We start from the raw sequence: 143,511 nt of genomic DNA, 5'->3' as shown, positions 1-143,511 counted from the left end.
GGAGGAACCCTAGGAGCAGTCAGGCCTGAGGAAAGGGGTTGAGGCAGCTTTGTTACCTTATTGTTGATTTCTTACCTAACCATCATCACAATAGCATCTAGAAGCCCCAAATGACATGAAGGCCACATGATGCTAGGTGCTGCATAAAACACATAATGAGGGTCAATACTGGCTATAAATAGTTTACAATCTAATTAGAAAAGATAAGGAGTGACAAGGGAGACAGAGGCATAGAGCGATGAAGTGACTTGACCAAGGTTACACAGTAGGGAAGTGGCACAGCTCAAAATGGAGCCCGGGTCTCCTGAGTCCTATCCCAATGCCCTGTCCACTAGAACACATTGGCTACCAAAGTCAAGGCCTAAGGAAGGGATTAATTTGGACTTCACAAAATGCGTGGATGGTGTTAGAGCGTGCTGGCAAAGGCACCTGCTTACTGAGGATACCAGGATTCCATATCTCATCAAAGCCTCTGTAACATGAACATAACCCCTTGGTCGCTCGGCTACTATGGAAATCAGGTGCACCAGAAAACCACTGCATCTGCTCTTCTGTGCATTGCTGTCCAGGTAGCGAGCTCCGGCGTTCTCGCTGAGTGGTGAATGAGCACGCCAGCCGGAAAGGCAATAGCCCACGATGATGTTTGTCCTCTCACGCGCAATAAATATGAGAGCTAGTATGCGTTTGTTCTGCCAGAGACACACCCCTGCTAGGGTGGAGAAACAGCAAAGAGCCCATCAAGGAGATAATTTGGCATCTTCAGGAAAGTAAATTATCTACCCAGAGCTTGGATCTGTCTGTTATCTGACTGCAGACCAGACAGAGCAGTGTCTGTTGCCCTTTAAGGTCACTCTGCTCCAAAGAGAGGGGGGGAAGCATTTGCAACATGAGTTTTGCCCAGCCAGATCCGTGTGATGTCAGTAGCACGGGCCATCTGACGTCCCTGTAGCTATTCCAGCCGCTGGGAAGGTGTGACGGATTACTGTGCTTTGCCCTGCTCTGGAGTGCAGACAAGGACTGTCAAATCCAAGAGTCGGGGCAGCCTGCAATCAAACCTCTTCGGCTACTGGATTATCAGCAGTATGGAACTTGGTAACTGTGACACACATACGATGTATAGGTCTGAGCACAGGACTAGGGGTCTATTCCAGCTCTGTCATTGACTCCTTCTGCACCCTTGGGAGAGTCACTCACACCGAGATCCACAATGGTATTTAGGCTCCTAACTTCCACTGATTTCAATGAAAGTTGGGAGCCTAAATAGCTTTGTTGATCTGGGCTGTCGTGACTCTGCCTCAGTTTCCCCATCGGTAGACTAGGGCTAATAAATACCTGCTTGTATTGTAAGGTGCCTAGCACATTTTTGGGGGCCCCGAGGACTAATAATCCCAACTGGGGCAGAGATTGTGTTTTTCTCCATGAATGGCACAAGGTTGAGCGCATAGCTGAGACTCCGTAAAAACGAACCCTTCACCGGGGTGTTAGGGAGGGTTAGTTAAGTCAATGCTTGTGAAGAACTTTGCTGCCCCAAAAGCCAACTGTGTTGTTATTCCTGATCTAGAGGGGACCCTGAGGCAGACTCATGGTCATCCCAGCAGGACAAGACTTTGCCTCTATTGACGGCCTGTCCTTCCATTTTGCTCTGGCTGCTTCTCCCTTAGCTAGGTCCAAAAATTAAAACCTCAGGAAAGTTAGGCCATCTGAACACTGAGCTGAAACAACCACAGAAAGAATAGCACTGGACTACTAGGGCCAGAGTCTGCTCTCATTGACCTGGGTATAAATCAGGATTTTAGTAGATTTGCTCCTGACTTCCTCGGTGTCACTGAGAGCAGGGTCTGGCCCTTAGCCCCCACACTGTTGAATAGAGATTATTTCTCCCAAGGGTTAGGATCAGTACTTAGGATCAGCCCTGGCTCAGCTGTCAGAGGCCTGGGATGCCAAGGCAAACACCAAGTGTAGACAAGGAAAGCTACAATTTGCACTAGCTGGTGGAGTGAACTCGACCAGTGTAAATGGTAGCTTTCTTGTCTACACTTGTCTACAGCACCACCCGTTGCTGAATTCCAAATACAGACAAGGCCTCCCAGTGAGCAGGTAGCTCTTTGGATCCTCTATATTCCCAGACAATGGGAGCAACTCCCTGAAACCTTTCTCATTAATCTGGGTCCGGCAGGGTCTGGACGTCCCCCCTTTCCAGGCGCTAGACAAGGGTCATCTTGTCTTGAGGGCAGTTGCCGGAGGGGGAGGTCGAGGGGCTGGGAGAGGATATCTGGAGTCTGGGATAGCGCAGGCTACTTGTTAATATTGTGAGGCAGCTTTCAGTAGCAGGGGTGGCTTGTTATAGGAATTATCTCAGGGTGGTTGTTTTACAGAGTCCAGGGTTCGGACAAATGCTTTAAAAATCGTGTGGAAAAGGGGAAGGAAGGAAAGAAGGGAGCAGGAGAGGAGATGGACGGAAAGATGGGGCAGGGAGAGTCTTTCTGTTCAGTGTTTGTACAGCACCCAGCACAACGGAGCCCTGGACATGACTGGGGCTCCAAATAATCATAAGTGGATATAATTCTCCAGCTGTCCATCAGCTTTGGTCCAGGCCACAAACGAGCTGAGCACCCTCCCTTCCTATTGACTCCAGTGGAAGCTGCAGGTGCTTAGCACCTTCCAGGATCCAGGCCTCTGGCTGAGTTAAAAGCAAACTGTGCCTTTCCTTTCTTGTTCACTGCTTCGCAGCACACCCACCCCTCCCAGCCCTGTAATTTATGCTCCTCTGTTTCATTGACATGGATGGGATTTCACGTCTAAACACAGTTCCACCATGTACCAGCTCCCCCTGATAAGTGAGGTGCCGTCCACGTTTGCCTCAACTCACTGGCATGCAGGTAATTGCTCCACCTCCCACCGAGCACATTCCTTCCTCCTGCCTGAGCTCACAAGCTCAAGGAATAAGTGTGCGTGCGTCTGTATATGGAAGATCCATGCAGACAGATAGCTAGTTAGGTGGATGCTGTGCATATATTCAGATCTAGAATGATGTTTCATATAGTCAGTGGAAGCCTGAACCCTTCTGACCTTTAAAATCTCCCCTTGCCCAAACTTAGGGTTCTGTCCCCAACATACGCCACTTACTATTGATTTACATTATGATCGTGCCATAAGGCTCCACTCAGGGATCAGGGCCCCATTAGTTGTCTCTGTATACATACACACACACACACACACACAGACAGCAGAAAGACAGTCCCTTTCCCAAAGAGCTTACGCTGTATGTACAAGTTCACTTTAAATAAGATCTTTCCTCTTTTCTCCCAATGAATCCTTTGTTGCTTGGTCCATTCAGATAAATGGGGACTGTACTGTAATTTAAAACATCAGAGGCCTCCTATGAGCGATTCAGTAACTATGGAGAATGGGGCCCAATTTTCTGATTGCCCAGTGTGGGTCAAATTCTCTGGTGGTGGCAGAACTACACGGACTTCAGTGGGGTTGCACCAGCAGAGAACCTGGCCCTGCGGGGTCTCCGGTCTCCAATCGTTATAATACCGTATAAGTACATTTATACTTATGACTCTTGGGGATTGCTTTAGCCTGTCTTCAAACCATCACAGCCCTAAAATGAGCAATTTAAATGGACTGGACCCGGGTGGCGAAAAGCACCACTTGGATAGATAGCTATGGCTACAAAAGGAATTCTACATTCTCCTTCTCAGGCTACATTCTCCTTCTCAGGGCCACTAGCCCAGGCACCGCCTTTCCAAAGTGCTGGGGGGTGCTCAAACCCCGGCTCTGTCCCAGGCCCTGCCCCCACTCCACCCCCTCCCCCAGGCCCCAGCCCCACCCCGCCTCCTCTCACTCCCACCCCGACTCTCCCTGCCCAGTTCCGCCCCCTCCCCTGAGAGGGCCGCATCCTCACTCTTCCCCACTCCCTCCCAGCCTTCTGCATGCCGTGAAACAGCTGTTACCGAAGCGTGGGCAGGTTCAGGGTTCGTGAAATCTGCTGCATCATGTGTTGCTTGTCATCTGGGGCTGAGTTTCATATGGCATGTGTGCGGTGAAATCCAGCGATCGGCAACCCTCCCACACACACAGAGGCACATACAGCCGGAGAAGTCTGGCCCAAAGTGAATATTCAGATAGTTCCAGTTTCATGTAGCTCATGTTCAATCACCTAGAAAAAGCCCCTGATAACGCCTCTTCTCCTTGTCCAGTCATGACGGCGCCTCTGATCTCAGGTCCCCTTCAGAATCTAGTGCAAGCAGCGGTTCCTTGCTGCTGTGTTGGAGGTAGGAATGGTCTTATTCCTGGAGGCAGCAGAGGAAGTTTGACTCCCCATGCATTGCCAGAAGGGCTCAAACTTGAGACCTTTAGCACCACAGCACAGACACCTACCACTTGTGCTAGAGAAGTCACTCTGTTAGCTGGTGGCAGTAGTCAGCTGTTATCCTCTAGTGGACCAGCAATTATGGAGTGATCCATCCCTGTCATCCACTCCCAGCTTCTGGCTGTCAGGGCTTTAGGGACACACAGAGCATGGGGTTGCGTCCCTGACCATCTTGGCTAATAGCCATTGATGGACCTGTCCTCCATGAACTTACCTAGTTCTTTTTTTAACCCAGTTACACTTTTGGCCTTCGCAACATCCCCCGGCAACAAGTTCCACAGGTTGATTGTGCATTGTGTGAAGAAGCACTTCCTTTTGTTTCTTTTAAATCTGCTGCCTATTAATTTCACAGGTGACCCCTAGTTCTTGTCTTATGTGATGGGGTAAATAACACGTCCCGAGTAAGTTTCTGCACACCATTCATTATTTTATAGACCTCTATCCTAACTCCCCTTCGTTATCTCTTATTCTAAACTGAACAGTTCCAGTCTTTTTAATCTCTCCATGGATGGAAGCTGTTCCATACCCCTAATTATTTTTGTTGTCCTTCTCGGCAGCTTTTCTAATTTTATTACATCCTTTTTATATGGGGCAACCAGAACTGCACACAGCATTCAAGGTGTGGACGTACCATGGATTTATACAGTCGTATTACAGTGTTTTCTGTCTTATTATCTATCCCTTTCCTAATGGTTCCTAACTTTCTGTTAGCTTTTTTTGACTGCTATTGCACATTGAGCAGATGTTTTCAGAGAACTACCCATAATGACTCCAAGATAGGGGGACCAGATGTCCCGATTTTATGGGGACAGTCCCAATTTTTGGACCTTTTTCTTATATCAGCTCCTATTACCCCCCACCCCCGTCCCGATTTTTCACATGTGCTGTCTGGTCACCCTACTCCAAGATCACTTTGGTATCCCTTTTGGTAGCAGCTAATTTTGACCCCATCCTTTTGTATGTACAGTTGGGATTATTTTGTCCAATGTGCATTATTTTGCACTTATCAACATTGAATTTCACCTGCCATTTTATTGCCCAGTCACCCAGTTTTGTGAGATCCCTTTGTAACTCTTCTCAGTCTGTAACTCTTTGTAACTCTTGTGAGATCCCTTTGTAACTCTTTGCAGTCTGCAATTTCATTCGGCTACAGAATTCTTCTTCGCTGCCTGTCCTAAGCTCTCAACATATCGCTGCTCTGCGTTGGTAAACACCTTCTGCATTCCAGCCTAGAAGCAGCTGCATCAGCCTGGTGCTTTTTGCATGTCCTGAGTGCAGGCTTGGGAAGGAAAGGCACTGCACAGATATGTGTGATACAATTTATTAGTTACTATTACCCATAAAGGAGGGATGAATAATTAAGCATTGCAAATGGCCCTTGTGCTGCGTGTTCCCCGTTTGCTGGCTCATAATCAGAGCTGCTGCTGCAGCATTCAGCAAAAATCCTTGGCAGTGGAATGTGATGGCCTGTTCGAACTGCGGGCTCACACGCTGAGCTGCCGGCAGGCCCTGGCCCAAGTCTAGCTGGGTAGTGCCAGGCAATCAGGGTAGCAAGGAGGCTCCATTAGCCAATAAGTAAGACTTCAAGCTCCGTTATCAAGCACTCTGTCCCCCAACTACAGTGAATATTCCTTGCCATACCTTGGCAGGAGAGCAGGCTGCTTTCCCCAGCACATCCCCTCTCTCACTCCACCCATGAGGGAGCCTGGGATGGGTTGTGTGATTAGCTTAGCTATCACTGGGTGAATAGAATCATGCTGTCTCTGTGCAACTGCAGTCCTTCTGGGAGGGTGCAAGCATCTCAAACCTACCCTCTCCCCAACCGGTGGCCCCCCGTGATCCCCCACAGCTTGAAAAATGAATTTCAAGGGCCCAAGCACCTTCCATTTGTTAAACCCTAAGCTGACACTGATGAAATCCTTCTGAACACTTGATAGATGATAGTACCCCCTTTCTACCCCACCCTCCCACAAATGACCACAATACTTGGCAGTTCTGTAGTACCTTTCATGCCCAGAGCTCAAAGCTGTGTACCACCATTACATTTGCTTAGAGTTTTCTAAAAATCCTTTATAACCCAGCAAAAGCTTACATCCAACCTCAGTGGTCAATCTGCTTAGATTATTCTTTAGAGTGTCAGCTATTTATACACTAGGGAGAGAATATGTTCAATGTATCTGAAAAGAAACCTACAGTGATTAGCTTTAAAAACTTTTAAAACCGAAGCCACTTTCCAAGTGGCTTGTTACAGATTAATTTCCACTCAACCCCAGATTTTGTCTGCAAAGCATTTCATTATATCCTCCATTATACTCTGTGTACTGCCTCTCTTTAAAGGGGATGTGAGCATATAATGAACTGTGTTGCTAAATGAAATCTTGATTTTAGCAGAAATTAATCTATAGAAGTTACTTGGAAAGAGATGTCTGCAGACCATGACCGCTCCTGCCAGAAATAGATCAGAGATGGGTGCTCTCAGATATTCCCTAATTATGTAGAAAGCTTATCAGTGAGAGAGTAAGGAATGCATTTTGCTGTTCTTCCATACTGAAATTATGCCCCAGCATTGTGTTCAGTGCATTTTAGCTGAAGTGCGTGAAGCCAAGGTTGTGAGAATGAATGGGCATTTAAGGACTCCTTGTTATGCTTTCCAAGAGTAAAAATGTCAACCCCAATGTTTTATCATCGTCTCTGATCATAATTCATGATCATCTTGTTGCCCCCGTGGGCTCCCACACAGGCTGTTTGCTGTATCTACCTGTTGCCTATAGCTCTGTACTTAGATTGTAAGCGCTTTGGGGCAGGGGCCGTCTGCTATATGTTTGTACAGTGCCCAGCGCAATGGAGCTGAGTCCTCTGGGCATAACCATCCAACAAAGAAATGCCATCTTAGCCAAAGTCTAAAATGGACAATTCCATTCTGCCTAACCAAATCCCCCCACTGTTGTGCAATGTCTCTGTGCACACTTAAACAGCTGGTGTCTTCCACCCCAGAAGGAGCTATATTTTGGTGACACTTCGGACTGGAGAAATGATTTGCAACAAGTGTGTTATTCAGTGAATTTAATCTTTTTCTCTTTCCATATTGTCCAATTGGCTGCGATTTTTGTTGAGTGGGTTGGTTAGCCAGGCCTGCGGCTCCTGCATGCTACCGTAGTACAGCTAATAAAAAATACCACAATTATTTGCTAAAATAATTTCTCTGACTCATTCCCTGCCCTGCCATTATTTCTGTGAGCAACTGCTTGTGACTAGTCAGTATTCAACATGGGATACTTCAGCTCTTTTGATTGGGCCTGCAAGTCGGACGGTATTTTTCTGTTACGCAGTTGGATGACAGGTTTCAGAGTAGCAGCCGTGTTAGTCTGTATTCGCAAGAAGAACAGGAGGACTTGTGGCACCTTAGAGACTAACCAATTTATTTGAGCATAAGCTTTCGTGAGCTATAGCTCACTTCATCGGATGCATTCAGTGGAAAATACAGTGAGGAGATCCACTGAATGCCTCCGATGAAGTGAGCTGTAGCTCACGAAAGCTTATACTCAAATAAATTGGTTAGTCTCTAAGGTGCCACAAGTCCTCCTTTTCTAGTTGGATGAAAGTGGGCCTTAGAATCAGGTTTCCAGTGCAAATACTTGAGATTGTGAATTTGAAATGGGTTTCCCACAAACAGGCTCTGACACTCATTTAAAATATGCTGTTTCCGCCAATATTCCCTCCCATTTGCTAGCACACCCAGGGAAAGCTAAGCCACACCCAGCTGCAGTGAACAAGTGTTAAAAGATCAACTGGAAAATGTTTCACAGCCTTTGCCTAGTGCTACTGTCATGCCTCCCTGCCTGTCGGTCTTGCACTCGGGGACCAAAGGAGCTGTTATAAATGTGAGGTTTTATCCTGTTTACAACAGAAAGCCTGGAAAAATAACCCTATTTGCAATAATTCACCTCCATCAGCCCAAGGTGACCTCCAGTTCAATAGATGCTCTGAGAATATCTCGAGCTCCTGACGTACATTCGATTCATTATGTATTATAATCCTAGCCGACAAAGAGAGCTCTAATGGGCTGGTGAGTCACCAAAGCAAAGGCAGATGATTAAGGCACAGGTGCAGGGATCTCAATGCTCAGAGCTTTCCTTTGGCTCTGCGGCCTGACTGTTTTGTATGCTCGTGATCTGCCTTTCTTAGATTGCAAACCCTTCAAGGCAGGCACCGGGTCACCCTCTAGGGACAATATGTTCTCAGCACCCAGCAATTCCCATTGACTCCTATAGGCTGACAAGTGCTGGGGATTCAACACTATCCTCCCAGTTGTGAACCCTGGTCACAAACGGCAGGCATGGGCGTTGGGTATCAAAGGCCAGGGCAGGCTAAGCCTCCCCTGACCCAGGCCGTGGCCCCACCCATGTTCTGCCCCGAGGCCCCGCCCTGCCTCCCCCTCTACCCTGAAGCCAGCAGGGGCTCAGCTCCAGCTGGCGGCCTGGAGCTCGGATTTGTTGGTGTCAGCCAGGGGCAGACCGGGGGGAATGTCCAGCACTCAAGCCGGCTTGGGGTTGGGGGTCAGGCCAGCAGCCCGGTGCTGGGGGGGCCGGTGGCTCAACCCATTACTGGGGCGGGGCACCAGCTGGGGCGGGCAGCCCAGCGCTGGCGGGGCCAGCCAGCATGGCTGGGGTAGGCGGGATGGAGCTCTTCCAGCTGGGGGGGCGGGGCCTCAGGCAGAAGGGGCAGGGCCGGCAAGCTAGCCTCCCCCAAGGGGAGGTCACCTGCTGCCCATGACATGCATGCATCTTGGCCATATACTCCGGTTGCTTCCTTTTCCACTCCCCACTCCCCGCGGTATCCCTGCAGTCTTATCCAGATTGCAGCTCAGCCAGCTAGTATTTATCCCTGCTCTGGTCTCCCATAGGCCATGGGTGGACAGGTGGTCATCAGCCGTGTCTGCAGGCTTCTCTGCACAGGGGCACCCAGGAAAGTGAAGGCAAATCAACTTGAGGTATGAATTAAAATGCATTAGTTAAAGCACATTAAACCTCATGTGCATGCTCTGTGAAGCAGCTTCATTTGCTTCATCTTAATTCCCCATTAACTCCACCCCTTTAGCTAACTTTCCCGAGTGTCCCTGTGGAGACAAGCCCTGAGCCAAGAGTGGTAGAGGTAAAGCTCTGAGTGTCATTAGCATGGTAGCCCCTCACCCCTCACTAACAGCCTGCCATATGCATTGAACAGGACGGGAGGTAAGACTGATTCTTGGGGGCCACCACATAGCACTCTAAGGAGCAATCTCCCTGCACCACCCCCAGGAATGCTCAGCCAGGAGAGAGGAGTGCTCCCAAAAGCAGCACCATCCCCTCTGGTCCTTTACACACCTCCCTGCCATATTATCTGAGCACCTCAGGATCATTCATGCATTTACCCAACACCCCTATGAGGCAGGGAAGCATTATTATTCCCATTTCACAGACGGGGAAATAAGGGTAAGTGATGAGACCAAGGCCACACAAGAAGCATGTGTGGCAGAGTTTGGAACAGAGTCCAAGTCTTCTGAGCACCAGTCCAGTCCTCTAATCACTAGACCATCCTCCTGTTGCAGTCGCCAGGTGAGTCAACACCACCTTGGGATGAGAGGGCTGGATGGCTGCTGGAAAGTCTAACAATATCATCACAGACCAGGATGAGATCATCTACCTGTCCCGCACTGCTATTTCTGTCCCGTAACACAGTTCTGTACCCACGTTAATAAGGATCATGTAGACCTGAGACAGATAGGTACTTGGAGTTGACTCACTGCAACCTTTTCTATGGTCTTCCCCAGAAATGGAAAGTTGTCAGCATCTAGTGGTGGTTTCTTGAGCAAAGGACACATCACAGCTTCTTTAAGAGTAGCCAGCACCACCCTCGCACCCCGATGGACGTGTGGACAACGGCCTCCAGCATTGTCCAGATCTGTGTCTCTAGTTAGCCCTCCCAGCCAAGGAGGACGTGGATCCAAAGAACAAGTGTTTTGATTAACTCCCTTCCCTGATCTTGGTGATCTCCCCTTCTCTTGCATCTTTCCACCCTGTAAACTGCTCTGGGGCCAGAGGCTCTTGGCAAGTGCTTGGTGGCGACTTGCTGCTGTTTGTCCAGTATCTGCGGAGCATCGCCAACAGCAATGGAAACTACAAATAACTGTCTGGAGCTTGTGGATTTCATTATCGAGCACAGAAAAGGAAACACCTTGAGCTGGAGGAATTGAATTCAGCCAGTGGGGTTGGACTGACAACGTGCCAGCTCCAGAGGCATCGACGTTCCCATCACACACTCATAACAAATGACAGACACCATTTTCCACTTGAATGGCACATCCCTTTAAAACCTTCTGCAGCCTTTTTAAATCCACCGATCTCAAAATGCTTTGCAAGGGCGGGATGTCTCAACCTGTTTTACAGGCAGGGAAACTGAGGCACTTGCTCAAGGGGCTGCAAACTGTGACACTGACTGCCGAAGCACTGGTCACATTGGAGCATCACACCCAATCCCATGTGCACACCTGGATTTATTCCCCACCAGATCATTTCAAGGCACGGCGATTACATTTTGTTGTTGGCAGTGAGGGAATGACACTGTCCTTTTCCCTCCATCCTCAGCTAAGGATCCTCTTCTCTCAGAGCCCCGTGTTCTGTCTTTGAGTTCTGTTGAGATCTCTGTTACAAATTGTCCTTTCATTCAAGCCATGGAGAGCAGAGAAGTTTACCCAAGCTCCAACGTGAGGGAGAGGATGGATTTTTCCATTAAAAACACTCCACCTGCTATTACTTTGATTTCCACCCAGCCTCTGTGTCCCATTCCCCTCCCCAGTGTTTTCATATTCTCACAGGAAAACACTCACAATGGAACCGAGTACCAGACCAGAGAATAACACGCATGCCAATAAGCCTGCAGACAGCAGCTCCTGATCCACAAGTGGCCAATAATGATTTTGTTTTCCTTCTCCCTTCATATGCTAATCACCGAGGAGCAGTTGTGAGTTGGGGACTGACTCCAATCAGGGGATGGAATGAAAGGCTCAAGGACTTTTCAATGCTAAGTGGCAATAGGGAGAAATCAGGAACAAAATGACTGGAGCTGAAATTAACAAAAGGTCTTGAAGGACTCCCATTGCCAGGTCTGGGCTATGTTCGCGCCTTTCAGTGTAACCCTCAGTGACTGGCCAAAGCGTCCATCAGAGATTGCTTCCTCCACATTAGTATTCTGCTTCCCAAATGCTAACAGCAGGCGGACTAGGGCGTGTGCATGCGTGGGCAGGTTGGTGAGAGGGAAGCTGGTTTGAAGAAGCCACTTGGAAATTCTTTGGATTTTTCTGCCTTTGTTTCTGGGCACTGAACTGAACAGAGATGCAAACTGCTGAGATTTCACCAGACAAAGGTTCCCCCTCCCCTACCAGCACAGGAAGGGAATTGGGATTTCTAGCAACGAGGCCTTTTCGCTCCTTTCGTAGGATTGTTTCAAAAATGAGATAGAATTGCTTTTTCTTTCTGGCAGAGCAGCCGATGAGGAAACAGACGCTCGGATCTTTCTGCCCTGTGCACTTTTAAAAATGGACTCCCTGATAAGCCATGAAAAACCCGAGAAGCTAGAGATGGAACAGGTCATCCAGTCTATCTGCCTGCAACCAGCGGAGGCTTGATCTCTCTAGTTAGTGTCTTGTCCAGTCTCATTTTAAAAAGTCCCACATGCTGGAGCTCTTCCCTCTGCTCTTCGGAGACTATTCCACAGACCATTCACACTGCATTTTATTTCAATGTGTGACAAAGAGGGAATATCATTCCCACTGGGTTTTTCCACGGGAAGGGAAGAAAATTGTGTCAAACTCTTCTCTAAAACCTTATTAGAGCCACACTGTTAGGGTATGATCTACCCTCCTCTGCCCCAAGTCAAGGGGTGCTGCAGAACAGTGAAGGCTGCCTCCGGGTTGCCAAAAGGATATAGCCTGGATAGCTGGGTTCTATCTCTAGCTCTGCCACTGACTCACTGACCTTGGGCAAGTCACTTTGCCTCAGCCCAGCTGTAAAATGTGGCTCATAATATTCACCTAACCCCCACAAGGGGCTGTGAGCCTTCGTTCATACATGTTTGTGAACTGTTTCCAGCTCCTTTGGATGGAAGAGCAAATCGGGATTGTTGGCAAATGCATCCATGCCTGTGTTGGAAAGCTATAAATAGAAACAGATGAATCGGAAAAAGAGAGACACACATAGGTGGTATGTTTTTGGAGCAGGGCAATGGAAAAAGTGGAAACTTTTCTGTTAAATATAGGGACAGTTACTCTCAAACAGGGCCAATCGCTGTGATCTGCAAGTGTTTGTCTAGAGAGGACGAGGGACAGAGGAAAAGATGCAGAATGAAGCTTGTTTCTCTGTGACTGCTGCCGTATTATCCCTCCCACACAGACACATACCCCACACCTTCTAACAACAATTGCAGGGTACCTGGGAACTCGTCACCTCTTCCTCTCTCCCTTGTTTTCAGCTGGGTCACAGAGACCAGCTGGTCCTGACTGTGAGTCACATTAAAAATCACATGTGGATCGTACAGCAACTCAAAGATACTGGACAGAGCAAATCAGAGAGGAAGGTTGGGCTTGTGGAATAAAAGCTAGAATAAGACCCAGGCAATCTGCTTCCAATTTCCAGCTTATCATTATCATTATTATTATTATCTATTAATCACATTTATTACCGTGGAGCCTAAGGGTCAGTGAAGAATGGGGCCTCACTGGCCACACACAGAGTATGAGACAGCCCCTGGCCTGAAGAGCTTACAATGTAAATAGACAGTACAGATGCAGGGTGAGGGACAGGGTAGAGCACACCAGCAGAGTGAACAAAGTGGTGGCAGCAAACGACATGTTAGCGCCATATTCCCTGTGTGACTTTGGACAGATTATTTCGTCTCTTTGTCCCTTAGCTCACCCTCTGTGCAACAGGGCGAATGCTCCTTCCTTCATGTGGCTTGTCTGTTGTGATTGTAAGCTCTTTGGGACGGGGCTGTTGCTTGCTATGTACAGAGCCTGGCGCAGTAGGCCCAAATCTTACTAGGGGCCCATTGGTGCTACCACGGTACAAATGATTAATAATAAATTGAAGGGAGAAGGAAGGTAAGATTTTAGAAGGACAAGTGATCTCTATCCCTTATTAAGAAATACACAACAATTTTCTAGGGTAATGGTCCAAAATGTTACAGTCAGGCCATAGGGTAACATTTTCAAAAGTTACATAGGAACCAAAGTCCCATTTTCAAAAGTGACTCAGGATCTTAAAGGGCTTGTCTACCTGTACAGCACTGCAGTGGTACATCTGGTGAAGATGCTCTAGGCCTATGGGAGAGCTCTCCTGTCGGCACAATCAAACCACTTCCACGGGTGGAAGAAGCTATGCTGGTGCTTCTCCCGCTGACACAGCTCTGTCCACACTGGCACTTAGGTCGGTGTAACGTATGTCGATCAGGGGCATGGTTTATTCACCCCCCGGACGACGTAAGTTCTACAGACGTAAGCTGTAGTGTAGGCATAGCCTTAGTCTCGTTGAAAGTCCATGGAATTTTGGCTTCTAAGTGCCTACGGTCAAGATTTGCAGAAGTGGCTAGTGAGCTGGAGTGCCCTGTTTTGGGAGGCACACCTTGCGACCCCTTAAAGGGGTCTGACTTTCAGAGGGTGGATGCTCAGCGTTTCTAAAAATCAGGGCCCTTAAGGTGTCTCCTGTGGGGCCCCCAAAAACGAAGGCGTCAGGCTCATTTGTCGCTTCTGGAAATCTTGGCCTACGTCCCTTTTAAAAATGGGACTTTGCAGACATTTTCAAAAGCACAGATGGAAATTAGGCCCTTAAATCCCATTGATTTTCAGTGAGAGCTGGCTGCTTAATTGTCCTTCCTGTTTTTGAAAAGTTCCTCCTAAAGGCCTAAGTCACTTAGGCACTTTTGCAAATTTTAACCTCTGGTAAACCGCATTGCTTGGGAACACCACTGTAGAATATCTAGAACTTCTTAATAACCAGGAGTGGAAGCAGACAAGATGCCCTCGCAGATAGATCATCGCTAAGGATGGGGCTCAACATAGATGCCCGTGTTGCCAAGGCTGGGAGAATTTTGGATCTGGATCAGAAGATCATGGTGTCGACTTATTGTTAGTCAGCCCAAGTGTAAAAAGCTCCTTCCCCTCCCCTCCTATCCAACCCCACCCCCCACCTCTGATTTTCCTTGCTCTGCACGTAACATTCTTCACCAAAGCTGGGTGATTTACTCAGCATGATCGTTATTTGTTATGGGGTTAGAGCTTTTGCTGTTTGCAAGTCAGCTGGGAATGGATCCCAGATTTCCTTTCAGGGGATTTGTCATTCAGAAGCATGAAAATCAATATTCCCAGACAACCTGCGGGTTTCCTAGCTGAAACACGCTCAGTTTGTTTTGCCTCTTTTACAGATGTATAAGTGGGCCTGAATATTTTCCCTGACAGGATGTAGCAATATAATAAGAATTTCCTTCTAGTTACAGAAATTTGAGCAAAGTACTTGTGAGCAGGTGGCATTCTCGTCCTGCTCCTAATGCAGCATGCCCAAACACACATGCAGGACCCGGTCCAGTTTATTCTCCTTTCCCTGGAATTTCCCTTTATTGTTACCTTTAACAACAAACAAAATATAAACCCCAGCTTGAGTGTTCTCCTGAGATTGGGTGTTTCCTGCAGGGCCCTCTCTGATCCTGTTCCTAGCTCCCTTTGGCTCAGAGATTCAATCCCCTTTTATACTCCTGGATGAGCAAAAATAAATGCATTTCTGTGCAGCATCCTTGCATCTGATACCAGGGTGAGTCAGCAAAAGAGCTCTGCATCTTTATGCCGGGTCCGAGAACCGGCCGCAGGTTACACGTAAAAAGGCATCTCTCTTGCACAGAAAAAGCAGTGCAGTTGCATTATTGATTAAGTGCCGATGCAGAGGAGCTACTAGTGAACATTGCTAGTGACATAAACAGGTGCCTGTTAGCCGATGGCCAGGGATGTTTGGTGAGGTGCCAGCTATGCCCATTTATACCATCCGTGACTTTAACCGCTAGGACACACTGTCCCTTCGCGGCGGGCAGCCCGGGCTAGGCTGACGGATGCCCCAAGGTCCTAACCACCCGTGACTTTAACTGCTAGAGCTCAGAGCTCCTTCGCAGCGGGCAGTCAACATTGACTGACAGGTGCCCCAATGGCAGCACTAAGAGCCTCTCCACACCCGTGACTTTAACTGCTAGAGCTCAGAGCTCCTTCGCAGCGGGCAGTCAGGATTGACTGACAGGTGCCCCAAGAGTTTGCCCCGTGGAGGCGGCACAACTCAACGCTAGGCTCTTAGTACTCTCACCTAATGGCCAGGCTTTATAGCCAAAACGGCTGAGGTTCTTTAATTGTGTTGGCTGCTTCACAGTAAACCAGAGAAACAAGTCAGGCTTATGCACAAATGGTTACCAAAATTTATTAAACTAGATTCTAATCATGTGGTTACAAAATTGCTAGTGCCTACTTATTTAAATGTAGAGATGTTACACACACAAACAAATTACAAAACTGAAGCTACAATCCCAAAGAAAGAAAACAAAGTATAGAGCTCTATTTCAAAATATGTGTACACTAAAGATAGGAGATCAGGTGTGGGTGCTTCTTACCCTCCTTGCATCTCTCGATTCCAGCGGTGCCAAGCCAGGATCGGTCACTCAATTCCGCGGAAAGACGAATAAGGGACAAGGCTTAGGGACCCTCTTAGCTGCAGAAGCCTTGGGAGGCTGTCACTTATCTGACCAGCAGATAGATAGTGAAAAGCACTCAAAAATCATGGTGCTGTAGGTCCCCTACTTATACCTCTGTACTCCTTTATTCTCTTTCTCCTTTCTATGCTAAATTGGGGCTGGTCTGTCGGGGTGACGCCAGCTCTCGCAAGAGTAGTTCACACTTGCAAGGGAGAAACAATAAGTTTCGACTACTGGACACTTCTTTTATCAGGGTAAATATTTTCCCACCTAGGATGTTGGTGTGTGTGCATCATGCTGTTTTAGTGGGGGCTAAGAGCCATGTCTGTCACAGCGCCTCTGCCTGCTGTGAGCCCAATTGTTGTATACGTTCCCAGAGGCACATTGTCGCAGCACACCTGTGCTTCTCACAGCTTCAAAGGCTGTGCTGGAGTGCCCTGGTGTTTTGGCTCCCGTGTGTTTCCAGCAATGCTGGTCTGAGGGGGGGCTGGCTGTCTGGCTACAGTGCCTAGCGTTGGAAACAGAACGCTGTCGTAAGTATATGTTTAATACATGTTCACGAGTGCAGCTACATAGAACTAATTTTTCAGGCACATCATAACGGTAATATGGTGTCGGTTTGAGCATATGTAACATTAACATACATGTAACTACAGGGTGACTGCTATGCAGTGAATGTACCTTACGTAAAACATGAGGAATAGAACGGAAGTTTTGTGTGAACCCCTTTCAAACTCCAAGGAATAGTTTGAGGCAGATCACAAAATCTCAGAGGGTTCATTGATCACAGTCCTACATCATGTACAGTTATCTAGAAGCTGTCTTGTCTATCTCCTGCCGTGTGTCTATACAGCTCCTAGCCCAGTGGGTCCCTGAACTCAGTCTAGGACCTACCAAAACACCAGTAATAAATGCTAATAATTATTAGTGCTAGTTTCATCATCAAAGCATTGTACTGTCCTCAATTACTGAAGCAGTTGGTCCTTTCCTCTCACGTACACTGAGATAAATCAAGAGCGACTCCACCACATTCAGCACAGTTAGGCCAGCATAAGGCTGGGGCAGGAGGAGAATCAGAATCCAGCCCCTTCAGTCTGTAACAAATCTCAAGAGAACAGGCATTCCGGCAAGCCTTCCTGCTGCCAGTGGGCTGGGATGGCCATGGAAATCGCCTCTCTTGTGAGACTGCGACGCTTCCACTTGCAGACGTAGCCAGAAGCAGAAAATGAGGCAGCAACCCTGCCCTCGCCCTCTCTCCAAAATGGAAAACAGCAGAAAAATAAAATCCTCCAAACTTCATGAATCTGGAAAAAGTTTGACTCAGGTTCTATTCAAGCCTGAGTTGAAGGTTTGAGTCAATTTCTTATTGAACCCAATTCATTCTGTGCAACAGACTGGCAAACTGTGTGTCTTATTCCCATCGAGAGGCTGGTTTATTAGAGGGTAACAGCTTACTACCGCTACTGGCCAACAGAGTTATTTGTTTATCTCAAGTGGTAAGTGGATCTCTGCTGTGGTTCGTAAGGTCACAGGTTCAAATCCTGTTACTGATCCATTCAGGGGCTCATTATATGGCCAATCTCTGGATGCAAACTCGGCCCTCAGCTCCCGGGAGGTCCTTGGAGCTGCATGGCTGTAAACAGAGGGCACAATCTGCCCTTCTCCCTGTTACCACAAATACGTTCATTGGATTATTTTGAATGAAGAGAGCATCACGAGCTATCGGGCACTGGACTGTAAGTCTGACTTGGGCTCCACCATTCCTGGCTTTGCAGTACCTCACTGATAAGGTAAGTCTGAAGCTGTCTGTGCCCCATAACCCCATCTGTGAAATGGGAATCATGCTACTTCCTTTCCTTTGCAAACCAATTTGAGATCTACTGATGAAAAGTGAAGTAAGTGTTGGTATTAATTATTACAGTCCTCTCCTCTTCAGTTCCTGGTCTTTGGAACAGCTTCCCTGTGCCCCATAGCAGTAAGGATATGTTCATATTCAGTATATTATTCAGTCACTAGATGTATCCATCTGCTGTATAGCAGTCCAGGCAGTATACAGACCCTGGTAAATAAGGGAGACAGAGTTGGAGCTCATGCTGTGTGGAGGCTTGTTTGTTTGTTTCTGTAGATGCAGCTGTTTTCTTTACTAACAGCTTCCTGTTGAAGATGAACTATGATTCCACAGATCAGCCATCTGCCTCCTTGGGTCTCCATCTCTCCACAAATCCTGTATAAGAACCTGACTCCCCGTCCCTCCCCCTCCCCCCTTTCTGTGGCCAGCAGAAAGCTGCATTTTGGCTCAGAGCTATCCCATTAAGCACAGCTCTAAGTAAGGGCACTGAGGAGCCAGCTGCTCCACCGGGAAGCACAGGGGGAATGCAGTTGCTGTACCACCCAGGGGAGAGTGTGGTGTCCATCCCCTTTCAAGGTCAGCCTGCCTTGCAGATCAGGGGGGGTGTGGCAAATGGGAAAGCTCATGGTCCCACTTCCTCCCAGGAAATATTATCCCTGAACTGGGTGCAGCAATGGTTGAAACTGTGAGTAGCCTGCAAGGGCTGTTTGTGACTCCTTCCGACACACCTGTGACAGTGGTACTTCCACACAGGGCACCCAGAAAGCTTGCTCAGCTGAATACCCTAACAGAGCATATATAGGGCTGGATTCAGTGGGCTTTGGATTAGGCCTGTAAGTTGTGTGCATATTTGCTTCACACTCGTTCTATTTACCCCTCTCTGCTCCTTTCTTCATAGGCTCTCGTGGGAGGGACAAGAACCCAGTAACATTCTAGTAACATAAGAACATAAGACCAGCCATACTGAGTCAGACCAATGGTCCATCTAGCCCAGTCTTCCAACCGTGGCCAGTGCCAGGTTCTTCAGAGGGAATGTGCAGAACACGTAATCCTCAAGTGATCCACCCCATCATCCACTCCCAGCTTCTGGCAAACAGAGGCTAGGGACGCCATTGATGGACCTATCCTCCATGAACTTATCTAGTTCTTTTTTGATCCCTGTTACAGTTTGGTCTTCCCAACATCCCCAGGCAATGAGTTCCACAGGTTGACTGTGCGGTGTGTGAAGAAATACTTCCTTTTGTTTGTTTTAAACCTGCTGCTTATTAATTTCATTGAGTGACCCCTAGTTCTTGTGTTAGGTGCAGGAGTAAGTAACACTGCCTTATTCACTTTCTACACACCAGTCAGGACTTTATAGACCTCTATCATATCCCCCCTTAGTCCTCTCTTTTCCAAGCGGAAAAGTCCCGGTTTTTTTAACCTCTCCTCATACAGAAGTTGAAATTCAAATGCAAAGAGCCTGATTTGGTGGAACTCAGTGACTTCCCTGAAGTTGCTCTTGATTTAAGCCAGGGGAGCAGAGAGCAGAATCAGGTCACAGTTAGGAACGAGGCAAAATAAGTCACCTGATGGGCATTCTAATTAAGGGTTGTTTAGAGGAAAGTGGCGCCTTGCAAGGCAAGACTCGTGTTTGAATGATGTGATTGGCAGGGGGAGGCCCTGATCTTTCAAGTGATTTGCCTCTGCTGGTGATTCTCTAGGGGACAGAAGCTGCACAGTGCCAGGACTTTGTTTCCCCAGAACCTTTCATCCTTTCCATTTCCTTGGCAGTGCTGAGCTGTGATGAATCATGTTGATCGCAGGCACAATTCAGTGCTGCAGATCTGAAACCCGCTGCACTGGTCTCACTGACACACAGTCCTCCTTCCATTCAGGTGGGAGACTGGGGCTCCGGGCATGGAAGTCAGTTTGGATCTGAAGTCCTCCGTAATGCTTAGAGCGTTAGATATGGAGGGTGGGCTTTGGTCTGGCCTCCAATTCAAAACCTCGCCTCCTCTGAGTGTCCCTAGCCTCTGACTGCCAGAAGCTGGGACTGAATGGCAGGGCTGGATCACTTGATAAATTGCTCTGTTCTGTTCATTCCCTCTGAAGCACCTGGCACTGGCCACTGTCAGAAGACAGGATGCTGGGCGAGATGGACCATTGGTCTGACCCAGTATGGCCGTTCTGATGTTTGTACGTTATGTTCTCTTGCAAACATACACACAACCTGCTCTAGGGATAGAGAAGATGTCAATCTTTAGCTGCAGTAGGATGCAGCTGTGAACAAAAGGGGCAGAGGGAGGGGAGTTAATAGCCAAAGAGTTGAAACAGGAAATGATCATAAATAATTAAGAAATAACTAGAATAAATTAATAATATGTGGCCTGTTCACACGCCCTTTCATCTGGCCACGGATCCTCATTTGCATCTCTGCTGGAGTCAGTGCAGCTGCATGAAGGCAGACTGTTGCTCTAACTAGCGAGGCGAACTCACGCTGAGTGAAAGAAATTGCTTCGCTCTCAGCTGAAATGCAGCCACTTCTGGGGTGGAATTCAGTCACTGCTTAGCAATGCACTACACATGAGTTCAGTGAAGAAGAATACCATAACCTCATGAAACTACTAGGGTTGCCAACCCTCCCAGATTGTCCAGGAGTCTCCAGGAATCAGCCTCAATATCCTGTTTGCTACTGAAAGCAATCCAGCAGATTTTAATAGGCCAAAAGTCCCGTTGGCGTCACAGCGGGGCTAAGGCAGGCTCCCTACCTGCCCTGGATCCGTGCAGCTCCCAGAAGCGGCCGGCACATCCCTGAGGCCCCTAAGCACCACACAGGAGCAATCAGGGAGGTCCCTCGCGCTGCCCCCGTCCTGAGCGATGGCTCCATAGCTCCCATTGGCTGGGAACCGCAGCCAATGGGAGCTGGGGGACGGTGCCTGCAGGCAGGGGCAGTGCGCAGAGCCGGTGGCTTCCCCTGAGCCTAGGAGCCGCAGGGACATGCTGGCCAGTTCCAGGAGCCTCCTAAGGTAAGCACTGCCAGATGAAGTCTGCACCCTACATCCCCTCCTGCACGCCAACCCCCTGCTCCAGCCTCCTCCTGCACCCAAACTCCCTCCCAGAGCCTGCACCCTGATCCCCCTCCCATACCCTAACCCCCGCCCCAGCCCTGATCCCCCTCCCACATCCCAACCCCCGCCCCAGCCCTGAGCCCCCTCCTCAACAGGTGACCACACCGGTAACAATCCATCTCTGTCTCCCTGACACCTGTCTCCAAGCATAGGCGCCAACTTCTGCTCACGCCGGTGGGTGTGTGACTGCCCCCGGCCCCACCCCGACTCCACCCCTGCCCCGCCCCTTCCCGCCCCCTCTATGCCCCTGTTCCGACTCCTTCCCCAAATCCCTGCCCCGGCCCCTGCACTGGGAGGTAGGCGGAGGAGCGGGGATGCGGCGCACTCAGGGGAGGAGGCGGAGCGGAAGTGAGGTGGGGCCGGGGGGCGGGGAGGGGAACTTGGTTGCCGGTGGGTGCAGAGCACCCACTAATTTTTCCTCGTGGGTGCTCCAGCCCCGGAGCACCCACGGAGTTGGCACCTATGTCTCCAAGTTTAGCAAACAATCTCTCTGGAGTCTGCTCCCTCCCTGGGGGGTTAGCCTCTGGGTGTTTCTTTGTCCCTCTGTGCTGTGATGATCTCTCTGCCTCTGCACACCCCTCAAAAGCCACCTGTACAACAATGTCTGTGCAATGTAACAGTACTGCAACCCCCCACAATAACTTACTATTTTCCAATGCATAACAATAAAAATGATAACCTAATAAATACCAATAATGCTCTAAATTTTCATTTTGCTTTGGGGGTTAATTAAACCACCTCATGCCAATAGCTAACAAAAAAATAAGCAAATTAGTCAATTAACTGCAGCAACCCAAACACAAATACCAACACAAAGTCTAGCGATTTTGCACTAGAAAACTAAAATTCTAAAAATATCCACACAAGCTCAACAAATAATGGTGCACCATTACTATAACAGTTTTAAAGGCTGGTCCCCCTCATAAACATCAGTTTTAAATATTATAATTCATCCCATAATTGTTTAATTTAATTAATTAAAATAATGTTTGTCATAATGTGCTTTATATGCTATTAATTTTTTTAAAAAACACCTCAGATTAAAACCACAAGCCCAAATTGCTTTGCAATACATTGCCTTAGAACAATGAAACAAAATGTGACCCATTTACTATATTAATATTAAAGGGAACAGTTCATGGGGATACTTAATTACCAGGGGTGCTCAGCACCTGAGATTTAAGTGTCATCCAAAAGAAAGTGAGCCTGAATCTGTTTTCCTACCAGTATAACTGTTGGGCCAGATTTTCTTCAAGTGCAAGCAGACTTCAATGGAGCTTTGTGATTTATTCCAGCTGAGGATCTGGCCCATGGCTCAATGGAGTTATTCCTGATTTACACCAATGTCAGAGGAGGATCAGGCCATAAGTGGGGGGTGGGGTTCCATGCAGCCCAAATCTGGAGAAATTATTGCTGCTCTTACAACTTGTTGTTATGGGTTCTCATTACAACAACATATTTTAAAATCACCTCGTAGGGAAGATAGATAGCTAAGCGGATGGGCTATGAATTGACCATTTTTGCTCTGGGAAAGCCCTTTGAATCCATCACGGGTCAGTAGCAGGTCTAGGTTGTTACCATCCATATGAAATGAGTTTGGTGGGTCTCAGTCGACATCCCCAAAACTCCCTTTGCATCTTGCCAGCTGTCTGAGCAGACAGACCAAGGACTGACTGGGCCATGGATTGAATGAGCTCCAGGGTGGAGCTGAGTACCTTGGTGATGTGCTGTGATAGGCGCTGGCACTGCCATCATCTGCTCTGTACGTGTCCTGTGGGCAAACATTGGACTTGAGTCTCCTGGGCTATAAATCTGGCACCTTTTAACAATGTTGTGCGCGTTTAAAAAGAATTAATTGTCTCTCATGCCGTAAAATAACCCAACCCAGCCAGGAGATTTCATTTTCTTTTATGACTCATGTCAGTGGTTAGTGAGCAGGTCTCAGTGAAGCCCCATTTTGTGTTCCTGTGCATTAAAAATGCCACATAAAAACAAAATGTGCTGTGAGTTGCATTTATCTTTACTGGGTTGAAGGGATTAAAGGGTCCTTTCTGCTAGTGATGGCTGCATGCAGTTCCCATTAATGCTGACGAGTATTCCACTAGCTGGATGATTGTCCCCGAAAATTAATCTTTACTAAAATGAGAGGGAAGGGGTAGGAAGCTCTTTTCATTACAAACATACTTCAATTCGCAATTCCCTTCTAATCTGCTTTTTATGCGTGTTTTTTAATACAGGCCACTTCAACATAAAATATTGAGCATGCTAACGAACAAGGAGGGGAATACATGGAGGAGTTTATATGCAGAAGCGTCCAATTCATGGAATAATAATATTTTGCATTTCTGCAACGCTCAAAACACTTTACAAACATCCATGAATTGTTTCTGGTTAACCCCACTGTGCAGGAGGGTACTATGATCTGCATTTTACAGATGGGGAAACTGAAGTACAGAGTAGGGGGGCGTGGGGAAGCCCTTTGCCCAAGGTCTCAAAGCCAGTCAGTACCTGGGCTAGAAATATGACCTAGGTCTCCTGACTCCTCATCCTGTGTTTTTAAACACCGGATTATCCTTCCGACGGCAACATTAAATTTGTTTTCTCAGAGTTACAAAGCCTGCTAGCCCAAAGGCCATTAATTCGGTGGGAATTGGACTCCTCACTCCCTCTTATGCCCCTCTGAAAATTTCAGCCTAAGCCTGTTTGCCAGGATGTTGTCATTTATATACTAGAGGTGGGATCTTCCAAAGCGCTCAGCTGTCAATGGGAGTTGGAGGCCTTTGAAAATCCCATCTATGTGCACAACTGGAAATTCAACAGAATTTTTCTTTTTTTATTGGTCAAGAGATAATAATGAATCACTGACGGGCCACCTTTTTTTGACAGTATTGTTAGGCCGTTATCATGGCTAGACATCCTGGGAGAAGTGAATCTTGCAAAGGACAGGGTTGTGGCTGGGCAAACTGATTTAGGGAGGCTATTCTAGGCACTAGGGACAGCTGTAGGAGGTGTCTGGGGGAGAAGCGGATGAAAGTGTCTAACACCATTGCCCGAGAGCAGGCGGCATATCACAATGTAGTGAGATAAGAGACTGCAGCCAAATTGTGAAGGACCTTAAGGTTAAGAACCAGAAGCCAGGGACTGTCGCTCATCATGGGGCATCCTTATATTGAGGCACCTGAAAAAGAAGTCTGTGTCTGATGGGATCACAGTCTGGGACTGGGGCTCCTAAGCACTACCCCAATACGAATAATAACTGTCACTGGCGTATTCCTAAACTGCAGCATCTCCCCGCCAGCCTGGTCCTCTAACCCTGCTGCTTTCTAGCCCCCTCCCCCACACTGCTCGAACCCTGCCCCCACGCTGTGCGGGACAGTGCACTCAGTGTTGTTGTGAAGCTAGAATGCCGTTGTGTCAAGTTCCAGCTCTGCTCCGCTGTTGAATTGTGCTCGGCACTGTACAGACCCAGATGAAGAGACAGTCCTTGCCCTGAAGAGTTCACAGTCTTGCAGATTGTAAGACAGACAATGGGTAGAAGAGGAAACACAGAGGAGATCAATGGCTGAGCCAGGAATAGAAGCCAGGTCTTGTGATTACCAAGCCAGTGCTCTACCCACTGGACACATTGCCTCTCATGCTCTGGCAAAGCCCTAATCAAGTATCAGCTTCAGCCACGTTATCAATGGATGTTCATTCGGGGACAATAAAAAGAAAACCACAAAGTCTCTCTCCCCATGCTGTAGTCTTAAAGAGACCAAGCTCATTTCTAGTAACCCAATGCACTTTGTTATAACAGTGCAATGTGGTTAATGGAGAGTGAAATTGGAGAAGAATGTGGGACGTTTGTGCCTTTTCTCTCTAAAACAAATAGCGAATTCCTCCGGGCGGCTGGAGGAATTAAACAATGATCTGTTCCGCCAGGGTTTAAGGTGTTGCTGTGGCAACTTCCAGGCTGTTTGTGGGCAAATCCTAGTCAAAGAGGGAAGAAGAGGGAGGGAAGTATCATTGAAAGAAATGTGACTAAGGAGTTCTGAGAGCAGGGTTTCCCCAGCCGGGTGGGTTTATGTTTGCTCAGAGTGGAGAGATACACATCACTCTATGGGCAGTTTTCATTTCAATCCAAAAAGCCTGGTCTGAAGCCCATTGAACTCAATAGGAAACTTTCCACTGAATTCAATGACTTTGGGTTTGGGCCCAAAAGGCCTAACTCAGCTGGTGGGGATGCTGATGGTCCCTAGTTCAGCAACGGGGGAGGGGGAGATGAAAAGCCCAGAGGCCCTGCCAGCAAACGGATCTCTGCAGTAACTGGCCAGGGGTGTTGAATTGGGGCTTTTGTGATGGGAATTACATAATTTGTCAAAACGGCAATGTGACTTTCCACTGGCAATGGCTTTGTAAAAGAGACACCTATTTAGCTGCACAAGTGAAAGAGACATGCAGAAATACAGGCCTCCTCAAATGGCTATTTTTAACAGTGGAAAATGTGTCTAGCCGCCTGCCCGCCCTTCTTAATGGACTGCTTGTTTATTTTTCTAATGCTTTTCTCTCTTCTCTCCCCCTTTTTTACATTATGCAAATGTTAGTTAGCACTTATGAAAGGGACACACCAGTCACACTAGGCAGCCACAGAGGAAGCACAGCAGATGCTGCATAGAATGCCCCCATTGAGCTCTCTCAGTGCAATGGATCGCTAATCTGCAGCACTCCCACTAGTCCAGGGGTGGTCAGTTACTGTTTGTCCAGGTCCAAATTCTTGGTCAAGGTATAATCATAGAATATCAGGTTTGGAAGGGACCTCAGGAGGTCATCTAGTCCAACCCCCTGCTCAAAGCAGGACCAATCCTCAATTTTTGCCCCAGATCCCTAAATGGCCCCCTCCAGGATTGAACTCACAAGCCTGGGTTTAGCAGGCCAATGCTCAAACCACTGAGCTATCCCTCCCCCCCACATCAAGGTCTAGACTCCAGAGAATCATTTGCCACAACCCAATAACAAAAATCATAGAATATTAGGGCTGAAAGGGACTTCAAGGGGTCCTCTAGTCCAGTCCCCTGCACTCATGGCAGGCTTAAGTATTCTAGACCATGCCTGACAGGTTCTGCTCTTAAAAATCTCCAGTGATGAAGATTCCACAACCTCCCAAGGCAATTTATTCCAGTGCTTAACCACTCTGACAGTTAGGAAGCTTTTCCTAATGTCCAGCCGAACCCCGCCTTGCTGCAATTTAAGCCCATTGCTTCTTGTCCTATCCTCAGAGGTTAAGGAGAACAATTTTTCTCCCTCCTCCTTGTACAGACCTTTTATGTACTTGAAAACCATTATCATGTCCCCTCTCAGCCTTCTCTTCTCCAGACTAAATAAACCCAATTTTTTCAATCTTCCCTCACAGGTCATGTTTTCTAGAACTTTAATAAATTTTGTTGCTCTTCTCTGGACTTTTTCCAATTTGTCAGCATCTTTCCTAAAATCTGGCACCCAGACCAAAACACAATACTCCAGTTGAGGCCTAACTGAGCAGAGCCGAAGAATTACTTCTCCTGTCTTTCTTACAACACTCCTGCTAAAACATCCCAGAATGATGTTTGCTTTTTTTGCAACAGTGTTACACTGTTGACTCATATTTAGCTTGTCATCCACTATGACCCCCAAATCCCTTTCTGCAGGACTCCTTCCTAGGCATTCATTTCCCATTTTGTATGTGTGCAACTGATTGTTCCTTCCTAAGTGGAGTACTTTGCATTTGTCCTTATTGAATTTCATCCTATTTACTTCAGACCATTTCTCCAGTTTGTCCAGATCCTTTTGAATTTTAATCCTATCCTCCAAAGCACTTGCAACCCCTCCCAGCTTGGTATCGTCCATAAACTTTATAAGTGTACTCTCCATGCCATTATCTAATTGGTTGATGCAGATATCGAACAGAACTATGTAATGATAATAATAAGTAAATAAAAAGGATTTCGCAGTCCATTCAAAAGCACCTAGCAGTCCCGATTTGGCCCGTGGTCTGCCTATTGACTACCCTTGCAGACTAGTCCAGTTCTGCCCCTCCAGACTCCCTGCCAATGCGAATGAATCCTGACATGCAGCAGCTTCTGGTATGCCAGTCCTTACTCACCCACCACATCCCTGCCAGTTCAAACCAAGCCCTGACCTGTAACAGCCCCTGCTATTCCACTGGATTTCATCCACACACAGCCTTGCCAGTGCCCCTCAGTCCTGGCCTGCTCTTCCAATCAATTTAATTCAATCCAATCAACAGTCTAGTCATTCCTGTGATGCAGATGAAAATCTTGAGGCTAGAATCTCGACTGAGATCACCAAAGTCATTTCTATTGGGCATAATTCTGATTTGACCCAGGTCTTGGGTCCAGTTAGATCTGCATCATAATAATACTCATTAATAATTTATATTGCAGTGTTGTGGACCAAGTACTAGCTGCTTCCCAAACACAGCTGGGAACACAGTCCTTGCCCCCAAAGAACTGGCAATTTTGACTTCTTTATATTGTAGATTGTAAATCACTTTGAAATTATTCAGTATGGAAGGTGCTAGGTAAATGTAATATAGATGCATCCTGTTTATCTGATATGTGCCAAGGATTGTCCCTGACATCAGTTTGGTTCTTCGGCTACACTCTGCTGGCATTGCTTCATGAAGCTGCTCCTAATACACACACGCACAATGTACCGTGCATGGCAAAAGTGTCTTCCACAGTGTGGGATGCGTGCATGATCGAATTATTATTATTATTTATCTGATTGTAGCATTTAGAGGCTCCGGTCGACACCAGGCCTCCGTTGCACTAGGTTCTATAGGAGTGAGAGACAGTCTCCGTCCAGATGAGCTCACAATCGAAACAGACAAAAGGTGGAACAATAGAAGTACTATTGTGCCCATTGTAAATACGGAGAACTGAGACTCAGAGAGATTCAATGACCAGGAGTCTGTGACAGAGCTGGGAACTGAACCCAGATTTCTTGGGGTTCAGCTCGATGTCTTAACAGCACCATCCTTCCTGTTGTTATTACTTCTTCACTAGTGTGCCCCAAGGCTTCCCCATGGCTATCAGCGAGGGCCTTGTGTTATGTTGCTAACGGGATTGCTTTATGAAACAGTTCCTACTTACAAGGCATTGTGCATATCAGGACATGACAAAAGTTTCTGGTGCTGCATGAGATGCGTCCTACACAATAGAACCCAAATCTCCTGACTCGCAGTCCTGTGCTCTGACTACTACACCAAACCTCCTCCCTAATTTCTACCTTAAGACCCTCTGCCCCGCCTGCTTTACTACATTACCTGTTGTTGTTTTTTTGCAACTCTGCTTCTGAAGGCTCCCTTCCATAAATGTTCTCTTGTCCTTGGGGTTATCTGCCAGCCAACTGTCGGACTGTAGATGTGTTTGCCTTTTGCAGGGATCTCTTCATCTTCCTGAAATAGCCTGTGGTTATCTTGACCCCCAATGGCAGCCCATGTTCTTCATTCTGTTACTCATCCCATAGGTAGCAGGTTGGCGCACTTCAGCTCATCATCCTGCCTTAATCCCAAGTTTGAATTCCAAACGTTATTACTTTGGGCCCTATTGCACAAATAAGATAGGTGGTGACATTCAATAAAATTGGATTGCAGGGAAGCTTGGACAGACAGTTAAATTATCCAAGCCTGGATCCTAGCCCAAACTCAGGAGCTAGCACTTCCGTGATGTACAGGTTTTCATCGTTTCAGAGTAGCAGCCGTGTTAGTCTGTATCCGCAAAAAGAAAAGGAGGACTTGTGGCACCTTAGAGACTAACCAATTTATTTGAGCATAAGCTTTCGTGAGCTACAGCTCACTTCATCGGATGCTGTAGCTCACGAAAGCTTATGCTCAAATAAATTTGTTAGTCTCTAAGGTGCCACAAGTCCTCCTTTTCTTTTTGAGGTTTTCCTCGCTAGCTACATGCCGATGGAGGTAAATACTGCAATGGTTTTGTCAATGTCAGTCAAATCTGATCACAAACTTGAATGCAGCCCTAAGTGAATTACGCAGGACAGAGAAAGTACAGCTCTGTTAGGTCATGTGGCCCGTCTCTCCCCTGAGGCAGCATTGTTCCCTGTATTCTATTTTCCAGTGCTTCGTCTAGTCTAGTTCTAAATGTTTGAAGTAATGAGGCTTCCATCACTTCCCCGGGGAGACTATTAAAGAGTCTAACAGATTTCACTGATAAGAAGTTTTCCCTAAAATGCAGCCACCATTCTTCTTTTTGTAATTTCAGTCCCATCATTCCTTCTTATACTCCTTTGAGCAACCATGGGGTCTACCTGTGTAAAGCTCCATTTCACATCCCAGTCCTGCTATTTTACAGACTCTTTAACTAAATAAGTAGAACACAGGGGGTTTGCTTTCTCAGAAACCTCTGTGTGTGCACAGATGAGTGTATATGCACGTGCACACGCGTGTGCGCGGTATTGCCAACCTCAAGCATTAAACATGATGAGATTGTCTTGAAAATCATGAGATTTAACAAAATAATAATAATACGTGTTGAAGTTGTTTATGTGCCTTCTGGTCTCTGAGACCTTGGGCCTCATTAGGGCAGCGGTTCTCAAACTTTAGCAACCCGAGGACCTCATTTTGATTTAAAATTTTCCATGCACCCCTCAAGCCCCCTGCTCAGCCCCAGGCCGCACCCCCACTCCACCCCTTTCCCCAATGCCCCACCCCCGCCCCACCTCTTCCTGCCCCCACTCCACCCCATCCCCTCCTCTTCCCTGCCTCTTTCCACCCCCTCCCCCGAGCCGTTCTGCAGTGTGCAAGAGGCACTGGGAGGGAGGGGGAGGAGTTGAGGGAGGGAGTGGGAGGAGTTAATCAGTGGGGCTGGCGGACCCCCTGGAGTACCCTCATCCACAGATCCCAGTTTGAGAAATGCTGCACTAGGATCATGGTTCAAGTTTTTCTCCACCACCATGAGGTCTGGAAACTTACATTTAAAAAAAAAAAAGCAAGATGAGATTCTCATGCAGTCAACTGACTCCATGAGCTGGGGCTTTCAGAAAACCATAAAATATTGTGACACTCTTGATAAAATCATGACCTGGCCACTGTGACCTGGCCACTGTGTGTGTGTTTAGGTTAAATGTATAAACAGCATGCAAGAGGCGGTGATACCCCTGTGACAAACTCTGGAACTGCCTAACTGCATTGACCGAGTATCTTTGGCCTCCTCACCTGCACTCTGCCCACTAATCTATCGCTACTGGAACTACTTCTAAGATTGCATAGCTCTGTACAGCTGCATTATGGGGCGGGCTGCAAAAGTAAACAGAAATAAACAAAGCCCCCCTTTTAAAGGTGATCAGCCAAAGAGGGGGACACAATGCTGCTTCAGAGGTGGGGTGAGGTGTTTGTGTTTCTATATTATGTACACAAAAGCCCTCCAATGTTCGTCTCTCTCCCTCCCAAAATGGAAGAGAAAGGGGATCTAATGGCCATCCTAAAGTCCAGGCAGAACCTTTCATAGACAAATATTCTGGTCACCCTGCGGGAACATCTTCCACCGGGGGATTCATCAGTGCATGGCTCTCCTTTTCTGGCTGTGTGTTGATGCATATGGCAAAACTATACAATCTGAGGCTGTGTCTATATCGGGATTTCATCTACCAGCCGAACGGCTACCTTAGGGCCAGACTGCAAATTCGCCATGGACGGCCATGGAGTTAAGGGGTCTGCGAAAGGTTGTCACAACCAGAGAACAGTGGTTTTCAACTGGTGGCCCATGGATCCCTGGGGGTCTGCAGACTATGTCTAAGATTTCCAAAGGGGTCTGCACCTCCATTCGAAATTTTTTAGGGGTCCGCAAATGGAAAAAGGTTGAAAACCACTGCCTTAGGGCATAAGTTCCAGACTTTGATGTGCCCATGTGTCCTGCTGCATGGCCTAAATAGAAACAAACCTCCCGTGGGGAGGACGAGACTGCCTCCCCACAGGCCACTCCCTAGGGCATGAGATAGCACAACACAGCCACAGCCACACCCACTCAGGCTATTTGTTACCAGCTTTACAACACAACTAGTGAAAGTAACTCACCCCTCTCTGCACAAAGCCAGCACATGAGCATGGTTCTGCTGCTCTGCATACAACTCCCAATAAATCTATTTGAGTAGGTGTGATAAATGAAGGGGACGGGGGTAGCTCCCTTTTATAGACCCAGCCAGCCAGTTAGCTATAAAATCCCTCTTGGTAGCTGTTCTCTACTTGCTTTACCTGTAAAGGGTTAAAAAATCTGACTGCATGCATAGGTAAAAGGAAGTGAGTGGGCACCTGGGCAAAAGAGCCAATGGGAAGGCTAGAACTTTTTAAAATTGAAACAAGACTCCCCTTTTGTCTGTCTGTGGTTGTTCTCTTGGAGAGGAGAGACAGGGCTGGAACGATGCTGTAAAAAGCTTTGAGCCAGGTATGAAAGATCATCAGATCATACCTAGAAACTACTCATTTAAAACCCCAGATATGTAAGTAGATCAGGGAATGTCTTAGAAGACACAATTAGGTTTATTTCTTTTATTTATTTGTAGCTTGTGGATTCCTCTGTGCTAACTTCAGGTGCTTTTGTTTTGCTTGTAACCTTTAAGCTGAACCTCAAGAGAGCTATCTTGATGCTTAATTCTTGTAATTGTTTTTTTTTTAATCTAGCAAAAAGCCTAAATTCCAAATGTATTTTCTTTCTTTTTGTTTTTAATAAAATTTACCTTTTTTAAGAACAGGATTGGATTTTTGTGTCCTATGAGCACTTTGTGCATATGTTGTTTACTTAGCTGGTGGCAACAGCTGATTTCCTTTGTTTTCTTTATCAGCTCTTCCCTGGAGGGGGCGTGAAATGGCTTGAGGGTACCCAACAGGAAGGAATTCCCAAATGCACCTTCCTGGGTTCTACAAAAGGGGGGGTTGCACTTGGGTGGTGGCAACATCTACCCATCCAAGGTCAGCAAAAAGCTGCAACCTTGGGAGTTTAATCCAAGCCTGGAGTGGCCAGTATTAATTTTTAGAATCCTTGTGTGCCCACACCTGCACTCAAAGTGCCCGAGTGGGGAATCGGCCTTGACAGTAGGTTTCTCCCTGTTCTCCATGTGCCGATACAGTACAACTGCTGCACCATTAACACTCCATTTCCCAATACACAGCAGCCTTGTGAGCCACTTGTGATTTTAAAACTGGCCTGCTTTTACCACGGGCAGAAGTTTGTTCCAGCTATTGACTGTTTCTGCATTTTTGCACTCAGAGTCCCGTGTAAATGGGCACAATCAGACAAGTGTGGACAGTTAATCATGAGCACAAAATTCTGCCTACAAAAAACATAAACTGGTGCAGAAAATCTGTCTGATCCTGTAGTTCCTATGCAAGTAAAAGTCTCATGGTCTTCAAAATAATACGTACAGTGACTAATACACTGATCTGGCTCCAAGAGCAGCTAATAAATGTCTGGCATAAACATTACTAGGCAGTATGGCACAGCTAAATACAGTGGGCCTGATTCAGCATGGCATAGATCCAGATGGGCAGGTGTATCTCTTGATTCCAGTACATGTACACTAATTTCCTGAAGTAACATGCTGGTGGCTCAGGCCCAGTGGGGTGCATATGTAGTGAAAAAAAAAAAACGTGCCCATCGCTAGCACTAGGGGGCCCTGATTCTCACTAGAGTTAATCAGCATAGCTCCATTGGTTTTGGCCCTGTGTGTAATAAATTATTTCATTAAAGAGGCAGCCGATACACATGTTGTGCTCCTACATTAGTGGCATCCTGGGCTGGAAGCTGGAGTCCCCCAAATTCTCTATTCTTTCTTTCTTCTCCTTGGATCTTCTTTTTCTTTTGTCTTTTCTTTATTGTCTTGAGTTGGCTTTTGTAACGTCTCCCCGTGGATGCATCAGCAGCAGTCTAAGAGAAAGTCCTTTTGCAAAATCATTGGCCATGCCTCTGCAAGGGACATCTCTGACACTGTACCACAATAGAATTCCTTGGTGTTAAGGATCCACCCGGGGTTCTGTTATCTGTGCTCATTTGAAAGCACTCAACCATCTGAAAATACTTTCCATGCTTGGTCTGAGCCCAGAGGTGATATTTTTCTAGAGAGTCGGAGGACAAAGCATCAAATTAAAATATGCTCCGATTTTTAAAACAGATACGTGTTTTGTTCACTCCCCAAATGGCTGATGAAAAGCACTCGATCCTCAGCAGTCAGTCCTCGTGGAGAAGTAATGTCCTAGGAGAATTAGTACTGCCCCTTCCCTTCTTTGGGCTTGTCTTCACATTCAGCGCTACAAGGGTGCACTTACACCAGTGCAGCTGCGCTATGGTAGCGCTTTAGTGAAGACACTACTATGCCAATGGGAAAGCTTCTCTCATTGGCATAGTTAATCCACTTTCCCGAGAGCTGGTAGCTATGTTCACAGGAGAAGTTCTCCCATCCACATCACACTGTCTGCACCGGGCGGGAGTGAGGGGGCTAAGTCAGTAGAGCTACGTCGTTCAGAGGTGTGGATTTTTCACACCTCTGAGCAATGTAGTTATACTGATATAGGTCTGTATTGTAGACGAGGCCTAACTCCAACTCGAAATAATCCAGTTTCTCCCTCTAGGGATCAGGATGCAACACTTGCACCCTGAGAGATGGCCAGACTCTGAGAGTCATTTATTTCATACTGGAAAGATGTGAGGCATAAATATTTGTAAATTCTCTAGGTTAGGGTCTATTTTTTCATTATATGCATATACTGTGCCAAGCACAATGAGGCCCTCATCCTTGATTGGTGGTGTCTAGGTGCCACCTCAATGCAAATAGTAAATAATAAACATGTTTAATTTACCCACATGCCTCTTGTCCCCATCTACACTTCAGATATATGTCCTTAATACTCAGGGCTTGTCACTGAAATGCGCCATTGTAGTGTTTCAGTGTAGACAGTACCTATGCCAACAGGGGAGGAGGGATTCTCCCATGGGCGTAAGGAATCCACCTCCCAGAGAGACAGTAGCTAGGTTGACAGAAGAATTCTTCCGTCAACCTAGCCCTGTCTACATTGGGGGGTTAAATCATCTTAAATACACCGCTCAGGCACCTGGATTTTTCACACCCCGAGTCATGTAGTTAAGTCAAGCTAATTTTCCCGTGGAGACCAACCCCCAGGTTGCAAAGTATTTCCAAAGACCTCCTACAAGAGTGACAATATTAATATCCTGGTTCTCAGGCTATAAACATTTAATTTCTAGTTTATATGGAAAATTTATACATAGGAGAAAAGTTGGCATATGTTAAAACAGGGCAAACTTTAAAGGAAGAGAAATCTCCTTTGAGCAGTGGTCCCAGATTGGGAAATACCTGCCTCCATCCTATTATTATTTATTGAAGCTAAACAAATTCAGAATGGAAATAAGGGGTGCATTTGTAAGTGACAGTAATTAACTATTAGAACAACGTACCAAAGGTTGTGGAGGGTTCTCCTTCACTGGCTATTTTAAATCAAGATCGGATGTTTTTCTAAAAGATCTGCTGTAGTTCAAACAGGAATTATTTGGCGGGAAGTGCTATGGCTTGTGTTGCGCAAGAGGTCAGACTAGATGATCACAGTGGTTCCTTCTGGCCTTAGAATCTATGAAGTTATGAATTTTTCATTATTGATTTCTATGGCAGTAGCATCTGGGAGCCCTGGGACCAGGACCCCATTGTGACAGGTGCTGTACAAACACAAAGCAAAAAGACAGTCTCTTCCCCAAAAGAGTTTACAGTCTAAGTATATGATCCCATTAAAATAAGAACACTATAAGGTGATGTTTCAAAGTCTCTTCACATTAAAATAAATAAAAATAAATTCTCGGACTTGCTGTCGAGAATGTGTGTGTATGAGAAGGAAAGTTACCTTTTGCACCATAAAATCATAGAATCGTAGGACTGGAAGGGACCTCGAGAGGTCATCTAGTCCAGTCCTCTGCACTCATGGCAGGATTAAGTATTATCTAGACCACCCCGACAGGTGTTTGTCCAACCTGCTCTTAAAAATCTCCAATGATGGAGATTCCACAACTTCCCTAGGCAATTTATTTTAGTGCTTAACCACCCTAACAGTTAGGAAGTTTTTCCTAATGTCCAACCTAAACCGCCCCTGCTGCAATTTAAACCCCTTGCTTTTTGTCCTGTCCTCAGAGGTTAAGAAGAACAATTTTTCTCCCTCCTCCTTGTAACAACCTTTGTAACCTTGTAAAAACCATGGGCGGCTGGTGAACGAGCCATTGGGGGAGGCTAAACCCTGGCCCCTCCCCCTCTACCCAAGGCCCCGCCCCTCCTCTTCCACTACTGCCGAAGCCCAGAGCACATGCCCCCGCGTGTCCCCAGTCCTTGGAGTGCTGGGTGGGAAGCATGGCTGGAGCACCGCCAACCCCAACATGGTGGGCAGGCAGCGCTGCCAGAGCGCCCCCAGCCTCAGCGTGCTGGGCGGGTAGCGTGCCTGGAGCGCCCCTAACCCCAGTGCCGGATGGGCGACATAGCCGGCGCACCCCCAACCCCAGCGCCGGGCAGACGGGCAGTGTGGCGTGGCCCCAGCCCCAGACCCCACAGCCCCGGGCCTTGTGAGCACTGGCTCCAGCCTCTCGGCCATGGAAGAGCGCTGGGAAGGGAACTGGAAGCAGGCAGGAGGGGTCTGGGGCGCATGGGCGGGGTCACATCAGGCTGTTTGGGGAGGCACAGCCTTCCCCAACCTATGCTGCTCACTGCCCATGGTAACAACCTTGTAAAAACCTCAGATTGCAGTGTCCAAGGCTGTCTGCTTTTTGGACATCTGTCCTTAATTTAATTTTTGATATCACTGAATCCAGATTGTCACTGGACACGTTAGTGATATGTCTGGACTTCCCAGAGAGAGGGGATAGTTCAGTAGAAACCTCTAAGCTTATTTCTAGTCTCCTGGTAGCAGCAAAATACGACGTCGCTAAATGTTAGATAAAGACCTTCCAGCAGCAACAAATAAATGTAGCAAATGTTGCCTTATTGCAATGTTTATTTTTCACATATTGCTTATTTTTGTGTTCTTGAACAAATAAAAATGTGGGTTTTTTTAAATGTTCAAATCCCAGTTGTTTATGCAAGCAACATTTGAAAATGCAATTTGTGGGCAGGGAGTTTGATGGAGGTAGGGTGCCCAGATAGCAAGTGTGAAAAATCGGGACACATTCTTTTCAAGAGGGCGTAGAGTTGTGTATATAAGATAAAGCCCCTAATACTGGGAGAATGCTGATGTTATCGGGACGTCTGATCACCGTAGATGGGGCACTACTTTGCACTGAAATAAAGCCTTGGGCGCTTCTGAACTGTCTCGCCATCACAGAGCCGTGTCATTTGGGGTGGCCTTAGAAGTATTGTGTCATTTACACTTGCTCAAATCTGTTACTCATTCAAATTAAGAGGAATTTTGCACAGTGTGGGATGAAGGCTGTTTCTGGATCTCAGATAATATATACTTAAAAACATGCATATTATTATTTGTATTGAGGTTGCACCTAGGAGCCTGTCATAGATCTGGACCCCTATTGTGCTAGGGGCTGTACATACACAGAGCTAAAAGTCCCTGCCTCAAGGAGTTGGCAGGTTAAGTACTACTGAGAGTTGGTATCGTTCAGTCTGGTTTCGATCAGTGGTGATGTGCGTAAAACTTTGATTCATAATGTTTTTCATAGAGTTTCAGCTGTTGAAAGTAGAACCAACTCCAGCCCCCATAATCCTTCTGGTTTTTCTGTTACCACCAAGGGAAAGCTTCACACATCAGTGAGCAGTGGGGGAATGTATGCGAATAGCAGTGAGCCTCCTGCATACTCCCTGCTACCTTTGCACCCATGCAAACGGGGAGGGCCCCACCAAATTCACAGCCATGAAAAACATGCCACGGACCATGAAATCTGGCCTCCCCTGTAAAATGTACTCTATATTATACAGAATTCATGGGGGAGACCAATGTTCCTCAAATTGGGGGTCCTGACCCAAAAGGGAGAGTCACAAGGTTATTTTAGGGGGGTTGCTGTGTTGCTACCCTTACTTCTGCGCTGCCTTCAGAGCTGGGTGGCCAGAGCGTGGTGGCTGCGGACTGAGGGCCCAGCTCTGCAGTCAGCAGCGCAGAAGTAAAGAGTGGCAATATCATACCGTGCCATCCTTCCTTCTGCGCTGGTGCTCGCGGTGGCTCTGCCTTCAGAGCTAGGCTCCTGGCCAGCAGCCGCCGCTCTCCAGGTGCCCAGCTATGCACGCAGCAGTGCAGAAGTAAGGGTCGCCCTACTGCAACCCCCCTGTACCATAACCTTGTGACCTCCCTCCCCACACAACCCCTCTTTGGGTCAGGACCCCAACAATCACAACGCTGTGAAATTTCAGATGTAAATAGCTGAAATCATGACATTTATGGATTAAAAAACCCTATGCCCCTGAAACTGACCCAACTGGACTGTGAATTTGGCAGGGCCCCTACCACCAGCCCTAAAGTCAGCAAGTGGGAGGGTGGGACCTGCAGTGGACAGGCCGTTGGTGTGGCCAATCAGGGCCGGACGGGGGGGGCCAACCATTCAGGAGGCAGGGTTGGGCGAAGCGGACCAATCGCTCGCCCCTGGCTCAGCCGCACGGGAGTGCGGAGCGGTGCCCCGGCTGGGACCCCGCAGGGCTACGCAGGGCAGCGGCGGCGGCTGCAGCACTCGACAAAGGCAGCTGCGGCGGGCGCCTGGGGGCGCAGGGAACCCGGCAGGGGGAGCCGCGGGGCACGGCGGGCAGAGGGCGCTGCCGGGCGGGGAGATCCGGAGCGCAGCGCCGGGCGCAGGAGCAGGCGAGTTGCCCCGAGCCAGGCTCCCCGGAGCCCCCCAAGCCCCGTGCAAAGCGGGGGTCGCAGAGGCAGCGAGGGGGCTGCAAAGCGGCGCTAGGGACCGGCGCCGAGCAGCTCCACGGGCGGCGGGCGCTTGTCACCCCGCCCGAGCCCCGGTGCATCGCGCAGAGCCAGCCCCCTGCCCAGCCTCGGCGCCGGCCGTCCCCGCAGGGCTGCGGGAGAGAGAAACCTTCAGCGGCGATCCAGGGAGGCACCATGCGTTGCCCGCTCCTGCTGCTCGTCCTGCTCTGCTGCAGGGGTAAGTGCCAGTCTCCTTCTCTGCCCCTTCCCCGGGGGGCAGCAGTGCCGGCCCCGCAGCCCGCTGGTGCATGGGTACCCCCAACGGCAGCCTTGCCCTCTCCCTGCGCCGGGTGGGGGCCAGGAGACCGGCTCCGGGAGGAGAGAGGGAGTTAGCCCCAGGCTGCCAGCCACGGGGCTAACTGCAGGGATGGATCCTCCCCTGCCCCTCAGAGAGGCACCAGGCTGAGACCCAACAACTCATTGCATGTACGCCACCAAAGAGTAACTGCTGACGGACACCGGAGCTGAACCAGCAGCCTGGTGGTGAAAGGGGTCTAGCATTACGTTGGCGAGCCCTTGAACCATCCAGCTTCCTCGGGCAGAGACGGGTTAGTTTATGCTGCAGTTGATCGTAGCAGCCCCAGATTGCGTTAGGAGGCATTGGCTCAGTGCAGTCCGGGCTGAGTGAAGGGCAGGGCAGAGTAAAGCTCAGGCTGCGGGCGGCTTTGATCCTCTTCCAGGGGAGCAAAGCAAGTGGAAATTTATCAACAAGGAAAAGGTGTTTCTCTCTCGCCCAATGGCTCTCCTGAAGCTGGTGAATCTGTTGGCGTGTGCTGCACGTCCAGCAGACACTCCTGGTTTTGCTGAGTTAGAAGTGGAAATGGCCCAGCCAGACAAAAGTAGGAACACAGGTTACCCTGTCTGCATAGTAATGCTTTGCATCTATATAGTGCTCTTCATCCCAGAGGAATCCAGAGCACTTTATGCCGTTATTCAGTAATGGTTACAGGAATCAATTTACCCCATGCTGAAATGCAGCCGTCTCCAGGGTGGAATGGAGCAGCTGTTTAACAGTGCCCACCTAGCAGCTTAGAGCAGGAAATAAAGAACACTGTTCTGATTTGGATCTTACACCAGTTCCAGTTTCACGCTGGTATCACTCCACTGACTTGGCTGGAGTTATTATTTTTTACTTCTTTTACAGGATGCCTGCACACCCCAAACAACATTAGGGCCCCACTGAGTCAGGCGCTGTACAAACACAGCCCTCGTCTACACTACAAACGTATGTCGGTATACCTACATTGCTCAAGGGTGTGGAGAATCCACACCCCTGAGCGACGCAGTTACACCGACTGGACTCCCGGTGTAGACAGCGCTGTGTAGACAGGAGGGCTTTTCCCGTCAACACAGCTACTGCCTCTCCAGGAGGTGGAGTACCTACCCTGATGGGAGACGCTCTCCTTTTGATGTAGGGAGCGTCTTCATGAAGCCCTACAGCTGCACCGGCTGCAGCCCAGTGAGTGTAGACAAGCCCTGAGGGACAGCCCCTGCCCTGCAGAGCTTACAATGTAAATGGACAAGACAGATAAAAGGCAGGAGGGGAAACAGGAAAAGCATCTTACCTGAGGTGACGGCAAGTGGGTGGCAGAGTCAGGAATAGATCTCCTGACTTCCCGCGCAGTGCCCTAGCTATAGCACCTCTGTTTGCTTACCCTGACTTACGCTGGCATGAGTGCAGTTGGAATCAGGACCCCATACCAGGGGATCCGATGGAGGAAGTAATGATCCAGACTTGGATTCATCCAGGACTTTGGGTTTAACACCCCATACTCTTGTGAAAATTGCCGTAGGATCTGTAATGGGCCCCAGGCCACCAAGACCTCGGTTGTATGTCTCGTCTGAAAGGTGTGTTTTAAAATGCACTCACAGCATGAACCATTTTAAAAGAAAAATAGTCGGAAAGGGAATTCCTCCCTTTGTTGAAAACGGGAGGAAGGGCAAGAACAGCGAAGGCGTGCAATATTTCTTGACATTAAGAGGGAGAAAGGATGGAAGAAAGTGAGTGAAGTTCTGTGCTAGAGGATGTCTTGCAGTGAACTCTCTGCCCATCTGACAGCTTGCCCGCACTGCTAAAAGCTGCGGTTTTTTACCTTGCAGTAACTATCCCAAGTACAAAGCACAGTGAAGGTCTGCCCCAGGCAGAGGTGCAGGGTTGAGCTCAGCGAGTTTAATCTTCCACTAAAACTAAAGTGCCCTGTCTTCAGTGTGTTGTCAGTGCAGGAGCTATCCTGCGGTATAGTTATCCCCCGTACAGAAAGCACCACTCTTTTAGCAGTGGAGAGCAGCCCTGAGTCAACAAGTGCAGGGAGGTCAGGCTGTTATGAAAAGGATTGAGGTGTTGAAAAAATGATTTCTCTTGTTGTTTAACATGAGAGGATTAGGCCAAACTCTGATCTCAGTGATGCTGGTGTACATCAGGAGTAACCGCACTGAAGTCAGTGCAGCCCCTTGCACTTTACACCAGATAGAACCTGGCCCAGCAACGCCTCGGAAGATTTTTTTCCCAGGGTTTCGAGTCAAATCCACTTTGAGTTGTAGGAAGTGGGGTTTAGGGCTGTGCTGGTGGGTGATGGTGATGAGGGGAGGCGTTCTGATGGCTCGGTTATATTCTCTGTCAAGTGACCCTGCTGGGCTCCTCTTGGCTGCCTCACAGCATCTCCTTCCATAAGCTACTGCTGTTACGGTTTGAAATCTGTCAACTGCAGGTACTCTTGTACTTTCCCTTGTGTAGAAAGGGTGGATGGTTTTTTTTAATTTTTTTTTTTTTAAGGGCCAGATTGGGCCTCCCTTACACTGACTTCAGCTTGCCCAGCGGATTACACCATTTTGTGAGCGATACCTAATTCCATGAGCAGAACCCGTTCTAATCAATGGGTGCGCTCAAGGAGCAAGGACCCACGCGTGTCAGGAAGGGTGGCCAACCCTGTCCCTTATTTTCCTAAAGGAGAAAAGAATTGTGGGGGAAGGAATGAAAATGTGCACTTTTTTTTTTTAAGGAAAAGAAATAACTGGAAACCGCAAGGGGCTTGCTTGCCCTCTGCCTGACTGCATGTGTGGCCAGCTATAGCTGTGCAGAGGGGGTGTGAAACACTATCACCTGTGCACACGAGTGGAGAGTTCTGATTTGGCAGTGTTCTACCCTGGCTTCGCACAGCTGTAAATAAATGACAGCACAGTGCACAAGGCAGCTCAGCATCAGGACTATGGTGTTGCAGGTTTAAAAACACCGCTGTTTTCTGCTAAGGCTATTTTCCTATGTAATCTGGGTCCGATGGTGAGCTCACACCAGGGTGATCCACTGGCTTCAATGGAGCTACTCCTGATTGACACTGGGGTAGGTCAGATCAGAGTCCGGCTGGCACAGCATACACATGGAGATGGTCTGAAGCATAATTGCCTCAAATTCAGACAATCTGTTGAGAGAGGCCCAAAGATGCCTGTTTCAGCATGTTCATGGGACGCTTGTTAGATTTTTAAATTCCATTAGAGGATATGGGGGTGGTGTTGACGTGGAAGGAAAAATTTGACCCCTTTATCTTTAGGATAAAAAGAATCAAAGCCTCAAATAATCCTTACTGGAAATGGCAAGACTGGATTTTCCCTATAGGCCCGCTGCTTGCCTAATTTAAAGCCATCACAGTCCCTTCACCCAAGGTTTAAACTCGTGTCTCTAAAACTCCCCCTCTTCAGTCCCAGAGCTACAGCATTTCCAAAGAAGCCAAAGGTTGGTTCGATCTAAGGGTCTGTGCATGAACTGCTGAAACTTTGAGTGATCTTGCTTTTCATTCAAATATTCACGATATTTATTGCATTATAGGAAGGGGCAACAGGCCGCTGGGAGGGGATTGTGGTCAAAACAGGAGAGTTGCCAGGGTGGGGCTACACTAGGAACAAAGGTTTTTTTTTTTTTTTTTTTAAACACATTGGCAGACGTGTGTTAACTAACACATTAAATTGTAATGTGGACAACACAAGTTGTGGTTGTTACCCGCGTTAGCGGGCGGAGGTGGAGTTGGGACTCCGGCGTTCTGTCCCCGGTGTAACCTTCGGCAAGTTCCTGAAATTGCGCTGTGCTGGTGATTCCCCAAGGAGTGAAATGAATACAGTAACTGTATACCCCTCTCCCCCGCGCGGTTTGGAGGCTTAATTAATGAATGGTTTGCAAGGCACCTGGATGTCCTTGGATGAAAGGACCTGTAGCGATGCGACGTCGTAGTTTATTTTAATTCCGGGGGGTTTCTTTGAAGAATTGTTATTATTCATGCCGGTGGCTGAAGTGATGCTGCAGCTGTTTTCTAAACACTGTACATGAGCCTGGCACCTTGTTTGAAGTTCTGTGAAGCTTTGGGGCTCTAGCTCCTGCGTTTGTGACATACACCCTGTGGGGCTTGTGTGCGTAGGGCTTTGTGGCAGGCATATGAGATTAATTAGGGTCAGTGAGATCTCGTAGGCTGTGGAATAGTTTCCCCATCACTTGTGACATTAAAACCATGGGAGCTTGCAGTCAAGAGATAGATCACCCCCAACAGTGGATGGGGTGAAACCCACCCAACGTGGCAAATCCTGCAGATCTTGAGACTTGCAGAAAGAGACTTGGTGCTGGTTAGCTACTTCCCAGGGGAACCCCCTTCTCCTATGGCAGTGGTGCACCTTTGAGAGCCGATCCACTGTATGTACGTGGGGGAGATGAGTGTTTTGGCAGATGGGGACAGCACAGAAGACAGTGCTGAACCCCATCACTATTATCTACAATGGGGAGATCCCTGTGGGTAGGAGGGGAGATGAGAGTGGGGAGAATGGCTGCTTCCCCTCCCCTCCGCACACATACCTCAGATTTGGGTCAGAGGAGCGTCTGCAGAATCAGGAAGAAGGAGGCTGCTTGCAGTGGACCCCCTGGCTGGATTCTGATGGGTTTGGCCTGCTCTGACGTGAGCAGAGAGGAGTGCATGGAGCCTACGTTTCTGAGCCACTCCACTGATTCGAGTGCAGTTCCATCTGCCTGCAGCAATTCTGACTTTGTTTCCTCCTCATCTGGGGCACCAACCGTCCCATGCAAGAGTCTCTGTCTGTGCCCAGCTGCTGTCCCTGTGTCCAAGGTCCTCTGTTTACTCTGTCACCGAGCCATCAAGCTGTCAGTTTGCTCCTGTGCCAGCCTGTGAGCAGGAACTGCAGCTGCACGCAGAGCGTGACTGTGCTCTGACCGAGCAGGGAAAACCAAGGCAGGTTGGGGGGATGCTGTGAGAGTCATCTGAGATGTTGCACCCTTTAGAACTCAGGGCAGCGGAGGTGAGTGCTGCCCTGTCAGAATGCCAGCTCCGAGCACGGAGGGCCCTGGGGGGAAGGTGCCAGATGCCTTACCCATTCACCTGAGGGTCATTGTGATGGCCTGGCTAGTGAGAACGTGCAGGGCAGCCCTCTGCTGAATGAACCTGGAAAGGCCCAACTGTGTATCATAGGTCCCTTCACCTTAGGGTGACCAGATCAGAACAGTGAAATATCGGGACACATTGGGGTGCTGTCAGCCCTGCCCACAGTCTACCCCCACTGCTCCCAGATCCTGCCCCAGATCCCGCTCGGCCCCCCCTCCAGCACGCCCTTCATCATCCCCCGACCTGCTGCTGGCTTGCTGTAATGCTGTATCCCTCCTCAGTCCCCCACCGACCGCTCGCCTCCTTACTCCCCTCCACCCCTCCCGCTGCTGGCTCGCCGCTCGCCTCTTCACCCACCCGCCTGCTACTCAACCCTACGGCGCTGACTTCCCCTCTGCCCGGTGGGTGCTCACCCCTGCACCGCCCTCGCCCTACCCCCATTCCACCCCTTTCCCCCAAGTCCCTGCCTCTGCCCTGTCTCTTCGCCGCCGCCTCCCCTGAGCGCGCCGCATCCCTGCTCCTCCCCCTCCCTCCCGGAAAGTCCAAAGTGCCGCCAAACAGCTGTTAGGCAGCGGGAAGCGCTGGGAAGGAGGGGGAGGAGTGGGGACGCGGCACTCTGGGAGGAGAGAAGGAGGCGAGGAGAGGGGAGCTTGGCTGCTGGTGGGTGCAGGGCACCCGCTAATTTTTCCCGGTGGGTGCTCCAACCCCGGAGCACCCACAGAGTCGGTGCCTCCCTCCCGCTTACCTCCTTACCTGAATATCGGGACAAATGGTGTCCTGATCATACATCAATCGGGACGTGGAACAAAGGGTTAAATATCAGGACATTTGGTTTTATCGGGACGTCTGGTCACCTTACTTAACCAAATAGAGATTTGCCTTCTACGTCAAATAGAAGGGGGTAGTGCTTCTGGAGCAGGAGGATCTGAATTCTGCCTTTGCTGCCACCTGCCTTACCCCTCCTAACCTCGCCCAACACTTGGACCTGTTTTACCCTCCAGCTGGTTCCTTCTCAGACCATTCTTATCTCCCAAGCTGAGTGCGTGTATACCACCCCCTTTCTTTCTGCAAACTTCTGTCTCCGTGACCAGAGAGGGAGGCTGATAGCCTTGGTTAGATCAGAGCAGCTCTGCTGGGTGTGATAGGCCCTACACTGCTAGGAGCTAATGACATGCAGGGTTGAAAAGTCCCCCAAAATGTCTGGCTATCACTCATGCTGCTCCTGGCTAAGTTCAGATCATCCAAGATCCAAACATCCTGGGACAGTTAAGAATTTGAAGGAAGCAGGGAACAGACCCAGCCAAATTACTCAGTGTATGAGAATGTCTGGCCCCATCTAGCTCTGTTCACTTGTTTGAAACCCTGGTAACTTTTTCCTTTTACATGCTTGCCCCGATGTCTGTTTTCTAAGAGCCTGATTATACCCGTTGCTCCTGTGGCTGCCCTAGGTAGCTTCTTCCATAATTAGCCACTTTTCCCTGTTTTTTAAAAAAAAAAAAAAAAAAGAGGTTTCTGAATTCCTGGAGCGCCTGCCCTTTCCTTTAGGAAGAGTTCACGACCCCACCCTCTTGTTGTTTTCATTGACGGGGGCGCAAATAGCTCTGGGGCGTCTATTGTCTCCGTTCCCCCTCTTGTGAATTCTGCGCACCTCCCAGCGGTTGTCTCTCAGTGTCCTATTTTCTTCAGAATGGTGACCTTGTTTGTTTAGCTTTATTGAATTGCTAAGATCCTGGAGTACCCAAGTCATTTACGTTTTCCCTCCCTGTGCACAATCTCTCTTATATAATAAGATGAGCTGAGCTGCAGGCAGTGTGCACCTTGCTAATATCTACCTGCTGTTGAGTCTCGTGTGTCCCCATCCGAGGGACACCAGGCTATATCCCACTGAGTCGGCAGGACCCAGCTGTGTTATAGGCATGTTAATGGAATCTCGTATTATAGCATGGAATGGTGCTTTCCACACAGGCAAGACTAGGCTATGTTATAACTGTGTACTATTGTGATAAATTTGTCTCTGCAGATGGACTCTTAGCATAATAATCAGTCACCAGCTGCTTCAGGTTATTTTTCTGGTTTCTCTTGTGATGTTCTTTGCAATAAATTAATGTCATAGAGAAGGTAAATTTGGCATCCCTTTTTTCGCCCTTTATATAACAACAAGAGGACAATATAATAATATAATATAATAACAAGAGGACAATCAGTTACATTGAAAGGCAACAAATTTGAAACTGGCAAAAGGTAGTACTTTAACACAGTGCCTAGCTACCTGTGGAACTCACTGCCAAGGGAGTCCATTGATCCATTAAAGAAAGGATGGGGATATTGAAACATAACCGTAACGTAATCCTGTCTTCTGACAGTGGCCAGTTCCAGGTGCTCCAGAGGGAATGAACAGAACAGGTAATCATCAAGTGATCCATCCCCTGTCGCCCACTCCCAGCTTCTGGCAAACAGAGTCTAGGGACACTATCCCTATGTATCCTGGCTAATGGCCATTGATGGACCTATTGAGCACATCCACTGTTCCCATTAGTTAGGATAACAATGATGAGGGTCATACAGCATCATGCTTCAGGGCATAAGCCAAATGCTCACTGGGGGGCTTCGGAAAAACTTTTCCAATTTCTATTACTTGTCCATTACAGGGATTTCAGCGCATTTTTAGGTATCTGGGGCTGGCCGTTGCCAGAGACAGGAAACACAATTAGATGGGCCGCTGGTCTGATCCAGTTTGGTAACTCTTATTTTAAAGTCTAGCAGTTCTCCACTGCATTGTTGCCTGAAGCCAAATATATGGGCTCCACCTGGAGTTGATTTGATCTGTCTTTTTGTTGTTGTTTCCTCCCAAACACATTTCCCCAATATTATCATCAGACTTGTCCCACTCTTGAAACTAACACTTTGTGGTCATTTATATACAACATCCTGGCCCTCAGATTAACTCTTGTGGCTACTCCCCAGCCGCGACCTGCTGCCTTCCCCCTGCTTTGAATAACTGCCCCATCTGTTTGTTTTGCCATTGCCAGGATTTTCCCCTTACATTTTTAAGGGCATTAAGTGCCTGTGAGAATTGCTGGCGTGAAGACCTGGAGATTGACGCTCTCTATTTAGCCAAAGAATGGGCAGCCTCGGGGTAAGTTTCCGCTCTGTTGCCCTGCCAACGTGCCTCATCTTTGACCTGGAGAGACCGTATGGATGGGCAGTCTGGTCACCCTCCGTGGCTCTGTGCTTGCACTGACAGATTATGTACTCTTGTCGTTTTATTTATTGGCTGCACTGCACTTTTAATTCCCTAGGAGTTTGCTGGAGATAGCAGCCATTTTGTGGTTGGTTCAGCTGCAGCTTGTTGCAGAGGAGACACTGTGCTCTTGCTCGCACTGGTGGAGACTTTACTTCTGTTCTTTCTTGCTTTGATGTTTTTTTTTCTCTTCATGTAAACTCTAAGTTCGTGGTTGTGCTTTGTGTGTGGAGAATGAAAACTCTCTTTAAGACTTTCACCGGGGGTGGCCAGAGTTCATTCTTTTTGGGGGTGGGGGTTGTGATGTGGATGGACACTTCTCTGCAAGACTAATGCTGTGTAGTAGATCACCAAGAGCTGTCAGATGATCGCAGGTATTCTGCACTCCTAACCTAGGCTGGAGTTGAATCAGACGCTTAGAAGTGCTGCAGCCAAGCCCCTGAGCCACCTAGTTCCCATGCTGTAATTGTTTCCTGTCTGTAAGGGTCTGTTTACACTGCAGTTAAAAACCTGTGACTGTCCTGTGCCAGCTGGCTCGGGCTAAAGGACTGTTTAATTGTGGTATTGATGTTTGAGCCCAAGGACCTTGCGAGGTGGGAGGGTCCCAGAGCGCCGGCTGCAGCCTCAGCCTGAACATCTACACTGCAGTTAAACAGCCCCTTAGCCCAAGTCAGCTGGCACAGGCCAGCTGTGAGTTTTTAATTGCAATGTAGACAGTCCCTCAGACAGATACTCAAGCAGACTTGAGTCTGCACCTGAGAGATGCTGAGGTCCTGCTACTTCCACTGAAGTCAACGGGATTTCCCAGCACCTCACAGGCGCAGCCCGTACCATATGTCAATCATGAGCTTAATTTTAAAATCCCTCTCCTTTTCCTTGTACTAAATATTATAATTTTGTCCCTTCTCCCAGCCTCCCCTGCCACTGAAGTGAGGTTTTTCTATTTCTCTTGCCGCTTCCTTCATTATTCTGGGGTGCAATTCATCTGCGCCTGGAGCTTTGTCAACTTTTAGTAGTTCTAATTGCATAATTATTTGCTTTAGTGCTATGCTCAGATCTCTTAATGTTTCCCTCTGCCCTCCAGGAAGATGTATCCCTACCTAAAAACAGTAATAGACTGGTGGGAAATTCTCACTATCTATTCCAGCTGGAGTACAAGCCGTAGCTCTAGTTACGGTTGCTTGGGCGTTAATATTACAACATTTTCAGTTGCTCTTTCTTTTTATGAGCTGGAATTTTTTGGCCGTGGTCTCTGTCCGAAGGTGAATTATTGTGACAAGCTGGAGCAAAAATGGGATTAGCCCTTTTTCCGGGGGCGGGGAAGGAATAATGAACTTTTCCGTCATGTAAAAAATTTCTTGTGATCAACCCTAGTGCTAAGAGGCAGTGTAGTCTAGTGGGTAGAGCAGTGGTCTGGAAGTCAAGAAATGTGAGTTCTAGTCCTAGCTCTGCTACTGACCTGTTACGTTCCCTGAGGCGAAGTATGTCATCTCTGTGTGCCTCTGTTCCCCTCCCACCCTGTGACTGTCTTGTCTATTTAGATCAGGGGTCTCAAACCCTGCATGCGGCCCGCGGGGTTATTTTCTGCAGCCCGCCAGCTCCCTGCAGCACCCCCGCTCCTCCAGCATTTACCTAGAGCAGCTCCAGCCTGGCGTGCACTGGGGGCAGGGCAGGCTCCCTGCCTGCCTGCCTGCCCTGCCCCCGCGCCGCTCCGGGAAGCGGCCAGCACTTTGGGGAGGTGGGGGGGCAAGGGCTCTGTGTGTTGCCCTGGCTGCTCCTCCAGGTACAGACCCCTGTGCCCCCCCACTCCAGGTGCCGGACCTGCCCCCTGAACCCCTCCTGCAACTGAACCCCCTGTCCTGAGCCCCCTGCTGCACCCCGACCCCCTGCCCTGAGCCCCTGCCGCACCCTGCACCCCTCCTGCACCCCGATCCCCTGCCCTGAGCCCTCTGCCTCACCCGTCCTGCACCCCAACCCCCTGCCCTGAGCCCCCTGCTGCACCCCGCACCCCTCCTGCACCCCAACCCCCTGCCCTGAACTGCCTGCCACACCCTGCCACCCTGCCCCACCCTGCCCCCCAACCCCCTGCCCTGAGCCCCCTGTTGCACCCCGCAGCCCTCCTGCACCCTCTGGGGGCAGGGAGGGGGTGGAGTTGGGGTGGGGATTTCAGGGAAGGGGTTGGAATGGGGGCAGGGAAGAGGCGGGGCAGGGGTGGGGCCTCACGGAAGGGGTGGAGTGGGGGCGGGTCCGGGGCCGTGGTGTGGGGGTGTGGTCAGTGGTGCAGCCATCGGGCCAATGTACTAGTCCTCATGTGGCCCTCGTGGTCATATGAGTTTGAGACCCCTGATTTAGATTGTAAACTCTTTGGAGCAGGGACTGTCTCTCACGATGTGTCTGTTCAGTGCCTAGAACAATGGGGTCCCGATCTCGACTGGTGTGTCTAGGCTAGGGTTGCCAACTTTCTCTTTGCAGAAAACTGAACACCCTTGCCCCCCACCCTTTCTCTGAGGCCATGCCCCTGTTCACTCCATACCCCCTCCCTCTGTCACTAGCTCTTCCCAACCCTTCCTCACTTGCCTATTTTCAGCGGGCTGAGGCAGGGGGTTGAGGTGTGGAAGGGGGTACAGGCTCTGGGCTGGGGGTGTGGGCTCTGGGGTGGGGCCAGAAATGAGGGGGACCCAGGCTGGAGCAGGGGGTTGGGGTGTAGGGGGGTGAGGGCTCTGGCTGGGCGTGTGGGCTCTGGGGTGGTGTTGGGGTTTGGGGTGCAGGAGGGTGCTCAGAGCTGGGGCAGGGGGTTAGGGTGCAGGAGAGGGTTTGGAGTGCAGGCTCCGGGTGGTGCTTACATCAGACGGCTCCCAGAAAGCAGCGACATCTCCCTCTGGCTCCTAAGCGGAAGCGTGACCACATGGCTCTGCGCGCTGCCTGCGCCTGCAGGCACTGCCCACTCAGCTCCCATTGGCCACGGATCTGGCTGGCACTGGCGGCGAGGGCAGTGTGCAGAGCCCCCATGGCCGTCCCTCCGCCTAGGAGCCAGAGGGAGATGCTGGCAGCTTCCCAGGAGTTGCACGGAACTGGGTAGGGAGCCTGCCTGCACCGCCAACTGGGCTTTTAACAGCCCGGTCAGCAGTGCTGACTGGAGTCGCCAGGGTCCCTTTTCGACCGGGCATTCCGGTCGAAAACCGGACACCTGGCAACCCTATTCTAGATGCTACAGTAATACAAACAATAATAACAAAATGACCATGACTAGAGGGTTTAAATTTGGCAGGGAGCTAGCCCTCACGGAGGACGTGTGCCTCAGTGGAGTTACTCCCGATTTACAAGGTGGGGAGTGAGTGGAGAATCAGACCCAGAAGAATTACACCATGTCAGACCAGCAGAATTGTAATGCATAAGGGGGCTCTGGTGTTGCCTGAGTCTGGAGTGCTTAATGTCCTTTCAAATGTAGTCATTTTTTGATGGAATAATACAAAGTCCACAGGTATGTTTCAGCTCCCAACAGCGTCTGCAGAGCACTGACCTGTCTTCCGCTCAGTACAAAATGCAAATCAAATTGGGAATAAAGAGCACTGAAGGGAAAATACCAGTAATAAAGTAAAAACTGGGGTAGCCCACTGCCTGCATCCTGGGCACCTTTGGAGGGTCTGTTGTTAATGATTGGTTAATATTTATTATACCCCCTGAAGGTGCTTGTCACCGCAATATTTAGGTGCACACACCCCCAAGGTGTAGTTCAAAGAGTGACCTCTGCAGAGGAGCAGTCCTGGCCCTTTTAAAAATCCTTCTCCCCTGTAGGGTGAATTCTACTGAACAACGTTGAGTTTCTCAGTGGTTTGAGCAGTGGCCTGCTACACCAAGGGTTGTGAGTTCAATCCTGCAGGGGGCCATTTAGGGATCTGGGGCAAAAACTGGGGGATTGGTCCTGCTCTGAGCAGGGGGTTGGACCGGGCTCCTGAGGTCCCTTCCAACTCTGATATTCTCTGATCTTCTATTACCCCCTATTCTAGCTCCAGTGTGAAGAACTGGGCTATAAGAAGAATTGCAAGGATGTAATAATATCTCACACCTGCCTTCTAGCCAATGATTGGAGCAGGGGGAAAGAAAGGATAAATGTGGGTTATGTATTGTACGTAAGGTATGCTAGATAGGTTACCTGACAGGATGTCTGTGCCCTGAACCCAGCAATCTACAGAAGGGGTTAGTGAGCTTCCCTTAAGAGGAAAAAGGACATCAACCTGCCCCAAAGGAAATATATGACCTGCGAGGCTTGGGAGGAAGGGCCCAATTAGGGAAGCAAGCCTTTAAAAAAGGAAGTGTCTGGGGTGGGAGTAGCCCTTGTTTCTACAGAGGAACAAATGTTTTAGATATCACCTTCCTACACAGTTTTTAAAGGTACAGGACTGTAGCTTTCCTGCCTCTTTCCCCTTCAGAGATTCTTATGAGAAGGCTCATTTTCCAGGTGGAGATGGGACCCCAGCCCAGAACATGTGCCCAGGACTTGTCCAGCCTAGTCTCCGGCAGACGCTGGCTCTGTGACTGTAAAAGCTCTGCCCCTAGCCCCTGTGAGGTGTACCCTATGGTCTGTGCTGGCTGAGCGGAGCTGCCGTTCTGAGAGGCTGTCGCTGGGATAAATGGGCATCTGACCCAGCTAGGGCTTTGTAGCTGAGGCCCGGGAACTTGATTTGGACTCAGCCTTGGATGGGTGAGCACTGTGGGGGACAAAGCCCCGGAGCGATGAGTTGTGGATGGCCTGTGTCACTTAGGAGGTGGGCTGCTGCATCTGACCCTGCTGGAACTGTCACATGGCTTTCATGGCCAGCCCTAGGTGTCGAATCTTGCACAGAGTAGGGTGGAGGTGGGAAAGGTGTAGATCACTGTGGCTAGGGCCCGTCTGTCAGAGAAGGGAGCAATCTCCTGGCCAGTTATAAATGGACTGAAGCTGTTACATGGGGATCGAGAGGGACACCCAATATCAGGGCATTCAGGGGGACCTTGTGGCTGACAGATGCCTTCAGTTGAGAGGGAGATTATGGCCTGGCAGGTCGTCTGTCTAGATTCCCTGGCTACCTAGATGTGGCTGCTTTATAATAGTGGCTTATTCTTATGTATTTGTATTGCAGTAGTACCCAGCGCTCCCAGTCCGGGTTTGGGGCTCCATTGTGCGAAAAGCTGTACAATCGCATACAGAACAGACGTGATGCTGCTCTGTATGGCCACAAGCCAAGAGAGCTCCAGTTCTGTGTCGCAGATGCTGGTGACAGCTTGGTGACAGTACTTCAGGGTGCAAAGAGAGGGCAAATGAATTATAAAAACTGTCTCTGTGCCACTTACTGTAAAACGCAGCACTCAGACCGCCTGGAGCAGGAGAGGCATGTGATAATGAGTTGGAAGGGGTGTCTTTATTTCTAGGAGCTGGCAGCCAGGGTGCCGGAACATCTGCTTCTAGATACACATCCATAATAAAGCGTCTGTTGGACGAGAACTCTCTGTAATGCTAACTGATCTCGCTTTGTTCCCCTAAATTGCAATTTGGCTTTCAGGGCCTATCAATTTGTGTGTAATTAATCTCCAAGAGGAGATGGCCTCTCTGTATAATTCCAGCCCTCTGCTACTTTTGGTAGATGCTGTGGGTTTGAATTTCCCCTCAAAGAGGTTTAATTCCACTGACTCCCTGGGAGTTTGTTTATTGCAGCCTAAGTGACAGTGGAATTCGGCCTGTGTTTTAAGTGCATCACTTTATGTTGGGGAGAAGATGTGTCCTCTAGTCATAGAATCATAGGATTGGAAGGGACCTCAAGAGGTCATCTAGTCCAGTCCCCTGCATTCATGGCAGGACTAAGTATTATGTAGACCATTCCTGACAGGTGTTTGTCTAACCTGCTCTTAAAAATCTCCAATGATGGAGATTCCACAACCTCCCTAGGCAATTTATTCCAGGGCTTAACCACCCTGACAGGAAGTTTTTCCTAAAGTCCAACCTAAACAGCCCTTGCTGCAATTTAAGCCCATTGCTTCTTGTCCTGTCCTCAGAGGTTAAGAACAACAGTTTTTCTCCCTCCTCCATGTAACAACCTTTTATGTACTTGAAAACTGTCATGTCCCCTCTGTCATCTTTTCCAGACTAAACAAACCTATTTTTTCAATCTTTCCTCATAGGTTATGTTGTCTAGATCTTTAATCATTTTTGTTGCTCTTCTCTGGACTTTTTCCAGTTTGTCCACATCTTTCCTGAAATGTGGCGCACAGAACTGGACACAATACTCCAGCTGAGGCCTAATCAGTGCGGAGTAGAGGAAGAATTATTTCTCGTGTCTTACAACACTCCTCCTAATACATCCCAGAATGATGATCGCTTTTTTTGCAACGGTGTTACACTGTTGACTCATATTAAGCCTTTGGTCCACTATGACCCCAAGATCCTTTTCCACAGGACTCCTTCCTAGGCAGTCATTTCCCATTTTGTATATGTGCAACCAATTGTTCCTTCCTAAATGAAGTACTTTGCATGTGTCCTTATTGAATTTCATCCATTTCATGCCAGCTCTCGTGATTTTATTGCAAGTGTCATAATTTAGTGTTTTTTCGTAAAGCCCTAGCTTCTGGAATCATAGTACTGCAGGAGAAGCACAACTTTCATTTAAAATTGAGCTTCTAGCCCTCATGATTGCAGAGCAAAGCTTGAAAATGTGAAGCAAGGTCGCCCTAACATCTGAAAAAAACAGAAAGCAAATAAAAAGAACCCGGTATTTTTTTAAAAATTGCATGATTTTTAAGCCAATCTCGTGATTTTTGAATGTTTGAGGTTGGCAGTACTGCATCCAGTACTTCCCAATGGCTGGTTTTTACCCTCTGTGCACTTAGTGCGTTTATCACTCTCACGACAATTGCAAAGCTTGTAAATGAATTGCTCCATCAAATAACCAAAAGCAAGTGAGCCACATTGTTGTTCTTCTGAAAAAAGAACAATTGACCACAGGGAGCCTCATGAAGGTAGTGAGTGTGCACAAAACCTTTGTGCGATGCAGTTATGTGTCTAATTTGCATGCACCATGGCTGATTGCATACCAAGGAAAACCCAGATTGCATTCTGGGAAGTGACTGTGTTGCTGATTCAAATGGCAACACTCTTTCCATGCGAGGATTGCAAGGTAATTTATAAACAGTAGAGAATTGATCCTTGCATTATGCCTGCGTGTAAATAAGAATTATTGTCCCTGTTTTACAGATGGGCAAACAGAGGCATAGAGCGGGGATGTGACCTACTTAAAATCCCACAGTGAGTAAGAGGCAGGAGTAGAATGCAAAACAGCTAGCTTCCAGCCCCCTGCTCTAATCACTGAACCCCACTACCAGCCCTATATATCAGAATGTTTTCTTCTAGACCCCCACTCTCATTGGCTAATTCCTTTAATATGTGTTGGTTCATTTGCATGAAACAGGTAAATGCAACACATTTGGCTTCACTGGCACAAATCTTTTCTGACCCAGGAACAAGTCAGAGGGGTGAAGCAATGAGGTCTAGTGGTCTGAACCGTGGACTAGAAGCAAAGAGTTCCTGGATTCTATCATTGGCTCCTTTTGTGGCCTTAGTCAAATCACTCAACATCTCTGACAAGTCAGGGTAAGCTCTTTGTGTCTCAGTTTCCCAAACTGTAAACTGGGGATAATAATGCTTGCTCACTTTTTCATGGTGGTGCTGGAGGGATTAGGCAGTTCAAGTTTGTATTGTACTCTGACAATGTTAATGGCAGAGTGATAATCTAATTGTCCCAGTTCTCACAAGCTCAAGGGGCTCTTGTTGATCTGGGAGAGGTTCACTGTTGTTTCGTGAATTGCTGTACAATTAAGCAAGGGGCGATAGACTGGTTTAGAAACCATAGTAGGGCCTGGTTTTTCAGGGCCTCCACTGTTCCTGCTGATTTACTCCTGTGCAGAGTGATCGCAAAGTGCATGGAGAATTCTACCTGTCTGGGTTGGTAGCACATTACATCCAACTTGCACAGGTGTAAATAGGGGTGCGAGGCAGTGGAGAATCAGACATTTTGAAGTGTGCCCGATTCTCCTCTCATTTACACTGGGGTGAATCATGAGTGACTTAGTCAAGTGGGTAGAATTATGTTAGCATAAACATTTGCGTACTAGTAACTCCCATTGAGATCAGTGGGGGCGTCTTGTATCTTGCAGTGGGACGATCAGGCCTATAATATTAATAATAAAGGGCCAAATGCTGTTTTCCAAGTTGATTTCATCTGGTTGAACAGAGGAGGGAACTTGGCTTAAAGTTATTAACAAGATTTGCGCTTTTGCCATTGTTTAGAGCCATATTAAGTCTATGCACGAGTTGTTATCACAATTTAGCAGGCAGGCCATTTATCAGGGGACTGATTTAAGTGGCTTCTGCTGTAGAGGGTCCACATACACCTTGATGAAAAGAAAATTACTGGTTTCTGAATAGCTTAACAGAAAGGAGCCTTAAATAAATAAATTAAATTTTGTATATATATATATGGGCAGAAGCGTTTTGAGAAACTATCGTCTGAAGACTTTCTCTTTGAAACATAACAATAGGGAGTTTTCCCCTGGGTTTGGAGTGCGGGAATATGGGGTGAGCAATCCCAATGTGTATCCAAATGAGGGGCAATTTAGGAACTTTAAATAATGTGACCTCAGTATTTTTGTTAGTGACTAAGGCAAATGGATTGTTTTAAGTGTGGCCACTGTGTGTTGTCTATAACATTATCAAGCCTATGTAGGCCTTGTCTAGACAAACAAGTACCAGTATAGGGAAAGCAGTACAACCCCTCTAGCCTGGATGCAATTATTGGGGTTGCCAACCCTCCCAGTTTTGCTGGGAGTCTCCCAGAACTGGGCTCTATCTTCCGGAGGTTACTGAAGCCAAACTAGGAGATTTTAGGCCACTAAAAGTCTGGCGGGACAGCGGAGCTCAGGCAGGCTCCCTGGCTGCCCTGACTCTGTGCCACTCCCAAAAGTGGCCGGCATGTCCCTGCAGCACCTGGGGGTGGGCCAGGGGGTTCTGCATGCTGCCCCCGCCCCTAGTGCCGACTCCGCAGCTCCTGCAGGCAGGGGCAGCATGCAGAGCGCCCTCCCATCCTTGGGCGCCACAGGGACGTGCCAGACGCTTCCGGGAGCGGCGCGGGGCCAGGGCAGGCAGGGAGCCTGCCTTAGCCCCACTGCCCTGCCGACTGGGAGCCGCCCGAGATAAGCACTGCATGGACGGAGCCCACACCCTTCACCCCCTCGTGCACCCCAACCCCCAGCTCCAGCCGTGAGCCCCCTCCCGGAGCCCAAACCTGCTCCTGCATCCCAACCCCCTGCCCCAGCGCTGAGCTCCCTCCCGCACCCAAACTCCCTCCCAGAGCCTGCAGCCCTCACCTCCTCCTACACCCCAACCCCCTGCCTCAGCTCTGAAACCCCCCCTGCACCCAAACTCCCTCCCAGAGCCTGCACCCCAACCCCCTGCCCCAGCCCAGTGAAAGTGAGTGAGGGTGGGGGAGAGCGAGCAGTGGAGGAAGGGGGATGCAGTGAGTGGGGTGGGGCCTCAGAGAAGGGGTGGGGCAAGGGCATTTGGTTTTGTGTGATTAGACAGTTGGCAACCCGAGCAGCTATGCTGGTATAAAAGTCCTTAAAGTGCTCTAGCTAGTCTCGTATGAGAAGGGGAATAAGTTATATCAGGACAAAGCACTTTTTTTTATTTGTATAACTGCGTGCACACCGGGGAGTTTGTACTGCTGGCAGAGTCACTGTATCAGTAAAAATGCACACCTCTAATCAAAATAGTTAGACTGGTACAGGCCTTCTAGTATGTTAAAGACCCACTAGTAATATGAGCCTTACATGTTATGTGCTGATATGTGAATGGTGCTGGGGTTTGATGGTATTATTTAATGATGTGTTGGGGGCCACCGGTCACCTATCGAAAGCTTTTTAAAAATATTACTATTTAAACCTAAATGAAAATGCCACCTGACGCTGGTGACCACTGAAATTGGTGAAAGAATGTGTAAAATGGCATTGACTTTGATCCTGTTTGTTTCCCTTGTGTGCTTTGTCATCACTAGGATTTTACCTGGGGTCAGTTAACTTGAGTGAAGAACACATCTGATTTTTCTGGTGAAGAAGCAGCAGCATCTCACTGATACCAAGGGTACATGAGTACATAGATCAATGTTTCCCACAGAGTAGGGAGGGGTGTTCAAAGAATCACCTGGGGGCATGGCAAACTGGCAGTGAAAGGTTCCCCCATGTTACCCAGCTTGTCTGGTAGAGAGGTGGGGTGGGGCAGTTGGTTTTGTTTTCCTGAAGGGTGGCACAGCTTGCCAGAGTTTCTCAAATGCTGATCTAGATAGCTGTGGCCAGAGTCACCACTGCCTTGCGTTGTAAAACGGTACCAGATCAGATAGCACGGATGTAAACGACGACACAAGATGTAAGGCAGCAGAGAATCGGACTCAGGTGGGAGTCCTCCCTCGAAAAGCACAGCTGCCTCAGGAAGCGATGCTGAGTATTCAGCAGATGCCACGCTTCCCTCTGGGGCCGTATTAAATGCGTGCTCTGATGTGGTGTGAGGGATCACGGCCATGCTGGCAGTTCTGTAACGGTGCATTCTGCTCGTTCCTGAACCTGGGCCACAGCATGAGTTGGGGCCACCTTGCTGGCGGTGCTATATCTTCCAATATAAAACAGAGGCCTGCTTACTTGCAGTCCCGCGGAGCAGGCATGGCATCCTAGCCAAAGCCCAGTTTGGCAAGTACATTCCCTTAAATTGTTCCTGCCTGGGAGCATGTCTAGCAGCTAGAGTAGCGCAGTGTGGAGTCAGGACTCAAATCACTTAACCTCTCTGTCCCTTGGTTTCCCCATCAGTAAAACTGGGGTAAGAATAATACTTAACTACTTCTCCAGGGTGCTGTGAGGCTCTGTTAACTTTGGTAAAGTGTGTTGGGAGCGTCTGATGAAAGGGGCTTCAGTTATTTGTGCTGGGCTGCACATGCGTGGTGCTCAAGGTGTGGAGTGACTCAAGCTACGTAGGACTGCAACAAAATGTGGGAGGAACAGAACCTGGCCTTGTGGTTTTGTGTGAGCTGTGAAAGAAGGAATCTCACCCTGTTTGGTGACCCGCATTATTGTTCCGAATGCTCTCTTCTGCACATTCCGTAATTTCCTGTACATACAGGAATTAACGTGAGCCCACACTGCGGTGACTAATGAATGTTACTGGCAGCAAACAAAGGCAGAAAGTGCTGTGTGTGTGTGTGAAAAGTATTACTTATACCAGTGGTTCTCAAACTTTTTTTTACTGGTGACCCCTTTCACATAGCAAGCCTCTGAGTGCAACCCCCCTTATAAATTAAAAACACGTTTTTATATATTTAACACCATTATAAATGCTGGAGGCAAAGTGGGGTTTGGGGTGGAGGCTGACAGCTTGCTACCCCCCCCCCCCATGTAATAGCCTTGTGACGCCTTGCGGGGTCCCGACCTCCAGTTTGAGAACCCCTGACTTATAGTCTTCTGCCCACCTGTGTGACAGCTTCTGACAGGAGAATACTTTTAGTCTTTCCCGGGACTGCTGTCTAGTCACAGTTCCAGAAAAAAAAAAAAAGGCAGCCAGTGTGAGAGAGATGCCTGCACCATTTGAACCAATGATGGCCCTTCCTTTATCGAAAAGTCTGCGGAATCTAATAAAAAATAGACTTTTTAAAAATTGTTCTGTAGAACGTAGTAGAATACTATATCCCTGCTTTGGAATTCTATAGGATGGTTCAAAAAGCCCTATAGAGAGATCTCCTCTATTCAATTCGATGGGGAGTTTGAAGTAATTTCTATAGAATCCAGTGAAATGGCTATATAATCCTATTAGTTTCCCTATTAACGAAATTTTATTAGCCAGACCGTGAAGCCCTTCCTCTTGCTGGTGAGCTAGTAGTAAAGGGCGTCAGAATCTGACCTTCCATAAAGGCCTCTCCCTTCTCTTCCCATAACAAAGTGATCTTGTCATACCCTATCCGCCTAGCATACTCCTGATAGTTTGATACGTGGATGGGACATTGCAACAGTGACAGCTATGACGTGACCACAGATTTGGTACAATATCAACAGAGTCCAAACCCCGAGTCTCTGTGACTAGGGAGCATTTTCCTGCCCCTGGAATCTGAAGAATGTAGACAGTTTACTCCCAGTGAAGGTAGGGAAAGTTTTAGGGTTTTTTAATGCTCGTCACTTCAGCACTTCAGTGTTCCAAATGCCCTGGATCTGTAGTTGGTCTCACGTGTGGATGGAATGATGCTTAAAGAAGAGAGAAGGAGTTTTTCCTATGTCTACCTTAGATTACCAGTGCTGTGTAGGAGGAGGATCCAAGCTCAGTCCTATGGTTGCCATGAAAACCCAACTTCCCATCCTATGCAGCATTGCATGATGCCAGGAAGTCCTAACTGGTCATGGATTGGTTACAATACATTTAAAATCCTCTTTCCTGCTAGGACCCACATTCGGGATTCTGTGTTTTCCCCAGCAGGTAGATGACATCACAAAAGTCTGAGCAGCCTGAAGGGTGTTCTGCCCACAGTGCCTGCCACATTGTCTGCTGCCAAAGGGCAAATGGAGAACCCTGAACTCAGGTCTTGGCAGGTAGCTAAAAGGGGACGTGACCTTCAGCTATATTCAGTTAAAATATAACAATACTGTGACCACTTAGGAACTTTATATAGCAGCAGGAATAAAACTCAGATATTGCTGAGCTCCAAAAAGCTCAGGCTCTATCACTTGACCTAAAGGGGAATCTCCATCAGTGTTAACAATATAGGACCTAGGATGCACAGCTGAGTAGTCCCAAGTCCCAAGTCCATTGGGCAGTGGTGTGCACATTAAATGCTTGATTACAGAGAAGGGGCAGGTCAGCAGTTGACAGTTGTCCTGCATTGCAGTTTCCGAGTGCAGCCAGCCTGGGGTCTTTTGATCTGTGTTGAAATGTATCTCAATGTACCTGTCCTGGTCTGGTCTGCGTCTCATGTCAAGAGCATGCTGCTCACCAGCAGGGCTAGCCTAGTGTAATCTTGCCATCCTGGCTCTTATGACACTAGGCCTGGCCTGGCAAGCCCCTACTGTCGTGTATTCCCTGAAGGCAAGCCTGGCATGCCCCAGGCAGCCCCTGCACTGCCAGCCCTTTGTGTGGCTGTATACAGTAATGAAGGCCACAAGCCCATTTCACACTGTCTCTAAAGGAACAGAGCAAAACAAACTGCAAGCCCTCAAGACCTGTCTGAGACCAGCTCTCCCCACCCAGCCCTGTTTGGATGCATCCCCCACCTCCAGCGCAGCAGAAGAACGTTCTCCCTTGCAGCCTGACATCTCAAATGCTGCCGCTTAACGCAACACTCTGGGATCATTAAGTAGCCCGTCTCAACAAGTGACACATCCCTGCCCATGTATCGATCTCGGGCGCCTTGCCGTGGGAGGCACCTTTCAAAGGAAACGTCTTCATTATGCAGTCAACTGCTCAAAGCAGTCTTCTCCTCCAACACAATTGTGTACTTCTTCTCCCCACCAGTAATTACTGGATTGGGGTCCTACAGCCTCGCCAGTGCTGAAAGATATTCTAGCGTTTGCATCAGCACAGGATCCTGGCCTTCTGCCTATGCACAGTCATGTCAACTCCTTATCAAAGTCATTGCATGTTGGCCCAGCAGCTCAAGTCCTGCCCATTTGTGCTAGCCAATCTTAAAGTTGCTATAGCACCCACTTCTGGTTCGTTCGCAGGCCAACTGCTGCAGGCCTTACTCAGTTTTGCACTCAGGCAAAGCTACCATTAGGAAGCTTCCCAGATGGCTGCCTTCCCAATGGGAGTGTTGCCTGAGTAAGGGGTTCAAGATTTGGCCTTCAGTGTCCCATCGCACATCAAGGCCCCTTCTGTGGGGGACACGGACCTAAGGATCAGGCTTGCTTGCTTGTAGCTTAGGTGGAGAGGCCTTAGCTATGGGCTGTGTAGGTGATCATGTAGGGCACCATGTCCGAGGAACCAGCCCTGAATGAATGGCTCTTCTCTGGCTGTCGAGCTTCTGCCCACTTGGTCTCCCGCTCCGAAATAGGCATTCTCCCGGTTGCTGCATGCTGTTGTATGACAGGCTGCTCTTGGGCTTAGCTTCATCCCAGAATCTCTTGCATGATGGCTGCTGTGGTGTTTCCTCTGAAGCATTGGTTTAACCAAGGCACAGGAACAATGGGACAACTCAGCGGAAACGGAGCTGTCCTTTTGGAGGAGGAGGTGGCCCACGAAGAGGAAGGGGAGGTTGGTTGGGAGGGAGTCGGGTAAAGGGGTTGGTGGAAGATGTACCATCATTCCTGTCACTGCCCGGGATGCTGCTGCACGTGCGGTCAATCCTGACCTTAGGTGGAGCAATTGGAGAAGGTGTCCGTAGGGGACTGTCACTGTCTGTAGGGGATTCTCTCTCAACTGCCAAAAAATGCTACACCGTTGTCACTGTGTGTGTGGGGCTGGGGCCCAGCACGGTGGGAACAAATGCATGTAGGAAAGAGAATCGTTTACATTACCAGTGAGAAAACGTAGGCCCTGATCCTCGAAGGCATTTAGGTATTTCACTCCCACTGAAATCACTGGGCATGAGGCACCTAAATACCTTTGAGGACCTAGGCCCTAGTTCCTTTGTTCTACCAGCTGGGAAGTTTGTCCCTTGGTGGGTGACGGCTGCGTATAATCAAGTAGTCAGTCTGAGGGCTGGTCTACATTGCACAGTTAGGTCGACATAAGGCCGCTTATGTCAACCTAATTACGTCACAATTCACAAGGGTGGTCAGCTCCAGGTGGGGGAGGGGCTGAGTAGCCAGGCAGCTGGACCCCACTCCCCAAGGGTGAGAAGCCCCGGTCGGCTTCCCCTGGCTCCCGTCTGGGAACAGGGAAGGTAGAAGCCCTGGGTGGGGAACGGGGATCAGCCCACCAGGAGCCTGTGGGGCAGCCTGGCTCCTCCCAGGGAGCTGCCAGCAGAGCTGAGAGACCAGGCTCTCAGAACATAACGGCCATGCTGGGTCAGACCAAAGGTCCATCCAGCCCAGTGTCCTGTCTTCTGACAGTGACCAATGCCAGGTGCCCCAGAGGGAGTGAACCTAACAGGTAGTGATCAAGTGATCAGCTCCCCACACTGCCCCTCTTGTAAGGATTTTTTAGGGAGCCTATCTGACCAGAAGACTTTGGGGAACCTTACAGTATACCTCCCGCTGAGTCCCCCCTTAAGCCCATTTCTCAGAGCTGGAATAAAAGAAACCACCACACGGATATGAACTCACAATAACACTTTATTTACTAAAGGAGAAGGAAGGAAGGGGAGGGGGCTGGATTAAGGACCCTGGAGATTTGGAATACTAACATATACACATGCGCACGCACTCTCAATAAAGCAAAGGTGTTTTTCTGCCTCCTTCAGGTACTGCCGGTAACGAGGCTGCAGAATCCGATGGATCAAAGGGAGGTAAGTAACCCTGTCTCAGACCCACCCTATCCCTCGCTGCGTTGTCTATGGGTGAGTGTCAGGTCTAACTAACCGGATCTAGTCCGAGAGTGCAAGTCTGCTCCCCAAAAGAAAATAACTAATAAACCCCAAGATGACAACTTCGTTCAGTGAGTGGCTACTGCAGGCAGTAACCAAGGTGGAAGATGTACTACCCCACAGAGAGAGCGAGCTTTTAGACACCTGAGCCCCAAAGATTCCAGCGCTCAAGAGCCCCTGGCCCCTCCATTCATTTGTTGGTATAGAAACCGGTTACTTAGCAACAACTGATTCCCACTCTTTTCGCTTTCCTGCCTTTTGCCCAGAATAGGGGAACAAGAAACAGTCACAACATGGAAGTCACCTTGTTCTTATCCAGAGCAAGATGGCCACCTAAGAAACAAAGCCCTAAAATCCAGCTGGGTCTGTGCCTTCCCAAGAATTTGCCAGGGCTTTAATTAACACTCTTAGGTGGGGGGAAGCGCTCCTGGTGAGGACATGCGCTACCGACCCAAGGAGGGTAGAGTGGACATGCACCACTGCAGGAATTACTGCAATGGCTGTAAGTTGACCTAATGTAGGTCGCATGATATTTCTAGTGTAGACAAACCCTAAACTTAAGACAAGGCACAGCACCGCATCAGTGTCAGCAATGGAAAGGAGGGAACTTTTCATTCCACTGATCAGATCAGAAACCGTGATTATGGTTACCTGATCTGGTTTTTTGCAACAAGCAAACGTGCATGTCCGACAAGCTACGCTTTGGCTTTCCATTACCTGTGAGAAAAACGTAGGCTCTGATCCTCGAAGGCATTTAGGTACTTCACTCCCACTGAAATCACTGGGCATGAGGCACCTAAATACCTTTGAGGACCTAGGCCCTAGTTCCTTTGTTCTACCAGCTGGGAAGTTTGTCCCTTGGTGGGTGACGGCTGCGTATAATCAAGTAGTCAGTCTGAGGGCTGGTCTACATTGCACAGTTAGGTTGACATAAGGCCGCTTATGTCAACCTAATTACGTCACAATTCACAAGGGTGGTCAGCTCCAGGTGGGGGAGGGGCTGAGTAGCCAGGCAGCTGGACCCCACTCCCCAAGGGTGAGAAGCCCCGGTCAACTTCCCCTGGCTTCCGTCTGGGAACAGGGAAGGTAGAAGCCCTGGGTGGGGAACGGGGATCAGCCCACCAGGAGCCTGTGGGGCAGCCTGGCTCCCCCCAGGGAGCTGCCAGCAGAGCTGAGAGACCAGGCTCTCTGCTCCCCACACAGGCTCCCTAAAAAATCCTTACAAGAGGGCAATCTGACCAGAAGACTTTGGGGAGCCTTACAGTATACCTCCCGCTGAGTCCCTCCTTAAGCCCATCTCTCAGAGCTGGAATAAAAGAAACCACCACACGGATATGAACTCACAATAACATTTTATTTACTAAAGTAGAAGGAAGGAAGGGGAGGGGGCTGGATTAAGGACCCTGGAGATTTGGAATATAAACATATTCACATGCACACACACACTCAGTAAAGCAAAGATGTTTTTCTACCTCTTTCAGGTACTGCCGGTGGCGAGGTGGCAGAATCCGGTGGATTAAAGGAAAGTAAGTAATCCTATCTCAGACCCACCCTATCCCTCGCTGCGTCGTCTATGGGTGAGTGTCAGATCTAACTAACCGGATCTAGTCCGGGAGTGCACGTCTACCCAAGGAGGGTACAGTGGACATGCACTACTGCAGTAATTCCTGTAAATTGACCTAATATAGGTTGCATTATATTTCTAGTGTACACAAATCCTAAGTTTAAGACCAGGCACAGCTCCTCATCAGTGTCGGCAATGGAAGGGTTGGGGCTTTTCATTCCACTGATCAGATCAGAAAAAGAGATTATGGTTACCTGATCTGGTTTTTGCAAGAAGCAAACGTGGACGTCCGACGAGCTACGCTTCAGCTTTGGTTAATGTATTCGGTCGTGACTGTGTCTGATCTTGTAAGCAGCGTCGGGGCTGGTCACCACATGCATGGGAAACCTGCAAGGAAACCCCAGCCTATACAGGAAGTGGTGCGAATGATTCAAGAGATGACATCGCTAGACAGCCAGTGCCCCAGCGTGCTGCTAAGAGAGCTGTATGCCGCTGAAAGTGTTGTCTTTCAGATGGGACGTGAAACCCAAGCCCTGACGGTTTGATCATTAAAGATCTCGAGGCACTGTCTGCAAGAGAAGGAACATTGGTCTTGCTCCAATTGTAATATGGATCATTACATTCTGCCTCCCTGATTTCCCCTACATTTCCAATTGTACCTGGTATTCCTCTTTACTTCCAGTCCTAAACTGTTAAACAGCTACCTTGCTCTACCTCAGGTACCTGCATTTCACGAACTCCTGTTTACACATCTCCTTCTGGGGGACAGATAGTACAGAATGCTAAGAGATGATTTCTTTTATCTGTTGTTTTTGCTCTTGATATGGCTCCTTTCAGCAGTAGCATCACCGTTACCAACCACTGCTTTCAGTAGTAGTAGTGTTGTTACACAGAGTACTAGGAGTAACAATCTCAGTGAAAAAACAAAAAGAGGTCTCTGCAATCAGAATTTCAGCCCAGAAGCTGGCTGGTCCTTGAGAATGCCAGTTAATTAGAAATAGTTCTGGAACAGCCATGCAAAAAGAATGCCAGCTATTTGCTTTTTATTTGTGTTAGAGTGGAGCAGACGCAATAGGATTTCTGCCCTCTGTTTTGTTTTTCCTATGATTGCTTTCTCTGTTTGCTCGTCCTCTTTGCATGTGTGATGGGACAACTCCAATCCGATTAGGAAGGGGGCTCGTTAATGAGGGGTTGCAGCAATGCAAAGCCATAAGCTGATTTTCTCTTGAGCATGCTTAGGGGTCTATAGGAAGAGTGGGTCCAGCTGGTCTTTTTTAGAGAAGGTTCCCTCATGATCCAGCTCAGATCAGCGATCTTGGGGCACTGACTTCCAGGGCTTATCTCTGTCTTGGCACAGAAACTCAACAGCCTAAGACGACAGAGCTCTGAGGCAGGAATATCCCTGTTAGCAGCTGTGTGAACGGGGAAGTGACTGTAAAGCTTTGCAAGCTAATTTACCTTAAGGCCATGTTTGTTGTCATTTTTATTATTATTATTTCATTCCCATCCTGCAGTTTGACCCTTCTGTGATCACTGCAGTGGGGAACAGATTTCCATGCTTTCAGAAACATCTGTACGGCTTGAACAGATGTGCGTGTACCCTGTTAAACCATGTCCCTAAACAAAGAACACCAATGAATAACGGTGCTTTGGATTTCTGCAGTGCCTTCCATCTGAGGAGCTCTAAGTGCTAAATATCAAAGAAGGTACCCTCACAACCTTGAGGCAGATTGAGGTATTTTCAGGCTTCTGATTTTCAGTTTTAACTGAGAAACACCAATAAAACACCCATTATTAAAAAACGGTGTTTATCCAATAAATACTGGAAAAACACCAGAAAAGGGTACTTGTATCTAAGGACTTGTCTACTCAGAGCAGTAATGTGGACTATGAGGATGTGATTTCTAAAGCACATTAACATGATGCACGCTAACTGGTCCATGTAGACCTTGTTGGTGCACGCTGAAGGTTCCCTAGTGTGCTTGAATGTAGTACGCTTTGAAACAGTTCAAGTGCACTAGGGAACATGACCGAGATTATTCTGTACAGCAGTGGTCACCAACCGGTCGATCCTAGATGATCTCCCAGTTGATTGCGATCTCTGGCAGCAGTGCAGTAAGACAGACTCCCTGCCTACCCCAGCCCCACACTGCTCCCGGAAGCGGCCATTGCTGGGAGAGCTGCGGGGGCGATGCTTGCAGAGAGGGGCAGTGTGGGGAGCCAAGTGCTCCCCGCCCTCCCCACCCCAGGGGCTGCAGGGACGTGTTGGCCCCTTCTGGGAGTGGTGTGGGGCCAGGGTAGGCAGGGAGCCTGCCTTAGCCTTGCTGTGCCTGCCGCCGACCGGGAGCCACCGGAGGTAAGTGCTGCCTGGCTCTTATCCCTGCGCCCCCTCCTGGAGCCAGCACCCCATACCACCTTCTGCACTCCGAATCCCCTCCTGCACCCCAGTCCTGATCCCCCCTCCCAGAGCCAGGACCCCATACCCCATCCTGCACCCCAATCCCCTGCCCCAGCCCTGACCCCCCCCCCTAGAGCCAGCACCCTGTACCCCCTCCTGCACTCCGACACTCTGACCCAGCCCGGAGACCCCTCATGCACCCAAACACCCTCCTAGAGCTTGCACCCCTCACCCCCTCCTGCACCCCAACCCCCTGACCCAGGCTCATCCCAGAGCCCCTGCTAACACTGTGAACCCCCCAGCCCAGAGCCTGCAACCCCTGCCCCAAACCTATATGTCCCGATTTTATAGGGACAGTCCCAATATTTGGGGCTTTGCCTTATATAGGTGCCTATTACCCCCGTCCCGATTTTTTCACAGTTCCTGTCTGGTCACTCTACCCGAACCCCAACCCAGTGAAAGTGTGTGAGGGTAGGAGAGAGAGAGCAACTGGGGAGAGATGGAGTGAGTGGCGTGGGGTAGATCCTGAGTTGCCCTGAGATACAAAAAGTGATCTTGGGTGTAAAAAGGTTGGAGACCACTGCTGTACAGTATATACTACTGTAATGAGTAATGTGTATGATCTACATTACTCATTACAGTATGTTCAAAGAGAGAGCTCTAAAAAGCCCCAGTTTTTGGACATCTACATAAAACTCAAAGATTACTAAAAATAAGCCCTGAAAAATGAAATGAATAAACCCCTAAAAACAGACGCCCTAGGTATTACTAGCTCCATTTTATAGATGAAGAAACTGAGGCACAGAGAGGGGGCGGTGCCTGAGATCACAGAGGAAGTTATTGGCAGAGCCAGGAACAGAGCTCTGCTCTCCAGCTGTGGTTTAGCAACAAGGCCATCCTCTCCTGTTAAGGACCAGGACCAGCAAGGTATAAAACAAGGTGTTGAGCAGACAGGTAGGCAGGCTGGATTCCTGCATTTAGCCCCAGAACAGGCAGAGCACCGGCAAGCCTCCCTAGACTAGAATGTCCTGCTAATAGGCTTTAACTTTGATGCCCTGCCTCTGGGTGCATGGGGTACATGGGCAGCTAATTGTCCAGACCCAATTCAGTTTGGGCCCCATCTAGTGAGTCTGCCAACAAGAGGCTCAAGGAGAGCCAAACATGCTGGTGGTTTGATGATAGAGGCAGCTCAGTCTCCCCAGCAATTGGCTGAGACCAACAAACTCATTTCCTGTATGGGCTACCGCTAAACAGCTGTCCGATGGTAACAGCTTTTGGTCCCAGCTGAGCTGACTTGACCTGGCTTTGAGCCAGCTTCCTGTGGGTAAAAGGCTCCATGTCCCATTGCCATTTATCTGAGACATAAAGGCCAAGTTTGTCCCTAGTATAACTCCGTTGACACCCGTGGAATTACACCAACAGGGAACTTGGTCTATCAAGCTTCCCGTGTTTATGATGTACAACCTAGCTACGTTTCCTGACCTCCCGCTTCTGGCCCACTCGCTTCTGCTTCATTTGCGGAAGTATATTGAAGCACTTCCTCTGGCAATGAAGGAATTTACCATCTGCTGCAGTGAAAGAGTCCAACTCTAACATCTAACTTTAGGTGGGGAAATCCCACTTGTTTGAATCACGGCTTGCTAGTTTCAGTCTAGAGCTTAATACATAGATGCAAAGAAGTCCTATTGGCTGACCGTTTCAGTAGAGAGACGAAGCAGACATAACTGTTACTCTCAGTCTTGCTACAGTGAGGTCCGTCGAGTGGGTGGCTGGGGCAGTGGGTGAGAGAGGCTGCCTGTCTATGGACAGACATACAGCTCCGTCTCCTAGGCTGGGTCAGTCCCCAGTGGCGTGCAGTTTATTTACAAAATCAGAAGCTGGACTGCGCTTCGAGCAAGCGTGGTCTGAAACCGCTTCTTGGCTTGGGCAAGGGATGCAAGACACGGACGCTAAGAAGGGGAGAGATTTAGCTTAAAAGGCTTTTACAGGACTTACCGTGTGCAGTGGAGGGCTGTGGGGGGTGGGCTGATGACTTCGTGTCAGGCAGACGACTTCAGCTAGTATAAAGAATAACTCCAACTCCCAACCCTCTCCCAGAACTCAAATCTCAACTTCTTTGGAGGCCTAAAAATATATTTCCTTCTTCCTCCTGTCTCCCCATGAACCCCTGTCTGCTCCCCATGGGAAAGGACGTGGAAGAGACATTGCCTTGGGAGAGGTGGTCATGCAGTGCCATGATGGTCTATTGATTGATTAGAAGATGGGAGTAGGCGAACTGGGCTGTATTCCCAGCTCTGCCACCGACCTGTTGGCTGAATTGGGGCAAGTCATTTCTTCTCTCTGTACCTGTTTCCCCTCTCACTCTGTCTTGTTTAGTTAGATTGTAAGCTCTTTGGGGGCAGATACGGTTTCAGTGAGTTTGTACAGTGCCTAGCGCCATGGGCCCTGATCTCAGCTGGGTGTTTAGGTGCTATTGTAATAGGACTCCATTTTTGGTGCCTCCATTTTTTGCGTATGGTTTGGGACCATTGAGGCCTGATTTAGAGAGCACGCACAGGAATTCCAGTTGGAGTCTGTGGCAATTTTGCCTGAGTAACAATTTCACGATGTGGCGCTTTTATAGTAAGCGGTACAGATACGCTTTGGTGTCTCCCCAAGCATCTGAATGATTAGATCCTCGTCAGAAAGTATGAATATTTTAGGGTTGTCCCAAAACTTACTCCGTGCTCCATCCTGCCATTCTTGGGTCAGGGAAGACGGTTTTCTGCATTGTCTTTTATCTTAAAGTGCTACAGAATCTGATGCGACAAAGCGTGTATTGGTTTGGTGATGAATCACTTGCCCGTGTAGCGGCAGAGATGAGATGTGTGCAGAAAACCCCGCTTGACCAATGCACCCCACTCCTGACCAGCAGCGCTGGGATGCTCCCCAAAGGTAGCCAGGGTTGAGGGGCACCTCGCCACAGCCTGCCCTTAGCATGACGGAGTCTTGTCTGCGCCTGCTGCGGATCAGCTCTCTGAGACCAACAGCCCGGGGCAGCGCGAGCACTGCCTTCCTGGCCTTTGCGGGCCTCGCTCTCTCGGGGCCGGTGCACCCCCATAGGACTCAGAGCCCTCCCTGCAGCATCCAGTCCCTTTTCCACTGCACGCTCACAGAATTACCAGGCCCGCTGTTCCCAAAGGAACAGTATGCACCAGCTTGAAAGATTCAACTCCGAGCCAGCACTTTGCTTCACACCACAGCACTGAGAGACATTTATCGTGAAAACAAGAATGCATTTATTGTCAAAGAACAGTTTCAAGTGACAGTGAGGAAGAATATTGGAAACAAAAGGTTACATATAAAACCAAATCATAAACATGCTTTCTAGAGACTGCATTTAAACTCCTTTAGCCAGGAGGTGAACTTCTCACCCAAAGTTCTCCAACATTTTCAACCCAGGCTGGTTGAGACACCACTTTCCTGAATGCAAATGTGCTGTCTGTTGACTTCCTAGGTACAGGAAGCCAGGGAGTCTTCTTGCTTCTAAAAATACCTGCAAAGTTCACTGTCATTACTCACCACTAACCCCCACCTCCCCATGGCTTGTTCTTTCCTGTGTGCTCCTTTCCTATTGACCTCTCTCTTTGTTAGCCATTTACATATGAAGTTAAATGTTATCCATTGTGTCCTCTTACAATGCTTAATTTACATCCTGACAGAGAGAGACAGATTTCTTATCTCCTGTCTGGAGAAACCGATCTAAGCCCTGCTTTTCATTCACATGCTTAAGAACACGGTTTTTTCTGGTACAGATACATTGCTCCTTACATAGTACCCATACGCACGTTTCATAGTGATGCTGGGTCACAAACACACTGGCTATTCCAGAGCACTGCCAATATACCGTGCTCTGACCAGTAGCACTCACTGTAATTCCAGCCTTAGCTCCACCCAGCATTGCTAATGCAGCATGCGCCTGCCTAGTGGTACGCTGTCTTATTCCAACTGTGGGCCCTTATGCAGCCTAGCCTGTGCACTGGCCTGCAGCCCCCTTTGCTGCTATCCCAGCTCAGCATTCCTTCAGGAAATACGCAGACATACTGTGTCAACATTTCACTGTCGTGCCGAAAGGTGGGAACCAGACAGTAAGGTCCCCGGAGCGGAATTGTTTAGATACTTTCTTAAAGCCCAACTCCCCTGTGGCTGTGAGCAGCGGCCAGGTTTGTGAGCCAGCTCTTGAGAGGAACCTGGGCGTGGAGTTAGCAAACCAGCCAACTTCTCTAAAAGAAAGATGGTGATAGTTAACCTTGGGCTAGGGGAGGATGTGCCCCTTCATTTCCTCTCCTCTTTCCTTTGTCCTCTCTATCCCCCACCCCACGCTGCCCACATAGCATTCCTCCTACAGCCCCATATCAGGATGCGAAGGAGAGGAATCTAGGGGGCAGAGTGAGAAGAGAAGCACTGAAGATCCTCTAGTGCTGACCCTACACGCCCTTATAGAAGGCTCCAGAATTGCCTTGGCGGGGTGGGTGCCTGTGTCTCACCCTGCGCTGTTCCTAGCCCCCATTCATTCACCCTTCTCCCCTACCTCAGTGCTTCCTGGACACCACTCAGCTCTCCCTGCCCCACCCAAAGAGACTCTCCTGAGGCCCAAACTTTGCCAGGCTGCCTTTGCAACTGTCCAGGTGATATGCACATGTAGTCTCTCTCCCTGCACTACCTGAGCCCCCTGTGAGCTGCGTCTAGATCTCATTTTATATTGGGGGGAGTGATGCTAAGCCCTCCATCTTCCACGAAAGCGAGAATCTCGCAGCTCAAAACTGCACCATTAAAGTCCAGCTATCTGCCCAGGAACCCCCGAGCACTAAACCTGGGTGCTGGATTCCCTCACGAACGCGAGTGCCTAGAATCCTTCCCAACTGCGGTGCTCAGTTGCCCTGTAAATTTCATTCCTCTGACTCATGACAACAGGACAGGCTGGCTGGAAGGGTGATGCCGTTCAGGAGCCAAACACAGCAGTGACGTCTTATTTGAGGTTCCTCCACCTTGTCAGAGTCACAGTTAATTGAATAATTAAAACAATGGCTGATTCCGCGGTAGGATCTATCTTGGTAGATGATTCAGCATTTTTATTGGGCCATTATTCTGGCCTGTTGATGGGCAAAGAATAAATGAGAAGCCTCTTCCTCCTTCCCTGTTGTGCAACCCCAACCCAAACCAGGACCCTCGTGGTCTATAGGCAGCAGACCAATCAGATGAGTCAGAAAGGAACCCGCTCATGGCTGTACCTCTGGCTTGTCTCAGCTCGAAGCCCCTCTCTGCACCTCTTGCAGGGGAGGTGAAAGGAATCAAGAGGCAGAGGCTGTTTCAGAGCAAGAACCTGTGTGATTCTAGGCTCCTGGGTTTTATACTCACTTCTGCCACTGATCTTGGTGTGACCTTTGGCAAGTCACCCAACTTCTAGCACTTACCCGTCTTCGTAAAGTACTTTGAGATTCTTGGATGAAAGGTGCTTCATATGTAAAATATGGATAATGATGTTGACCTTCTTTGTAAATTGCTTTGAGAACTACTGATGAAAAGCATTACATGAGAGCTGGGGATTATTATAATTAATATACAGTTCAGTAAACCTTCCCAAAAGGGACACCCCAGAGTATCCCCAAATGCACGGAGTACAATTTTGAGCCACATTTATTAGGACCCCACCTCTGTTAGGGACCCAGTTTTTCTTAATCCTTTAAGTGGTTGCTTAAAACAGGTTTCACTCTGCACATTGCTACTGCTGATCAGGTCCAGCTGAGCATGAGTATTCTGGGTCTCTGTTTACCAAGGCTGCTGTCACAGCCTAAAGCACAGTGCAGCTTCTTTGTAGGGTGTTCAAAGCACGGGAGGGGAGCAATTGTTTGGGAGGATGGGATCTACCCAAATGCAGTAGTCTCCTGTCACAGTTCCTGCGTTAACTGCCCCTCTCTGACCGCTTTGTGACCCCTCTGAGATTTAGGTCTCAGGCTTTTAGCCATCACCTTTCTTGGGGTGGGGACCTCTCTCTCCAAACCAGGGACTTAGGCTGCAAACTCCTGCAGTTGACTATGATGATTTGTGTGGGTCTGACTTCAGCTCAGCACCTGCAGTCCTGGTCTCTCCAGGGCAATGACAGGGTTAACCAGTGGCTGGCCAGTCTTCATAAACCAAAGTACTATTTATTCAGAACAAAAGTCTTACAAAGAAAACCTCTTTAAAACAATATATGTCTAGTGTACCAGGCAGTCACCCCTCTTCCACATGGAGACCCTGATAGGAGTTACAGACCCGTCTCTCTTGGTCACAGTTTCATGTCAGATCTTGGATTGAGTGTGAGTGACCCTCTTAGCTGGTCAGGGTGGATATTTTAGACAGTTTCAAGTTCTTTCTCTGACAGGCCTTTTGAACCAAGTCAAACCAATCTCTCTGCTTTTTCCTCGTGGGACAGAACTTCCACAGACTGTGACCTGCCTTGTTTCAGCATTAGGGATTTGCAGTAATTACCCCCCACGACTGTCACTTGCCCATCAAGCCAAGAATACAATCCCAAGCCAGCCCATCAAGATACAGCCAACATTTATAAAGTTGCCATAATAATCTTAGAAATATTCCAAAGCACTGCATCTGTCACGTGGCCCAAGAGAGTGTTTATTAATTATTTGTATTTCAGTAGCACCTAACCAAGATTGAGGCCCCATTGTGTCAGGTGCTATACAAACACACAATGAGAGACAGTTCCTGCCCCCATACTCTTACAGTCTAATTAAACAGGACGTTATCCCCCCCTTGTACTGATGGGGCACCGGGATACACGGAGAGAGGTTAAGTGACTTACCCAAGGCCTTACAGGAGTTTTGTGGCAGAGTTGGGAACTGAACCCAAACCCTAGTTCAGTGCCTTTACCACAAGACCATCCTTGCTCTTGTGGGGAAGGTGGCGGTTGCCCCTTCATTTGTGTTATTTGTACATAGACTGGAGAAAACAGTGGATAATGTCACGCTGTCTGGCGTGCTTCATGACCACGAGTGCCTACCTCAGGGCAGACTATCAAAAACAGGGCAGACACCCCAAACTTGTGGTATGTTCTGTAATAAGATTTCACCAACCCAGTAACGTGAACTCCTAGATCACTATATCAGTCTTACCCCAGAGTCACAGACAGTCCCCTTGGGCTCTCTAGTTTATCTTGCTACCCAGGCAAGTTGAACTTAGTGATAAATGGTCACTTATGCCAAAAATCACAAAATATTCAGGTTGCTCCCAGTCCTAAGAGACCAATCACTTGGTACCCAAGATCTTACACCAAAGACCACCCCTGTAGCCAATCCTGTAATAAACTATCGAAAGGTTTATTAACTAGGAAAAAGAAATGAGTTATTTACAGGTTCAAGCAAACATAAATCCTAAGAGTGACAGAGTTGTAGTGATGTGTTAATTCAAAATCCATATTGCCAATTCTAGGTGATCAAAAATCATGTCGGACCCCCAAAAATCAATGAGATTCTAAAAAGATGATATTGTATTTTTTGGGTCAATCTCTTGATATTTGAACTCCCCCTGCCCATCCCCAATGTCTGTGCATGTAAGTGTTGCCCGCTCTCCCACATATACTGGATAAGATGATTCTGGCCCCTGCTGCAGGAGTGCTCACCCCCACATCTGCCCATCTCCTGCCCAGCAATCAGTTCTGTCCTCACCCAACCTCTGTCAATTCAGCTCCCAGTCCCCTCAGTTCAGTCTCCCAGCCCCCATCATCACCACACCATCAGTTCAGCCCCCCTGACTCATTGACCCCCCCACCGCCCTCTGTTCACCCTCCCAGCACTGCCCCATCTGCTCCGAACCCATCATCAATAGAGTCCCCCACCCCCCTCATTTCAGCCCCCTGCAGTCCCCAGGCCATAGTTCAGCCCTCCCTGCCTCACCTCTGATCCTCTTAGGGTTCTTCACAGTCCCCAAGTCTTGGGGGCTGAAGTGGGGTCCCCTCTCCCACTTCCCAGGCTGGCAGAGGAGCCTTAGGGCTTACAGGGGCAGCCTCACCTCCCCTGGGGCTGTGGCTGAGAGTGGGAGCCCCCCCCCCACACACAGACCGGGGCTGAGAACTGCAGCCCGCCCCCCCCACACACACAGACTGGGGCTGAGAGTGGGAGGCCCCCACCTTCCCCCCGGACTGGGGCTGAGAGCGAGAGACCAGCTGCTGGAAAAAAAAAATCCTGACATTTGAGAGTTCTATCACAAGATCATGAGTTGGGCTTAATTTTACTTAGAAATTGCATCTCTGGCGATTAATTTGGAAGAGTTGGCATGTCTGCAAACTGTATCAGGGCAAACCCAGGGATAACCCTAGGGGATCTCTTGCTTCAGTTTAGAGTCTCTGGACCTGTGACAGTTCAAACAGCAAAGAGATGAAAAGTTCTCTTGTGACCCTGTTTTAGCTTTTACATTAAGGCCAGGCCTGCACTGCCACTTACTTTGGTATAACTTATGTCCCTCAGGGGTGTGAATAATGGCCCATTTAGGCTATGTCTACACTACAGACCTTCCCATGTAGCTGCTGAGCTCCTTCTGCTGACATGGCAGCACTTCTGCGGCAAAACTTATGTCGGTCAGGGGTGTGGTGTTTTTTTTTTTTCCACACCCCGACCGACAAAAGTTTTACTGACAAAAGTGCAGTGTAGACAAAGCCTGAATCTTGATACGCCTCCTGAATGGGCAGCAGGGATGATTCCTGTACCTGGGTTCACAAGTTCAGAACAAAGATTTTCAAAGTTATAATGCAAAATGTACGTATTTCCTTATAGTCTGGAATATAGGCATTATGAATGGGATTAAAAAGAAAAGGTGGGTGAGATAACATCATTTATTGGACCAACTTTTCTTCAGGTCTGGGAAAGGGACTGAGCATCACTGCTAAATGCAAGGTGGAACAGATTGTTTAGCACAAACAGCGTATATTCTAAGACAGTGGCTCTCAACCTTTCCAGACTACTCTATCCCTTTCAGAAGTCTGATTTGTCTTGTGTACCCCCAGGTTCACCTCATTTAAAAGCTACTTGCTTACAAAATCAGACATAAAAATACAAAAGTGTCATAGCACACTATTACCAAAAAATTACTCACTTTCTCATTTTTTACTGTGCAATTATCAAATAAATCAACTGGAATATAAATATTGTACTTACATTTCAGTGTACAGTATATAGAGCAGTATAAACAAGTCATCGTCTGTATGAAATTTTAGTTTGTACTGACTTTGCCAGTGCTTTTTATGTAGCCTGTTGTAAAACTAGGCAAATATCTAGATGAGCTGAGGTACTCCCTGCAATTCCTCTGCGTACCCCCAGGGGTACATGTACCCCTGGTTGAGAACCACTCTCTTAAGAGACCATTCAAGGTAGAGTGGCTTGTTAACATCTCTGCAGCCACAGCACAAAAAGAGGGGCCAAGTGGGTTATAGACAGTTGTAATAAGTCCACACCCCTGAGCAACACAGTTATGCTGTTGCATCCCACAGTGTAGACGGCGCTATGTGGATGGGAAGGCTACTGCCTCTCACGGAGGTGGATTAACTGCGCCAACGGGAGAAGCTCTCCTGTTGGTGTAGTAGCGTCTTCACTGAAGTGCTACAGCGGCAAAACTGCAGCGTTTTGCGTGTAGACCTGCCCTCGGTTCAGTCCATGATTTTTAGTGTCTAGCAGTTATGAAATTGAAGCTCCCAGGCTCGTCTTTTGAAAGTGTTGTGCAGGTTTCCGTGGAGGATGAGGACTGAGATTAGTGCATGCAGCAATTTACAAGCGTTTTGTAGAGTCTAAATACATTCTTATAAGACTAATCCCTATTTTGAACAAAACTAACATAGAGGTGAACTGGTTTGGATTCCATCTATGAGTTCTATGATTGCACTCTCAGCAAATTTGCGGATGATACTAAACTAGGAGGAGTGGTAGATACGCTGGAGGGCAGGGATAGGATACAGAGGGACCTAGACAAATTGGAGGATTGGGCCAAAAGAAATCTGATGAGGTTCAATAAGGATAAGTGCAGGGTCCTGCACTTAGGACGGAAGAATCCAATGCACCGCTACAGACTAGGGACCGAACGGCTAGGCAGCAGTTCTGCGGAAAAGGACCTAGGGGTGACAGTGGACGAGAAGCTGGATATGAGTCAGCAGTGTGCCCTTCTTGCCAAGAAGGCCAATGGCATTTTGGGTTGTATGAGTAGGGGCATAGCGAGCAGATCGAGGGACATGATCATCCCCCTCTATTCGGCATTGGTGAGGCCTCATCTGGTGTACTGTGTCCAGTTTTGGGCCCCACACTACAAGAAGGATGTGGATAAATGGGAGAGAGTCCAGCGAAGGGCAACAAAAATTATTAGGGGTCTGGAACACATGAGTTATGAGGAGAGGCTGAGGGAACTGGGATTGTTTAGTCTGCAGAAGAGAAGAATGAGGGGGGATTTGATAGCTGCTTTCAACTACCTGAGAGGTGGTTCCAGAGAGGATGGTTCTAGACTATTCTCAGTGGTAGAAGAGGACAGGACAAGGAGTAATGGTCTCAAGTTGCAGTGGGGGAGGTTTAGGTTGGATATTAGGAAAAACTTTTTCACTAGGAGGGTGGTGAAACACTGGAATGCGTTACCTAGGGAGGTGGTAGAATCTCCTTCCTTAGAAGTTTTTAAGGTCAGGCTTGACAAAGCCCTGGCTGGGATGATTTAGTTGGGGATTGGTCCTGCTTTGAGCAGGGGGTTGGACTAGATGACCTCCTGAGGTCCCTTCCAACCCTGATATTCTGTGATTCTTCAGTTCTTAGCTAACGCCTATGGCCTTGGCCAGAGCTGCACTTGGTTTACCAGTATCACAGATAAACCATAGGGAAGAATTCTGCATTGACAGTATGCTGGGTGAGGTCATCTCTTACACGAGGTCTCATCCATCTCTGAGACCTGTATTATGTCAACAAGGGGGGAGAACAGAAGCTCTTCCTCAAACAGATCACTGGTCCAAGTGCTCCTTTTTACCGAAATAAGCAAATAGGGGTTTCCTATTTCTGGAACGTCTATCACAAGAGTTAAATAATGAAGCCATTATGCATTTGCCAACAATAGAAGTTGATCTGATTACGCAGATTTAAAGCGAGATGGTCACTGGAGCCATTCATTGGGAAGGGACTTTTGTGCCAGACAGTCTTTAAATAGTTTTGAATAGGAGGGAGAGTTAGCTGTGTCCTTCCCTTCCTACACTCTTCCCCACCTAAAGAATGGTCTCTTGCCAAGCCAACCGTGTCCTGTCAATGCCTGAAGGTTCAGCATGCATAGCCTTTAAATATATAGCTAACAAAACGGACCGGGTAAGCCCACTGCAAAGGAGTGGTGGGTGGGGGACTACAGGCAAAAAGGTGGGACCATAAATAGCATCCACAGACAAAAGACTGCACGGAAATGTACAGCCCTCTTTGAGTCATTAACAGGAAATCTCCAGGCTTCTGGCTGAGTAACCCCCAGCTACCAAAGGTCATTAAACAATGTGACTGTAGCAAAGGGCCTGATCCTGTGGACCCAAGCAAGCAAAGCTCCCATTGATGTTTGGCTGCAGGGTCAGGCGTGGGAGTTTATGTTCAGGTAGAACACCTTTAGTCCTAGCATATCCCCAAGAGCTTCTTAAACTCTCTGCTGTGAAACCTGTCTCAAGTGACTGCAGCAAAAGTAGGTGGCCTAGCAGAGCTGGTATTTTACTCGGGAAAAAAACGACATTTGCCTGAGAGCCTTTGAGGTACTTTGAAATGATCACTTTGCACAGAGACGCTGATCAGATGTAGTTCCTACGATCTCTGTCTCGCTATGTATCTTTATTAATCACTGCACCCACCATCGAAATGCGGCTCCCTCTGGGGTAGAGCACAGCAGCTTTTTAACAGTGCACCCTGCAGCACTACACAACAGTGCAGGGCAGGAAGTGAGTTGTTCTGGCTCCAGTCGGAACTACAGGAATTTAAAGTAAATACACCACCATTCGAATTTGGCCAGAGCTCCTGCCTCTTAATCACAGGACTTCCTTAGTGTTGTGGAAGTGCCATGGAGTTTTAATGACCAAAGAAGATCGGTTTGATTTTTAACTCCAAAAGACATTGTGGGCATGACAACACCCTCTGCCTTAGGACCTGACTCAGGGGACAGAGCACCCACGCCACTTCCTGCAGGACCTGAGTTAGCAAGCCGCATGTGCCGGCAAAGATGAGAGGGGAAGGCAGAAATGTCTGCCATTCAAGCCCTCCTGCAGGGAGAAGGCTACGAAAGCATTTTCTGGCCGTAGCTGAAGGCTGGGGAAAGCACAGAACTATTGTGCGTAATTTGTAGAAGAGAAAAGCGAAGGTGAAGTCTCACGTAGGGACAGGGCCCTCGGCTGGGGTAAACCAGCATAACTCCATTGAAGTCCATGTACTCCACCCGTTGACATCAGCGTTCACCAGGAAGATGGATGAGATCAGTGTGAGCGTCATTCATCAGGGCTTAAAATAAAGACAGACGGTGGGTGTGGCGGGATAAAGGGCTGAATGGCTCTAGCTGGGGATGACGGCACCCTTCGTCAGAGGCAAAGTGTGTATTTGTGTATGCAGGTCAGGCCCCTTGTACCTCCCTTCCCTCAGCCGGGGTGACAGAAGGTCCCTAAAAGTGGGGGGGAGGGGCACCGTCACCTTAACCGTGGCCCCGCCCCCTCGCACCACTCCTTCCCCCGGAGCCCCTGCCCTCGCACCACCCCTTCCCCATCAACGGCGCTGGGGGTGGGATGAGGGTGGCGGCAAAGCAAGTACAGGAAGAGCAAGGCAGGGGAGAGTCAGGTCCCCTGGATGCCAAACCACTGCAAAGTGACCTGGCTTTGTCACTGACACCTGCATACTGGCCAGCTGATGGTGGATGTGTAGCTCACCTCGGCATTTAGGTCCCTGCTGAATTTCATCCAGACACGTCAGCGGGCGTTTTACGTGCCTATGGCGCTCTAGGTCCAGACTCTTCTCCTTTTCCTCTTGTGCGATATGATCAGGCAGCTGGGAGTTGTGAAGGGAACAGCCACTGCTGGGGAGCGATCCCTGCCCATAAATCTACGGGGAAGGGAGGTACAAAGGGTCGGGCCTGCACACAGAGTTACCTACACATGCTCGGCTCAGAGGACAAGTGGGTTGGAGCACCAGGGTATTATTCCACGCCAGGATCTGCTAATCTCAGTGAAGTTCTCCCCCCCGCCCCCCGCCTTTATTTTTTCTGTGTTTGCGCTACTGGCGATTGGGCACCGCTGTGCTCCCCTTATGTGTGTGTTGTAACTCTCGAGCTGTGTGTGGTCATTTCCTCCTCGTCCGTGTGCTGGAGCTCAGCTCTCCTTCATGCCGGGCCTCGTACAAACGTCTTGCCTCCCCCCCACCCACTGTAAATACTGGACATCAGCAACACTGAATATGGGACACCTACAGACAACGCTTCCTGTATGAAGCCAGTCCCAGCGTGTGACGTTTCCTGCACCGTTGTTTTCCAGCGCCGATTGAAAATGAAGAATTCCGTTTTGTGAAAAATTCTGAGGTTTCGGGTGAGACCTTTTGAAATTTTTCACAGAGAGAGAGAGAGAGAGAGAGAAACAGACACACCCACTTGCCCAGCCAATAGCTCAGTGGCTGGGGCACTTGCCTGTGATGTGGGTTCAGCTCCGTGGTCTGCCTTAGTCACCGTAGGGAGTTGAAGCTGGATCTCGCTCCTTCGCTCTGGGCAGAAATTCCATCCTAGGCCCCAATTCCCTTTATTTATTTTCCCTATTGTTCCCTCGTCTCACAGATGAGCCGTTAGGCAGAGGTCCCCTCTGCCTTTCTGCAGTGACTGCTGTTCAGAGTCCAGGATGACTTTTGAAAGGGAGTCCGTGCTAATTCCAGTGCCATTACCTCCTCCGTCCCTCTTGGTCTAACCTCCCAAGCTGCACGTGGGCTTTGTGTTGCTGTGTTTTCTTCCATGGTCTCAGTTCTGCCAGTGCCTATTGCAGTGTAAAGCACTTTGGGATAGTGCATGGTAGGAGAGGCACTCGGTGTACAAACCCACCCTTGGAATCTCTCCTTGGCATGTGAGTCGTAAATGTCCTTTAGGATGAACTTGTCCCTTAGGAAGAACCTCATGGCAAGTGGGAGGGAAGTACATGGAAGACTTGAATACAGGGGAAGGACAGGAAAAATGCGTGCTGTACAGATAGGTTTGTACAGCCCTGCATTTCCCCATCCCATCCAGCTAGTTACATCCTGGGTACAGGAATACACAGTATACTCTCCAAGCCAGATCCTCCATTCGCTTACATTAATGGAACTCCACTGGGCTCAATCCTGTGCCCCAGCTGCCTTGCTTCTTGAGACAGCAGTAGGATGGTTGGGAGTTTCCCTAAAGAGGCAGCCAAAAGCAGGCATAGCTGGCTGGCTGACCCCCCACCTCCCACTCTCAAGCCTAGGTACAGGGAGAGGTTAGGACAGAGCATATTGCACTTACCTGCCTCCGCCTCTAGCTGTAGGTTATGTAACTTAGAGCAACCCAGCAGCTGCTCTAAAGTCTGTTAGGGGCCGTTTCAGTCAGGAGTTGGCCCAGGATTTGGAGAGAGGAAAGGTAGAGCCACCTTCCTTAGCATGGCTGAATATAAACTTGGCCCACCTGAGGGTTGAGTTCAGTGAGTTACCCTGGTGTCAATGAGGAGTGAGACCAGACTTGGTCTCTTTATCTGAATGTAGGAGTAGGTCTCTGCAGGTACAAAGCTGAAGTACCATTCTTTAGAAAAACAAACCAGGAAATTAAAACACAGCACAATCTGTTAATGTGACATTGAGACCACTGTTTCAACACTCGAGCCAGGAAATGCCAGCGTTAATTACAGAGAGCAGAATCCTTAACAAAGAGACCTTTCCTCCCAGGCGTTTGAGTTAAATAGGTGTTCGCAGAAACAAACCCTGAGTTTGCAGGGATTGCAAATTGGGGTAGAACTTGGCATTTCAGCCAGTCTCAATGAAAATTGCTTCCCATCTCAGTTAATCTGGTCAGGCCTCCATGGTGACTCTGGATGTCCTACATCTTCGGTCTTCCATAGAGTCCTCTAGGCAAAGCAGGGTAGAGAGGAGTTCACTTTCTAACATAAAACCAAGCAGAAAAACTCACCCAACGGCCTCATTCTTAAACAGATCAACCTTTCAGGCCTTTCTTGTGTATCGTGAAGAAGCTCCGTCATACAGTGAGTGGGATTGGAGAAAGAGGGTCAGATTTCCGGAGAGGCCCAGTTTGGTGTGACACCCCAGAATGCAAACTGGTGGCCAGGTTGCTACTGGACAAACACAGGCCTATGAGCGTGTGACCCTGGCGTCTGCATGCTTAGCACAGATTTTCCTACCACTTTGCCTGTCTGCCTGCCCGCAGCATAACCTATTGCTACTGAGCAAGGCACGAACCCAATTGCCTCTTCCCCTGTGGCTGGTCTCTGTTAAGCTTGGGGCAGGAAGAGGCAATGAGGCTGACGTAGTTGGCCTGTGGAGCCGAGGCAGTTTTATTATTTGTATCACTGTAGTGCCGATCTCCTGATTTTGCGGTCCTGACTCATGATTACTGTAGAGTGAACCTGGGTGGTGGAGGTAGCCCGGCTCTACTCTGGTGCCGTAGCTCTTTTTTTCTGATCTAAGTTCTCAATAATGTTTTGGTTTACTTGGAAACTCTCTCATTGGCCCCAGTGTAGCACTTGCAGGAATCCAAGGGTTTCAGAGCTCATTACATGGCAAAACTCCTCAGAGGGCTTGTTTACATGAGGGATATTTTGCACCAGTTTGAAACGGGGATACAGTGCATCAGCACCAGCCCTGATTAACTATATGATCTAATCGTAGATGCCAGGGTCATCTGATCCCATGACTCTCAACCTTTCCAGACTACTGTACCCCTTTCAGGAGTCTGATTTGACTTGTGCACCCTCAAGTTTCTCCTCGCTTAAAAACTACTTGCTTCCAAAATCAGATATAAAATACAAAAGCGTCACAGCACACACTTACTGACAAATTGCTGATTTTCTCATTTTTTACCATGTAATTATCAGATAAATCAATTGGAATATAAATATTGTACTTACATTATCTGCATGAAATTTTAGTTTGTCCTGACTTCGCTAGTGCTTTCTATGTAGCCTGTTGTAAAACTAGGCAAATATCTAGATGAGTTGATGTACCCCCTGGAAGACCTCTGCGTACTCCCAGGAGTACACGTATCCCGGGTTGAGAACCACTGCTGAAGGCCAACCCAAGATTGTCTCTTCTGGCCTCAGACTCTGTGAAATTATGAGAGGTTGGCACCGCTTTGTTTCCATGGGGGAAACCCCCCTAAAATGACAAGCCCTCACAAGGGTTTCAAGCCTGGGTCTCTTGTCTTTATGGAGCTGCAGTGAGAAGAGGAGGCTCAGTAGGGACATGCTGGTTTGTTGGCCTGCATTCCCTGCTTTTCCGGTCCCAGCCTTTCCTCTGTCATTTCCTGAGTGGTGCAGTTTTAGGTAGACAGGGTTTTTATTCTGGGGTCCTTCTCAGGGTCCCTCGCTGTTTAGTTTAGCAGCCTGGGAATGGTGATGGGCTGGAATGGGGGGAAGCTTGATCAACTCCGAAATCGAATCACAGCACAGTAGAAGCTTTAAAAGAATTTCCTAAATGACATGGGGGTTGAGATGTAGAATGGTGGGGTGTGTGTGTGTGTGTGTGTGTTTTCCTATTTAGCAATCACTTGAAGAACTCTGTAGATGAGGCTACAAAAAACCCTCTTTGTAGATGAGGCTATTGACTTTTGCCTCTTCCCCACTTAATTTGACATTTTAAGAGCAGAATGCACATGGGAGTACTGCGGAAAGGCCCTGGAGTCGCAGCACTGGACCTGGAAGTCCTGTATTTATCTATAGGGCAGCATATGGGCAAGCTCCCATCACATTATCCCCCCCAGTGTCCCTCAGCTCTGACCTGAGGTTCAGTCCTTGGTCATGCTGCTGAGGCTGCCATCAAGGGGGCCAGGTGAGACACTTCTTGCAACCCTTGTCCATCAGCATCTGAACTGAGACCCACACGTGACTGAATAGCCGTCTGAGGATGATCCTGTCCAGTCCCTTCCCATCTGGGACATGTCACAAGGCAGGGACCTGCCCCCAGCTTGCTAAAGCCTCACTGCCAGATCCACAGGCTCTTTCATGCAGTTTTATTGTCCAAACTTAGGCTAGGTCAACAAAAACCCAGTTCCTCAACTTGCCCCAGGCTACAGCTCCCAGGGCTTTCCCTGCCCTTCTGCACCCCCTCCCGGCGCACTCTGGCAGTCTTGCTACACCTGCATACCCAGGGTGGGGAAGGGAACTCAAGCATTCCTGCTCTCTAGGGCTCCCACAGAGGAGGCAGTGAGAGCCACATGCCCCCGCTTTCTGTGCCCCTTTCCTGGCTGGCTCTCAGCGGGTCTCACCCAGGCTTTCCCTCCATCAGTCAGACAGAGTCTCTCTCTAAACCCAGGTGCCCTCTTTCAAAGCTCAGCTGGGGTCAGCTGACCAGTCACAGGTGCACCGGCCCTGCTCCCTTTTAAAGGGTCAGTGTCACCCTGTGACAGGCAGGATTTGAATCCACAACCAAAGAGTGAAGGGCTCCATTTTCCGTTAACAATCACCTGACTGTAGCGAAATCGGAGGAAGGTCAAGCTTGATATTAAAGAAAATTAAATTGCCTTTTTGGGGGGAGGGAGGGAGCCAGCTTTCCTAGGCGCAGAAAAGCCAAGCTAGGCACACCGCCCCCAATATTTTGAAAATGTAAAAGCAGGATTACCTTTAAATGGCCTGGGCTGAGGTACCCCATCAGCCTAGTACACGAGCACCTCACAGTACTCCTGCAAGGTAGGGAAGCGCTGTTCCCATTGGAGAAGCTGACCCAGAGGGATGAGTTGACTCACCCAAGGTCACACTGAGTTGTAGTGGAGCATCGACTCCAACCCAGGGTTTCTAAGTCTAGGCTACAGCCGTTAGCACTGGGCTGTCCTTCCTCCGCCTACAGCTGCTGTCCCTGCCCCCTGGGTGCTGGGTGGTTTTCATAGGACCTGTTGGTCAGAGCTATTGCCACACTAAGCAGACTCTGTGTGAAGGGGACGCGGGAAGCTAGGAACACTTCTCCCACAGAGGAAGTTGTCCAGAAGTACCAGAGAATTGGTGCGATGAGGGGAGACGTCTGGCTGAAGGTGTAAAGTCTATTTCTTTTGGAGCAGTGTTTGGCTCGGGGAATCAGTGATGGGCTTTTAGCTCTAGGTCAGTGGCCTGAATGCAGTCCAGCTTGGGTGGTGACCAAAGTCCCTGCTGTCTGATAGGGGTTTGGTGGCGATAAAAATAGTTTGCACTTACACAGTGCTTTATAAACTCAAGGTGCTGCATAAACATGAACGCATCAGGTCACCCAGCATCCCTGAGCTATTATGATCCCCATTTTACACAGAGGGAAGCTAAAATACACTGAATTTGAGTTGCCCAGTGCCACACACAACTCATAAAGTGGAGTTTGTGGCTCCCGGCACCAGGCTCTGTCCACGCTGTGACCCTCTGTCAAACAAGCTGAGGGTCTAAGTCTAGTTTAGGGCCCACATGTTCACCCAACAAAACCCACCATCACAAGCCAGCCCCTTGTTGCAGTTGCCGGATGACAGAGACTAAAATCCCCAGCCCATCCTAGCAGAGACATCGCTGTTGACTGTAGAATCATAGGGCTAGAAGGGTCATTTAGTCTCGCCCGCTGCAAGGGGCTAGATTTAACCCTGATGTTGGTTTACAGTAGCTCACTGTGCTAAGGACTGTACGAACACGTGGCGAGAGACAGTCCAGGCTTCCCAAGAGCGTGCGGTGCAAACAGACAGGACAGACGCCGAGAGCAAGGAAGGATGCTTAGCCCCATTTTGCAGATGGGAACTGAGGCACTGGGAGACAAAGTGACTTTCCTAAGCTCACAGGAGAAGTCAGTGGCAGGGCTGGGACCTGAAGCCCTCTGAGTGCCTGACTCACAAGGCCACCCTCTTGGAAGCGTCTCTTCTCTGTTTTCACATGTGGAGATTGATTGGGGAGGGCTGGCCATGCGGCTGCTGCCTGTGGGTAAATGTCCCTTCTCATGATTGTGGACATCATTGGTTTAAATCATTCCCACGGCGGCCTGGTGGCCTGGAGCATCCATCAACCTGTTGAAGGGGGTGGGCAAAAGGAAGGGAGACGGTCTCTGCAGCTGGTGCCCGTTGAAATCCGACCCACTGAGAGCCCTTACCAGCTCTCCATCTGAACTGGGGTGATAAGAACAGGACGCTTCAGGATCGGAAGAATGCCCTGCCTTTATCTTTCCCTTGATTCAGACAGTCAGGGTTTATCAGGTGGGGCCTTCTGGGCACAAGCGTTGGACTTGTTCCTGTCTGATAGCAGAGACGACACAGCGTGTTTTATTGCCTTGATTTGATTGTCTCTGTGTCGCTCAAACACTAGCTCTAAACAGCTCCGACTCAAAAGCCAGGTCCGCATCAATGAGTCCTTGTCGTGGGGTGGGGTGGGTAAACAGACCCCCCCCGCCCCCTACAGAAAGCAGGCCCCATTGCACTAAATCTGAATCCAAGCATTGTAGCTTCCTTTCCAGAGATGTTGTATTTCTCATTCTATCTGGGTGCCAGGCCCTGTCTTTATTATTGTACAATGCAATAATTGGACAGATGAACTACTGTCTGTAAAGTGCTTTGACAGTGCTTGCTGTGTGTTGCCAAGTATCATTGCTTGGAGGACCTCACATGCTGTGATTTCTCTTTGGGGCAGAGTAGAAGAGGTGAGGGGATCAGTTCATTCTCCACCTCTTAATCGCCTCTCGTGAGGTCAGCCGCAAAGGGATCAATTAATGCCAATTAGTGAGTGTTTTTTTGTCATGTGGACACCTGCTTTTCTATGGGGTAAATGGCACTGGGTTATTGTCTGCGCTGTTACCCCATCGTTTGGCTTAGAGCCGTGATACTCAGGAACCAAAGTAGCGATCAACATTACCTCAAAGAGCCACAGCAAAATGACTGACCAGATATTCTTTTATCAGCTACAATTGGTTATTAACATAGTGAAAGCATCCTGGTTGGTTAATAATTATATCACACTGTGTTTTAATGTCATGTGCTGCAAAGAGCCGCAGGAGACACATTAAAGAGCCACTTGCGGCTCCCGAGCCTCAGTCTGAGTGTCACTGGCTTAGAGCATGACTAATATAACTATTGTGACCAGTGTGCTGGCAGGTCCATAGGGGGTGCTGTGCTGGATATGCCGTCTTTCTGCAATGCCATAAAACTGCCCACATGTGATCAGTAAATATCCTGACTCACGTTAGTCAGCACTTGGAGCGCTTGCCCCGGTGCCCTGACCACATTCCAGTATGAGTAATTTATGTTCTGTCTAATTTCCCTCCCGGTTTCAATTGGAGATTATGTTCTTCCTCACTTCCCGGCACAGCTGCTGCCCAGCGGCGGCTGCCATTCAGTGGCAGGTGGAGTGGCTCTTTGTAAGTAATGTTTGCAAAGCACTGTGGGATTTTGCATGATGAAAGGGAAAGAATTGAAGACTCTTGACTCCCACCCCCCTGTTCTAGGCTACGCTCCCTTCCCTGTAAATGATGGGTTTCCAAATCCCATCTTCCCCTTAATGATGTCAACCCTTTGCCCTTATTGAAGCAGGAAAGGCTGCAAAGGAGAAACAGGCATTTCCAAAGGCCTGTTCAGCCCCAGTTTGTCTTTCCCCTCCCACTAACCGCATGGCCTCATGCCCCTCGGTCTCCCATCAGGTCTCAAGAGAAGCAGGGGCTCTTGGCCAGCAACCCTGTGAGTGGGACTCCGCCTGCTTGACAGGCTGAGTGGGGTGTGTCGCCCACAATTTCCTAGGTTATTCTTCTGTGTTTCCTTTTCCCACTATTAATAGACTTGGAGCCAATCTGAGCTCTTTCAACGAGGTGACTGGGGGGAGGGAGAGTTACAGAGAGAGGAAATTAAAGGGCTTGGATGGGGAAAGAACGTAGCAGCAGGAGCTGCGAGGAGGAGGGGGGTGGCTTTAGATGGCATTAGGGGCGGGACGTTCCTTTTCTAGACGCTTTGCTCTGGTGTGTTTTCTTCTCTTCCCATGCCCGGAGCCAGGGGCCTACCTCTTCCCAGAGCCGGGGACCCGCCTCTTCCCTCGCCCGGAGCCGGGGGCCCTTTCCGAATAAATCCTGCCACAGTTTCTCCTCCTCCCCCTCCTCCCCCAGAGCTTCAGTTTTAAAACTCTGGGCCAGATCCTCAGTTGGTGTAAATTAGCATCACTCTGTTGACCTTAGTTTAGCTATGCCAATTTACACCAATCAATGATGTAATCATCAATCAATGGCCTCTGTTGGGTTTGGATAAATGGAACAAGCCCTAACAACATGAAGCTCAGAGAAGCAGGTTCTCCATTGCCCAGCCGCTCAGATGGTCATTCACACCACTGCCAAGTACGATCAGTTCAGAACAGGAGCGTTTCACATCCACTTTGTGCTGCCATGAATGACTACACAAGACACGGGGCAACGGAGAATCAGGCTCAGTCATCAGCGAGGACTGAACTTGGCACTTTCAGCATTGCAACCAGAGACCCACCTCATTTGCTGTGAGGGGGTAACTCCTGTTGCTAGCATTCAGTAAGAGACTCTTATCCACGCTAGGACTTCCCTCGAGGGAGACAAATGATCTCACATGCACACTGACATGATCATGTTATGCTTTTATTCAGGGCACTTATTCCTCCCAGGCTATTTAACCTCAAACTGCTGCGTGTGTGTGAATTTTTAATTGCCTTTTCAAAGCGTCCCATGCCCCATGCCTTTGCTTTCAGGATTTGGATTTGTCGCAACTATTGTTAAGCTGCCATGATGATTCCACCTCCAAGATACTGTCTTCCAACAAACCTGGGGACTAACGGGGTATCTCTTAGTTTTCCCTGGCATGCTACAAGAGATGGAAGTCCAGTTAATGGGGTGTTACTAACCTCACCCTGATGCTACCACCCCGAAATGTCCAGCCTGGCCCCCTTAGAAGTGTCTGTGAAACAGCAGCAGGAGAACTGTTTAACCTGTTAGCAGAGTAGCAGTGAGATGCGTCCTCGCTGGCAGTCCATTAGTTGAACTGACAGTGATAGGAGCTTCTTTGCCCCTGCTGGGCATCAGGATAACTTTCTCCAATAGATGGATGGCAAAAAGTAAATTAGAGCAAACGTGGGTATGGACACGCTGGCTTCCTACCAGTGGCAAGGACTCAGCCACTGGTTGGTCTTTCTAGCCAAGGCTTAGCCTAAGCTGCACTTCGCTGGCAACATGAGTGTATTGAAAATACATCCCAGGACGTGGTGTGTGTCAAATGAGATGGGGAGGAGTGACGGGGTTGAGGACTTCCTCTCCCCTGGAAGCTTAAGGACCTGCGTACCATTTAGGGCATCTGCTCCATTCCAGCCGCCAAAAATTGCTCTTCAGAAGAATCTGCCTGAGGCCCAGAGATAAGTTGTCCTTGGACGGGGGTGGGGCGGGTTGGGCAGATGCCAGGGCTGAGCTGAGCTCCATCAGAGGTTTAAAAAAAAAAATCACCCCCACCTTCTGATGAATTCTGGGGGGAGGGGTGTTTAACAAGGGGCTTCCCAAGGCTCCTCACCATCCCATGACTGCATTACAGAGTTTGTGCTGAAACAATGGCCTTTTGTCAGGGTTGACGGTCCCACCTAACAGGTGCCTCTTATATAGATAGATCACTCCTGCCAGGGGCTCCCGGTGGGCAGGAGATCTTGGTCTCCGCTCTCTCTCTCTCTCTCTCTCTCTCTCTGTCTCTGTTATGCCTTTTGATATCAGCTGCAACAAAGGGGGTGGCCGGGGGGGGGAGGGAATTCCATTGCTTACATTCCAGCCCGTGTCCCTCTTGAGCCTGCTGTCCCTGTGCGAGGGAGCCTGGATACGTAGGATGGGCAGGAGGAGTGAGAACTGCAGCTCTCATCCATCCAGGAAAAGTCACAGGTTGCAGATTTTTGTGGCTGGGAATGAATTAACGGAAGCTCCCTGCTGTGGAGGAACATGTGAGGGGGTGGAGGGTATGAAATCGCTACAGCTGGAGGTGACATGGACACAGGCCATTTGCGATCCAGGCGGACAACTGATTGGCTCTGGCAGGGTCAACAACCACAGCTTTGGGGGAAATCAGATCCCCAACATATTCTTATTATTTAATATGTATGGCGATACCTAGAGGCCCCCAGCGGAGATCAGGACCTCATTGTGCTTGGCACTTCACATACGCGTAATCTCCCAGCCCCAAAATGCTGACAAGACAGGACGGACAGAAAGCTGGGAGGGGGAATAGAGGTGGCACAGGGAGGTGAAGTGACTTGCCCAAGGACACTCAGCAGGCGAGCTGGGAACTCAGCCCAGGCCCTAATCCGTGCAAGGATATGAGAGAGCAGGACTGATGGCTTGGAGGGTGGCGATTTTACTGGTGGGGAGGCTTTTAGTGAGACCCAAGCCAGCAAAATACCTGGGTGTGAGCCTAGTGTAAAGCCAATTGACTAAGGGGGCTGTCATTCAAGTAGAGACCTAAGGCGGGGACTTCCTTTCTCTCCATATCAAACCCCTGGTCTTCCAGCTGGGGGAGAGTCTGTCAGGGTATGTCTGTGTTTAGCGTTGGGGGTGCGATTCCTAGCTAGCATGCTAAAAATACATTGTATCCGTGGCAGCGTGAGTAGGGCTAGCCACCCCCTATGTATCTGGCATGGCCAGCACCTTGCACCACCGCGGCTCCACTCCACTTTCAGCATGCGTACGCCTACGTGAGCTGGGAATCACACCCCCAGCTTGAAAGTGTAGATGTACCCTACTCAGGCAGTTGGAAGCCTAGGTGCTGGAATGAGGGGTGCGGGGAGTGCTGCTGCACCCCCTGGCTTGACGTGGTTTCCATCATATACAGGGTTTACAGTTTGATTCAGTGGCTCTCAGCACCTCCCCTATAGAAATTGTTCCAGCACCCCTGGTTGGCAGAGGAGAATGGGTCACCTGCAGGAGCCATTGGTGAATGTATATTGTGCAAGGTATCCTGTCTGGTTTGCTGCTTGGTTGTTTTTTTTTTTGTTAATTTAAATCAATTTTGGTGTTATTCTTTTGCCCACCCCTCTGAACTGGGTTTTTGGGGTTTTGAGTTGTCTCACTGCTGCCCTCTGCCACAGATCCTCTCTGTAGACTCAGTCTTCAACTGGGTATTCTTGAAGATTGGGTTGGAGGTGACACGGGAACAAAATGTAGAGGGGTGGCAAGAGGGAAGGAGCCTGCCTGGTATCAGGGGCAAGTCTCACATGCTCCTCCATTGGCTTGTTACGTGTTCTTTCATGTGCCACAGTCTAGGTGGTAATATGAAAGGGCTCAACGCTTGTAAAATTCAACAGGCTCTTCAGTAAGAACTATTTACAGAGATGCTGTATCTGCACCTAGCATTCCAGCCATGTGCACACAGACCGACTTCCTGGTGCCTCCTCCAAACTCTTCCCTCCTGCAATCTGTGTTCCTCCCTCCAAGTTCCATGCAGTTTGTGATACTTGTGCCCATTAGACTGGTTTCTTCACTTCTTTTCCTTACCTCGTCCTCAGCCCTCCCCTCTGCCACGCTGCTCCTTAGGGCATTTTCTGAAAATCCCACACAGTGAGCTGGTCCTATAGGGGCTGCCAGGGAAGTGCTGAGCGAGTGTTCTCAGCAGTGGGCAGGGGCTGGTTCCTACACATTAGCTATTTAAACAAGTGTCAGCGCTGGACCTGGTGCATAGGAAGAGCAGGTGGAGGGGCGGGCTGGATGGAAGGCAGGAAACCCTTCCTTTCATTTTGTAACCATTTGGCCCTTTGTGTTTTTTAGGAGGTGCAACTGGACAAGAAGGCACGACTGCTGTTTCCACCACAAGTGCCCCGTCTGCCAATGCCACCTCCAAGAGCAGCCAACCCCCCACTGATGCTACAGGTGCCCCGACCCCCACTCACACCCTGACCCCCACCAAAGCTGACATCTCACCCTCCACTGGCGTCCTGCCTACTGCCTCGACTTCCACCAAGGCCCTGCCTAGTGCCAGCGCCCTGCCCCCCACCACCTCTGGTACACCAGGTGGTGCCAGCGCCCCATCCTCCACTGATGCTGGAACCTCGCCTGGCACCGGCACCCCACCCCCCACCGGTGTCCCATCCCGCACTCCTGCAAGCACTCTGCCCCCTGCCAACACTCTGCTCCCAGCTGACACCAACACCCTGCCTACTAAAGTTAGTGCTGCCTCTGAGGGCACAGCAGCGGTGGTCAGCGCCACTGCCGGCTCTGCAGAACCCCTCACTATCCGTGCCCCCAGCGCCCTGACTGTCCCAGTTGCCCATGTCCTCACCTCCGCAGCCGTCCCCAGCTCCGTGGCCACCCCAGCTGCTCCCATGGCTGTTGCCCCGAGCCCTACCACCACTGCTTACATCCCCAGCTCTGGAGACGCCACTGATCCGGCAGCCGTGTCTCCATCGCAGAAGCCCCAAACACCAGAAACCGTTACAGGTATGAGCAGGACTGTGTGTAGGCTTTGGAGGCTGGGGGAATGCTGGCTGACTCCGGAATAGAAAACGGGTCATGGAGCCTTTCCAGGCTAGGTTAGGTCCTGGGTTCGTGTCGAGTTCAGCTTGGCCATGGCTGCAGGCGCTGCCACCCAGCAGCCGTTCAGCGACCTGCATGAGATCACCTGGTGTCTCGGAGTCCAATGGCCAGGGGTCCCTATCACAAAAGCCACCCTAGCAGGTGGCCCCCTTGTTGACAGCCTCAGCAAAAGAGGCTCAGGACCAAATGGAGCATAGAGGCCGAATTCCTCGCTTGTCCCTACCAGGGCCCCGTCTGTGCTTGTTTGAAAATTTAGCAAGTAGGCCATGGAAACCAGCTTATGTATGACATGATGGAGAAGGGGGAGGCAGTGGAGGTATGCCAAGAAAGGGGCAACATGGTCAACACAATGGACTAGGAAAACGATCGTTGAAGAAGCATTCTGGATACGAATGGGGCAAGGTTGTATTTTTCAAGGCCAGAATGAGGGACGTTGCTCTAATCAAGATGAGAGCCTGGATGAGAATTTTAGTTGTGTGGATGGATAGAAAAAGCTGCATCTTAGAGAGGTTATACAGAAAGAACATAAGAACAGCCATAGTGGGTTAGACCAAAGGTCCATCTAGCCCAGTATCCTGTCTTCCGACAGTGGCCAATGCCAGGTGCTTCAGAGGGAATGAACAGAACAGGTAATCATCAAGTGATCCATCCCCTGTCGCCCATTCCCAGCTGCTGGCAAACAGAGGCTAGGGACACCATCCCTGCCCATCCTGGCTAATAGCCATTGATGGACCTATCCTCCATGAACTTATGTAGTTCTTTTTTGAAGAATCGGCATGCTGTAGACATAGCCTGGATGTGAGGACCTAGACAGAGATCTGAATCAAAGATGATGCCCAGGTTACAGGCCTGTGATCAAGAGAGAAGGTTACGAGGAGATTTTCCTTTTTTTTTGCAGGAGAGTTTAAGAGTTCTTTTAGCCATGCTGAGCTTGGGCTGAAAGCTAGACATCCACAGGGTGTCAGAGAGGCAGGCTGAGATTTGATTCTGAATAGAAGGAGACAGGTCTGGAGTAGAGAGGTAGAGAGCATAGAGATGGTGGTTGAATTAGTGTTTACGGATGAAATTACCCAGGGATAAGGATAGAGGGAGAAGAGAAGAGGACCCAGGACAGAGCCTTGTGGAGCCCTCATAGAAAGTCGGAGGGGGACACACTGAAGGAGTGATTAGGGAGAACCAGGAGAGGACAGAGTCATGGAAGCCAAGGGAGGACAAGATCTCAAGAAGAGCAGGACTGACTGTGTCGAAGGCAGCTGACCGCTCCAGGAGGGTGAGGATGGAGCATTGACTGGTTCTGAGCTTTGGCTAAGAACAGGTCATTAGAGACTTTGTCAAGAGCGAGTTCAGTGGATTGCAAGGAGCAGAAGCCAGACTGGTGAGGATCTGGGATGGAACGGAAGGAGAGGAACTCCAGACAGCAGCTGTGGACACTGCATTAAATGAGCTTCATGATGAAAGGGAGAAGGGAAATGGGGGGAGTAGTTGGAGCAGGAAGTGGGGACAAAGGTGGTGGGTTTTTAAAAAAAAAAAAAATGGAGAGGCCAAAGCATGTTTGTGTGGTGAGGGGAAGGAGTCAGAGGAGAGAGGTTAAGGAGGAGCATAAGGGAGGGGATGAGCCTAGACATGAGGGAGATCAGGAAATAAGGTGGGAGGAGGCCACTGGGGCAAGTGAAGGAGTTAGGGGAGGAGAACAGATGAGAAACTGCTGCGTCGAGAGTTGTAGGAGGGGAGGTGAGCTGAGGGGATGGGGAAGGTCATGATTTTTGTCAGTTTTCTCTTGGAAGAAATCAGCGAGATCCTTCTATAAGGGGGATTTATGGGGGGCATTCAGCTGGCACCCTCCCCCCATCACAGCCCCTGGCAGATCCCCTCAGAGAGTGGCTTTAACTTGGCATAAAGCAGGGCAGCCTTCAGGCCCCAGAGTGGTGAGGTTTCATCTCAAGGGAATATAACAATCTACAGCAAGTTTTGACATATCAGTATTCTCTAACCTGCCCCCACCCTGCCCACCCCTTTTCTTTTATTTTAATAAACACCACTAAGGAATTCCTAGACAAAAAACTTCAGGATACAGGTAGGGCTGCCAATAAATGTCATGTAAAGTTTAGGCGAAAGCTTCCTTTTGCAGGTCACCGTTCATCGCTCCTCGCGGCGCCTGTCTGCTCTTCGCATTTTGGTCGGGCTTCGCTATAACTGATCAACGTCTTGTTTGTTTGTGTTCTGATGTCTAGTAAGGGGCTCAGGTGCTGCTGCGGACAAGGAACATACCCCCCAGAATGGACACCAGTCAGTGAAGCCTGTGGCATCTGCGGAAAGTACTACCAAACATGGGAAAGTTGCAGTTCCAACCACACGGCGGTCGGGCGTTGTATCACAACCACGAGCCTCAAGCTCTGGAACTGTGATCTCTATTGCAGCCAGCACTCCAGCTCCTGGCAGGGAACCCAAGCCCACTGACTCCCTGTCCAAAAGTCAGGTAACAAGGGCCTGGGTGTAGGTGGGCATGCCCAAAGCCAGCAGAAGAAAAGGCTCAGTCCTCTTGGGCGGCCTAAGACTGTCAAGCCTTATGGCACTGGAACGTGCCAGGTTCAGTATGTGATCAGGTCTCTCTCTGGTGGCTGGACCACAGAAAGGATATAAGCCCTACTACGGCTGCTGACAGCAAATAGAGACCCTCTTTCTGCTCAAGGAGCAGAGGCTTGTGTTTTAGTCCTAAAACAGCGTATTCATTTGAAGTAGCACCCAATGTATGCATAGGTCAGGGGTTCCTTACGGCATGTGTCATTGCGTATGTATCTCTGTTGTCATCAGGGGGTGATCTCTTGCAAGGGAAGTCTCTACAAACACATGAGCCCGCAAGACAGGAATGGACAGACACCCCCCCCCCCCCCCGCAGTGTATAGATTTAGAGATAGGGGCGAAGGAGGACTACTGTTGGGAAGCTGATCAGGAAAAACATCTCGTTTGGGGGGTGGGATGGGGAGTATAATGGAGGGCGCGAGGGCTGGATTCACAAAGGTCCTTAGGCTTTGTGACACCGAGTGACTTGGTGCCGAGAAAATCACAGGAGGTAGGTGCCCAGGCTCTCTATATAATGAATGGGGACAGACAGGTGCCTTAGACTGTAATTCACAAAAGCCAGCATGCAAGGCACGGAGCCGCCCAAGCCGGCCAATGGGAGATGCCAACCGGGGGGGGGGGGGGTGCGCTAAGCCCTGCCCCTGCATTGGAGCTAAGTCTGGGCTGCAGGGAGGTGCCTAGCTCCGCTTGTGAGTCCCAGCTGTGGGGTTAGCCATCTACGGTTTTTGCAAGAAGCCAAGCAGCAGAGGGAAAGGTCCTACCTCCCTCACTACTCAGCCCAGTGGTTGGAGCACTCCCCTGGGATGTGGGAGACTCCCCCCCCGCCAATTCAATTCCCCCCTCTGCCTGAGTGGGAGAATGGGGATGGGGGGTCTCCCACATCCCAGGTGAGTGCCACTAACTACTAGGCTACCAGATACTCTGAGGTAGGGCTTCTTCAATCTCTCCTGTTGCAGCTGTTATGTGGGAGCTCTTCTTTTTCTTCCCCTCCCTCCACTGAACTCACCTGATGGGCCCAGTCTGGTAGGCGATCTCCGAGCACACCTCTCGGATTGGCCCCACAGATGACGTAGATGGCCAAACGCCTGTCTTCCCCCGGTTTGTGAATTGCTCTGGAGTTTAAGTGGGAGATAGGGGTCCAGGTGCCTAGAGTGAGGCATCAGTGCCGAGGCCCAGAGGCAGGAACATAGGCACGGCAGCAATTTTTAAGGCAAACACAGGTGCTGAGGGAGTATTGGCATCTCCTGGGTTCAGCGGCAGTTTTGAGGGTTGCCGTGGACCCAAAACTGGGACTTAGGTTTCTAAATCTGGGGTTTAGGCACCTAGGTACTTTTGTGAATCCAGCCCTGACTGACTTGGAGAGGAATTAGATTGTTATGGCTTTGGACAGAGGCCATATCTGGTCATTTTGTTTGCTCTAGAAATTGGGCATGCTATAAACAACAACAGAAATTAGATGATGAGGCTAGGACGTGAGCTGCATCAGGCACAGGAGAGGGGGCCGTGGTAACAGGAAGCAGGGAGAGGGAAACGTTTTGGGGGTTTGTTTTCACAGTGGGTGGGCCCCATAAATCACGTGATGGAGTGTCGGACTCCAACCACTTATTGGCAGGAACACGCTGGTGAGACCCAGATCTCTCCACCTGACCCCTCGCTCTAGGTCCTAAGCCCGTTTTGGCACATATGCTAGCAAATACAGGTCAGACGACAGTTTCCTGGTTAGAAGTGCCCAGACTGTTCAGGACACTTACCTATAAAGAGTTGGGAGATGGGCCCCGTAGACCTGCCAGGCCTTTGCCATCTGCCCCTTGATTCATATTCATGGCTTCTAAGGCCAGAAGGGACCATTAGGTCATCTAGTCTGACCTGCCTAACACAGGCTATAGAACTGATTGAAGTGTTTGCAACCCTGTGTCTCTGATCAGTCTGCTGCATCAACGACCAGCTGTCCTTCCACCATGCAGAAATGACTTGGGTTGTTTTTTTTTTTCCAGTTCATTTGTGAGAACCAGAACTTGTCCAGCGACTCAGCAATCATTCTAACCCTGAACCAGCCTGTACGCTGTGTGAGTACCCCCCTTTACACACAACACCCCGTTGTCCTTGGCTACAACAGCAACTTCCCTGCAGCTTTTAACCCCAGGGATCTCAAAGCGCTTGACAAGCTGTAGGCACAGGAATGATTTCACCAGCTACTGAAATGCAATCACTTCTGGGGTGGAAAATGGCAACTGCTTAACAGTACACAGCAATACTACCCAATAAGGCAAGAGACCATATCCAGCTGAAACTGGTGCAGGAGTTAAAGATAGGCAGACTATAATTACCAGAGTAGGAAGATGGTCAGAAAACAAGCATTAATCAACCCAAGTTGGTTGGGGAAAGTGCAGACGGAGCTTTAAAGACCAGGGTGAAATCCTGCCTCTGTTAAAGTCTGTTGGAGTTTTGCCATTAACTTGATTGGGTCCAGAATTTCATCCCAGAAGTGGTCAGGACCTTGGATTTATATCTCACCTACGAGATGATACTTCCAGGGGCGCACTGCCCTCCGATAGCATGCTGGGGAGCTCGCTCAATATTGAGTGAACAGTGGCCTCCTCTGAGTCACCAGCACCATTCAGCGCAGCAGCTAGGTGGTTTGTTGGTTGGTTTTTGAAGATCTCCCATCCAAGTACTAGCACAGACAGACCTTGCTTATTTTATGAGACCTAGCAACGTCACGGCAGAAGGTAGCATGACTGCTCGTCTTACAGCAAATGACCTGCAATCTGGGACTCACTATATTAAGGTCCAAAAAGCCCTGTTAGACTAAGGGGCCAGGCACAGTGTTACAGTCCTGTATCTTGCAGACAGTTAGAACTAGGCCCACATGCCTTACAGCTCTGGAAAACTGGGGTTCCAGCAGGAAACGAGATTCATTTCTGGCCATGGCAGGTTGTGAGGGTGGACCTGTAAACCACATCATTCTGATTACCTTCTTGCTCCCTCTCCCTCCACTTCAGTTCTGACATGATTTTAACAGCTAATTTCTGAGAAAACCCTAGAGGGAGAGAGAAAAGTCCCTATTCTCTTCTTGCTTGCACTGGGGAAGATCAGGAGCAACTCCACTAAAGTGAGTGGAATTACCAGCTGTAAAACTGGTTTAGGTTGAAAGGAGAACCCGGCACTTATCTTTTCTACCAAAAGTACTCGGACTCTTTCTTAATGTGTCCCACACCACAGCTCAGGGACCCCTCACTTGTCATTCACTGTCACATAACATCCTAATGGCTACCACAGCAGTTGCTTATCTGGGAAAGTATTTAGTTTATTTCTCGCTGTCTGTAATATGATGTAGCACCTTGGAAATGAGGAGGAGGAGCCAGCATTATGCGACCAGCCAACTTGCCACAGAACACTAGCGGCTGCTTCAGATTTGGAGCACAGTTCAGATTCGGAGTTGCTCTAGGACAGTATAAAGCTCTAGTTTCTGGCACCGGTGGTTCTCATGATAGTATAAATACCGAGTCAGAGGGGGTCAGGACTTCTGGGTCCTTTTCGTGGCTCTCCCTGCGTGGCCTCAGAGCGGTCAGTTAAACTTCCTGTTACCTGTAAAATGGAATAATCCTAACTTCACTGGAATGCAGGGAGATGCAATTCCCGAATGTCTGTAAAATGCATTGAGATCCTCTGATGAAAGAGTCTGTTGTGCAGTACACATCGTTATTCATACAGATCATGGCAGGTCTGAAGCTGCCAGGACCACGAAGCAGACCTTTCCCCTTCTGTTTGTCAGCCTGTTAATCCCTGACTGTCGTGTGGGTGTGGGTGTGGGTGTGTGTGGGTGGGTGGGGTGGGGTGGGAGTGCTTGGTTTGAGAGGTGAAGATGTTCCCGGCTGGGTCCAGCTTGAACCCCTGGCTCTGGGGATGGATGTTAGGGATGGACTTGCGAGTAGTTTTGAAAGTACAGTCAATCCCCTTTCCCACCATGCAGGCTTAAAAAACATACATAAACGAGAGCCTGAAAATGGCAGGGACTCTGAGAGTGGCAGCCCTGCACGTTTCTGAGATGCAGGGCCTCTGAGCCACTTCTGGCCTCTCAAGCAATACAATAGCTTGATGGCTGGCCAGTGGGCCCCTTGAAAGCACTCTTGTGGGGTTGGTGCAAGCTTGCACCTAAATCGCAGCCTGAGAGGCAACATCTGAGATGGGAAATGACTCGCTGCTGCCACCACCTGGTCATCAGTCACCCCTTCTCTTTTTTGCCACTACTGGGGGGAAATTAGCTCCTTAAATGGATACTATCAGACTAAAAACCCCATCTGGGTCTTTATCTGTGTTGCTAATAACACCCTCTGATGATTTAATTGCTTAGGGTTCCAGAAAGCATTCGGCATTAACATGGATAATATGGATAAAGCATCCATAGTTAAACAGGATTTAAAATAACAATACATGTCTGGAAGGGATAAACTCTCATGCTTCAGGCCATAAGCCAGCCTCTCACTGCAGAGGTCAGGAGGAAACTTCTCTGGGTAGGTTAGTCCAGAACTGCCCACTTTAGTGTTTCTTGCACCTTCCTCTGAAACAACTCGTACTGGCCACTGCCAGAGACAGGATCCTGGATTGGATGGACCTCAGGGCTGATCCAGTCTGGCTCTTCCTACCTTCCTCTTTACTTTTCCCCACTGGTATATTTCACTTGGACTGGAGGATGAAGATACACTGGCCTGTTTCGCTGGTGTTTCTAGTTAGTTTCACTTCCATGTTGTCAGTCAATAGCACTAGACAGGTTTGCAAACTGCAGGGGGCTGTTTAACATAGTTTGCCAGACTGAATCAGAACCAAGGTCCATCTGCTTCAGTATCCTGACGCTGGCCAGATCCACGTGCTGCAGTGGAAGCTGTAAGAACTCTGCTGTAGGCAGATGTGGGATAATCTGTTCCCCACGTTAGGTCCCGTCCAGATCTCTGTTAAATCTCTAAATCTTTAAATCCAGACCAAAAATAACCTCTAGTTTTCAACCACCCTGTGTACATATTCATTCATGAAAATGTTTCTCCTGCATTTTATTTACGAACTCTAAAATTTGCACCTAAACTGGCTGTCACTTTTTTTAATCTTGTTTGTCTAACACGCTGGCTGTAGCCAGGGATTCTCTTCTCCCTGCAGCAGACCCCAGCGACTGTAAGAACTTGTTGCTTCGTACAGCTCAAGGAGTAAGTTCCTCCTTTAGCCTAAGTGGCAGGGTTTGTGCTTTGGGTGCTGACAGTCCCAGGGCTTGATCCCTGCTGAGACCCTGTGGTGTCTGTCTGTATATACATCTTTGTTACAAAATCACACCCTAGATAGGGACGTGAACTCCCATCGACCTCAGATGTTCAGAAGGGGTGTGTGTGCAGAGAATGGACACTAGCTTAGTGTGTGTGTGAGCGTGACTGTAGCAGCCTGCTACTCACAGCTAAAGGAGTTTAGTGGCAGGGACTTGGGCTTAGTCCTCTCCTGATGATGGTGTCTGTCTCTACACAGCCCGGGCTTGTTACGGTGGCACCACTCCAGACCGAGGATGGGTTTTGTTTAAATTTTTAAAAATAAAACTGAGAAAGGCCCCTTTGTGCTGAAATGAGCCTGGTTAAGTTCCCCTCCCAAACCCTCCCCTCTGGCTCATTTCCGGGTATTCGGCATGTGAACATCATAGGTTAGCTTCGTCCACATCTCCTGTGTGCTTATGGGACCTGCACTTTCGCACTGTCTGGCAGGCTCATCAGGAAGTCTGCAACTCCAATTTCTTAGAGACATAGCAATTATCTGAAATGTTAATAAGATGTGCTAATTAAATATTTAAGCAGCTGCAGGAAGATCTTGATTATGCATCCCACAAGCATTCGAAGGTGCCTGCCTCACCAGCTCCTGGAACGCCACCCGCTCCGTTGCCTTTAACGCCCCATGATAGGAACTCCTGAAAATCGGAACAATTTGTATGTCTCCCAAGCTAAGCAGATAACTGAGAACCTGCAGCATCTGCTTCCCCCTTCTGACGATCTGATAAACAAGTTTCTAGCCAAACCTTGACAGGTGAAAGAATCTCACACACTTCGTAACACAAGTAAACCAAGAGTTACCAAAGAGGACTGTTTCGTTCCATAATTGATTCAAATGTGTATTACAGGCCCCAACCCAAATTGGGGTTCCAGTGTGCTATGCGGCGTACATGCACATAGTGAGAGACAGGCCCTGCTCAAAAGAGTTTGTGATTTAACTAGACAGGCCAGACAAAGCGTGGAAGAGGAAAACAGTATCACACAAAGGTGCAGACCCAGATCCTTAATGGTAGCAAGAAGAATTTTTAAAGGGGAAGCCCCTTGCTCAGTATAATGTCCGGAGCTGGGCTGGTTTCCCTAGGCAGGGCCTCTCAGAAACACCATATCATTCATCTCATTGATTTGATTTGTTGTTTAAAGGGCCCGTGACAACTTGTTTCCCTCACCCCCCGAAAAGGAAAGGAATAGGGCTGGGAGAACAGGCCTTTGCTTCCTGGAGATCTGTGCAGCGTCGCAGCCTGGCAGCTTCACCCCCACAGCGACTGACATGGGAAAGCAGGCCTCCAACTGGGGCAGGCGCACGCCGAGCTTGCTATGCTATAAGCCCTGTCTTGAAGCCCAGATTTTCCCACGTCAGCCACGCTCAGTGCCGAACTGAGTTACTTCACTGAGCTGGAGAGTGGCAGAGGGGGGAAATCTCTGTTCTCTCTCCCTGTCCATCTGTTTAGGGCGGTTTGTTGATTCAAGTGCTGTTACCTCATTTGGGGATGTTAGTTTTAGATTCCAGCCAGTGTGGGAACCAGATTAGATCAGCCCGTCAGGCCCTGTCAACTCCAGCCAAAGAATGTAAAATACTCCGAGGGGCAGGGAGGCATTGGAGCAGATGGAAACCATGGGGGACTGGCAGGTTCAGAAGACTGGGGATGAGGAACAGAGACGTTTGCCTCAGAGGGCAGCAGACCCACCCCAGCCCAGGTCAGGAGGGACTGAAAGTTGTCCCATGGGTCTTTGGGAGCCTGTAGGTGGTGAGCCTGGGGGTTTCTAGTGGAGAGGCATCCATAGCCACCGGCAGTCATTGTAGAGGCAGCAGTGACCGAATGGGCCATGGAGGCAGGACCATCCTCTTGCCCATTCAGGCAGCCACTCCAGGGCATGTCCAAGCAGAGTGATTAAATGACATTTGCAGATAACCAGAGCCCTTTGGTCTCCTGGGCCGACCCATCCATGGCCCCACAAAGTCCTGAGGCTTCCTTGTCAGGCGCCTGGCATTGGCCAGGACAGCCACACATCAAAGCAGGACAGGGAGGCAGTGTTCCTGTGACTGGAGGCCCGTTTGCAAGTCCCTTGTCTGTGCAGAGTTCCTTGGATGGCGTCAGCCGACTGCATTGACTCCTTGTGGGAGCAGTGGACTCTGTCTGGCGTTCTGTGCATGGCGTTCCCCTCTGGGTCCCTCAGTTTGACCTGTGAGCTGCACCCCATCCCTGTTTCTTATTCTTTGCCCTCTGTTTTCAGTTCAGTTCTGGATTCTGTGGGCCCCCCCTTCACCTGAGGGGGCCAGGCTTCCCATTACTTTGGTGAGTCCCATGCAGGGTTTAAATAGTCCAGCACCCTTATTCAGTGCTAAGTAAGTGCTGCAGAATTAGCCAGCTGCTGGGGAGACCGATTCCTGCAGCATTCAGCATCATATTGACAGGCCCCTGTGGGAATGTTGCAGTACTGGGAACGTCAAGAGATCAAACAGCATAACCCCAACAAATCAGGAGGACAGCCCACAATATCATGAGATTTTTTTAAAAGACGGTAGTGTGGTTTTTTGGCCTGTCCTTTGATTTTTCAACTCCCCCTGTCCAGCCCCAGCGTGGGTCTGTGAGACAATTAGTGCCTCTCACTCTCCCAAATGTATTGAGTAAGGGGATTTGCCCCCCGTCCCCCACTGCAGGAGCTCTCACCCCAACATCTCTCCATCCCCTGCCCTGCAATTAATTCTGCCCCTGACCTCCAAATCAGTCCTGTCCCAGCCAGTCCCCATATCAGTTCTGCCCATCTTACTTCACCCTATCAGTTCTTCCCTCCATCCACCATCGGTTCAACCCTCCAACACCCTGTTATTTCTGCATCCCCCCATTAGTTCAGCCTGTCCTAAGCACCCCATCAGTTCTACCCCCAGCCCTCGCCCCATCAGTTCATCCCACCCAGCCCCCACCTCCCTAGTTCAGCCCACTCTGCTCCTCCTGTGGCTCTTTACCCCCTCTCCCAAGCCTGGGGGGCTGCAGTGGGGACCCCTCTCCTCCTTCCAGGCTGGGTGCTTCCCAGGGATTCTTCACCCCTCCCCAGGGAGGTGCTGCAGGGAGTGGGAGGAGCAGAGGCACCGTCCTCTCCTGGTTGCTCACAGGAGGAAGGAGAGGAGCTGAGCTGCTGGGGTCTTTAGCTCCCTCCTCCCTTGGCGTTTCCCTGGGGAAGGGGAGAGAGAGAGCTCTTTCTGCAGCAGCTCTGATGGGTCACTGGAGGACTGGAGCTTCTCACATCAGCCGAAGCCCGGCTCCAGCCCCAACCAAAATCCCTCCATTCCCGAAAAAACCGTAAGAGTTGGCAACACTGATGTTAACGCGGCTGCGCTCGCTGCTCCATCCGAGCCAGCAATGGCTCTGCAGGGCCAGGCTCATTTGTAGCAGCCAGGGAGGGGAAGAGACCAAGACTAGAGAGTGGGGTCAGTTCCCAGCTCTGCTACAAGTTGCCCGTGTGACCTGGGGCAAGCCACTTCAGCCGAGCTCCTCAGCGGGATGCAGGCACCTATGGCCACTAGGTAGGTGCCTGCGGCCACTTCTTAAACACCGCTGGCATTTTCAAAACTGCCACTTCCCTGCTGCCTAACCCTGTAGGCCCCTAAATCCCTGTGTGCACCTGCGTCTCTGGCAATCAGCATTCACAAAGCCACCCGAGTCCTGATGCCGCCCCACTGCCAAGGAGCTGTTCAGAGTCGTCGCTCAAGCCAAAGTCCCGGAGGCCCCAAAGTGAGTCTCAAAGTAGGTGGGGGAACGGCAGGGCTCCATCCTGTTGGTGTGCTCTGATCCTGCCTGAGACCTGTGAGATCCCACAGCAGGAGGTGCCAGAGGCAGGCACGGCTCTGCCTGTCCTCACGCCTTTCCCAATGCTGGCGTCCTCTATGCTGACTGTCCCTCAGCAGGAGGGGACCCTGATTTGCCTTTGTCCCATTGCCAGAGGACTGTGTGGGACAGGACTCAGCTCACGGCTTTCTCAGTGTGTGAGAAAGCCGATCTCGGGGAAGCACTGATTTCCTCAGCCCGTTCAGTTGGGATGGAGGGATGGAAAAGATCCCTTCGAACAGAGAACCTAAGAGGAGTCAGCGCCCCTGGGAGCCAGCATCCAGCAGGCTGATACTCACTGATCTCCTCTAACAGTCACAGGGTCCCCCAAGAGATGGAGCGGGCCCCACTGAAAGAGTCAGGTTCTCATCTGAAGCCCCTCCCCAGCTTAGCTAAGCGCCTCATGGTCTTTAGAGGATTTCCCCTTGCAAGGTGCCTGGGCGCTAGCGCAGTGCTATGAACTGGGGAGCGAAGGCAAACAGCCCCTAAGGGGAGAAGGTTTCCAAAAGCACCAACAGCAATGAGGTGCCTGGTCCCACGGCGTTAGGTGCCTAACAGGTGTCTTCGGAAAACCTTCCCCTGAGCCACTCACCCAAGGGCCTACAGAAAGCTGCAGCCAAACAGGGACTTGAAGCCAGAACTCCTAAATCCCAGGCTAGCACCCCAAGCCCTGGAGCAGCCATGTCCCTGGTGGGGACCTAGTAATGCCAGGTGGGAGAGGGGGAAAGGCAGCCAATGCTGCTCCCCCTTTTCCCCCTCCCGCAGCATACCAAGCCGAGGCCCTTTTTGGCCCGGGGGGAGGGGGAGGGACAGAGGCGGATGGTAAGGGAGCACAAAGGGTTGTGGGTTGAGAGGGAATTTTTAAAGGGGTCATTTAAAAAGATAAGTAAATGATTAGCCCTGACCCGTTGTGCGTCAGTAGCCAACGCGGGGGGCCACCCGAGCGCCCCGCCTCCGCTTTGCTGGTTCCGCTCACTGCTTGCATCTCGTCTTTCCGTTGTCAGCTCTCAGGACAGGGTGTCCGGCCCTCCTGCGGGTGCTGCGCCTGGCCCCCTGGGAGTGTGCCCAGGAACAATGGCTGCCAGCAGGACATGCATGGTCCCGCCTGGCACTTAGCAGGCCCCTAGGCACGCTGCTGTGGGTCCTTCAGCAGCAGGTGCCCTGAGTGCCATAGCCAAGGCCCAGCACCTCCAGAGCCCTGCCTCGACCAGTGGACAGGGCTGGCTGGGTCAGAGGGAGGTGGGAGTCTCAGAGGAGCTCGCTGTGCGATTGAAGAGCCTGCCAGGGCCTGACTTTCCCACTGGAAAGCGAAAGGGCAGGAGATGGGCAGCACCTGGAGCTCTCCCCGGTCTCATGGAGCTGAGGCCAAGGGCCCTCATCCCTGCTGGGGGGGCTAACAATGCAGGCGAGCTCCCCCACACTAGCGGCTGGGGAACATTCCTTCCTCTGGAGCATGTGCATCCTGTCACCGCCACGGGCGCCTTTTCGCAAATATTTAGACAAGACGGGGTGAGGTTGTTCCTTGGGAGGTCAGGGGTGCAGAGGACAGGAATAAAGCAACTCTGCCAGCCCAGGGGCTTGGCAGAGAGACCGGACTTGCCTCTCCACGGGACGGGGCTGAGGACGGGCAAAGGAAGCATCAGCTTCTGGGTCACTGCTGCGTGGCTAGGCCCGGCTCCTCCTAGCCCAGGAGTTAAAGGGAGGCCGAGTGGGACGGCTCAAGGGAATTAACTAAGAAGTGAGGGGTTAGGGAGCTCGGCTCTTCCGGGCTCACACCGGCTGCCCCCTCCCCACCTCACTGTCCCCTGTGCTCCAGTTCCCAGCAGCAGCGTCAGTGCTCTTCCCCGGCTGCCCTGGTAGGGTGTGTGTTGTGGTAGCACCGAGATGGTAGGGCCCCGTTGTGCTGGGCTCTGTATGTGCAAAGAACAGAGGGACGGTCCCTACCCCCAGAGAGCTACGGTGGGCGCATGAGGTCAGGCAGTGGCTGGAGACAGACAGACAGAGACCGGGGAGCAGTGTTTGTGCTCCACTCCCCACGTCAGTTCTGGCTAACAGTGTTCCAGGAGCTCCCGGGTGCTCCCTACTCTCCCGGGCTCTGCCCCCCGGCTCAGCCCCCCGCCCTGCACCGTTTCGGGAGCTCCCAGGCGCCCCCTTCTCCCCCAGCTCAGCACCCCACCCCGCACCGTTCCAGGAGCTCCTGGGCTCCCCTTTCTCCTCTGGGCTCCACCCCGCACACGCTCCGTGTCACAAGCCCAACCATTTGCTCACACATCCCTGTGGGATGGGAGCTGAATGGGGCCCTACTTGCCTCTGGGGCTTGGGGCTCTTTGTACAACATCTGTCGGGCCTGCTCTCTTGCAGGGCCCTGTTTACCCTGCCCCATCCTTTCCCCTGGCCCATGTCTCAGTAATCACACAGCCCAGCTCGTCTGAAGCCGGGGCCAGGGACGTGCAAGCGGCAGTTGGTTGTTGTGATGCGGGGCGGCTTTCGCACCCTCTCCCTTGGCTGGGCTTTGCCTTTTGAAACACTCCCCCCCCACCTCTGTGATCTGGCTCCCCTCCGGGGAGTTGCTATTTCTGTAACTCCAAAAGCTGCAGCCCTCAGATAAGGCCGGCCGTGCCCTGGTGAAGAACTCCGGCCAAGTGGATTTGGCTTGTGATAAAGAAACTGCTTCAAAACTCTTCCTTGCCTTGGGGCTGAGCCACAAGGCAGATGAAGCGGGGAGGCAGTGGAATCCACAGCCAGGAGGGACGCTCATGGGACCCTGAGCAGCTGGGGCATCTGGGCGCAGCAGAGAAAAAGCCCTGGGCAAGAAGCCCACTGCCGCTCAACAAGCCAGTGGTGTGGTGCCCAACAGCGCTCAGTCTCCTCTGGGGATATTATGCGAGACCAGAGTGAGATTGGTCCCATGTTTACATGAGGAGGGAGGCAGCCAATGTGGGTCATTGGAGAAGTTGGAGGTGGGGGTCTAGAAAGGGAGGCAACCTTGTGATGCCTCTCGAGGCACCTGGGCCTGAAAGCAGCCTTGTTACCCCAAGCCTCCCACGTGTGGGAGCCTCAGCAAAACGTGCAGGGGGATCTCTGCCACCACCATCCTCGCAAGCCCTCTCCTTTGGCCTCTGCCCGCCCTGGCTTCTCCTTACAGGTTAGCAGTAGGGATGTCCCAGGCCCTGAGTCCCTGCGAATCGTTCTCCTGTGCTATCCAGCCCTGGCTGCTTGCAGAAATCCCAGATGCTGTGCCGCCCAAAGGAGCCGAGGGCCCCAGTTTTACCTTAAATCCCCGTTCCTGTAAACCACGCAGCATGTGTCATGAAATAAAAGATGGTTTATTTAAGAAAGAACCGAGAGTCAGCGAGAAACAACAGAGAGGGGGTGGAAACATGTCTACAATACAAAACAAAATGATAACAACCCAGACTTGGGGTGACACCCTTTCCTAGTTAATAAAGTAGGTCATGTGTGTCATTCCCCCCCGCCCCGGCCATACATGGTCTTTTGTCTTTATTCCCAGCCAGGGCCAGCGCCTGCCTGCTATAATGCTCCTTTTCACCTCCAAGTGGTTTCAATTGTTTGCAGCTGTCTCTGGGGGTTTTCCATTGACGGTCTTGGGATGGAGCAGGGGTGTGTGTGGGGGGGATGTCAACAAATAGCACCTGGCACTACCTTGCTGGCTCAGCAGGGCCAGGTGACACCTGCCTTCTGTGCAGGTACATTATCCTCAGATGACTTAACTTGTACGCCAAGTCCATAAAGCATACGTTCAATAGCAATACCTTATCAACTATCGTATGTACAGCTCACCATGCTTATGAATCCAGATCTGTTAGGAGCGTCTCTTTATTGGCAAATACCCTGCGAGACCTGTTTGGTGTAGTGAGTTTGTCAGGTCTGAGGGGAACGGTGTTTGCAAAGAACAGGGCACTCTTTGCCAAGGGGTTGCAGTGTCACAAACACCTTATTGGCGGCAAGACCATCCCCAGGACTCCCCAGGCAGGAAACTGTTGCCACTATTTTAGTGTCTCAAAAGCAAGCCCCCGACTATATTCTTTTAATGCAGCGGAAGCTGGCCCAGTGGTTAGGGCTCTAGCATGGGGTGTGGGAGACTTGGGGTCATTACTGGCTGAGCTGCAGATTTCCCATGTAACCTTGGACTTGTTACTTAGCCTCTCTGTGCCTCATTCCCATCCGTGTTGTGAGGCTAAAACCATCAAAGCGTGGGAGGATAACTGCATTAAGGACTGGGAGGCGCTCAGATACTGGGGTTATTTTGTGGGGCGGGGGGGGGGCCTATAAGTACCGTAGAGCTATAAACTAAATCTGGCCAGGCCTCCATTTCAAACATGTGCCCAGTGCTGGTGTGGTTCTGTGATGTAGACACCTGCCCTCTCCCCCAGAACAGGGCTGAGAACCATCAGGCTCATTGCACTACAGTGCTGGGTGGAATTTGACCTGGGGAGCTGGACCCAGGCAGACCTGGAGCCCAGAAGGTTGGTTGGAAGCTGTATCTGCTGTGTGCTGCAGTTGGCCCTGGCTTGTCTGACGTGTGCTTTCTGTCCCTGCAGGGCATCCCTGTGGATCCCTCCCTGCACAACATGCTCTGCAAAGCCGTGAAGGCCACGTTCAACCGGAGCCGAGACATCTGCACCGTGCGCCTGAACACCGCTGGGAACGCCCCCAACAGGATTGCTGTGCTCGGTGTTTCTGTGCAAAGTGAGCCCTGCTCGCTGCCCACGGGCTCTGCAGGAGGGAGAGGGAAGGGGTTGGGGGCATCTCACTGCTAAAGACCTTTTAGCCCAGTGGTCCCCAAATTGTGGGGTGTGCCCCTCTCTACAGGGGCATGGAGGAATGTCCAGCTTGGGGGGGGAGGCAGTGGCCCGGGCCAGCCCCCCATGAGGGATGGAGGGCAGGGAGGAGCCCCACCCAACCCCGCTCTGGCCCTGGCCTCAGCCATAGCTGTGGTCCTGGTTTCACTCCCAGCACCCAGCTGCAGCCCTGTTCCAGGCTGTGGCTCAGCCGCCAGCCCCTGCTCTCGGCCTGAGCTCGCACGCTTGGCCTCAGGCCTCCCTTCTTGGCCCCAGCCTGGCCACGACTCTGCTTCAGGCCTGGTGGGGGAAGGTGGAGGTGCTGACACATTCCATTACTGCGGGGGGCGGGGGAGGCAAGAAGTTTGGGCACCACTATTTTAGCCTTTTCAGGAAGCACAGGAGAAACACGAGAAGCCTGGTGGAAATCATGGAGCTGTGTAATCAGCCTTACTGGGGACTCCAGTACTTTCCATTAAGGGCTGGTTTGGGGCTCCGCGCCATTGTTCCCGCTGTCATCCTTTGGCTTGTGATGGAAGCCCAGTGGCCCCAGCAATCAGTGAACCGCTAGGCCACCGCTCTGCTGCCAAACCTAGTTGCCAGGTGGATCAGTGGGAACCAGCTTAATTTCATCTTCCAGTAAAGTTATGACTCATTAGCCAATATCAACAAGGGAACAGAGCCCAGCCCAGGGAGGAAAAGCCTCACCCCATGGAGGCACAGGAGAATAGCTGTGCAATGATCTCTCACTTCAAGGGCCCCAGTTCAAACCCAGCCCAGCTCAGGCGTGACCGAACGTCAATTCAATGGCTGTTGGGTTGCTGACGTGAAATGAGGTGGTAGGTTTCAGTTCAGGCTGCAGGTGCTTCCATGGTTTAAGTGCCCCACAAGGACTGACCTCCTTTGGGCACCCACAGAGGCGAGGACAGTGTTGTACAGGGCCTGGAGATGGACTCCCCTTCTTTCAGCAAGGCCAGGAGCTTACAGCCAGTTTACACAAGCAGGACAGGCCAGAGCTCTCATGCTTCAGGGCAGAAGCTAACTGCTAGCTGTCTGGGGTCAGGAAAAGATCTCCCCTTGGGGCAGGCTATTCTGTAACTGCCCCCTACAGGGGCTCTTTTACTCTCTTCTGAGGCAGCTGGTACAGGAGTGGGGACTTGCTCTCACAGCTGAGGAGGATAGCACCTGCCTCTCTGTTCAATGCCACTCAGGGCGTCGGGGGGGGGCGGGGGAGGGAAAGTGAGAGTGATGCATGGTGCTCCCCCCTCTACCCACCAGGGAGAGCTGCTGGTACCAGACCTGGCCAGTGGTCTCATGCGGGCGAGTGTGCAGAGAGGGGATCTCAAAGCTCAGGCAGACCTAGATAACCCAAGTTGGCGCTCTGGGCACACAGCCCTGCTACGGCATCTCCCAACCCCCCTGCAGCTGCATGGTCACCTCAGTAACAGCCCCACCTCCTCAGGAGATTTAGGAGCCCGCTGCTTGGCAGAGGCTGTTTGCCAAACTGCGGGTAACAATCCGATCCCTCCCGTGCTCCATGAAGGACGCCTGCCCTTGGGGGCAGGGAAGAGACTCCTGGCCTGTGAGCTGCTCTTCAGCCATCCACCCTCCCTGTCTCACCTTCCCCAGTGCTGTCTGCTTCCATCACACACAGCACTGCCTGATGGCCAGAAACAGCCGGCGGGTGTAACAGCCCTCCCGCGGCGTGGGCACAGGGTACGCAGGGGCTGGGATTCGGAGCTGCCCTCTTGGGCTGTGGGTATGTCTACACCGCAGTGAGGCACCCACAGCTGGCCTCAGGCTAAGGGGCTGTTTAATTGCAGGGTAGACATTCAGGCTCAGGCTGCAGCCTGAACCCTGGGATCCCCCCTACCTCGCAGGGTCGTAGAGGCCAGGCTGCAGCCCAAGCCCGAACGGCTACACTGCAATTACACAGCCCCTTAGAGCGATCCCCTTAGCCCAAGTCAGCTGGCACAGGCCAGCCACGGGTATTCAGTTGTAGTGTAGACATTCCCTCAGGGACTCAAGTACGTGCTTAGGGCGATTGTTTGAAACACTTGGCTGGAAACCAATCCCCAAAGCTGATCTCGCTAGCCCCGGCTCCCAGCCCCTGGGCTGCAGCCGCTCACCACGTGGCCCTAAGCTGCTGCACAAACAGGACTGCTGGAGTGGACGGAGCGCTGTGGGAGCCCGTGGAGGGACCAGCCCAGCCCAGGCGGGGGCAGGGACTAGCTGTCCTGTGAGGTTTGCTCCTGCTTTGATTTCTCTTATCGTCCCGCTCTGCAGCGCTTGAGTCATAGCGCCCCATGCAGGGCTCAGGCAGCCCTTCCCCCAGCTGGAGCTCTGGCACCACAAATCTCCCTGGTTAAACGTTCCTTTGAACCACAGTGCTTTGGGCCTGGGTGTCGCGCTGCAGAAGGGTATTAGAGTTACAGCCCTGGGCTCCAACCCAACAAGCATCCAGGCGGTAGGCAAAGCACAACCAGGAGCACAGCCTCCTGGGGCCTGGGGCCTCCTTAACCCCATGCACCAAGCCTAACCGCAGAGAGGGTTGGGCGGTCTCCCTCCCCCGTTTAATCCTGGGTTTCTCTGCAGAGGCCCAAGGCACTGATCATGGTGGCACCGGCGGGGAGGGGGCTGCCATTTATTCACTGCAGGGCCTGGGGCAAGTCGCACCGTTTCCTCATGTGTGAGACGGAGGCTGAATGCCCCGAGCTCCACATGGGGCAGGCGGCATGGCACAACCGCTCGCAGCCGTTACGCAGGGGCCGCCCTTCACCTCCGGCTGGTTTCTCCCTACAGCCAATGCCGCGCCCAAGGAGCTGTTTGACCTGCTGGAGACGAAGAAGGGAGAGTTCCAGCAGGTGAGTGAGTCTCTCCCCCCCCCGTCTGGACCAACTCCACTTCCCATTCCTTGGGAGGAGGCTTTGGGCGAACGCTGCTCAGGGCCAGCTGCCGAGAGGACGTTGGCTGGAGCTCTGGGGCTGGAAGGCGCTGGAGACAGTCCCACTGCTCCCTGCCGTGCCAGCCCCAGGGCAATCAGCATCTCCATTTCTAAAGGGCTTTAGCCTGTGACGAAGAGGAGCCAGTTCCCCCCTGCTTGGACCGGCAGGGGACGGGAACACAGGGGTGGCATCTCACTCAGCCCAGCTGTTGTCCTTGGACATCCCTCCTTCCCCTCTGCGCAGGCTGCAGAGAGTCCCTGCCAGGGCAGGACAGCGTAGCGGCCCCCCCACCGCGCTGGGTGATGTATGCCACAGTTGCATGCGCCCAGCTGAACGGGCAGCTAGCTGTTGCGTGCAGGCCCAGGCTGGGGAGAGCGGGCAGGAGCTGGGCCACTTGCGGTGCCACGGAAAGAGGACTGCAGGGGGCACCTGGGGGGCGGGTGCTCTGTCAGCACAGGCTAGGCCCTGAGGGAAGGGAGTGTGGGTGCTGCTAGATCTGCCCCCTCACCCTTCCTGCTCTTGGTAGCTTGGCATCAGCAACGTCACCTACGCCAGCAAGCGGCTGAAGGAGGAGACCGAGGACCGGTTCAGCATGCCCTTGATCATCACCATCGTGTGCATGGCCTGCTCCCTGCTGCTCATCGCGGCCATCTACGGCTGCTGCCACCAGCGGGTCGCCCGTAGGAAGGATCAGGTAAGCCGCTCCCAGCCTCCGTGCGCCCATGGGGGCTTCCCGTTACGGCCCTGGCCCCCTCCACGGGAGGGGCGTTTTGTTTAGTCAATCAGCAGACAGAAGGCTGGGGTGACCTGCCTGGGGGGGGAGAAGGGACCTGTGCCCGAATGGGGCCTGGGCTTCTGCCACAAGCAGAGGGGGGGGTGCCGGCTCGGTCAGCGTGGCTGGGCTGGGAGAAATGATATGGAGTAGTCCCCCTCCCCCCACCCCTTACATTAGACCGGCAGGAGCTGGTCAGAATTTCGTCCCAGGGAAACCTGGTTTTGATGCAAATTACTTTTGGTCGAGCACAAAAAAATGCTTTTGGGGAATCACTCTGTTGGCAATGAACCTGGTTTTCTGATAGAAAAACAAAAATGGGTAAAAATTTTGGTTATCAAAAAACAGGTTTTGGGGATTTTTTCTTCAAAATTTCCCCTGAATTTTTTTTTTTTTATGAAACCCCACCCCCGCAGAGTGATTTGATTTCTTTCAAAAAGTTTTTGGGGTTTTTAAATTTCTGGTAAAAAATAATTTTTCAACCAGCTGTACCCCAGACTCTGCCCCCTCAGGAGATCAACCAGGAGACGCCCCCCAGGGGAAAGTTATGGAACAATCTGCCCGTTATGCAATTTCTTACACTCTCCTGTAACGACTCTAACACTCGCCTCTATCAGAGACAGAATACGGGACAAGATGGGCTGACAGTTCCCACGTCTGACATTTTTAAGTGGGTGGCAAGTTTTTCCCTCAGGCTCCCGTCCAAATTAAATCCGAGATGTTCCCTCGGAGCCCAGCTCACACAGCGAGCACAGGGTCAGTCCGTGAGCACGCAGCCCAAAAAGCTGGTTTTGAAGTGATGGGCAGCTTGGCTCCCTTCCCCGAGCCTGCATTCCATCCCTCTAGGTGCTCACAGTGTAGCTAAGGTAGCAGAGGATCAAAGCCCCAGCGGGAGTTACGCACCTAAATACCTTTGGGGCTCGAGGCCCGAGTGCCTCCTTAGGTGGGTGAGTCTGTTGTGAGCAGAACGGTAGGGTTTACAGTGAGCTGACAGGGTGTCAGATGTTTCTCCTGCTCATGTCCCTTTGAGTTTCCCTGGGAGGATCAGGCTCACAGCAGAACAGGCTGGAACATTGTGCCCAAAGGTTCCCCACCGATCTGAATACTGGCCTGTACTGAGTTACTCCTGCTATCCCCTCACTGGCTCTGCTGGACAGTCATTGCATCGCTCTGTGCTGTAGAAAATGCAGATGGGACTTGCAGAGGCGGCTGATGTCCACAGGAGGGCACCCGCACTTCAGATCAAGAAGCACCAGGAGTGATGTTTGCTGCGGTAGCAATTTAACCCTTTAGTTTAGCACTGCTAGGGAAATCCCTTTGCTCTGCCTTTGCAGAGTCGGGTCTCAAACCTAACAGATAAAGGCAACATCTGGTGCCAAGCTTGTGAGCGAAAAGGCTGGCTGTAGAATCAGCATAAAGAGCCAAAAGATAGCAAAGTACAAGTCACCGCTCCCTAGGTTTACACAGCTCCAACTGCTGCCGATAAAAGTTTGGATCCAAATGAGAAGGAATTTGACAGTCATGTGCAAGAATCCTATGATACGACAAAACCACTAGAGGTCTTCACAAGTTATCCTGAGGGCAGTGTGGGATTTGTCAGAGAATTAGACTCCTCTTTTCAATTGGCTTAGAAATGGCTATAGCAGGTGATCACTCACGGCTGGTCTACACTGAAAATGAGGTCAACCCAGTTATGACGTGTCGGGGTGTGAAAAATCCACAGTTCTGAGCGACGCTGTGAAGCTGACCTAAGCCCCAGCGTAGACAGCACTAGAATTCTTCCGTTGACCGAGATACCTGGGGAGGTGGATTAACAGCAGCAAGGGGAGGGGCCGTCCCATCGCCGTAGCGAGCGTCTGCACTGAAGCGCTACGGCGATCGCGTCGGAGTGTAGGCATAGCCTCAGTTTCAAAACCAGTTTGGAAAGAACAGCGAGGTCGACATAAAGCAGTCTTGCATTGACCTAACCTTATAGTGTAGACCAGGCCTTAGAGACCCATGTGCTGATGAAAGGTGCCACATCACTGGCCCTGGAGACCAGAGTCCTCTGTTTATCCACAGAACAGTACAGCACCAACTTCCTACACTCAGGGCTGCTTCTCATGTGCCCCACCTCTGTGATCAGGAGCGAAAAGACAGGCTGGTCTCTAGGTCCATTTAATTTTTGGTCACCGTGCCAAGGCCAAATCCAGGGATGTTAAAGGGACACTGTCAGCTTGAAATTAACTATAAAAATGAAAAGGCATTAGAAGTAGTTACAGAACCTACCTGGGCTGGAGCCCCCCATCAGTGTGAATTCCTTGTATTGCTGTAGGGCTTAGGAGCCCTAGTCCTGGCCCAGGACTGCATTGTGCTAGGCACTGTACACACACAACGAGAGTGTACAAGTTTCTCTCACTCTTCTTGCTCTGAGAGAGGCCCAGCAACAGGTGCAACTTGCTGTATGGGGGAAGGAGTGACACTGACTATACACCATGACCTGTCAGCACTGGGTGTTGCCTACTGTCGTTCAAAGGTTTAAACACATTTTCAGGCAGAAGTGTGATTTTTAGGTCCTTTTCACTGCAAGGTGGACATCTGTCTGCTAAGAATTGGACTGCAGCTCAGCACACTCACGTGCCAAAGGGCCACGGCCAGGCACAGACAGTAACAGGTATCCGTAATCGTGGGCCTGGGCTGGAGTCAGGTTGGCATCCTTGAGAAGAAAGGCTCTCTGTGCCCTGAGGAAGACAGGCCTTAGTGGTGACTTAGAAGGCTAGCTAAGAAATTGGAACAGCCCATCTGCTCTTCCTGGGTTTGGCTGGAGGCCTTGGGGCTCTGATCAGTATTGTGGGTTCTTACACCTGAAGGGGCAGGCTGTGCCATCTTTAACTCTCTCTCACTCACTTTGTCCCAAGCACTCATTAGAGCAGAGGAGCTCTTAGCAGAGACAAAAAGGAATGGGTATGGAGCACCCAGACTTGAAAATCCCTTCCCTGCTGCAGTTACACCCCTTTGAAACCATTGCCCATCAGCTGAGGAGCCGTGCGCTGGGGATTTCCACCGGTGCAGCTACATCAGAGCAAACCCTTCCCATGTAGCTGAGCTACACGGTTCAGCTCTCAGGCTCTTGGGACTGAAGGGACTAGACCACAGGTGTCTTCCGGGGCAGATGAGGCCTGAAGATCTAATGTAAAAGACAAGCAGATGATCTCTCTTCTCCCCTTGGCAAATACATTTCAGGTCTTCTTTAGACATCATCAGAGCAAAAATGGGCACACGCCCGTTCCCCCTCCCCTGTCCCTATTGCAGGTCCTTGCTAGCACCGAGGCTGGTTGTCCCTCCACCCCCAAATTTCCTTCCAAGCTTACTTAATTTGCCATGATTATTTAATCTACAAGCGCGAGAGAAAAGCTGCAGTCGAGTCACCAAACAGGAAGTGGCAGCATCCTGTCTAGACACTGAAGGACTTGCTCCTCGGCCTGTTTGTCAAGCCCCAAGGAACCAGACACCAGCTTAGATTGAAGATTAAGAGCGGGGTGAAAGTGAGGCGGACATTTGGACCTGAAAAGACCAGTGACCCGCTTCAGAGCCAACGAGGCAGCTCCGATGCTGGGCTGAGTTTTAAATAGACGTAGGGGTGATGTGCCTGGGGGAGCAGAGTGGGAGAGGACAGCTGTGGCAATTCCCTGCCATTGACGTTGGTTCAGCTCTGTCTCTGCTGTCCTCTGTCCATGGCACACAGCAGCATAGACTCCTGAGTGCTGGGATACTTGGGTCTGATTCCTGTTGTTGGGCTTGGTGTGCGGGTGCTGGTGGAAGCCTGGTCTATACAGGAGATCAGACTAGACAGTCCGGGGGTTCCTTCCGGCCTTAAACTCTAGTCCAGTGGTTCTCAGCCTTTTGGGGCTCAGGACCCATTTGTCAACGTTTAGGGCCTGTCGCAACCCAGTAAATAATCTGGGGGTGGAGGCCAGCGGGGGAGGGGGGGGTTTGCACCTGTTCTGCCCCCAAGTAGGTTTGGGTCCTGCCCAGCACTCACCCCACAGTGGCAGCTCCTGCAGCTCCAGTGCTGTGGGGCTGGCTGGGCTCGGCTGTCTGCGTGGCTCAGGTTTGGCCCCTCCCTTGACTGGACTAAATTTGTGTGAGTGGAGCTGTGACCTGGCTCATGGGGTGGCAGGGCCACTCACTCAAATTTGGCCTACTCAGACTCCCGTCATCATGGTGGCTGGGCCAACCCTGAGTGGCACTGGGACCCCAGAGGGTGCAGGGCCTGGAGCAGGGAGGCGAGCTCAGCCAGACCTGTGGGACAGGAGCTGCCACACGACCCTTCGAAATATTCTGGCAACCCAGTTGTGGGTCCCGACCCCTGGGTTAAGAAACCCTGCTCAGAGATATGGGGAGATGGGCTGGGCTGAGTGATGCTCTGCTAGGATCAACACCCACTTCAGCTCCCCATCTATCTCCAGGGAAACATTCAGAAGCGGGCGGTTTGCGGACGCAGCGCCGAAGAGTCTCCCGCTGCAATATGTAAGTGATGGAAGTGAATGCAGCCGGCCTGAGCTGCGTGAGCGCCAATGAGAGCTGCTGGCTTTATTTACAAAGCAGCACTTCCAGCCGCTGGCTCCCGAGGAGTTGCCATGGCAGCAGCCTGGCTTTTAATATTTCTAACAGTAGCAGCTAGTAGGCCCTGTTTGTGCAAGGTGCCGTACGGCCGCATAACCGACAGCAGTTCTGAGCCCTGAAGAGCTTATTGCCTAAGGTCTGGGCTACACAGGAAAGTTGGGCCAGTTATGTCCATGTAGTCGGACCAATATAACCCCACCACCACCACGCCAGTGTGCACGCTCTGATTCTGGTATAAGAACAGCTTTTCTGGTTTAGCTTAAGCCCCTTCTCAAGAACCACAAGCTAAATTTAAAAAAAAGCCACACCCAGGAATGAGGGCCTGGATTGGGATGGGGCAGACGTTATGCCACTATATTAATAGTAATTCCTTTCGCTTATAACTGTAGCAGCTTAAATTTGCTCCTTGGGCTGTAGCAAAGCAAAAATCCGGCCCACACAACAACTCTTCCATATAGACAAGACAGACTGAGTGTGGGAGGTAGGCAAATCAGAGGCAGAAGCGCAAGGTCCCACAGCAGGTCAGTGCCAGAGGTTTGGCTAGAACCCACCACTCTGACATGTGCTCTGTCCCCTGGTCCCTGCTGTGTCTTTCATGGTTATGGGCCGCATTACACGGGAGGGTTCAGCGCCCACGTTCAGCCTGGTAGAACAGTCATCCCGTTGGCCAGTTCGCTGTAGTCCACAGGGCAGGGGAGGAGTTTGTGGGGGAAGAGCAAGTACAATCCAGTGCCGATTTCCCAAAAAATGAAGGCAGGGTGATCCTGGCTGTTATCAGCCCAGAAGGCCAATTTCCACCCACAGTCAAACTGAGAAGGGGAACACCAAGTAACTATACAGAGCCACGAGCAATAAGCAGCATAATCGGTGGGTTTCATAAAGAAGAAATCCTGCCAGAAACTTAATTGCTTTGCTTTCTGGACTGAGATGGGGACCAACTGGCAAAGCGGCAGTTCTGCAGAAAAGGACCTGGGGATTACAGTGGACGAGAAGCTAGATATGAGTCAGCAGTGTGCCCTTGTTGCCAAGAAGCCCAATGGCATATTAGGCTGCATTAGTAGGAGCATTGCCAGCAGATCGAGGGAAGTGATTATTCCCTTCTATTCGGCATTGGTGAGGCCACACCTGGAGTACTGTGTCCAGTTTTGGTCCCCCCACTACAGAAGGGATGTGGACAAATTGAAGAGAGTCCAGAGGAGGGCAACAAAAATGATTAGGGAGCTGGGGCACATGACTTACGAGGAGAGGCTGAGGGAACTGGGCTTATATAGTCTGCAGCAGAGAAGATAGCATTTCTTTGATTTGATAGCAGCCTTCAAGCACCTGAAAGGGGGTTCTAAAGAGGATGGAGTTTGACTGTTCTCAGTGGTGGCAAATGACAGAACAAGAAGCAATGGACTCAAGTTGCAGTGGGGGAGGTCAAGGTTGGATATTAGGAAACGCTATTTCACTAGGAGGGTAGTGAAGCACTGGAAGGGGTTGCCTAGGGAGGTGGTGGAATCTCCATCCATAGAGGTTTTTAAGGCCCAGCTTGTCAAAGCCTTGACTGGAATGATTTAGTTGGGGTTGGTCCTGCTTTGAGCTTGGGGTTAGACTAGATGATCTCCTGAGGTCTTGTCCAACCCTCATATTCTATGTTTCTATGTCAAATGGGTTTTAGCAAAGCATTTGATGTAGCGTCTCTTAAAGTCTTCTTGGAACTGACTTGGATAGGAACACTCGAAGAACTAGTAAAAGGCTAAACCCCAGGTAACGGTAAACCAATGTAGCTGGGGCAGAAGTCTATCCACATTCTATAGTGATGGCTTGTTAGCATCACAGCTGAGCTAGGAGCATGGCTGGAACACCCCATTCAGAACACAGACTGATGATACAAAACTGGAAGAAGTGGTAAGAACCAACCAGGACAGACAAATCCCCTAAAGAGCCAGAGAGAGATCGGAAACATGGGCAGAAAAGAAATATGCACTGGGAAAGACCCATGTGAGGACATCTGGGGGATGCTCCCTCAGGCACCTGACCAGTGCAAGACACCTGCGAGGAGCAACAATGCCCAAAGAGACAGAGGGAGCATGGACAGCAAGTTAGACGGGAGTGGGCAATGAGACACGGCTGGAAGATGAGCCGGCGTAATATCCAGCTGCACATGCTTGGGCGTCACAGCCAGAGCAGGGAACTAATAATCTCTGCCGCTCTGGTGTGACTGTTCTTAGAGCATCAGATTCATTGCCAGGCACCATATCACTAGAAAGATGAGGTGAATCAGGCACGAAATAGTGAATCCCAATGCCTTGGGACGAGCCTGGACAAGAAAGACAGTGGGGAGCGTAGAATGGAGAACAATTCTTCATGGCTAAGGGGAGATGGAGCGGATGGGCTATTTGTCCTTTCCCATCTATGACTTCTGTAACAGAGGACTAAGATAGGACTCCATGGCATTATTTATACAGAGGCACTTTGTGACTCTAAGTGCACTGTAAACCAAGGGTGGCCCCGGTTAAAGAAGGTTCAGCCTGAAGAGCAGGGTTTTTTTTGCCTTGGGAATGCCAGGAGGACAGGTGCAGAAAACAGAGAGTGGAGCAGGCTAGTTCTGAATGACGATGTGCCGCTGAGCTCAGGAAAGGCCTCGCTGAAAGAATCAGGAGCTGGTGAGGTGAGCCGGGGAGACTGCCCGTCTGTGGCCCTGGGCGTGAGGAGCTGAGGTAGAACCAAGCCACCAGCTGCTCTGCACTTCAGACTCACTCTCTTTTTAAAATTCACTGATTGCCTAGCGTCAAAGGCAGGCATAGCTGGCAGATGTGTTATAAGATTCTCCACAGAGCCCCGCCACGGTACCTCAGTCCTGACCCACAGTACCCCGGCCTGCTCCAGTCCATGCCCCTCCATCCCCATTGCTGCGCACTTCCACCCTGACCTACAGCACCCCTGACTAGTCTAGTTTTGGTCATCGCCAGGGAAGTCACACTAACATGTCTGGTTGTGAGATGACTGTGCAGTGTGGACAGATGTGAGGATAAGGTTGGCAGCTAGGAAATGCTGTATGTTTATCCACAGACCGACCACACACTCGTTTTCACCACAGATTTCTGCGTTTTTTTTTTCTCTTGTCCCCTTCCAGCAACGCCTGACAGAAGAGCTACAGACCATGGAGAATGGCTACCATGACAACCCGACCCTGGAGGTGATGGAGACCTCCTCAGAGATGCAGGAGAAGAAGGTGAACCTGAACGGGGAGCTGGGAGACAGCTGGATTGTCCCCATGGACAACCTCACAAAAGAGGAGCTGGAGGGAGAGGAGGACACGCATTTATAAGTGACATGAAACTCTACCAGCAAAAACAAAAAACAAAACAAAAAAGCAGCCCCAAAATGATCAGAGCCACAAGTGCCATCGCTTGGAGCATCCTGTGGAGCAAGGAGACACACTGGTGCCTGAATACCCCGTTGAGGCAGGAGACCATGACTGGAGTTTGCTCTGGCCCAAACGTTGTTCAATCAAAACATGTTCACTGTCCAGACTAGGTTGTATTTTTGCTTCTATAGCGGGAGAGTGCCTGTATTTAAGCCTTGACTAGAGGAGACAAGAAAGTTCAGCTTCTGGCCATCGTAAAAGGATAAGAGTTGACGGCCTCCTGCAGGGCTTCTCATCCTTTTCCATACTGGGACCCTTTCTGTCTAGCTGGATCTAGTATTATGGGAAGGGCAGAGTGGTCATGAGCCCCCGCCGGGGCTGAGAACCCTGGATACAGAATGATCAGAAGCCTCTGGTGCCTAACGGGGTACTCCAGAAACCGAGTTAGCATCATAGCAGATTTGCCTTAGCGAAGGATGCTACTCAGGGTGGAAGGGCTGGAGGCAAAGGGCTCGCGATCTACTGTCAGCTCTTTGCTCTGCCGTCATGTGCATCACCTGGTGCCAGTGCCCAGTACATTGTGAGCCTCTGCATCCTGTTTGTTCTTTTCCCATCACTGCTCCCCAGGAGAAGGAGGATCTTTCCCCCATGTAACCTCCACCGTCACCTGCAGCTCTATAGTCAGACCTCCAGGTTCCACTCCAATCAAATGAGGGGGCAGTGCCATCTAGTGGTGAGAGCTTGGGGTAGGATGATCAGGGGACTTGGGGGGGGGGTCCATTCTGCGTGACCTCAAAGAAGTCACTTAGGTGTTCTGTGGTTTTGTTTTTCCCATTTGTTATATGCAGAGAAGCTTTATAGACGTGCCAATTATTAAGTCACAGGAGATAAGGGAAAGAGCAGCGACTGCCCTCATCCCAAGCCACATGATTGCCTGGTCATTTGCCAAGTCTCCCTGGAATCCCTATGGAAAATGCTTTGCATTCACCAAAGCTTCCCCCGCCAACCACCAGTGATCACTCCTGGGTCCTTAATACTCCCTCTGTCCTACATGGACCTTCCTGGCCTGCAGTGTGACTGACACTGCGGATACACCCTTCCTTCAGGACAGGGGTGATGTTAAGGCTCCAAGACTGCACTTCTGCTGGGGTTTTTTAGCCGTTGTAGGTAGATGTTGCCATGTTATATTGCCTTCTCAAGCCATTAAAATGCAGCATTTTTCAGATACCGTAGTGTCCTTACTACAGCGAATAAAACGAGTTATTTAATTCTGGGCTGGGCTCGTGTCCATAAACAGGCTAAGCAAGAGGTACCTGCACTACCTCTGCCATTCAAATGAAATTCCCAAGCCCGTTTTTTTAGCTCCCAGCCCAAAGGTCATAGAAGTTTAAAGGGCAAGTGCGTAGGAAGCTCACCACTTATTTAGGGAGGGTCGCAGTAAGGGTCCTTAGTGAGATCTGCATTTGAAGCAGGACTAAACTCCCTGTTTCATCATTGTAGCCAATGACAAAGTCACTCAAAACGCGCCTTGAAGTTTCTCACTGATGATAAAAGGCATCTAACAGCAGGCAAATAGGAAACTACCACCTTGATGGGGTGGTGCGCAGGCAGAGTCCGGAAATCCAGTTCTGACAAGAATGTATGAATGGAAAGGAGAGATTCAAACTCATTATGTAAGGCAAGGGCTAGTGCTGGGGAGAAACTTGGTGAAGTAGCTGCTGTTAACCCAAAAATTCTCTTACACACCTGAAAATCTGTCATGTGCCAGAACAGGGCTAGCCCCCGCCCAGCTCTGACCCTGCGGCATCACACATGCCTTCCTAGGGGGAAAGCGTCAGTAACACCGGCAGCTCTCGGAGCAAATCCAGGCACTATTAGAGAGACAGCGAAATGGCAACAGGCGTTTCTAGAAAGAGCCAAACCAGTCATATGTTCCATGGTGGGCAGTAATCGCTTCTCTCGCAGCGAATCACTGCAGGTTTCCTTTACGGACATTTGTTTCACTCCTGAGATCAGTCAGAAACACTGCGAAGGCCCCCAACACAGGATTAGAAGAAAACAGACGGAGGCTGTTTTACAGACCGAAACTGACCTGCTGAAACACACACGAGCAATGCTCCCTGTGCCATAAGCAGAAGAATGTGTTAGGGCCCAGTGGAACTGGGAACCTAAAGTCGGTGCCAAAATTAGAGCTGGTCTGAGTGAAGTGAGCTAGTCCCACTTCTGGCAGAGTTTTGTGCAATCAGTTCATTTAAAAGCTCTGCTAAGCTGCAAAGGAAAAGAGAACTCAGCAATCAGGCTAAACAACAGCTGGCTTCATCAGGGGAGGAGCTCGCCCAATGTCCTATCCAGATCCAGTTGGCACGGGTGAATTTCTGCCAATTCACGCACATAGTTGAAATCAGATTTCAAAGGTAGGAAAGGTGAATGAAGGTTGCATCAAGCTCTGAAGGCTTGACTTAATATTTAATCTAAAACGTTACAAGAGATACAAACTGCAAAGCCGCAAACGGATGTGCGTGTAGGATATTTTCTTAAATATGGAGTCAGCCATAGTGAAAAGTTAATGTAAGTGCAAAGAAAAGCACATGGATAGTGTTCTCACCTGCATGCAGACAGTTCCCTCAATTCTGTTACCGGTTTTACCTCTCAAACGAGGCTGATATTACTGGTACGTCTGGATGGCCCCTCTAGTGTTTCTTCTTTAAAAGCCTGTGTTTGCTGATTGATGGTGCTGAGATGCACGCTGAAAAGACTTTACTTCAGTGGCAAATCCGGGGCTGGATTTGGACATTCAGACCTTTTTCTTTAAAAGCCCCACTGTTCTGGGCACTTTGCAAAGGTTTATTAACAAAGGAGCTCAGGATAAGGCCATTTCACTAAATCCATTCTGCAGTGCAGCGTCTACGTTACTTTAGAACGATCACAGCAATTTCTCACGAGCCAGCTGGGTTATGGGTTTGCTGAAGGCATAGAGAACTCACCAGTGAGCTAAGTCGGGCAGGTGTCCTGGCGCATGTTAAAAGTGTAACAGCCGGGATGAACAGAAGTGCAGGGTGTGGAGACTACATCTCCCAACATGCAGTATTCTTTTGATCTGAGCCGCCTAGGCACTTGGATCAAAATGTGCTGGGACCTCTGGTCCCTGTAGGCTGCACCTCTCTATTATAGAGAAGGGTGGCTACACTCTGCTCCTGCCTATGCATAATTGGGGCTGCAGGTTCCTTTGCTTAGCAGCTCCCACAAACTCATCAGTCACCTATAAATCTAAAGAATTTGCTTTCGCTTCTGCTTGTAGCAGAGATGAAAGGGCAGCTATGAATTGCACAAACTATTGTTTTGTGGCCAATTTGGTTTACACATTCCACAGCTAAGGTGTTCATGAGATTTTGCAGCGGGGAAGTGTCAGTGAAGCAAAAGCCACCTCTTCATGTCGCCACCTTAGGAGGCAAACAGTTTGGAAATCACCTACCTATTGATTTGGATTGCGCCAGGCAGGGCATCTAAACCTGCGAGAGCCTTGAGAGGTATCAGCAGAAGGCAAACCACAGGGAGCTGCACTTAAATTCCAAGGTCATGGTTGCTGCGGTCAGCCTAGCATCACTCACCCTAACACAGTACAGCGCTATTCCCCCTCATGGCTGGGCACCCTAGAGCAATTCTTAAGTGTTGCCCTTGCTTGGGTCATGGGCAGGGATGGACCAGCGGATAAAGTATGAGCAAAAGGAGCACAGCGGCATTAGCTTGGGGGCAGTCACCAAGTCAAGCTACTGTACAGATTCCAGCCACTAGAGGGGGCATCGCTGCTTTAGCCTGAAATACACCAGGATTGCAGGACAGATCAAAATTTCATTCCAGGAGGCGCTGGGAGAGGGAATAGAAGAGTTCACATTTCTGAGACTTTTTTTTTTTTTTTAAAAAGTCTGATCTAGCAGTGAGTTTGTCTCCCTCCTCTCCCCTAGGACCCATCATCATCCCAGGGCTGCTTTGTCTACAGGAACTAAATCTGAGAAAGTTCTGAATTTCTTCCCAGATTTCTTATTTATCAAGTCTCCCTCCAGCCCAGGCTTAATTTTAAGAACCCACAAAAGGCGTCCCCGAAGGCAAGAAGCAGAAGTCTGAGCGGGTACAAGAAACAGGGTATTTCCCCATCTGAAACTCAGCGAGGCTCCAATCCTGCCATCTGATCAGCCCCGGCAGACCCTCACGCCCACCTTGCAGCTCACCGAAGTCAGTGGAGCTCGGGATAGGTGCAAGGAGGATCCTTGTGTGGCTCATAGCGTAGGGCTGGGGTGCTGGTGCTGAAGAACCCATTATCTGTTTCAGACATTATGACAGAGCCTCGATAGCCCTTGGGCTGGCAGAAGGGCTGGTTAAATCAAAATGATTTTTGCCTACATAAGAACTTCAGACCAATGTTTACAAAAATCTCCCCAAGCCCCGATAATTTATCCTTTTCTCTAAAAAGGGCTTGAAGTTATTTAGGCTCCAAATTTAGGTGCGTTTTTAAAAAAAAGGTTTTCACAGTACAAAACCCAAAACGATTACTTCTGCTCTCTCTTTTTAAAGGGACACCATCCACTTTAAAACAGGAATCACACTTCTGGCCCTAGGTTTCAGAGTAACAGCTGTGTTAGTCTGTATTCGCAAAAAGAAAAAGGAGTACTTGTGGCACCTTAGAGACTAACCAATTTATTTGAGCATGAGCTTTCATGAGCTATAGCTCACTTCATCACTTCTGGCCCTAAACACTGTACTCTCGACTGTTGCAAGGACCATCTTGTTCATCTTCTGTAACGGAAAGCGATTAGATAATTATTTTTCCTCTGCCTTTTCGGTTTGTTCGGGGTCAAGTTCAGTTTCCCTGTGTAACCAGCCTCTCTTGTTTTTGTGGGTCTTTAACACAACAGCAGCAGCGAGAACATTTTAAAAGATAGGAACCAGATCGTGAAACCACAATAGGTGACAGGAAGTTGCGTGGGCAGGTGTCGTGGTAAGAAGTTACTTTAAACTGGCTCAAGTGGACCGTGTCCCTTTAATTTAATCTGCACCATTGTGAACCCAGAGACTGTCATGTGCTGGTTCAGAAAATGCAGAAAATGAAAGTAACCTCCTTCATTCGAAGGCAGTGTGGTTTGAGGACAGGGTATTAGACTGGGAGTCTGGAGACCTAGGTTCTAGCCCTGGCTCGGAAACCTAGGGCAAAACACTTCAGGGTGGATTTTAAAAGGTATTTAGGCACCTAACTCCCATTGGTTTCAGTTACAAGTGGGAGCTTGTCCAGGATAACAGGGAAGTCTCTGAAGCTTGGGACATGCTTCTTCAGGTAGGGGAAGTATGTAACCCAGGCCTGCTTGATGTGTTCTGTCCACTTCTAGTGGCACCGAGACCATCTAGAGATGTATGAGTCTGCTACAGCCTCACCTAAGAGGCACATGGCTTTTATCTCATGCAGTAGAGGCTCATACACTAAGCCTCAGAGGTCCCAGGTTTCATCCCACCCAGGATCTGTCAGCGTTACACCTACATACCTTTAAAAATCTGGCCCTTAATCTCTGTGCTCTCAAAGTGTAAAGTTTCCAGAAACAGCACCAAAGTCCCATTTTCAAAAGCAAAAGACACTTAAGGAGCCTTACTGTGAGTGAAAGCCAATGGGCCCGAGGTGCTTATGTGTCTGACACGTACAAATATGGGAAAATGTTACCCAAGATCCTGATCTGTGAATCCAGGGGAATATTTACTCTCGTTGGTAGAGCGGGTTCAGATTTATGGAGGAAGAGAGCTATGCATGGAGTGTTACGCATTTCCCTATCCAGGCCAAGAAAAGTGCAGAGCAGCAGGAATGGTGAAAAAGTAACAGACTTTTTGGAGTCTCACGTGTTAATCATCCAAGGTATTCACACAGGTTAAAGGTTAGGGGGGAAGGAAGGGATCTCGACCAGAACTGAATACCCAGTACAAGGAATCGGTAAACTCTCTGATATGAAGTAACCCTTCCCCCTTCTCTCATACACTGAAAGAGTCTGAAAAGTGGGTAAACAAGGGTATGTTCAATATGTAAATATTACTGCTAGTGGTGTGGCAATGTACTTAGCACACTTTGCATATTTGTGCACTGCTTTGGGGGGGAAATAAAGCGAAGGTTCAGAGCCCAGGGCTCTGCGAGCAGCCCCACTGAAATGGCTAGGAGTACTCACACAGGCAAGTACTTCTTCGCCTGCAGCAGGGGGATGAGAATCTGACCCAAACTAAGGGGATGTTCATTTCAGGCTATAGCTTGCCAATGGGACGCTGCAGATTAAGATTTGTGGTAGGCCCAGAAGACTCTTGCTGTGTTCTAGGGTGAAGCGGGACGGCTAAAGCTGACCAACAGTGGCCAAGTGACAGGCTTTGAAGCATGCTGTCGCATTAGAACAAGCAGCTTTGTTTTCATATTTAAACAGGCTCAACCTGCTGGTGTGATGATGCAAAAAGCCTTAAGGAGCTAGTCTCAGCATTTCCAATAACTTTCATAACCATGTTGATTCACAGTTGTTCTAATGGACAACTCAGCCATTTGCAAGCTTGTGTGGCTGCCCTTTTACATAATGTTGGGTCTCTCTTGCTTGTTTGTGCCAAGGAATCTTTAATTGCAGGATATCATCATAAAGGCCTCAATTCAGCAAATCATCCCTATTCAACTAACTTCTTCTCTATATATGTTCTTATACCATGCTCATCACCAGAGCACCCGAGTGCCTTCTTCCACGTGACGAACATCTGTCTCGTTCTCTCACCCTAACCACAGGCGAAAACCACACGTTTAGCCATGCTAGGGTGTTTTTTGTTTTGTTTTTTAAATATACATGTTGCTATTTATGTTAGAGGAGGCAAGATCAAAAATATGCACCTTGCACTTGGAGCAGAAAGTGGTTCTCAGCTTTAAGCGCATGCTTAAGCCCTACTGAAATCAGATCTATACTTAACTGCTTTGCTGAATGGGGTGCAGAGACCTGATATCACAGATTGGAAGAACAGGGTGCAGGCCCAGGGCCTGACACTGAAATTACAGGTCTCGTTCAGAGCAAACAACATTGCTCAGCAAGCAGTGACTAAACATTTGAAGGGGAATTGTGAAAATTTATTTATTTTTCCATAACACCATATTTTTAAACCACAAGAAACTTAAAATATAGATTTTTTTTTTCCCTCCCACTTTTTAAATAAAGATTTCCTATGAAGAATGGAAAGTGATGCAGAGGAGATCATGTTCTTCAAAGTCCGCTAGGAAATAGGAGAACTAGAAAATGCAACTTTGAGCATATTTGGCCTTAAAACTTCATAGTATAATGTAGCCATAATTGTGTGTGTGAGACCAAAAAAATGAAAATCCTCCCAAAAACAATAGCTTTAACTTAAAGATACAGTGTATTACCTTCACATTTTGGTAAGACAAGTTCTTGCAAGACTTCTATTTTCAGAATCATAGAAGGAAAGTGTAAATAATGCATATTTTATGCTCATAGTCATATGCCATGGTCCAGCTGACAGGAGGTTTATATTACTGCCACCACAGAAAAATTATACCCAAAACAGACTGTGGGGAGGGAAAATACATGTTTAAAGAGGCTATTTTGTTGTTGAATGTTTCACATGTACACAATACAGCTATCTTGTGTGCTGTAGAGTGGCATCTCTCATAGGGACAGGAGTCTGATTTACACTGGAAGTTACTGAGCAACTGGATTGTAGAGATTATAATTCTTGCATTTTCCTACAAAATATATTTTGAAGACACCATGTATTTCTGTCAATAAACATTCTTGTGTGTAAAACAGGACTTAGTTTTTGGTTGGGGTGAAGGGGGGACTGCTTGCGATAAAGGGACATTGCCACAAATGAAGCATAAATTGCAAGAGTATTTCCAATATTTAAGATTGCTTTGAGTTAAACATCCCTGACACAGAGTCCACTCACTGCTAGTGGCACCACCTGCTGGCCACCCTGGGAATGAACTCTTCCAGGGTTGTGCTCTCCTTCCAGTGGCATCTTCTCCCCATCCTGCCTTGCTCTGCAGCCCCTACTCACTCCCAGATCTGCAGTTTCCTCTTCATGGTGTGGCTCTCCTGCCAGGTCACTAAGGTCCTCCCGTTCTGGGGAATTCAAAGTCCAGACCCACTGGCTGGCATAGCCAAGCCCTTGCCACTTCCCAGTGGCTGGGAGGGAAACCCAGACCCACCCTCTACACTGCATTCCAGCCCAGGGACCCTATAACAAGCAGCCACAGTCCCTGTACAGTCCTACCTCTTGCTGCTGTTTCCTTGGGCCTTTTCCTACTCATATGGCTTCCCCCACTCTGTATTTGCCAGCCTCCAACTCCCTCCACTCAAAGAGTGACTGCAGCCCACTTCCCTGCAGCCCTTCTCAGCAACAGCCCCCATCTGCAGCCAGCTGCCTGGATTTATACAGGCCCCACCTGTTCCTGCACAGGTGAGCCTGTTCCTCTAATTTGGGCTTTCCTCTCAGTGTTTAATCTACTAGGTTAATTAGCCCATCTGGCCTCCATGAACACCTCCTAATCCTGTGTGGGGTGGACACCTCACCACAATCCCTGCACAGTGTCTGAAACCCAGAAGCATGCTAGTGAATGGGCTGACTGTTCCATGGAGGGTGGGAGGAGTGTCTCCTGAACATGTCACTGTTTGCATTTTATCCTACTTATGCATCTTCCCCCCACCCCCAACTTATGCTCTGACTGTATATTACTTACAAATACAAAAGCTGTGATTGATTGTTAAGCACCAGATCCATGGCACACGGACACAGCTAAACACTGATTTCAGTACTCAGGAAACCCTTTCAGCTCTCTCTGTGGCATATAAGAATGCTAGACAGACTTGCCCCAATTATTTTTGTGGAAACCTGTAATACACATTCAATATGTACCAAAAAACTCAATTTCCATGTGCCCCCTCCAAAAGGTGCGTTCAGTTCCTAAGAGAAAATGGTCCTGGAATGAACACACAGTAGCCAAAATACCACATCCTGTTGGTATATATAATTTTATTAAGAAAAAAATGAAAATACATTCTTTCCATATGTACATTACATACAGTAGAATTCTACATTTGTCATTGTTCACCAGCTCACCCATTCATTTATTCAGAGAACAGTGCTTACACATTTATCAACCCAGGAATCATAACATGGCCAAGGGCCAGAGAAGGGAAATTAACATTCCAAGCCGCAAAAAAACAACTCAATAGCTGAGGTGGTAGGTCAGGAAGAGGTGACAGATGCAGATAATTCTGTCAGTATCTCGGAGCATTCATTATTACTGTGGTGTGTGTCCTAAGAGCTCTGTATGAGTATTCAGTACAGACCTCGACCTGCTCATGAAAATGTCACTGCAACTCACAGATTGTCTTTCTGCAGGACCCTCGTTGATTCAAACGTTCTCCTGTAACTCACAGTCCAGATCTCCTATGGCAGGGGTTGAAGGTAAGGCAAATGATCAGTGAATGTCCACCTAACAGGACTCAAATGGGCACAAGTGTACTTCGGACTGTCCTAGAAATGCAGCTAGGCACCATGTCCGAGATTAAACAGAAATGTAGATGTGCCAAATTCTTGACTAGGGGAAGTTCAGATCTCAAAGCACCATATGGGGGACAGCTTTGGGGGGCTTAATGTGGGTGGAGGGTAAGGAATGAGGTTCTATTTCAAAGACTGTGACAACGGTCAACATATATTCTCTGTGTGTGCAGGCACAACTCGTGTTAGCATTCATGGGAACCATGCAGTGTAAGATTCAATCCCCCTCCCAGATTATCATGACTATAAATCATCAATTAAGCAGGTGCTACTAACTCAAGATAGCGGGATGGAGGATAATGGCCTTTTGCCCAAATGGTACAAGGGGAAAAGTTTGCGGTGGGCAGCATTAAAATCTCTGCAGTCACTGTCCAAGGTACTGTAAATAACTATAGCCTCTATACACATAGGGCTTGGTGCATCTCTGTCCCACAACTGTTGGGTGTGGAGATTTTAAATGACATCCACTGAGACTATCACAGCTTAGTCCAAGCAGCCAGTGACTCTAGATACACAAAACTTGCTCTAGGTGTTTTAAGGTGGGAGGGAAAACATTTACAAAGACCTGATGCCAGGTCACACCTCAAAAGTTTGCACGTGTAAAATCAATCTGATAATCATATGCAGAAGTTGCTGGAATGCAATCTCGCAATATTCCACAGTGAACTAGAGGGTCCAAGTTAGTAGACTGAAAACCCAGCCATCAGGCCATTGATTTAAAGTCAGACTCTGCAAACAATGCACAGCACTCGTATCAGCTTCACCATGAACTCTGCAGGAACAGTTTGCAAGATTAAGCCCTACAACCAGAGCACAGGGTTGTAGCTGCCCAGAGAATGACACGGGAGGTAAGCAAGGTGCTCACTCTCACCCCAAGGGGGCAACCTTAAGACATTAACCTGCAGCAGATGAGGACAAAAAATGAAGACATTACATTTTCAATGCTATTCTGCCTTTTAAAATATCCTGGTAATTGAAAGAATCATCAAGCATAGCTACAGGATGGAAAGGGTTAAAAAAATCCAGCTTCTCACTCAACATAGCTGCTCCCCAGGCTTCACTAAGTCTTACACGTAGAGTTTAACCAAAGCAAATTAATGAATTCTCTTCACCCCTGCAGCAAAGTCAACACGGCTACAGGAGAGCAAGCTGGCTACTCTCCTGTCTCATGCAGCAGCAAAGCCGACAGCAGAAATAGGTATCGGAGGCAGAAAGAATGGCTGGTGTTTGGATCCCAGAATCTCTGCAGTTAGTCATTTTATGCACTTGTAAATTGAGCAAAGTTTATCAGAACTGAAGACGGACACTTTTTAAAAATCACTTTTCTCTCAGAACAGAACTAAGTCGTTTCCCAAAGATTTCGAAGATCAAGACAAGATACTCTGTGAAAAGGCAGCTGTAGCACCCTGCAGCAGGTCTGTGTTTGAAGTGTGTATCAATTCGTTCAATACCTTGGATAGCGATGTATTAGGTAATTATACAAAATGAATTTTTAAATCAACATTGAGAAACATGTGCCATTTAGTGTCTACAAAGCTTGGAACAGTGTAGTCGTGTCCGTGAGAGCTGAGATTTCAGTACAGACCTCTTCTTCTGTTTTCAGTTAAAAGTAGTTCACCTAAGTTAGCCAACTTTTTTTTGTTAAGCTTTAAGTAGAAGGAACCTTAGAACATCTTCCAGTTGGATCTCCCTTGCTTCCAGTTGTTAGATGTATTTTCTAGGTCCTACTTTTCATCTTTCAAGATGGCCGCTTCTGGTTGGTTTGTTGATTATTCTGTATTGCATCTGACATGTCCTAACAGGTTCTAAACAGATTTGCTTCTCTTTGCAGCTGGGCACAGCGAGCGGAAAAGCGTGGTCTAGCATTATACATCAATTTAATGCTCTTGTGTGGAGAAGAGAGGCAGCAAAGCCTGCCTGAAATGCAGCCCTGGCATTTGGAAGATGCTGCTCTTGCACTAATTTCATTTTTAAAAGGGGCCAGGTGGGTAATCTATAAGGAATCTGGATAGTGGGAGGACACATTCATTCCTAATGGTGCAAATTTATAGATTGGAGGTGAAAAGGGAGGGGAGGAGAGGTTTCAAAAATTTTTGCATATGGAAAAGCCCACTTAAGAAAACAGTTTATGAGGCCTACCCTACCTCCTGTCCCTGCTCTATTTCTCTTCCTATTTGCAACAAGGAAGGAGGGCAGAGGAGTCTGCAATTTAGAATAAACCCTGGAAGTTGATAATTAACTGTTTTGACTATTAATATCTTCAGGACACAAGCATAATCCTCAATCCATTATTTAGCTTGTTAACTTCAACACAAGATCTCTGTCCTCATACTTCTGCAAAGGGGCCAGCACACTGCTGATGCAATATAAAATCATAGGCCACCCTAGGAATGCGGGTTTATTACAGTCTGGGGCCTCTAGGTCCTGACCAGAATGTTGGTTGTTTGGAGGGATGTGAATAGCCAGCTGTCTCCTGTACAGCGGTATAAGTGGCAGAACATAACACTATTGCTGGGGGGGGATCAGCGTGCATGATTTCGTGTCCTTTGTTCTTGGGCCAGCAGGCCTCTAGGAGAGTGTGGCTCAGGGCTGGCACAATCTGTAGCAACTCCTTATTTTAGGAGTGATGTTGAGGCGCTCTGGACAGAAATGGTCACAATGATGCCCTGATGAAAGGAAGGGAATGAACATGATCCACCACAGCCTCCATTCAAGAAGAGTCCCCTTCAGTATATCAGTATCAGGAAATCAGACGTGCACTGGACCTTGGCGAGGAATGAATAGCAACAATGGAGAAGAACATGCTATAGAGTAAGGAACTGGGAAGAAGGCCTGGATGATCAACTGCTGTCCATTGGAATGTGCAAAAAAACTAGCCACGAACATTTTCATTTTCCACATATGTGACTTTAAAAGGTCAGTAGTAAAGCAGTTTATCCTGACCTGTGTTCACCTAGTTAATGAATTAGGATGCCACACTGATGTTGAATGCTGCTAATGAAATTCAAGCAGCCCTCAAATAGTTAAAACTCCAAACCAACCAATGGAATCTCAGCAGGCTTGTTACAAGGAAACAGATGCAGGGCTGTTCCCCCATCTTGCTCTCCCTCTCACTGACATGCCAAAGCCTGAGTTGAAAGTTCTCTTCCTCTGATGCAGTAGGTGATGGCATGCCAACACCTAGAAGGAAGGTGCTCACTGAGGTTAACTTCAGAAACAGAACCCCAAACTCGGGTCACTGCAGGTAAAAAGAGCTTGGAGTTCACCTGCACATAGAAACTGGCCCAGATTAACAGTTTAGGACTTAAAAGTAAAATGGACTTAAAACTAAATAAGGTCGCATCAATGCTAATGTTTACATTTATTTTTTAATGACCGTGTTTGTGAAAGGTGCTGTACTGGCAATCCTGGACATCTAAATCCTCAAGTTAACCTCAGGCACAACATAGACAACAGTAATACAAGGTCCCTGCACACTACTCACTATTGGTAGGACATAGCCCTGTTCTGGAGGCCTAGGGGTGTAACCCCAGGCATACTTGGGTAACCCAGGCTTCATCTCCATTCAATCCTTTGCTCCTCTGCTGAGAATGCCAACACAGACCATCTGAACTAACTGGAGTAATTTGTATTGGGGTCACTTGAGACGGTAGTGAGGACTTCATCAGATGGTACCATAACCATTCTCTGCTGGATTTCAATAAGTGTCCTAGAGGTGAAAGATTCTGTGGCCAAACTCCTGAGCCACACAGTGTTCTTATGCCATTTTAACAGTTTCCCCAAATTATTTTTTTTTGGATCATCAGAACACAGGTGGTTTCCAGAGAGCAAAAATCTTGCATAAAAATTCTGATTACCGCAACCTAATGTTTTTAACACGACCCTTTCATGACAGTACAGTGATTAAACACACACTGTGCCCATGTTAATAAATATTAAAGAACTCCTCACTGCAATATTGTGTTACCACACATTTACATCAATCTAATACACCAGTATTCACAGCTGTGGCATAAGCTACACCACTGTCAGAACTATAGCCAAAAGAAACAAGTCATGTGCTTCCCCTCCCCTCGGGCATGAGGCCTCTCTCTAGTTCACCACACATGAAAAATAGTTTTGTCAACGGGTCTAATTCTCCAGGGACTAAAGAATGGATGGAAAGGCAGTTTTGCCTTCTCTCGGAGGATGACTAACATTTTAACCTCTCCCTTTCAAAGAAATCAAAGAATGGCACCACTAAAAACACATAGGTTAACATACTGGAGAAGTTGCTGAAAGAGTACGGCAAGGTAGTATCCCTGGTTGTTTCAGACCAGTGTCAATGTGTCACCGCTTATTTTCAAAGTTTAGCAAACTGACATCCATCAGTATGGTTAGATGGCACAGACGATACTGGAAAGGAGAAAAAAGAAACCCTGTTTCCTGAACACTTAAATTCACTGAAGTGGCAAAATGATTACCCATCAAAGCAAGACATCTTTTTAAAAGACCAGAAACCTGGAAGCGAATGACTGATTCCTCAAGTGTCATTAGTCTTACATGAGCAAAACAGAGCCTACACCTGGCAACACCGATTACCAACCAAACAATCCTATTTCTCCAGGTATTTGTAGTGCAGGGGTTCTCCAACTTCATTGCACCGCAACCCCCTTCTGAAAACAAAAATTACTTCATGACCCCAGGAGGGGGACCGAAGCCTGAGCCCACCCGAACCCTGCCTCCCGGTTGGGGGGAGCCAAAGCCCAAGTCTCACCACTCCAGGCATGGGGGCCAAGCTGAAGCTCAAGGGCTTCAGCGCCAGACAGGGGGCCTGCAACCTGAGTCCTGAGTCCCAAGGCTGACGCCCTCAGGCTTTGGCTTAGGCCCTGGGTAGTGGGGCTCGGGCTTCAGCAAGCCCTGGTGACCCTATTCAAAGGGGGTTGTGATCCACAGTTTGAGAACTGTTTTAGTGTATATACAGAATCCTCAAACATTAGCATTGATTAGCTAATAATTAACATTAGCAATGTTTCCTCCCATCAGTTTGAGGAAACATTAGCATAATGTTTGAGGCCTGGTTCTCTCCAAAGATGACAGGAGGAGAAGCAGAGGCAAGATGTGGCTGTGAGTGTGGGGGGAGATTGAATTAAGCAAAGCCGATTGCTCTTTCAGGGGCATGGGGTTTCAAATAGCGGCTAAGAGAGCCCTGGAGGATATAATTGCATCTGGACTTCAAAAGACGTTATAAAAAAATCTTTCAAGAGGTTGCAAAGGAATCTTGATAACTATGGCATGGAAGGAGGGGAAGCTGTCACAGACCAAACGCTGGTTTAATAGTAGAGAGGAAAGGCAGGAATAAGCAACTAAGGGCTTGTCTACGCTACTGCTCAAGTCGATGTAAGTTCTGGCGCTCAGGGGTGTGAAAAAGTCACCTCCCTGAGCAATGTAAGTTGCATTGATTTAGAGTGGTATCCACACAGCACTGTGTTGGTGGGAGATGCTCTCCTGCTGATCTAGCTTCTGCCTCTCGTTGAGGTACAGTTATGCTGATGGGAGAGCACTCTCCTGTCGGCATAGTGCTTCTTCACCAGACACGCTACAGTGATGCAGCTGCACCAACGTAGCGTGGCAGCGTAGACTAGCCCTAACTTTTGGCTATGGGACGATGTTAATGTGCATGTAGAGTAGTTGCAACTAACTCTGAAAGTACCCGGCAGCTTAACAGAAAGTTCTGCTTGATTCAGAGCCAAAGAGTGAAGATGATGGGTTGCATTACAAAGGGGATAGAGAATAATAGGAAAATACAGTATTGAAGCCATAACGTAACTCAGTAAAGTGCCCTCCTTGAAATCCTGAGTCTTGGTAATTTTTACTAAATAAGCACTTTTTTAACTGCATAGTTGGCCAAGTGCATTATCAGTGGCTAACACTTTCCTCTGAAAACCACTGGGCGTGGTTCGTTTATTTGTGAATGTGATTTTAGAAGATACTCTGTGTGCAGCTTTATACTGTCTGCAGCATAAGGACATCAGCTTTAAGGTATTTAATTATTGCTCTTACTTAGCTAGCGCCATTAATTGAATTGGAAAATGACAATTTTGCTGATGGGAGAGAGCTCTCCCGTCAATTTAATTACTCCAGGCCCTGCCAGTGGTGGTAGAAGATCATCCACTGATATGATGCTGTCCACACCAGCACTTAGGTTGATGTAACTTACATCACGCAGGGGGGTGGCTTATTCACACCCTCGAGCGACATAACTTATACTAACTTAAGCTGTACTGTTTACATAGCCTTTGTCTAATCACCTCTGAGTGGAGTTTACACTGGTGCTTGTTTTGTAATGCTTTATCATCTGTGTGGTACTCTAACCCAGCTGATAGTGGGCTATAGCAAATTTATGACTTGTTTTATACTTCCCATCTCACAAGAGAAATAACTACTGAAGGAAAAAACGTAAAGTCAGACGTGCAACCTACTACACTGGATATAGGATTCATTCATGAGCAATGTAAGACTTCCTGGTTTTTGTTCCTAGAAGAAACAGGTGAGAAAAAACTCAATATACCAAATCTGTTTCCTCCAGCAACTGATTTTATAAAGTACATTTCCACACACAGGATTACAGATCTTTTTAGCTTCTGGGAAGAAGAAAGGAAAAGCAACGAACATAAGAGATGTGACAATATCTCCCATCCAGAGATAATGGATTCTTTACTGCACTTCATTCTTAGGAACAGAGCTATACTCTGCTCACCAGTTTTCACATGACTGATGTCTCTGGCAAGAAAGATGGTTTCCTCAAGCAACTCCATGGTCAGGGAAAAGAATGCCTAAATTGGATGCCAGCTCCGTGTCACAGTCAAAACTATTCTCAGAGAAAGAAATCAGTGCAGAGGTTTTTCTGAAGTACATTATCAAGGCAGATCTACCTAGATCTATTTGCAAACCCTTTGCAACTGTGTCTGCATGCACTGTTTTTTCAAAATAAATGCTTCAACATGGTTTTGAAAACAATTCCATACACAGTACCTGTGGCCTTACTCATAAATTAACCTGCAATTTACATATACACACAAAATCATAGGCAACCTAACAGATCAGTATTTATTTACATTTCTACTGTTCCCATCTAAATACTACATATATGGGGTACTGTGCATGGGAGCAGAGGGCAGAATAAGCATATCTTCTGATTTCAAGGAATGACCACCCTTCACTATGATCAGCAAGAAAAAAAAAAAGTTTGAATTATGACCAACTATACATTGAAACTCTCTCAGCAAGAGTCAGGATGGATAAGAAATGTAACTAGTTTAAATAATTACCACCCTGCAGACAGGTGTAGACAACATTAATGTCCCACCACTGTAGGAATGCTGCCATTGAGACCTTTCACAACAGATAAGAGTCAAATGGAATGTTGGTCAATTTGATTTCTTAAAAAAATTAAGCAAAAAAGCTTCCTTTTGTCCCTTGCATTTATATGCCTCATGCAAAATATGTTTAAACATATTATAATGGTGCTTTAACCTGAAGATACCATTTCTGAAAGAATCCAAAAGATACAGGCTTACCTAAAACACATGGACATCTATGGATTTCTGCCTTCTGACCCATTGGCAATTGGGGTGATACAGAGATTGTTTCCACTGCCCCAAGTTCATGACCCATGTCTAAGACTATACATTCAACATTGGATTCAGTTTTGGCAATTTGCAGTAGGTAAAAGGCCGTGTTTTCTGAGGAAGATTTATACACAGCTTCTCAGGAACATTAACATAAAACAACCTTTGTGCGAACAAACACTTACCTACTGAACACCATCCCAAGGACAAACATCCTGAAGACCAATATCAGTAGTCATTGGCTCAGTTTGTCTCAAAGTCTCCACTAGTTAGAAAGCACTGAGAATAGCAGACATTTAAATTATCGCTTCTGATTCTTCAAATTGTTGGTACAAAGTTTTTTGCCTTATAAATCGTTACAAATAAACCAGCTATGTGTTAAAATAGTCTTTGTTTTACAGACTTCAGTTGGTAGGGAAAAAAAGTGTTCACTTAAGCAAATGGGACAAGGTTTATTTTAGAATGCCCAATTTATGTTTCCATGTAATGAAGTGGCCTAGAGTTGCAATGTGGATAATATGTGGTAGTAAATTTACGAAGTAGAGATCATGTATACTACATGTTCTTTCATGTGCTCCACACCAGGAAGCAGGCTCTGTGTTAAAGTGTTTTGAGGCACTATGTAATTAGCAGGATCAAGTACCGAGATGGTACCAAGTAAAGCATGTGTTCACACTTATCCAGTGAGTGCACTACATCACGAAATGTCTTCTAAAATGACCCTTCCAAACAAGAAGGTGGATCTCTTCTGTTTGGACTTTTGTATTTCCATAATGCTTTGAGCTAATAAGTTCCTGGAATGACACTCACAACTTAAGCCCATGCATAATACAAACTCAAAATCTAATATCACAATTATACTTTAACAGGCTATTACAGGAATTTCTGTACACTCTCAGGAAACTGAGCAGTAAGTTTTTTTATACTATCTATTTTTATCAGCTATACAAGAGATGCAGTGTATACTATGGCAAAAAGCACCAATCATTGAATTATGATTACTAACCATAAAAAGTGCACGGAAGTAGTGGATACCCTTTAATAAATCCATAGGAAATACTCATTTTGGATAAACCTATCTTGCCACAGGGTGCCTCTATTGCTCCACAAATATACAGCGGCCAATACATTTGCTGTGTCAGGTTGTACATAAAGCAGTTCTTAAAAAGGGCGGGAGCTGTGGAAATGGCAGCTGGTTAATCACCAGCTACAAGCAATAAAGTGCACACTGAGTGGTGTGTGTATGGGGGGGCAGTGTGTGTGTGTGTGGGGTGGGGGTGTTGGTAAACCTTGTCTGTGTACACAGCAAAGGTGTGTCAATATTTGATATTCAAGTACTCCCATTAGCTCGGGATAAGAGACAGGATGGTCAGTCACTGTGTAGGAAGTACTAAGCTAGCAAATTTAACTTTCTGCACTTGCAGGCATCCACAACCTCCCCTAGCACAGAGCAGGCTTAAGCCCATGACTGAACATTTGCCATTGTTTGTCTATATATAACAGAGAACTTTAAAACTGAGAATTTTAGTCCTCGTAGTTTTCAGTGAAATCACACAAACACACACCCTAGCCAATTATGTTTGCAAATCTCTCATCAGATCATGCTTTACTTCAGTGAAGTGAATATGCTGTCACTTAATCCCAGCTTGATTTGCAAGATATGCTTCTCAATGAGGTTACTACCCCGAATACATTTGGTGTTTTTATTAGATCCTCCACTAAACCTACTCTTGGGTTGCTATTTAATGTAATTGTTTCACTTTGGTTCAATTTTATTTAAACAAAAATAAAGTTAAAAGGTAACAAAAAAAACCAAAAAACCCACCAGCTAGAAAAATGAAAATTAGAAAAGTAAATGCTTGGGTAAACTGCTTAGAAAGATTTTTTTGGGAAAAACAAACCAACCCAGCCCAAAAAACAAGAATCACCCGCTTGAAGTTGTGAGCAAGTTTGTTTCTGTGAACAGAATGCATAATCATACTCCCAAGATAAACAGCACACAGCATTGTAAACCTCAGTACTTGAGGACTGAAAAATTTAGTTTAGCTACAGAACAGCAGTGCTATGGCACAGTGCTAATGGAAGCAACAAGATTAACAAAGCCATTATCTAGCAAAGAACCAGAAGGTTACAACATGCAGTAAAAAAAAACCTGTGGCATGGCACTTGTTCATGTCACTGGAGAAATTTTTTTTCTTCTTTTTGGACATTGTTCCTTTGGAACATTTAACTAGATTGTATTTGCTAAACTGTGTATTTCATTGATTTTTTGATTTGCTATCTGTTAACTACATTAACTTACTTGCCAAACAGTAAGTTAGCGGTAACTTAAAAAAAGCAACATCTATAATCCTTTCAAGAAAAAAAAAAGAGTCAAGTCTAATCATTTAGTTTTTAAAGTAAATCCAGCCTCTAATGTACTGTTAATTTCTGGGTGTTTAATAGCTTAATAAGATAAATATTACACATTTTTTCTTCATGATTTCCAATGTACTGATACTGGAAATAAAACAAAATGTGAGGAAGAAGGGGACTAATTGAATGAAAGCACAAGGATACTAGAACTATGAAAAAATATTCTTGACTGTCATTTCTTTTAATTTAAAAACGTCTAATCCATCATCCCTGCACACACAATACTTCCAGTAAATTCAGTGGAAGTTACTCAGACACAGGAAATTCAGGATTCATGTCCTATGGGCTGCTGGCCCTCTAGACATGAATCTCTACAGTCTTTATATAACTTATCAACCAGTTTGAACGGCATGCTTTCCGGCACTGCAGGATTTAAGTATATGCTAACACTAGGCGCATGTGTCCTTCATTATACTTTACGGACACAGTGCAGCTCCAAGCCCTTAGGCCTACATACAAAGAATGTTTTCTGCAAGGGAGAAAATAAAGTCCTCTTTCTGGACGTATGCATTCAACTTATTTTAATAGATCCATCCTTTAAATGAAGGGAGAGGCCTTTGTGCATGGAATAATTCTAAGATGCACTTAAACGAGCTGTGCTACATAGGACAAGACAAAAAACAAGCTGTTGAGAACAATCCTCATTAAATTTCACATTCACACACAAATATACGCACAGAGCCAACATGTACGTAAATGCAGACATTCTGCTTTGGAAAACTGCATCCAGACTGAAGTGCTTTAGAGGTGCAGTGTGTGCATGGGGGATGTGGAAGATCCAATTCTGTAGAACTTTACAAGGACTTGCAAAGTGTGTCATGAAAGCAGCACAGAAGAGGCACAGACATAAAACCATCCCTGAAGAAATGCTTGTACCAGCACCTCCTGCACTCTATTTTCAAAGGTGTCTCTGAGGTTCAAACTTGACTGCCAACTTTAAGGCTTCAGAGAATGGAAGCCAGGCATTTACAGTAGCACCAGCTAAATATTTATGTTCACACTCTATAGCAAATCCAATTACACTCTAGTGTTAGTCAGTTTCTCAGTCTAAGAGGGTGGAAAATTTGAGAGACATCCTCCTTCACACTGTACATTACAATTACAGGACTCAAATCAGTGAAGACACACATTACCTTAACGAACAGCAGTGTCCTGCTGCCAAGTTACACAACTGCTGTGAATAAAGCCAGTAGGGCAAAGCAAATGTCATGATTAGTTACAATAAAGCAAGGGGCATTTTAAAAATAAAAAAAACAAAGTAAAACCATCTTCAGTTTCCAGGAGCCTGAAATATCTTAGCATTTCCCCTAAAAGCAAAAAGGATGACTGCATGATTGATTTCTTTTTATATTTGCTAACTCTTAAGTCAAAATCAGAAAATATATACATGTCAGTTACATTTTATTAGCCTAATTCAACAAGGGGAAAAACCTCAGGTATTCATTATACAAGTATAAAGCCCCTTTCAAAGACCCAGGGGTCACTATATTACTGCACACAGCAGTCAATCAATGCAGTAAAAAATTAAAATACTGAAAATGGATGCTTTTTTCTCCTTTCACATGTCCAGTGATTTTTCTGTCACAGTGTGATGAGGTCTACCAAGTTGCCTTTAGGAGGAGTCATGTTGTCAGGAAAGAAATTTACTAATGTATCAAAGAGCTGAGTTCTTTGCGCATAGGTATGATCAACATCCGAAAATCCTGGGGGAGTGAGAAAGACAGGAAAAAAGTCAAATTTAAAACATGAAACAAATTAAGCAATGAAATATGCTAAGTGTATACATTTGAAAGGAATGCGGAATATCTGCAATTCTCTCGTCATCCCCTTTTCTGAAATGCACATCACTGCACTGGCTGTGACCAAAAGTCTTTCCCAACGTTGCATCACATCAGCATTAACAGTCCAGACTGTTTATTCAGCCCTGCTATCCACTGCCACCAGTCTATCCATTATACATACTCTAAACCAGCCTGGAGTTGGTCTGCCCCACATGCAAGCCAACATCGCTCAAGGGCAATGGATTTATATGTAGGGCCCTACCAAATTCGCGGCCATGAAAAACATGTCACGGACCGTGAAATCTGGTCTTTTGTGTGCTTTTACTCTATACTATACAGTTTTCATGGGGGAGACCAGCATTTCTCAAATTGGGGTTCCTGACCCAAATGAGAGTTACGGTGGGGTCACAAGGTTATTTTAGGGGGGTTGCTATGTTGCCACCCTTACTTCTGTGCTGCCTTCAGAGCTGGGCGGCTAGAGTGGTGGCTGCTGACTGAGGGCCCAACTCTGCAGACAGCAGCACAGAAATAAGGGTGGCAATACCATCCCATGCCATCCTTAATTCTGCACTGCTGCTGGCAGCGGCTCTGCCTTCAGAGCTGGGCTCCTGGCCACCAGCTGCCACTCTCCAGCTCTGAAGGCAGCGCTGCCACCAACACCGCAGAAGTAAGGGTAGCAGTACTGCAACTCCTCCTTCCCCCCACACACAATAACCTTGCGACCCCTCCACAACTCCTTTTTGGGTCAGGATCCCTATAATTATAACACTGAAATTTCAGATTTAAATAGCTGAAATAATGAAATTTACCATTTTTAAAATCCCACGACCGTGAAATTGACCGAAATGGACCATGAATTTGGTAGGGCCCTATTTATATGTACTGGAACTTCCTCTCTAATTTCTATGATTCACACCACTGGTATCCCAAAGGGATCACTTTTCAATCAATTAATTCTTACTACATAAATTCGGACTTGTCAGATTGACTGAAACAAGCGGAATTTTCCTTTAAAAAGATACAGGACACACAAAGAAAGATGCAACATATCCACATTGTTACAATGGAGATATTAATCTTAACAGGACTAATACAAGAAAAATACCTTTGGGTATTACTTTGATCATGTACTGCAAAATATTGGAATACCATGTTACCCAATTAAGAAATAAAGACAGTTTAGATGCTTTTTAAAGTTATGATTTTTTTTTTAACAGCTGAAATATTTTACATGAACAGGGCAAAATCAAAGGGGAAAATAATCTACTAAAATATAATTTAAGTATTCAGTTTCTTTAAAACCATATGTGCGCTTTATGGGAAATCTAACTCTGTGGCTCATACACAGTGAGAATGTTACAGTAGATAATTCCTTGGCACCACTGTGATAGAGGCCAATTTGCCTTGTTACATTAGAACAAAAAAATTAGAAACTCTCAACCTTTGGAGTCAAGGAGTTTTTATTTAAAACTCATCTTAGGAAAATGTAGTATCTGTTGATAATGCTTAAACAAGATCAGCACAACCTCCTCATCCATTAGGACAAACTGTGCAGTCTTTTTTTTCTCCCTACCCTATTAGTTCTTGGGGCTGCAAATTGCCAATTTGGCTAATACCAAAATTATCAGTGCTTACATAGTATGAAACCAGGAACTGCTAGGCAGCACGGAGTTAGAAAAATGAAAGCCAAGTAGTGCCTCTGGCCTTCTCATAGGGCGATCTCCAAAATTATCATTCAAATAACTATGAAAAATATCTTGTTATTGGCTATCAGGGGAAACCAATTATGTTTTGGGATTTCTTGTTTTTGTAAGTTTACAACATTGTCATCTTTATTATCCTTGACATTCTGTCAAAGAGCCAGTTTTGCAAAGAACAAACAACTAAATTGCTCTAGGAACTGCACTGTGTTTTCACAGCAAACAGAAATCTGTAACCATGCTGCTGGATTCCAAAATGATGCAACACAAAGTTCCTTTCTTTTGACCAAGGCTTCTGCTTATTTGGGTAATGGCGCAGCATATGGTGTAACAAGAGCTGCAAAATGATCCACT

The 143,511-nt window shown here is 48.9% G+C and overlaps 2 protein-coding genes across 4 annotated transcripts in view; one reads left to right on the top strand and one right to left on the bottom strand.

The window, feature by feature from the left end:
• Window positions 1–37,765: 37,765 nt before the first annotated feature.
• Window positions 37,766–127,074, top strand: PODXL (podocalyxin like). Its single transcript, XM_074942700.1, has 10 exons — window positions 37,766–38,217; window positions 62,105–62,149; window positions 63,709–63,753; window positions 91,134–91,802; window positions 94,130–94,374; window positions 96,473–96,544; window positions 108,165–108,312; window positions 111,207–111,268; window positions 111,876–112,043; window positions 119,845–127,074. Exons 1-10 carry the CDS (start codon window positions 38,175–38,177, stop codon window positions 120,037–120,039), a joined length of 1,692 nt encoding a protein of 563 aa, XP_074798801.1. The 5' UTR covers window positions 37,766–38,174; the 3' UTR covers window positions 120,040–127,074.
• A 12,588-nt stretch (window positions 127,075–139,662) lies between these two features.
• The window catches only part of MKLN1 (muskelin 1), a 195,102-nt gene continuing 191,253 nt past the window's right edge, over window positions 139,663–143,511 (bottom strand). For 2 of the 3 annotated variants that reach the window (XM_074942695.1, XM_074942696.1), the window contains exon 18: window positions 139,663–141,379. In XM_074942695.1, the coding sequence (XP_074798796.1) occupies window positions 141,258–141,379 (122 nt within the window). In that variant the 3' untranslated portion in view covers window positions 139,663–141,257. The remainder of the gene's footprint in view (window positions 141,380–143,511) is intronic. The other variant, XM_074942699.1, reaches the window with a different exon arrangement.

The sequence above is a fragment of the Natator depressus genome, chromosome 1, assembly GCF_965152275.1.
Source record: "Natator depressus isolate rNatDep1 chromosome 1, rNatDep2.hap1, whole genome shotgun sequence".
NCBI lineage: Eukaryota > Metazoa > Chordata > Testudines > Cheloniidae > Natator > Natator depressus.
The sequence above is the reverse complement of the archived record's forward strand: the minus strand, read 5'-3'. Positions and strand labels throughout refer to the sequence as shown.

What these genes read in the sequence shown, in the direction of transcription:
- PODXL (XM_074942700.1), top strand. Translation starts at nt 38,175, where the DNA reads ATGCGTTGCCCGCTCCTGCTGCTCGTCCTGCTCTGCTGCAGGG. An exon ending in CGTCCTGCTCTGCTGCAGGG is followed by an intron (nt 38,218 to 62,104) that starts GTAAGTGCCAGT and finishes TGCCTCCTTCAG; the next exon opens with GTACTGCCGGTAACGAGGCT. An exon ending in ATCCGGTGGATTAAAGGAAA is followed by an intron (nt 63,754 to 91,133) that starts GTAAGTAATCCT and finishes TGTGTTTTTTAG; the next exon opens with GAGGTGCAACTGGACAAGAA.